At 42.6% G+C, this 112,432-nt stretch overlaps 6 protein-coding genes and 1 long non-coding RNA gene across 11 annotated transcripts; 1 reads left to right on the top strand and 6 right to left on the bottom strand.

Moving 5' to 3' along the window:
* Positions 1–11,259: 11,259 nt before the first annotated feature.
* eva1b (eva-1 homolog B) lies at positions 11,260–29,539 on the bottom strand. 2 transcript variants are annotated; one of them, XM_062962100.1, is made up of 3 exons: positions 29,346–29,539; positions 16,234–16,322; positions 11,260–13,495 (listed from the first exon to the last, which is right to left on the bottom strand). In XM_062962100.1, exons 2-3 carry the CDS (start codon positions 16,298–16,300, stop codon positions 13,059–13,061), a joined length of 504 nt encoding a protein of 167 aa, XP_062818170.1. In that variant the 5' UTR covers positions 16,301–16,322; positions 29,346–29,539; the 3' UTR covers positions 11,260–13,058. The 2 variants fall into 2 exon arrangements, with proteins under 2 accessions (XP_062818170.1, XP_062818168.1); XM_062962098.1 differs by lacking the exon at positions 29,346–29,539 and adding an exon at positions 22,490–22,636.
* Positions 29,540–31,193: 1,654 nt separating this feature from the next.
* Positions 31,194–49,849, bottom strand: stk40 (serine/threonine kinase 40). The gene is made up of 11 exons (XM_003228252.4): positions 49,699–49,849; positions 43,917–44,036; positions 43,042–43,127; positions 42,818–42,961; positions 41,615–41,842; positions 40,066–40,118; positions 37,458–37,573; positions 36,929–37,073; positions 36,562–36,681; positions 35,109–35,193; positions 31,194–34,926 (listed from the first exon to the last, which is right to left on the bottom strand). Exons 1-11 carry the CDS (start codon positions 49,700–49,702, stop codon positions 34,702–34,704), a joined length of 1,326 nt encoding a protein of 441 aa, XP_003228300.3. The 5' UTR covers positions 49,703–49,849; the 3' UTR covers positions 31,194–34,701.
* Positions 49,850–51,928: 2,079 nt separating this feature from the next.
* On the bottom strand, positions 51,929–54,700 carry lsm10 (LSM10, U7 small nuclear RNA associated). The gene is made up of 2 exons (XM_008121845.2): positions 54,563–54,700; positions 51,929–53,014 (listed from the first exon to the last, which is right to left on the bottom strand). Exon 2 carries the CDS (start codon positions 53,002–53,004, stop codon positions 52,633–52,635), a length of 372 nt encoding a protein of 123 aa, XP_008120052.1. The 5' UTR covers positions 53,005–53,014; positions 54,563–54,700; the 3' UTR covers positions 51,929–52,632.
* A 928-nt stretch (positions 54,701–55,628) lies between these two features.
* Positions 55,629–65,567, bottom strand: oscp1 (organic solute carrier partner 1). 3 transcript variants are annotated; one of them, XM_062962197.1, is made up of 11 exons: positions 65,342–65,567; positions 63,691–63,720; positions 61,060–61,214; positions 59,476–59,643; positions 58,964–59,044; positions 58,698–58,801; positions 58,357–58,485; positions 58,200–58,269; positions 57,330–57,468; positions 56,967–57,065; positions 55,629–56,241 (listed from the first exon to the last, which is right to left on the bottom strand). In XM_062962197.1, exons 1-11 carry the CDS (start codon positions 65,451–65,453, stop codon positions 56,225–56,227), a joined length of 1,104 nt encoding a protein of 367 aa, XP_062818267.1. In that variant the 5' UTR covers positions 65,454–65,567; the 3' UTR covers positions 55,629–56,224. The 3 variants fall into 3 exon arrangements, with proteins under 3 accessions (XP_062818267.1, XP_008120050.1, XP_003228299.1); XM_008121843.3 differs by having other exon boundaries at positions 56,967–57,030; positions 57,329–57,468; positions 65,342–65,564; XM_003228251.4 differs by lacking the exon at positions 63,691–63,720 and having other exon boundaries at positions 56,967–57,030; positions 57,329–57,468; positions 65,342–65,563.
* A 98-nt stretch (positions 65,568–65,665) lies between these two features.
* Positions 65,666–71,700, top strand: LOC134293728 (uncharacterized). The gene is made up of 2 exons (XR_010000692.1): positions 65,666–65,726; positions 68,268–71,700. It is a non-coding gene; the product is annotated as an uncharacterized LOC134293728 (long non-coding RNA).
* On the bottom strand, positions 69,764–75,456 carry mrps15 (mitochondrial ribosomal protein S15). The gene is made up of 8 exons (XM_016997856.2): positions 75,275–75,456; positions 73,706–73,768; positions 72,876–72,951; positions 72,479–72,527; positions 72,000–72,084; positions 71,470–71,528; positions 70,506–70,697; positions 69,764–69,959 (listed from the first exon to the last, which is right to left on the bottom strand). Exons 1-8 carry the CDS (start codon positions 75,417–75,419, stop codon positions 69,840–69,842), a joined length of 789 nt encoding a protein of 262 aa, XP_016853345.1. The 5' UTR covers positions 75,420–75,456; the 3' UTR covers positions 69,764–69,839.
* Positions 75,457–76,590: 1,134 nt separating this feature from the next.
* csf3r (colony stimulating factor 3 receptor) lies at positions 76,591–108,067 on the bottom strand. 2 transcript variants are annotated; one of them, XM_062962326.1, is made up of 16 exons: positions 107,873–108,067; positions 101,205–101,300; positions 99,405–99,710; positions 98,200–98,323; positions 96,858–97,045; positions 95,164–95,321; positions 93,653–93,809; positions 93,454–93,536; positions 91,112–91,307; positions 88,840–89,034; positions 88,633–88,734; positions 86,851–86,997; positions 85,812–85,952; positions 85,539–85,629; positions 84,710–84,791; positions 76,591–80,016 (listed from the first exon to the last, which is right to left on the bottom strand). In XM_062962326.1, the coding sequence occupies exons 2-16, from the start codon at positions 101,272–101,274 to the stop codon at positions 79,504–79,506; spliced, it is 2,553 nt and encodes an 850-aa protein (XP_062818396.1). In that variant the 5' UTR covers positions 101,275–101,300; positions 107,873–108,067; the 3' UTR covers positions 76,591–79,503. The 2 variants fall into 2 exon arrangements, with proteins under 2 accessions (XP_062818396.1, XP_062818397.1); XM_062962327.1 differs by having other exon boundaries at positions 88,633–88,731.
* Between the last annotated feature and the right edge of the window lie 4,365 nt (positions 108,068–112,432).

Raw genomic sequence — 112,432 nt, 5'->3', positions numbered from 1 at the left:
CTGCCAGCTGTAGAGAGCAGTTTTTACTTACTTACTTACTTACTTAGGCGATCCCTCGACGTTCGAGGACGATGGTCTTCCAACCTTGGTATCTTGGGCGTGTGTTCTTAGGTGACTGAAGAGACCGATTCTTGACCCGCATATTCTCCCGCAGTGAGGACATCGGTTTCCAGGTGGAAGGCGGTCCCGGTCGGGGTTAGCTTGACGCTCCTTCCTCTTGGCACGTTTCTCCCTTAAGCCCTCCGTTCGTGCCTCTTCAAACTCCGCAGCACTGCTGGTCACAGCTGACCTCCAATTAGAGCGCTCAAGGGCCAGGGCTTCCCAGTTCTCAGTGTCTATGCCACAGTTTTTAAGGTTGGCTTTGAGCCCATCTTTAAATCTCTTTTCCTGCCCTCCAACATTCCGTTTCCCATTCTTGAGTTCAGAGTAGAGGAGCTGCTTTGGGAGACGGTGATCGGGCATTCGGACAACGTGGCCAGTCCAACGGAGTTGATGGCGTAAGAGCATCGCTTCAATGCTGGTGGTCTTTGCTTCCTCAAGCACGCTGACATTTGTCCGCCTGTCTTCCCAAGAGATTTGCAGGATTTTCCTGAGACAACGCTGATGGAAACGCTCCAGGAGTTTGGTGTGACGTCTGTACACAGTCCACGTTTCGCAGGCATAGAGCAGGGTTGGGAGGACAATGGCTTTATAAACAAGCACCTTGGTCTCTCTACGGATGTCCCGGTCATCGAACACTCTCTGCTTCATACGGAAAAATGCTGCACTCGCAGAGCTCAGGCGGTGTTGTATTTCAGTGTCGATGTTGACTTTTGTGGAGAGGTGGCTACCAAGGTAGCGGAAATGGTCAACATTTTCTAATGTTGCACCGTTAAGCTGTATTCCTGGCTTTGCAGAGGGATTAGCTGGTGCCTGTTGGAAGAGCACTTTGGTTTTCTCGATGTTCAGTGAGAGGCCGAGCTTCTCGTATGCTTCTGCGAAGGTGTTTAGAGTGGCTTGTAGGTCTTCTTCTGAACGCGCACAGACTACGTTGTCATCAGCATATTGGAGTTCTATAACAGATGTTGTGGTGACCTTGGTTTTGGCTCTCAGTCTGCTGAGGTTAAATAGCTTGCCATCTGTCCGATAGATGATTTCCACTCCGGTGGGAAGCTTCCCATCAACAAGGTGAAGTATCATAGCGATGAAGATGGAAAATAAGGTGGGGGCAATAACACATCCCTGCTTGACACCTGATTCAACCTTAAATGGGTCACTTTGGGAGCCGTTGCTGTCCAAGACTGTTGCCATCATGTCATCATGGAGGAGCCGCAGGATGTTCACAAATTTGTCAGGGCACCCGATTTTTTGGAGGATGGTCCAGAGAGCGCTGCGATTCACTGTGTCGAATGCCTTTGCAAGGTCAATGAATGCCATGTACAGAGGTTGGTTTTGTTCCCTGCATTTTTCTTGGAGCTGTCGAGCAGTGAAGATCATGTCCACTGTTCCTCTGGAGGGGCGGAAGCCATTCTGGGATTCTGGGAGGGTGTCTTCTGAGACAGGGAGAAGGCGGTTTGCAAGGATTCTTGCGAGGATTTTCCCGGCGGAGGTTAGAAGGGAGATACCACGATAGTTCCCGCAGTCTGTTCTGTCCCCTTTCTTGAAAAGGGTGATGATGGTGGCATCCTTGAAGTCTGCTGGGATTTTCTCGGTCATCCACACCTTTTCAATAAGCTGGTGGAGTTGTTGCATCAGCTCAGGTCCACCCTCTTTGAAGATTTCAGCGGGAATCCCATCAGGTCCGCTAGCTTTGTTGTTTTTTTGTTGGCTGATGGCATTGCTGACTTCTTCCAAACTAGGCAGTGCTGCAAGCTCATCCCTGGTTTGTTGTTGCGGGATTTGTGAGAGGGTCTCTTCGGCCACATTGGAGCTGCGATTCAGCAGGTTCTGGTAGTGCTCTTTCCAACGTAGTGCAATTGATGTTTTGTCCTTCAGAATTTTGGTTCCATCTGATGAGCGTAGGGGCTGTATGCCATGGTTTCTTGGTCCATAAATGATCTTTGTGGCTTTGAAAAATCCCTGAGCGTCATGGGTATCTGCAAGGTGTTGGATTTCTTCAGCCTTCTTTGTCCACCAGATGTTCTTGAGTTCTCTGGTCCTTCTTTGGACCTCGGCTTTTGCACTGGCATAGATCTTTTTCTTGGCAGCACAGTTGGTGTCTCTCTGCCATGTTTGGAAGGCTTTCCTTTTGTTATCAATCAGCTGTTGGATCTCTTTGTCGTTATCATCAAACCAGTCTTGATGTTTCTTAGTTAGGTATCCAATGCTTTCTTCGCAGGCTGTGATGATGGAGGTCTTCAGTTTGTTCCAATGTTCCTCAACATTTTCGGGGTGTTCTGTGGGTAGATGATCTTTGAGTGTTGTTTGGAGAAGGGCTCGTTTGGAGGGCACCTGAAGGGCTTGGGTGTTCATTTTTCGCCTTGTTTTCCTTCCTTGGAGTCTGCGTTTGGGGACGATCTTGATAGCCATCGTGGATCGGATTAGCCTGTGGTCTGTCCAGCAGTCATCAGTACCTGTCATGGCTCTTGTGAGAAGCACATCGCGGCGGTCTCTGGCACGTGTGATAACATAGTCCAGGAGGTGCCAATGCTTTGACCGAGGGTGCTTCCATGATGTCTTGAGCTTGTTTTTCTGGCGGAAGAGCGTGTTGGTGATGACAAGGTTGTGCTCTCCGCATTTGGTGAGAAGCAAGATGCCATTCGAGTTGCTGTTTCCGACCCCGTCTTTTCCTATGATCCCTGGCCACAGGTCAGAGTCCCTTCCGACTCTTGCGTTAAAGTCCCCCAGGAGGATGATTTTGTCCTCCTTAGGTATCTCCGATAGGATGGTATCCAGCTGACAGTAAAATTTTTCCTTGATGTCTTCGTCAGCATCTAGAGTTGGTGCATAGGCGCATATGATGGTTGCCTGTTGGTTTTTGGCAAGGTTAATTCGGAGGGTTGAAAGTCGTTCGTTGATGCCAGTGGGTGCTTCAGTCAGGTGCTTCACCAGGTCGTTTCTGATAGCAAAGCCAACTCCGTGTATTCTTCTTCGCTCTTCTTCAGGTAGTCCCTTCCAGAAGAAGGTGTAGCCTCCCTTTTCTTCCTTCAGCTGCCCCTCTCCTGCTCTCCGGGTCTCCTGAAGGGCTGCTATGTCGATCTTGAAGCGTCCCAGCTCTCTTGCAATGAGAGCAGTCCTGCGTTCGGGGCGCTCGCTGTCAGTGTTATCTAACAATGTCCGTACGTTCCATGTTCCAAAGTTCATTTTTCTTTTTTGGCCGCAGAGTGGTGACCCCTCTGGACGCGGCAGTCCAGTCAGGGTAGGAGAGGCAGACTATGTTTAGGGCACCTTTTCTAGCCCCTTCCCCGTGTGGGGTGAGCAGAGCGGATCCTAAAAAGGGCTGCTCAGTCATGGATACAGCTGCCGGACTACTCAACTGCCTCGGTCCTTGAGGTAGAACGACTGAGTCCATATCCACCGCCCATGTGCCAGTCTGTGACTAGGGGCTTCCAGATTTCACAGTCCTGCCCCCGTCGCCACTCGCTGATCGCCATGGGACTTTTGTAGGTTTGTTTTTATTTTTGTTGGAAGACGCCTGTGCGTGATTTTTTTTAATGTGTGGAGGTCGGTGCACGGCCGGTCAACACACAGTCTTCACAGAGTGAGGTTCCAGCAGTGGTGTGGTTAACACAACGACAGTGGCTTCTCAGTCTGTTGCAGCCTTCTTCCGCCTTCACAGCCGTTGTAACATGTACCATGTTATCCTCCGCCTGCTCCGCCGTTGAGGTCTTTGGGTCTTCGGATTGTGCTTGGTCTGGAACCTCCCCTGCGGCCACTCCTGGGAGTGCATCACTCCAGTGCCCACAGGTTCATCGGAACACGCAAGCCCCCTCACCACGGCAAGGTGACAATCCATCGAGGGGGAGAGCAGTTTTAAGCACCAGGTGGTGCCACCTCCATGCTCCTTAAAGAACTAATTCTTTTTCCTCCATCTAACTATCTGAGCTGGACGGGGGTTCGAATCCGGGGAGCAGGGTGAGCTCCCACTGTTAGTCCCAACTTCTGCTAACCTAACAGTTTGAAAACATGCAAATGTGAGTAGATCAATAGGTACTGCTCTGGCGGGAAGGTACCAGTGCTCCATGCAGTCATGCCGGCCACATGACCTTGGAGGTGTCTACGAACAACGCCGGCTCTTCGGCATGGAAATGGAGATGAGTACCAACCCTCCGAGTTGGACACGACTAGACTTAATGTCAGAAGAAAACCTTTACCTTTACTTAACTATCATCTATCCACCCATCCTGCTAATCAAGGTGGCAAACTGCAACATTCACATTTGCCTTTCTTTAATGTTTCCTCTAATATTTCTTTTCATATTTTCTTTAATGTTTCCTCTTAATATTTTCTTTCATATTTCCTCTAATATTGCCTTCAATGTTTCCTTTAATATTTCCTTTGCTGTGGGACCTACTTAGCAGGCAGGAAGCAGCCAGGCTTTAAAGTTGAAAGGCTTTTCCTTGCGAACCAAGGTGGCCAATTGCAACATTCACACTTGCCTCAAACAGACAAGAGTTCTTTCTCCTACTTTGGACAATACAGAGATATACAAACTGCACTTGCCTCGTTTCCAACAGACCTCGCAACCTCTGAGGCTGCATGCCATGGATGCAGGTGAAACATCAGGAAAGAATGCTTCTGGAACATGGCTATACAGCCTGGAAAACTCACAGCAACCCAGCGATTCTGGTCATGAAAGCCTTCAACAACACATTATCCTTCCTTCCATCCATCTTGTGATCACCTCTTGTTTGAATGAATGTTGCAGTTAATCACCTTAATTAGCATTGGAAAGGTTAATCTCCTGACTATTTCTGCCTGGGGGCGTCCTTTGTTCAGAGTCATTAGCTGCCCTTGGAACTCTTCTGTTTTCAGAGTGTTGCTTCCTATTTACTGTTCTGATTTTTGAGTTTTTTAATACTGGTAGCCAGATTTTGTTCATTTTCAAGTTTCCTCTTTTCTGTTGAAGTTGTCCACATGATGTGGATTTCAATGGCTTCTCTGTGTAGTCTGACATGATAGTTGTTGGAGTGGTCAAGCATTTTTGTGTTCTCAAATAATATCTTGTGTCCAGGTTGGTTCATCAAGTGCTCTGCTATGGTTGATTTCTCTGGTTGAGTGAGTCTGCAGTGCCTTTCATGTTCTTTGACTCGTGTTTGGGCAATGCTGCGTTTGTAGACTTGTCCACATTCACACTGGCTTTCCAACTGACAAAGAGTTCTTCTCACACCCTGGACTTTCCACAGATATATTTTAACCTTCCTTGCTTAGTTTCTCCATGCCTCAAAACCTCTGAGGATGCCTGCCATAGATGTGGGCGAAACGTCAGGAGAGAATACTTCTGGAACATGGCCATACAGCTCGGAAAACATACAACAACCCAGTTTGACAATGCTTTCCCACAGCTCAATGCTACAGGACATTTGTAAAACGATGACTCTCATGCATTTCCCTTAAAGTGGTCTCAGACTGTATTCATTCGACTCAGTTTTATAATATATTGTATATACATATAATATTGATAATAATATTATAATGTAATACAATATAACACTAATAATAATACCATACAATAGTATTAATTATATATTACTAATAATATTACTAATAATATTACAGTATAGTGGTATAGTTCAATATAGTAATATATAATGCTAATAGTGTGCTATGCTAACAATATAACATATTGTATGTACATATACAGTAGAGTCTCACTTATCCAACGTAAACGGGCCGGCAGAACGTTGGATAAGCAAATATGTTGGATAATAAGGAGAGAGTAAGGAAAAGCCTATTAAACATTAAATTAGGTTATGATTTTACAAATTAAGCACCAAAACATCATGTTATACAACAAATTTGACAGAAAAAGTAGTTCAATACGCAGTAAAGCTATGTAGTAATTACTGTATTTACGAATTTAGCACCAAAATATCATGGATGTATTGAAAACATTGACTACAAAAATGCGTTGGATAATCCAGAACGTTGGATAAGTGAGACTCTACTGTAATTTGTAAGCCCTTTGGGGTGAGAAGGGTGTGATACAAATGTAGTAAATAAATATAGTAAATAAATAAATAAATTTTAGACTTAGGCTCGCCCAAAGTCTGAAATGACTTGAAGGCACACAACAACAACAAGAACAACAACAATCCTAATTAACTTGACTATCTCATTGGCCATAAGCAGGCCCACACTTCCCATTGAAATCCTGATAAATGTATGTTGGTTAAAATTGTTTTTAATTTTAAATATTGTATTGCTCTTTTATTGTAATTTCATTGTTCTTGTTGTTGTTGTTTTTGCACTACAAATAAGACATGTGCAGTATGCATCGGAATTTGTATTTTTTTTTTTTCAAATGATAATCCGGCCGCTCAACGGTCTAAAGGATTGTGGACCGGCCCTCGGCTTAAAAAGTTTGAGGACCCCTGGCGTAGATGCATTGGAGCAGGGAGCAAAGCAGGCCTTTAAGGCACTCTCTCCCTTCTCCTCTTGCAAAATATATGCTCTTCCTCTCCCTTGCATTCCAAACACCGGCCCCTTGGCCTGCAGGGAAACATCTGGCAAACATCTGGCTCTGCGGAGAGGAAGCCAGGGCTATTTTTATCAGGCCGCTCTGGGGGAGGATGGAGGGATGGGGGCCAGGAAGAGGAGAGAGAGAGAGAAAGAAAGAAAGAAAGAAAGAAAGAAAGAAAGAAAGAAAGAAAGAAAGAAAGGGCTTTGCAGGAGGAACTATGGTCTGCATTCTCCCCCTCTACTCTTTAAAGCCACAGTCAAAGCATCAAAGAATACGGAGACAAATGAGGAAAAATAAGGAAGAAAAGCTATTTGTATTTTTTGCTTTTCTGGATAGGAACTCACTTCTTTGCATGCAGTGCCAAGTTCAATTAGGGCACTGCGTCCAAATTAATTACAAGTTTCCTTGATTAAAAAATGGTGACGAAATCCATGAGTGTTTTAGTCCATGACCCTTTGCCATCGGAGAAGAGGGGATCAAAAGATGAAGGAAAGGAGTTAATTCTTTCCCTTAATTGCAAAGCAGACTCTTAAGCATTGGATGCAAAGCTCCGGGAAGATTTTGAGGGGAGAAAGGAGTACCGTATATACTCGGGTATAAGCCGACCTGAATATAAGCTGAGGCACCTAATTTTACCATACACACACACAAAAAAACAAACAAACTGGGAAAACCTTGACTCCAGTATAAGCCGAGGGTGGTAAATTTTAGATGCCAATAAATAGATGCCAATAAAAATAGATGCCAATAAAATTACATTAATTGAGGCTTCTGTAGGTTAAATGTTTTTGAATATTTACATCAAGCTCAAATTTAAGATAAGACTGTCCAACTCTGATCAAATCACTATTCTCATCTTCTTCAATGTAAATGTGCTTATGTATTCTTTTAATAATAATAGAGTAAAATAATTCATGTAATAATAATAATAATAATACAGGAAAATAATACATGTAGTAATAAATAGAGTAAAATAATAAATATAATAATAATAATAAGATCAGAGTGAAATAATAAATGTAATAATAATAATAATAATAATAATAATAATAATAATAATAATAATAATGATGATGATGATGTTCTGGAACACAACACACCAGACATCACAGTTGTGGAAAAGAGAAAGGTTTGGATCATTGATGTTGCCATCCCAGGTGACAGTCGCATTGACGAAAAACAACAGGAAAAACTCAGCCGCTATCAGGACCTCAAGATTGAACTTCAAAGACTCTGGCAGAAACCAGTGCAGGTGGTCCTGGTGGTGATGGGCACACTGAGTGCCGTGCCAAAAGATCTCAGCCGGCATTTGGAAACAACAGACATTGATAAAATTACGATCTGCCAACTGCAAAAGGCCACCCTACTGGGATCTGCGCGCATCATCTGAAAATACATCACACAGTCCTAGACACTTGGGAAGTGTTCGACTTGTGATTTTGTGATATGAAATCCGGCATATCTATCTTGTTTGCTGTTTCATACAATAAAATAATAATAATACAGGAAAATAATACATGTAGTAATAAATAGAGTAAAACAATAAATATAATAATAAGATCTGAGTGAAATAATAAATGTATTAATACAGTAGAGTCTCACTTATTCAAGCCTCGCTTATCCAAGTTTCTGGATTATCCAAGCCATTTTTGTAGTCAATGTTTTCAATATATCATGAAGTTTTGGTGCTAAATTCGTAAATATAGTAATTGCAACATAACATTACTGTGTATTGAACTGCTTTTTCTGTCAAATTTGTTGTATAACATGATGTTTTGGTGCTTAATTTGTAAAATCATAACCTAATTTGATGTTTAATAGGCTTTTCCTTAATCCCTCCTTATTATCCAAGATATTCGTTTGTCCAAGCTTCTGCTGGCCCGTTTAGCTTGGATAAGTGAGACTCTCCTGTAATAATAAAATAAATGCAATAATAGCAACAATAATAGAGAAAAATAATAAATGTACCATATATTTTCGAGTATAAGCTGACCCAAATATAAGCCAACCTGGACCCTTATCTGAGTATAAGCCGAGGGGGCTTTTTCAGTCTTAAAAAAAGGGCTGAAAAACTAGGCTTATACTCGAGTATATACAGCATATTTTCCTACTATTTCTCTTCGCTTTTGGCCTCCAAAAGGACACCCATCATTCCCACCTTGAGCAATATTCTCTGCAATTTTTTCTCCAGGGAAAGTGATTTTGGAGAAGGCAGAAAGCCAAGTTTTTCTCTCTCTCTTGGCTTCCTTTTGTGACCTCCCTCCTTTGCAAGATTAAGTGGAGGGAATTTGGAGAAAAAGAAAGAACGAGGGCCTGGGAAAGGCCTTATTTTCCCACGGAAGGAAGGGCGAGGAAGGTCCCCAGAAAAAAGGGCTATAAATGGGGTGAAAGGAGACATCCCTTCCCCAATAACCAATAATCATGTTCCAGAAGCATTCTCTCCTGACGTTTCACCCACATCTATGTCAGCCACCCTCTGAGGTTGTGAGGTCTGTTGGAAACTAGGCAAGTGGGATTTATATATCTGTGCAATAATGTCCAGGCTGGCAGAAAGAACTCTTGTCTGTTAGAGGCAACTGTGAATGCTGCAACTGGCCACCTTGGTTAGCAATGAATAGCTTTGCAGCTTCAAAGCCTGGCTGCTTCCTGCCTGCAATGAAGGTCCCGCAGCAAAGGAAATATTGAAGGCAATATTAAAGAAAACATTAAAGAAAATATTAAAAGAAATTTTAAAGGCAATATGAAGAGAAAATGTTAGAAGAAATATTAAAGAAAAAAGTCAACATTAAAAGAAATGTTAAAGAAAAAATTAAAAATTAAAGGCAATATTAAAGAAAATATTAAAATAAATATTGAAGGAATTATTAAAGGAAATATACCACTTTCAGATTTTTTTGGGGGGTTGCATGGGGCAGGGAGGGGAGACTTGAATGTGGAGGAATGCAAATTGTGTACTTATAAGTATATTTTTATCAATGTTTAATGTATTTAATTTTAACTGATTGAATAGTCTGTAAAAATTTTATATTATGTTTTATTGTAAGCCGCCCTGAGTCCCCTATGGGTGAGAAGGGCAGGATATAAGTATTGTAATAAATAAATAAATAAATAAATAAATAAATAAACTTCTTTGGCATAAGTTGCCGTGAGTTTTTCGGGCTGTATGGCCATGTTCCAGAAGTATTCTCTCCTGACGTTTCACCCACATCTGTGGCAGGAATCCTCAGAGGTTGTGAGGTATAATGATGACGATAATAATAATAATAATCAGAAACTCCTCAAAACACAGCAGACAAAGAATCAGTACAAGAAAACCCCACTACAAACTAGAGCTGACAGCTGGCACAACAAAACATTGCATGGAAAGTTCCTTCACAAAATTGGAGGAAAAGCTGATAAGAAGACCTGGCTCTGGCTCACGAATGGGACCCTGAAGAAGGAGACAGAAGGCCTGGTCCTTGCAGCCCAGGAGCAAGCCATCAGAACAAATGCCATTAAGGCCAAGATCGAAAAATCAGCTGATGACCCAAAATGCAGACTGTGCAAGGAAGCTGACGAAACCATTGATCATATCCTCAGCCGTTGTAAGAAAATGGCACAGACTGACTACAAACAGAGGCACAACTATGTAGCCCAAATGATTCATTGGAACTTATGCCTCAAGTACCAGCAAACAGCAGTAAAAAACTGGTGGGATCACACCAGTGGAGAATGAGCACGCAAAGCTATTGTGACTTCTGAATCCAGACTGACAAAGTTCTGGAACACAACACACCAGACATCACAGTTGTGGAAAAGAAAAAGGTTTGGATCATTGATGTCGCCATCCCAGGTGACAGTCGCATTGACAAAAAACAACAGGAAAAACTCAGCCGCTATCAGGACCTCAAGATCAAATTGCAAAGGCTCTGCCAGAAACCAGTGCAGGTGGTCCCGGTGGTGATCGGCACACTGGGTGCCGTGCCAAAAGATCTCAGCCGGCATTTGGAAACAATAGACATTGACAAAATCACGATCTGCCAACTGCAAAAGGCCACCCTACTGGGATCTGCAGGCTTCATCCGAAAATACATCACACAGTCCTAGACACTTGGGAAGTGTTCGACTTGTAATTTTGTGATACGAAATCCAGCATATCTATCTTGTTTGCTGTGAAATAAAATAATAATAATAATAATAATAATAATAATAATAATAAGCATCCTCAGAGGTTGTGAGGTATGCATTGCATTGCAAGCCTCTCTCTAAAAAAAATCCACTCATAGTTCATGTTCTCCAACATTTTGCAGCGGTCAAGCAGCTCTGTCCCAGCCAAGAAGGTCAAAGTGACCAACGAGGAAGAACAAACAAGCAAAGAGGGGACACAGCAGTTTGCTTTTGCTTGACTCCAATGGTAAACGGACTCAAGCAAAAGCAAACTCTCCCCATTCACTACTCCTTTGAACCCGGTTTGCGGCCACGGGGAGGTCAGCTGGGGACAAAGCGGGGAAACTGGAAAGAGAACAACTGGGACTTTTTCAAAGCAGCTGCTATAACGTTGCATTGCCAACGGATTATTTGGACACATCAGGAGGGTTAGAGAGCATCTGGAGATGGCCCTTGGCTCCTTTCCGGTGAGGAAAGTCATCGGAAAGGCCAGACAGCGAAACATCACAAACTTGAATGACTCTGTTTTTATATGCACGTATAAAAGGATAAGGCACACTTATACACAATGGATTATTATTTTTCCTGGTGTAAACCACAAGATACCTGAAGCAATGAGAAATATATATAAAAATATATATATAAAAAGGGCATTCCCCTTCTAATAAACCCCTTCCCCAAATAGGTGGCATTTGGGCACAGAGTCCTCCAAGGAAAGCCACTTAAGGTCCAAAACGTATGGCCACGGGTCAAGTCTGCCAACTGCCCACTTGCTTTGCCCAGGATCCCAATGTATTTCGTGGTCCAGAAAGCAGTTGGGGGGTCACAGCTCGATTTCCTTGCAAGGTGTCAAGGAAGCATCGCTTGGCACCGCTCTTCAATTGGCTGCCCGCTCTCCAAGAGTTTCAACTTGGTCACTTAATAAGTTTGAATATCATTGAGCCTTTTGCTGCTTGGGCATTGTGTCTATTGTGGCAAGTATAATCACTGAATCATAGAATAACAGAGTTGGAAGAGACCCCAAGGGGCCATCCAGTCCAACCCCTTTCTACCAGGCAGGAAAAGCACCATGCAAGCCCTCCCAATAGATGGCCATCCAGCCTCAGGCTCATGGAGAAATAAGGCTGTAGAATCAAAGGCTTCTAGAGTTGGAAGGAAGCCCAAGGGCCATCCAGTCCAACCTCTTTCTTCCATGCAGGAAAAGCACAATCCTTTGGAATTCCAGCCATGCCTTTCCTGGCTGAGATGTGCTTGCAAAGAGAAGACATCTGGGAACTGGGTTGCCAAAGTGAATACTGGAGAGGGATCGAAAAGCACCCCAATAGATGGCCATATAGCCTTTGTTTAAAAGCCTCCAAATAAGGAGCCTTCAACAGATTCCGAAGCAGAGAGTTCCACTGTTTTTTTTTTTCCGTGTCAGGAGTTGCTTCTGGAGTGAGAGAATTGGCTGTCTGCAAGGATATTGCCCAGGGGACGCCCGGATGTTTTGATGTTTTTACCATACTTGTGGGAGGCTTCTCTCATGTCCCTGCATGGAGCTGGAGCTGATAGAGGGAGCTTATCCGTGCTCTCCCCGGGTGGGATTCGAACCTGGCAGCCTTCAGGTCAGCAACCCAACCTTCAAGTCATGAGGCTTTAATCCACTATGCCACCGCAGGCTCCATAGCCTTTGTTTAAAAGCCTCCAAATAAGGAGCCTCCAACAGATTCTGAAGCATAGAGTTCCACTGTTTTTCTGGGGGTTTTTTCCATGTCAGGAGCAACCGGAGTCGCTTCTGGAGTGAGAGAATTGGCTGTCTGCAAGGACGTTGCCCAGGGGACACCCGGATGTTTTGATGTTTTACCATCCTTGTGGCAGGCTTCTCTCATTTCCCTGCATAGAGCTGGAGCTGATAGAGGGAGCTCATCCATGCTCTCCCTGGGCGGGATTCGAACCTGGCAGCTTTCAGGTCAGCAACCCAACCTTCAAGTCACAAGGCTTTTATCCCCTAGGCCACCGGAGGCTCCAGTTCCACTGTTGAACAGCTCCAAGAAGTTCTTCCTAATGTTCAGGTGTCATTTGAACCCATCGCTCCACTGAGTTCTAGTCTCCAGGGCAGCAGAAAACAAGCCTGTTTGTTCCCTCTTCCTTCCGACAGACTTTCAAATATGTAAACAGATATCCTTGGCTTTGACTTCCCATAGAATCAGTGACCCTTGAGTTGTTACTAGACCAATGTTTAGAAGGTGGGCACAAACCGTACCCCAAAACCGAAGTAAAGAAAGGGATGCTGTGCAGCCACCTGCCCGCCTAGACATTTGTCCGTCGGAGGTCAATAGTAGTGGACCCTGCCAAGGGTGCCGGTGCCGGAGCCCAGGATGTCCGGCTGCCCATTGCGCCAGATCTCCCTCAGGATCCGCTCCCGCTCCTCCAACCGCTGGGCCCTTTCCAGCTCCTCGGCCGAAGCGAAGACGTTGACGGTCGTCCCGTCTGGAGGGGTTGCCTGGGTCTCCGAGGGAAGCTCCGTCAAGGCCAGCACCGGTTCGGAGGACTCGGCGTCAACGGCGTCCTCCTCCTCCTCCTCGTCTTCTTCCTCCTCATCGTCTTCCTCCTCCTCTTCCTCGCTTAAGTCCCGCAGCCGCTTCTTCCTGGGCCTGGGAGGGAGGGCCTGGGGCTGCCAGGAGATGTGGATAACCAGCAGGCAGAGGGTCAAGACCAGGCCGAAGCAGACGCCCAGGACGAAGTAGAGGCCGAAGCTCTCAGGGTGGTCTGCGGGGACAGAGAGGAAGGTCATGATGATGATGATGATAATAATCTAGATATATAAAAGGGTAATGAAATTTCGGCCTAGGACAAAACAACAAAACGACAAATCCCAGAAACACTAAACTTGGCAGCACAACCCCTCATCCATACCTCTACGTTCATACAACAAAAAGAAAAGGAAAATAAAGTCCTAATTAGAGGGAGAGGAATAATTGTTTTTATCCAATTGCTGCCAGTTAGAAGGCTAAGCTCTGCCCACTTGGTCTCCTAGCAACCCACTCAGCCCAGGGGACAGGCAGAGTTAGGCCTCACTTAGGCCTCTTCCACACTGTCTATAAAATACAGATTATCTGATTTTAACTGGATTATATGGCAGTGCAGACTCAAGGCCCTTCCACACAGCTATATAACCCATTTATAATGGACTTAATGTAAGGTAAATCCTTTACCCTTTACCTTAACTACCACCAATTCCTCAATACTTTATTTCCCATACCATCATACTTCGCCACAGCAACGCGTGGCCGGGCACAGCTAATAATAATAATAATAATAATAATAATAATAATAATAATAATAATAATAATACTGTGTAAGACAATTTTTGTTCCTGGGTTATCAATGTCATTTCCCAATTGGTTATATCATAAAAACGTGGGAAAAAGTTTATTAAACTGGCAAAATGTTTTTTTTGCGGGAGGGACATCATGCATAGAGTCTCAACCAATTCAACCTAATAATAAATAAAATAATAAACTTTATTCTTATACCCCACCCCATCTCCCCAAAGGGACTCGGGGTGGCTCACACAGGGACAAGCCCAAACAATAACATAACATAGCATTAAAAAGGTAAAGGTTTCCCCTGACGTTAAGTCCAGTCACGTCTGACTCTGGGGGTTGGTGCTCATCTCCATTTCTAAGCCAAAGAGCCAGCATTGTCCATAGACACCTCCAAGGTCACGTGGCTGGCATGACTGCATGGAACGCTGTTACCTTCCCGCCGGAGCGGTACCTATTCATCTACTCACATTGGCAAGTTTTCGAATTGCTAGGTTGGCAGAAGATGGAGCTAACTGTGGGCTCTCACTCCGCTCCCCAGATTTGAACCTGGGACCTTTCGGTCTGCATTACATGTATAAAATTTAATAGCAATTTAAAACATTCCAACTATAAACAAAAACAACATAACAAGACAATTACTTTAAAAGCCTGAGCATCAGTTTTGCACACGGCAAAAGTTGGCTAGTGCGGGTGACAACCTAGTTTGTGGCAGCCACAAAAACGATGTTTCTGGAGTAAAACGACTACAGTAGAGTCTCACTTATCCAACGTTCTGGATTATCCAACACATTTTTGTAGTCAATGTTTTCAATACATCGTGATATTTTGGTGCTAAATTCATAAATACAGTAATTACTACGTAGCATTACTGCCTATTGAACTACTTTTTCTGTCAAATGTGTTGTTAAACATGATGTTTTGGTGCTTAATTTGTAAAATCATAACCTAATTTGACATTTAATAAGCTTTTCCTTAATCCCTCTTTATTATCTAACATATTCGCTTATCCAGTGTTCTGCCGGCCCGTTTATCTTGGATAAGTAAGACTCTACTGTACTTTCAAAGTAAGGGCTGCACAATTAAACATGAAATAACACTTTCAAACCAGAAACAGAATATTTTTCAAATTTTGTTACATAGTGTAACATTGTAACAACAACAACAACAACAACAATAATAATGCAATTATTAACCTCCTCTCCCTGTGGTTTGAGGCAGGGTACAACATTATTAAAACAAAGAAATAAAACATTATTAAAATACAAGATACATAGTATTAAAATGCAGGTTAGCATTCACTGAGATGGTCAGAAAAGGCTGAAGGAAGGGGCAGGGAATGGACACTTAGAAAGTGGTGAACTCCACCTTTCTATGGAGCATCTTCCAGGAGTGTGCATTCCTGCCTGGCCTGGCAGAATGGGTCTGGACTAGATGCCCTTTGGGGGACCCTTCCCGCTCTAGACTGCGAGGGAGAGTGCTGGAAGACTTTTCCTTTGGAAGCCTTTCAATAGGGTTTGGACTGGCATCCAAGTCTGGAAAAACAGATATAATATCTACTGCAGAAGGAGAGTTGCTACTGACCGGCTGCGAAAATGCTTAAAGGAGACATTTTGGGGAAGCGAGAAGGAAATATACTCAAAATATGAAGAGGAGTCCTAGGAGAGGAATAACGGTTTTTGCTTGGGTTTCAGGTGCCAAAATGCAGAGTACCGTATTGTTTCGAGTCTTGAATCTAATGCTCACCTCAATTTTACAACCCTGAAACCAAAAAAAGTATTTGCGCGAAAAGTGGCAAAATTTATTATTTATTTATTTACAGTATTTATATTCTGCCCTTCTCACCCCGAAGGTCATGTGGCCATAGGCATGACTGCATGGAGCGCCCTTACCTTCCCGCCGGAGCGGTACCTATTGATCTACTCACATTTGCATGTTTTCGAACTGCTAGGTTGGCAGAAGCGGGTGCTCACTCCGCTCCCAGGATTTGAACCTGGGACCTTTCAGTCTGCAAGTTCAGCAGCTCAGTGCTTTAACACACTTCGCCACTGGGGCAAAGGTAATTTATCCAAAAAAGGGGAAGCATTAAAGTAAATACGGTATGTTACGAGAAGGTACCCAAATGGATAGGGTCTTGCGCTTAGTGTACCCCGTTGTCACTCTTCTTGGCTGAGCACTCACCTCGTATGTGCGCATAGGCCGCAATGCTGTTGCTGAGAAGCTCCATCTCCTGCGGCTGGGTCTCCATCCTGCGGATCCCTCAAAGGCACCTATGAGAAGGAAGGAACCATCACAACCACCTACGTCACTCTAGTATCCAAGGTCTCCCAAACCACCCTTTCCCAAACACTTCCAAGCGTTTTGGACTTTTGTCTCCCCAAATTCCTTGATCCTTAGCCAAGGCAGCTGGGAACTGAAGCCCAAAACATAGCTTTGCAACTTCAGTATCAAGAAATGCATAGCTTGTACAACTTCAGTGTCAAAAAATGCACAACTCTTACAACTTCAATGTCAAGAAATGCACAGCTATTGCAACTTTAGTATCAAGAAATGCATACCTTGTACAATTTCAATGTCAAAAAATGCACAACTCTTACAACTTCAATGTCAAGAAATGCACAGCTTTGCAACTTCAGTATCAAGAAATGCATAGCTTGTACAACTTCAGTGTCAAAAAATGCACAACTCTTACAACTTCAATGTCAAGAAATGCACAGCGATTGCAACTTCAGTATCAAGAAATGCATAGCTTTGCAACTTCAGTATCAAGAAATGCACAACTCTTACAACTTCAATGTCAAGAAATGCACAGCGATTGCAACTTCAGTATCAAGAAATGCATAGCTTGTACAACTTCAGTGTCAAGAAATGCACAACTCTTACAACTTCAATGTCAAGAAATGCACAGCGATTGCAACTTCAGTATCAAGAAATGCATAGCTTTGCAACTTCAGTATCAAGAAATGCACAACTCTTACAACTTCAATGTCAAGAAATGCATAGCTTTGCAACTTCAGTATTAAGAAATGCACAGCTTGTACAACTTCAGTGTCAAAAAATGCACAACACTTACAACTTCAATATCAAGAAATGCACAGCTTTGCAACTTCAGTATCAAGAAATGCATAGCTTGTACAACTTCAGTGTTAAAAATGCACAACTCTTACAACTTCAATGTCAAGAAATGTGCAGCTATTGCAACTTTAGTATCAAGAAATGCATAGCTTGTAAAACTTCAATGTCAAAAAATGCACAACACTTACAACTTCAGTGTCAAGAAATGCACAGCTATTGCAACGTCAATGTCAAGAAATGAACAACTCTTGCAATTTCAATGTCAAGAAATGCATAGCCATTGCAACTTCAATGTCAAAAAATGCATAATTCTCACAACTTCAGTGTCAATAAATGCATAGCTCTTCTGAGCCCTTCCCTTCCTTTCCCTGGAGGCTTGTCATGGGGCTCCTTGAGAGGAGGGAGAATTGAATCCAGGGCACCCTGTGACCAACGCGCCTCCCCATTTATGACCTCTTTCTGCCTAAAATCCACGCCCATGAACTGTAGTTCTATAACGTCTTTTCCCTTCTCTGCCTAAGAATGCTCCAACTCCCAAGACTTCATAGCAGCGAGCCATTAAAACTAATAATAATAATAATAATAGTAACAATAATGATAATAATAATAATAAATTGCAGACTGTGCAAAGAAGCTGACAAAACCATTGATCATATCCTCAGCTGCTGTAAGAAAATCACACAGACTGACTACAAACAGAGGCACAACTATGTGGCCCAAATGATTAATTGGAACTTATGCCTCAAGTACCACCTCCCAGCAGCAAAGAACTGGTGGGATCACAAACCTGAAAAAGTATTGGAAAATGAACACACAAAGATACTGTGGGACTTTCGAATCCAGACTGACAAAGTTCTGGAACACAACACACCAGACATCACAGTTGTGGAAAAGAAAAAGGTTTGGATTATTGCTGTTGCCATCCCAGGTGACAGTCGCATTGACGAAAAACAACAGGAAAAACTCAGCCGCTATCAGGACCTCAAGATTGAACTTCAAAGACTCTGGCAGAAACCACTGCAGGTGGTCCCGGTGGTGATGGGCACATTGGATGCCGTGCCAATAGTCTTTTCCTGACTTCTTTTCTTCGCCTCCCCGTTTTCTGCCACATTGCATTGCAGAGTCCTCCAGGAAGCCCTGGGGTTCAGGGGATTTGCTTCTGATTATAGAGAGACATTCCTGGAGGTTTTCCTGTCTCTTTATAAACAGTAAAAACAGAAAAAAGAAAAAAGGGGGAAGGATGTTCATGGTTGCATTGGACTCCTGCATTTTCATGCTTTTGCACACTTTGCAAGACAGAAGAAGGCCACCTCATTCTCAAAACACCTCCTCCTCATATTTTCGCAAAACTATGGCTGTGTCCACACTGTCGGATTAATGTGGCTTGGCACTGCTTTTTATTATTATTATTATTATTATTATTATTATTATTATTATTATTATTATTGTATGACACAGCAAACAAGATAGACATGCTGGATTTCATATCACAAAATCACAAGTCGAACACTTCCCAAGTGTCTAGGACTGTGTGATGTATTTTCGGATGATGCGCACAGATCCCAGTAGGGTGGCCTTTTGCAGTTGGCAGACTGTGATTTTGTCAATGTTTATAGTTTCCAAATGCCGGCTGAGATCTCTTGGCACGGCACCCAATGTGCCCATCACCACTGGGACCACCTGCACTGGTTTCTGCCAGAGTCTTTGAAGTTCAATCTTGAGGTCCTGATAGCGGCTGAGTTTTTCTTGTTTTTTTTCGTCAATGTGACTGTCCCCTGGGATGGCGACATCAATGATCTAAACCTTTTTCTTTTCCACAACTGTGATGTCTGGTGTGTTGTGTTCCAGAACTTTGTCAGTCTGGATTCAGAAGTCCCACAGTATCTTTGCATGCTCATTCTCCAATACTTTTGCAGGTTTGTGATCCCACCAGTTCTTTGCTGCTGGGAGGTGGTACTTGAGGCATAAGTTCCAATGAATCATTTGGGCCACATAGTTGTGCCTCTGTTTGTAGTCTGTCTGTGCGATTTTCTTACAGCAGCTGAGGATAGGATCAATGGTTTCGTCAGCTTCCTTGCACAGTCTGCATTTTGGGTCATCAGCTGATTTTTCGATCTTGGCCTTAATTGCATTTGTTCTGATGTCTTGCTCCTGGGCTGCAAGGATCAGGCCTTCTATCTCCTTCTTCAGGGTCCCATTCGTGAGCCAGAGCCAGGTCTTCTCCTTATCAGCTTTTCCTTCAATTTTGTCAAGGAACTTTCCATACAATGTTTTGTTGTGCCAGCTGTCAGCTCTAGTTTGTAGTGCGGTTTTCTTGTACTGATTTTTTGTCTGCTGTGCTTTGAGGAGTTTTTGATTTTTTACTTCAATCAAAACTCAAAATAATAATAATAATCCCGGTGGTGATTGGCACACTGGGTGCCAAAAGATCTCAGCTGGCATTTGGAAACAATAAACATTGACAAAATTACAATCTGCCAACTGCAAAAGGCCACTCTACTGGGATCTGTGTGCATCATCTGAAAATACATCACACAGTTTTAGACACTTGGGAAGTGTTCGACTTGTGATTTTGTGATACGGAATCCAGCATATCTATCTTGTATACTGTGTCATACTATGTCGTTGTGTCAATAATAATAATAATAATAATAATAATAATAATAATAATAATAACAACACAGCAAGATTACTACACAGCAAACAAGATGTTGGCTTTTGATTATTATTATTACTAGCACTACTACTACTATTACTACTAGTACTACTATTACAGTAGAGTCTCACTTATCCAAGCCTCGCTTATCTAAGCCTCTGGATAATCCAAGCCATTTTTGTAGTCATTGTTTTCAATATATTGTGATGTTTTGGTGCTAAATTCATAAATACAGTAATTACAACATAACATTACTGTGTATTGAACTACCTTTTCTGTCAAATTTGTTGTATAACATGATGTTTTGGTGCTTAATTTGTAAAATCAAAACCTAATTTGATGTTTAATAGGCTTTTCCTTAATCCCTCCTTATTATCCAAGATATTCGCTTATCCAAGCTTCTGCTGGCCCGTTTAGCTTGGATAAGTGAGACTCTACTGCAGGGGTCCCCAAACTAAGGCCCGGGGGCCGGATGCGGCCCATCAAAGCCATTTATCTGGCTCCCACAGCTCAAGGGCAGAAGGGGGTTGGGCTAAATGACCCAAGGGTTCTCTTCTTCTCTTACAATTCTTCTTCTTCTTCTTCTTCTTATTATTATTATTAACAACATTGAGGCTGGGAGGCCATCTGTCAGGGGTGCTTTGCTTGTGCGTTTGGTGCACAAAGGCAGAAAGGGTTTGACTAAATGGCCCACAGGGTTTCTTCCAACTCTCTTTATTATTATGATTATTATTATTATTATTATTACTATTATTATTAACGTTGAGGCTGGGTGGCCATCTGTCAGGGGTGTTTTGCTTGTGCTTTCGGTGCACAAAGGCAGAAGGGGATTGGACTCAATGGCCCAAAGGGTCTCTTCCAACCTTCTTTTTATTATTTACTAGCTGTGCCCGGCCACGCGTTGCTGTGGCAAAGTGGTGGTGGTATTGGTTAAAAAATGTTGTGTAATTTTTATTTGATGTTATTTGTATTTTTTAATTAATTTTATTGTAAGTTATCTTTTTATTTATTATATTTTATTATTTTCTTGTATAATTTTTAGTTATTTTTTGTTATTAGGGTATTTTATTGTATTAATTTTTTAGTGTTTTTTTATTATTTTTATTGGGTTGCTAGGAGACCAAGTTGGAGGAGCTTAGACTTCTAACTGGCAGCAATGGGATAAAAACAATTATTCCTCTCCCTCTAATTAAGACTTCATTTTTCTTTTCTTTTTGTTGTATCAACCTAGAGGCATGGATGAGGGGTTGTGCTGTCAATTTTCGAGGTTGTGGGGTGTTTACTTTTGTTGTTTTGTCCACTGCCGTGATGCCATCACCCTTTTATATATATAGATGTTATTATTTATTTATTTATTTATTATTGCTCGGTGGCCAACTATAGTCCGGCCCTCCAACGGTCCGAAGGATCGTGAACTGGCCCCCTGTTTTAAAAGTTTGGAGACCTCTGCTCTACTGCATTATTTATTGGGAAAGAGATCATCATAGTCCCTGGTTTTTGGGTCCAGCTCACAACAGGCGTGCCTTCTCCTGCTCCAGAGGCTACAGCAGGGGTCCCCAAACTAAGGCCCGGGGGCCGGATGCGGCCCTCCGAGGTCATTTCCCTGGCCCCCGCCCTCAGTTTTATAATATAATATATTGTATATACATATAATATTGATAATATTATAATGTAATACAATATAACACTAATAATAATACCATATAATAATATTAATTATATATTCTATATTACATATAATATTACTAATAATATTACAGTATAGTGGTATAGTTCAATATAGTAATATATAATGCTAATATTGTGCTATGCTAATAATATAATATATTGTATGTACATATAATTTGTAAGCCACTCTGAGTCCCCTTGGGGGTGAGAAGGGTGGGATATAAATGTAGTAAATAAATGCAGTAAGTAAATAATTAATTTTAGACTTAGGCTCGGCCAAAGTCTGACATGACTTGAAGGCACACAACAACAACAACAACAACAACCCTAATTAACTTGACTATCTCATTGGCCAGTAGCAGGCCCACACTTTCCATTGAAATCCTGATAGGTTTATGTTGGTTAAAATTGTTTTCATTTTTAAATATTGTATTGTTCGTTGTTGTTGTTGTTGTTGCTGCACTACAAATAAGAGATGTGCAGTACGCATAGGAATTTGTTTGTATTTTCTTTTCAAATGATAATTTGGCCCCTCAACAATCTGAAGGATGTGTTGTCGAAGGCTTTCATGGCCAGAATCACAGGGTTGTTGTATGTCTTTCGGGCTGTGTGGCCATGTTCCAGAAGCATTCTCTCCTGACGTTTCGCCCACATCTATGGCAGGCATCCTCAGAGGTTGTGAGGTATACTATAATGTAATACCCTTCCATACCTCACAACCTCTGGGGATGCCTGCCATAGATGTGGGCGAAACGTCAGGAGAGAATGCTTCTGGAACATGGCCACACAGCCCGAAAGACATACAACAATCTGAAGGATTGTGGACTGGCCCTCTGCTTAAAAAGTTTGGGGACCCCTGGGCTACAGTAACAGTAGAACAACAACAACAACAAGAACAACAACTGGAAAGGAGAGCATACAGATCAAGAGGGAGGTGGACCTGGGCTGAAGGCGAAGGGATGGTTTTGGGGGAGAGACCCCCTTAGGGCCGCAAAGGGAGATCTCTCCCCCCCTCCCAAAAAAAACCCCGGGTCTTACCTGGAGCCTTTCTAACTCTCTCTGCCTCCTTTCCAGCCCGATGCCCGGCAGGCGGGACCCTCTCCGGCCGCTCCCTCCCTCGCTTCCCAGAAGCAGGAAGGAGGGAACAAGGGAGGAGAGGAAGGAAGGGGGATGGAGAGAGAGAGAGAGAGAGAGAGAGGGAACGGGGGGAGGAGGGAGGGCTTCTGCAAAGTCCAGGCAAAGCGGACGCAAAGTCCCAAAAGAGTTGAGACCGAGGGGTCCCCAAAGGGCATCTAGTCCAACCCCCCTCGCTCAAGGCACGGCTAGGGCAGCTACTCCTTTCCAAAGTTCAGCCACGTTTCAAGGTTGGGAAGCGGGTCTGATGGAGCAGGCTTGCCCTCTTTGGCTGCTCCAGAGACTAGAGTTCCCTTTCCCAATTTTTTTTTTTTTTTTTAACCAGGGACCACTCTCCAACATTACCGTGTTTCCCCAAAAATAAGACAGTGTCTTATATTAATTTTTGCTCCCAAAAATGCACTAGGTCAGGGGTCCCCAAACTAAGGCCCGGGGGCCGGATGCGGCCCTCCGAGGACATTTACCCCCACCCTCAGTTTTATAATATAATATACTAGCTGTGCCCGGCCACACGTTGCTGTGGCAAAGTGGTGGTGGTATTGGTTAAAAATTGTTGTGTAATTTTTATTTGACGTTATTTGCATTTTTTAAATTAATTTTATTGTAAGTTATATTTTTATTTATTATATTTTATTATTTTCTTGTATTATTTTTAGTTATTTTCTGTTATTATAGTATTTTATTGTATCAATTTTTAAGTGTTTTTTATTATTTTTTATTGGGTTGCTAGGAAACCAAGTTGGAGGAGCTTAGCCTTCTAACTGGCAGCAATTGGATAAAAGCAATTATTGCTCTCCCTCTAATTAGGACTTCATTTTTCTTTTCTTTTTGTTGTATCAACCTAGAGGCATGGATGATGGGTTGTGTTGTCAAATTTCGAGGTTGGGGGGCCTGTAGTTTTGTTGTTTTGTGGGTCGCCGTGATGCCATCACTCTTTTATATATATAGATTGTATATACATATAATATTGATAATAATACTATAATGTAATACAATATAACACTAATAATAATACCATATAATAATATTAATTATATATTCTATATTACATATAACATTACTAATAATATTACAGTATAGTGGTATAGTTCAATAAAGTAATATATAATGCTAATATTGTGCTTGCTAATAATATAATATATTGTATGTACATATAATTTGTAAGCCACTCTGAGTCCCCTTTGGGGTGAGAAGGGTGTGATACAAATGTAGTAAATAAATGCAGTAAATAAATAAATAATAAATAAATACATTTTAGACTTAGGCTCGCCCAAAGTCTGAAATGACTTGAAGGCACACAACAACAACAACAACAACAACAACAACAACAACAACCCTAATTAACTTGACTATCTCATTGGCCAGAAGCAGGAGCACACTTCCCATTGAAATCCTGATAAATGTATGTTGGTTAAAATTATTTTTATTTTTAAATATTGTATTGTTCTTTCATTGTTGTTGTTGTTGTTGTTTTTGCACTACAAATAAAACATGTGCAGTGTGCAGCGGAATTTGTTTGTATTTTTTTTCAAATGATAATCCGGCCCCTCAACAGTCTGAAGGATTGTGGACCGGCCCTCGGCTTAAAAAGTTTGGGGACCCCTGCACTAGGTCTTATTTTCAGGGGATGTCTTATTTTTCCATGAAGAAGAATTCACATTTTTTGTTGAACAAAAAATTGAACATTGTACAGTAGTTGTCATCACAAACCAGCATAATCAGACAAACTGTGAATCCTATCAAGAATTTCTTGTTACTACCATTATTTCCATGTACAACACGCTATGGTACATACATTAACCGATCCTGCACGCTCTGGTGTTCTCTTTGACGGGCAGGCTTCCAAACAAAAACTTGGTTAGGTCTTACTTTCGGGGGAGGCCTTATATTTAGCAATTCAGTAAAACCTCTACTAGGTCTTATTTTCTGGGGATGTCTTATTTTCGGGGAAACAGGGTAGTACCAAAAGGGTTACGAATCACTTTTTGGTCAACTTTAGATTCGGTTTGGTTATTTGGGAGCTGATTCAGAAAATTGCATTGGATAGACCACATCAGCTCTAGTTTCTGATACAGAACAGATGCCATCCAGTAGTGTCCCTCCGCTTGCCCACAGAAAAATTTATTTACCGTATATACTCGAGTATAAGCCGACCCGAATATAAGCCGAGGCACCTAATTTTATCACAAAAAAACTTGGAAAAGATTGACTCCAGTATAAGCCGAGGGTGGTAAATTTCAGAAATAAAAATAGATACAGTAGAGTCTCGCTTATCCAACATAAACGGGCCGGAAGAAAGTTGGATAAGCAAATATGTTGGATAATAAGGAGGGATTAAGGAAAAGCCTATTAAACATCAAATTAAATTATGATTTTACAAATGAAGCACCAAAACATCATGTTATACAACAAATTTGACAGAAAAAGTAGTTCAGTACACAGTAGTGTTATGTTCTAATTACTGTATTTACGAATTTAGCACCAAAATATCATGATATACTGAAAACATTGACTACAAAAATGTGTTGGATAATCCAGAATGTTGGATAAGCGAGACTCTACTGTACTACTGCTGCTGCTGCTGCTGCTGCTGCTATTATTGGAAAGGAGGTCATACATTTTTTGGCCTCCAGCTTCCAGCAGACTTGCCTTCTGCAGCTCTATTGAGACTAAAATGAAATAATAACAATAATAATATGAGGATTTAAAGATCAAACTGCAAAGACTCTGGCACAAGCCAGTCAAGGTGGTCCCAGTGGTGATCGGCACACTGGGTGCAGTGCCTAAAGACTTTGGCCTGCACTTAAACACAATCGACGCTGACAAAATCCCCACCTGCCAGCTGCAGAAGGCCACCTTGCTGGGATCTACACGCATTATTCGTCAATACATCACACAGTCCTAGACACTTGGGAAGTGTCCGGCGTGTGATCCAATACAACAGCCAGCAAAGTATCTGCTGTGAACTCATCTTGTTGTGTTTCAAACAACAACAACAACAACAACAACAACATAATGATGATGATTATTATGTATGATCTCCTTTCCTATTATTATTATTATTATTATTATTATTATTATTATTTTATTATGACACAGCAAACAAGATAGATATGCTGGATTTCATATCACAAAATCACAAGTCGAACACTTCCCAAGTGTCTAGGACTGTGTGATGTATTTTCAGATGATGCGTGCAGATCCCAGTTGGGTGGCCTTTTGCAGTTGGCAGATCATAATTTTGTCAATGTCTATTGTTTCCAAATGCCGGCTGAGATCTTTTGGCACGGCACCCAATGTGCCGATCACCACCGGGACCACCTGCACTGGTTTCTGCCAGAGTCTTTGAAGTTCAATCTTGAGGTCCTGATAGCGGCTGAGTTTTTCCTGTTGTTTTTCGTCAATGCGACTGTCATCTGGGATGGCAACATCAATTATCCAAACCTTTTTCTTTTCTACAACTGTGATGTCTGGTGTGTTGTGTTCCAGTACTTTGTCAGTCTGGATTTGGAAGTCCCACAGTATCTTTGCGTGCTCATTTTCCATTACTTTTGTAGGTTTGTGATCCCACCAGTTCTTTACTGCTGGGAGGTGGTACTTGAGGCATAAGTTCCAATGGATCATTTGGGCCACATAGTTGTGCCTCTGTTTGTAGTCTGTCTGTGCGATTTTCTTACAGCAGCTGAGGATATGATCAATGGTTTCGTCAGCTTCCTTGCACAGTCTGCATTTTGGGTCATCAGCTGATTTTTCGATCTTGGCCTTAATTGCATTTGTTCTGATGGTTTGCTTGTCAATGTGTTGTTGTTGTTGTTGTTGTTGTTGTTGTTACAGTAGAGTCTCACTTATCCAAGCCTCGCTTATCCAAGCCTCTGGATAATCCAAGCCATTTTTATAGTCAATGTTTTCAATATATCGTGATATTTTGGTGCTAAATTCGTAAATACAGTAATTACTACATAGCATTACTGCGTATTGAACTACTTTTTCTGTCAAATTTGTTGTGTAACATGATGTTTTGGTGCTTAATTTGTAAAATCATAACCTCATTTGATGTTTAATGGGCTTTTCCTTGATCCCTCCTTATTATCCAATATATTCGCTTATCCAAGCTTCTGCTGGCCCGTTTAGCTTGGATAAGTGAGACTCTACTGTATTATTATTGGAAAGGAGCACATAAATATTCCCTTCCTGCTAATTAGAGCAGCAGTTTAATGGTGGAAGATGCCGCAGCCACAGAGTCCTTCCTTCCTTGGAGCGTCCTTCCTTCTCTGGGGTTTTCTAAGCCCAGGCTGGCTGGCCCTCTGTTGGGAGGGATCGGATTGTGTTTCCCTGCCTAGCAGAATGGGGTTGGACTGGATGGCCTTTGGACTCCTTCCCATCTCTGGGAATGTAGTGGAACCTCCTTCTCTAGAGATTTTAAAGTGGAGGCTGGATGGCCATCTGTTGGGAGGGATCAGATTGTGTCTTCATGGCCAAGTGTCATCATAGGAAAAAGAAAAGCCTCTGTGCAAATCCTGCCGGGAAAGGAAAACGGGGGCCTTGTTTGTAGAGGCGTCCCTTGCGGTTGTTTGTCCAGGAGGCCCAGCCCCGGCTTCAAAGGAGGCCCAGCACAGAAAGGCCTTTCTATTTCACGTCATGCCATGATATTTCTTTCCAAGCACACAGAGCAAGCATGGAAAAGGCGCATAGAGAAGCACTGAGTGTGTTTGTATTGGAAAGACAACATCCCTTTCTTTTTGCACTCCCAGCATCCCCTAGCTGGATAAGGACTCCAAAAACACACATCACTTCTGCTCCACAATCCAGTTAGAAGCAAGAGACGCTTTTTCGATCCGATTTTAGTTCGGTCAAAGGGGCATTTTGGGCTTTGTTTTTCTTCGGTCACCAATTAACTTTTCCCGGCCGTCTTGGTTTTTGGTTTAGAAACTCAATTGGTTTTTATGCCAAGTTTTAAAAAATAAATCTATCTTTAGCTCCCATTCGCAGGAAAGACGTCAATGCCGCCCGCCTGGGTCTGGATCCAGAGAGGACGTATACAAATACGTATAACAACAATAACAACACCTTTTTAGGAAATACCTGGCCTGCTTATGATTTTAGTGAACTGTTTTTAATGGCTTATTTTAACATTTATTTTGAAAGGTTCCAATTGGCCACCTTGATTAGTGTTGAATAGCCTGGCAGCTTCAAAGCCTGGCTGCTTCCTGCCTGTGTATCTTAACCGAATTGTTTTAAAAACGGTCCTAGTTTTAATTCTATTTTAATATTTTCCTTTGATACTTTTTAAATGATACAGTTGTTTTCTAGGTTTTAAATTATATCTATTGTGTTGCTTGCACGATCAGCTGCTTTGGGTCTCTCTTTTTTTAGAGAGCTAAAGTGGGATAATAAATAATAATAATAATAATAAAAATAATAATAATAATAATAATAATAATAATAATAATAATAAATGGTTGGGAGCTGCTTTGGGGTCTTGAGCTGCTTTCGGTTTTTCTTTTAGAGAGATAAAGGAGGATACTACTACTACTACTACTACTTCTAATAATAATAATAATAATAATAATAATAATAATAATAATAATAATGCACGCATCATCCGAAAATACATCACAGAGTCCTAGACACTTGGGAAGTGTTCGACTTGTGATTTTGTGAAATGAAATCCAGCATATCTATCTTGTTTGCTGTGTCATAATAAAATAATAATAATAATAAATGGTTGGGAGCTGCTTTGGGGTCTTGAGCTGCTTTCAGTTTTTCTTTTAGAGAGATAAAGCACTATACTACTACTACTACTACTACTTCTAATAATAATAAAAATAAAAATAAATGGTTGGGGGATGCTTTGGGGTCTTAAGTTGCTTTCGGTTTTTCTTTTAAAGGGATAAAGCAGGATATTACTACTACTACTTCTAATAATAATAATAATAATAATAATAATAATAATAATAATAATAATAATAATAAATGGTTGGGAGATGCTTTGGGGTCTTGAGCTGCTTTGGATATTTTATTTTAGAGAGATAAAGTGGGATACAAATAATAATAATAATAATAATCATCATCATCATCATCTAGCATATATATCTCATTTGCTGTGTCATACTCTGTCTTTGTGTCAATAATAATAAATAATAATAATAAATCACAGAGTTCTAAACGCTTGGGAAGTATTCAACTTGTGATTTTGTGATACGAAATCCAGCATATCTTTCTTGTTTGCTGTGTCATACTATGTCGTTGTGTCAATAATAATAATAATACATGGTTGGGAGCTGCTTTGGGGTCTTGAACCCTTTTGAGTGTTTTCCTTTAGAGAGATAAAGCAGGATATAAATAAAAATAACAATAACAATAATAATCTTTGAAGTTCAATCTTGAGGTCCTGATAGCGGCTGAATTTTTCCTGTTGTTTTTCGTCAATGCGACTGTCACCTGGGATGGCGACATCACCAAAAGATCTCAGCCGGCATTTGGGAACAATAGACATTGACAAAATCACGATCTGCCAATTGCAAAAGGCCACCTTACTGGGATCTACACGCATCATCCGAAAATATATCACACAGTTTGGACACTTGGGAAGTGTTCGACTTGTGATTTTGTGATACGAAATCCAGCATATCTATCTTGTTTGCTGTGTCATAATAATAATAATAATAATAATAATAATAATAATAATAATAATAATAAACAAACATAAATAGGAGACCTAGCCATCGATAGAACTCAGTTTCCCCTTGTGGCCACTGACCTCTGTTCCACAGGATGATGGGGGCTGCAGTCAAAGCCAGCAGTGCTCCCTGGATTCCCTTCTGGTCCTGGTCTCAACCCTGAGATATTCCCCTCAATGGCCTCTCGGGGATCCACTTGGATCTCTTGCAATTTCTCTCCTGTTGCAGGAAAAGTGTCTGGAAGTTGTCCTGACAGTGGAGTGAAACCCGCCTGACCCTTGTCCAGAGAGATCCCTTCCAGCCGAAAAAAATGCCAACAATGTGATGGCTCAGCAGGGATGAGCTTTGGGCCAGGAAGCTCCCTCTCCCAGCCACCAGACCAATCTCCAGGACTAAGGGCTTATAATATAACACTATTTAAAACAATTTTTGTTCCTGGTTTATAAATGTCATTTCCTAATGGGTTCTATAATGAAAAACATGGGAAAAATTATTAAGACCTTTGTTTCTGTGGGAGGGGAAACTACATTTTGCTGCAAAATTACATTTTGCTGTAGTTTACCAATGAGTATTTGGAGTAGAACAACTATTTTCAAAGTAACTAACTACCGCACCATTAAACAGGAAGTAGCACTTTCAAACCAGGAACAGAATATTTTTTCAAATTTTGTTACATAGTGTTATCTTAGTAAATAAAGGTACAGTAGAGTCTCACTTATCCAAAACTCGGTTATCCAAGGTTCTGGATTATCCAAGGCATTTTTGTAGTCAATGTTTTCAATATATCATGATATTTTGGTGCTAAATTATTAAATACAGTAATTACAACATAACATTCCTGCGTATTGAACTACAGTAGAGTCTCACTTATTCAACACTCGCTTATCCAATGTTCTGGATTATCCAACGCATTTTTGTAGTCAATATTTTCAATACATTGTGATATTTTGGTGCTAAATTCGTAAATACAGTAATTACAACATAACATTACTATGTATTGAACTACCTTTTCTGTCAAATTTGTTGTATAACATGTTTTGATGCTTAATTTGTAAAATCATAATGTATTTTGATGTTTAATAGGCTTTTTCTTAATCTCTCCTTATTATCCAACATATTCGCTTATCCAACATTCTGGTGGCCTGTTTATGTTGGATAAGTGAGACTCTACTGTACTTTTTCTGTCAAATTTGTTGTATAACATGATGTTTTGGTGCTTAATTTGTAAAATCATAACCTAATTTGATGTTTAATAGGCTTTCCCTTAATCCCTCCTTATTATCCAAGATATTCGCTTATCCAAGGTTCTGCTGGCCCGTTTAGCTTGGATAAGTGAGACTCTACTGTATATGAATAATATATATACACATATATAATATACATATATGTGTATATATATTAGATTATTAGCGTAGCATAATTTAGCTTGGATAAGTGAGACACTTCTGTATAGCAAGTTCCCACAAAGTTATTTATCTCTGTATCTTTAGCGTTCTATAAATGTAATTGAAGGACAAATAAACCCTTTACGAAGGAGGAAGTATTTAAATTTCACCGCAGAGAATGGAAAGGGAGATGTATAAGGCCAATGAGTGGGTTCCTAAAGGGCACGAGGCATTGGGAGTTATAGTCCAACGAAGTACCTTCCCCTAAAGTGTGGCTGAGTATTGGATTGGGCCCCAGTGCCCCCTGGTGCCCAAAATCGGCCTTTGCAGACATCCTTTTTTTTTGGGGGGGGGGGGGTTCCTCCAACGGGTCTTGGGAAGCCCCCAATGTCTATATTCCTGGGCATGAGGACTAGAAACCTCCCAGTTAAATACAGGGAAACACATGAGGAGCAGATCCCTTTTGACACAAGAAATACGAACCCCAGAATCCGGAGCCCCCTCCCCTTCCTCATTGCAGAGAGAGACTTCCGACTCCGCTCCTACCTTACGAAACTTTTATTGCTGACATGCAGGAATAGTTGGATGTAATACAAAAATAGGTCTCTATACAAATTCTCTTTGCAATTTTTTTTACAACAGGATCTTTGTCTCGGCCTGCAGTCTCCCCAAAATCCAATCCACTTGCCCCTTGAACTGCCCCATTTCCTTTCCGCCTCCTCCCAGTTCTTTGCAACAGACGGGACTGGGACACCCGCTTTGCCGGCGGCATATTGCTATCTGGTTTCAAAAGGGGGTGAAAAGAGCAGCAATATTTGGGGAGAATGAATCCGGAGGAGGGGAACGGAGGGTCATCTGTTTCCTCGAAGGCCCCGAGCCCTGAAGGAGACGGCTCTTTGGCGCGGAAACCAGAGGAAACGTGTCATTCTTCCTGGGGATATATTTAGACAGGAAGCACTGCTCGGCTTCCTGCTGGCCGTCTCCCACTTCCATTATAATGGAAAGAAAATCTATGGAGCAAAAGCAGCCAAACCCTGGGGTCCGAGAGAAGGCACCTGGAGGCCTCTGCTTTGAGGGGAGGCCACGGATAGCCCTCCATCGAACAGTGTTGCCTTTCTGCTCCGGTTTTTGTACACGGAGCAAAAATTTGGGGCCCAAAAGAAGGCACCGCTTCATGGTCAGACCGTAGATGTGTCCAATTCATGGTGTTGCTTTCAGGGGATGCTTCCATTGCCTTGTTAACAACAAACACTGCCATTCACATCAGGGATGATGGAAATACACCCATCTCCACTCAATGGGTTCCTTCTATCCCCGTCACCACGAATGATGGGCCCTGAAGAAGCAAGATCAAGGAGACCCCCAACTTCTTGGAGATGGCTCAAGGGAGGGGAGCATAGCAAACGCTCCACTGTCTCGGCCTCATGCCTTTCCAGGAGTCTTTCTGCGTCCATCAGTCCAGGTTTTTTTCTGAGAAACCAGAGAGCCAAGGACGCGGCTTGAGAAGGACCATCTGTGGATGCTCAAGGATGCTGTAGCCATCGATGGAGAAGGCCATGAGGTCACATGGAAGGCCAGAAACGGTGGCCCAGAGACATAGCAGATCTTCCATCCCACTTTCTTCCCGGTGAAGAAACGGTGGCCCAGAGACGTAGCAGATCTTCCGTCCCACTTTCTTCCTGGTGAAGAAACGGTGGCCCAGAGACGTAGCAGATCTTCCGTCCCACTTTCTTCCTGGTGAAGAAACGGTGGCCCAGAGACGTAGCAGATCTTCCGTCCCACTTTCTTCCCGGTGAAGAAACGGTAGCCCAGAGACATAGCAGATCTTCCGTCCCACTTTCTTCCCGGTGAAGAAACGGTGGCCCAGAGACATAGCAGATCTTCCGTCCCACTTTCTTCCCAGTGAAGAAACGGTGGCCCAGACACATAGCAGATCTTCCATCCCACTTTCTTCCTGGTGAAGAAACGGTGGCCCAGAGACGTAGCAGATCTTCCGTCCCATTTTCTTCCCGGTGAAGAAACAGTGGCCCAGAGACATAGCAGATCTTCCGTCCCATTTTCTTCCCGGTGAAGAAACGGTGGCCCAGAGACGTAGCAGATCTTCCGTCCCACTTTCTTCCTGGTGAAGAAACGGTGGCCCAGAGACGTAGCAGATCTTCCGTCCCACTTTCTTCCCGGTGAAGAAACGGTGGCCCAGAGACATAGCAGATCTTCCGTCCCACTTTCTTCCCGGTGAAGAAACGGTGGCCAAGAGACATAGCAGATCTTCCATCCCACTTTCTTCCCAGTGAAGAAACGGTGGCCCAGACACATAGCAGATCTTCCGTCCCACTTTCTTCCTGGTGAAGAAACGGTGGCTCAGAGACGTAGCAGCTCTTCCGTCCTACTTTGAAACAGTGGCCAAGGGACATAGCAGATCTTCCATCCCACTTTCTTCCCAGTGAAGAAACGGTGGCCCAGGGACATAGCAGATCTTCCGTCCCACTTTCTTCCCGGTGAAGAAACGGTGGCTCAGAGACACAGCAGATCTTCCGTCCTACTTTGAAACGGTGGCCAAGGGACATAGCAGATCTTCCGTCCCACTTTCTTCCTGGTGAAGAAACGGTGGCCCAGAGACATAGTAAATCTTCCGTCCCACATCACTTCCCAAGTGAAGACAATGCGAGTTCCATGGACCCCACACTTTTAAGGATGGTTTGTACTTTGGCCACAAGAAAGACAGAGGTGTTTCCATTGATTTGAAATCCCAGAATCCTTCCACTGTCTTAGTTGGAGCCAGGTTTTGAGGAGCTGAAACCTGTGCAAGAACATAATCCAGGCCCCAAATTCCTACATTTCAAGGTGGAATCTGATGGCTCCATCTTGAGACTTCGCCCCAATGTTCTTGGCCAGGAGAAAGAGAAACCCAAACCTGTCCCAGTCCAATAACTGGGGAGGAATGGAGGGCAAGAGAATTGGCTGGGAGAAGAGGATCCCCAGAAAGGGTTGCTTGAGAGTTGGCTTTGTCTGGCAAGAGAGGCATCCAGTTCAAGGAACGTGGCTCAGAAAGGATCCTTCGCCCGAAGTGCTGTGTCCGGACCGTGGCAAGACAACGCAGGGAGGAGCGTCCAACGGCCCCACAATAGGCCTCCCTGAACCTGAACCAGTGGCAACAGGGGGGTTACATTGGGAAAGAAGGACAAGTTCAGGATCGGAAGGGAGAGGGCAATGGCAAAATACCCTTCACATTAATTATCGCAGACGCATCTCTTCAGCCAAACTGCTGGGGGGCAAGACAGACATCTACACAACAAATGCAGTGCTACCACAACTCTTGCAAACGATCGACTGCAAACAAAATAGAAATCCAAAACAATGAAGTGATTGGAATTGAAGAAAAAAAAGCCCTCCCAAAAATGAAAAAAGCTACATTTCAAACAGCTTCTGGTTGAAAACTCTTCCCGCATCTCACTGCAATAAGCTCATCATAGCAAAGACGATTCCATTCGTCCGAGTCTCCAGTTGCACTAGAATCTTGTGCGAACGATATCAAAACTAGGTGTTAAATTAAAACATGAACCAACAGAGGAAGGTTTTTTGAGGGGGGAGGAAGAAGTGTGTTGAATGGGTTTGAGAAACAGACTTTTGTGAAACCCAGAGGTTTAACGGGGGGAGAAGGGGGAAGCTTATTCAAACCGTAGGTGAACCAAACACAGGCTCTGCGTGTGTGCGCCTGCAGGTCAACCCTTGGTGTCATCCGGAGGCGGCTTTTTGGGGGCAAAAAACCTTTCCACCTGAAGTGCTGGGTGTCCCAGTCCAGAGAACAGTGTGGTTAAAAAAAACGACAGAGAGGTAGATTTCGGAGTCATGATAAAGAAGAGCAGGCTGGCCGTCTGAAGGGAGAGCGAAGAGTCCGACGCCGGCCGTTGTTCCTTCCCAGCCTCGGAGAGCGGCCTCTCCTCATGCGCGGGCCGCAGGGGCCTCGGCCGCAGGGAAGGCCGGCTACATTCTCAGGGGTCCCGGGAGGCGGTCAGGCGGAGAGGGGGCTGCCGGGGTCGTCCTCCACTGAGGGCTACTTCCGGAGGTAGCGCTGGGCCAGGATAGCGGCATCCAGGGGGTTCATGGGCTGCGCATCGTGCCCCAAGCGCCGGACCGGAGGCACGTTCCCGAACTGCCGCTGCTTCTGGAGGAAGAAGCCCTTGGCCTCGTGCAGAGTGCTCTTTTCCTCTGCCAGGAGCAGCTGCTGCCGCATGTAGTTCTCAAATTCGTACTGAGAGCAGTCCTCCGCCACTTTAGCCTGGGGAAAAGGAAGAGGAGTCTCAGAGACAGACTGGGAAGAGGGCCGGGGCTGGACCCTGATGCCCCTCCCTCCCTTCTGGAGTTTCCTTCTGGGACAACAACACCCAGAATCTCCTGGACAACAACCTTGGTGACACTTGTCTTGCTTGCCCTTCTTCCTCCCTGTCCTCCCAGACTCACCTTGTGCCCATTCTCTGGATTGGCCACCTGGTCGTCTATGTCGGGCACCACCTGCAAAGGCCCACTCAGCGAAGACAGGGACTGCCTGAGGGAGGAAAGAGCCAGGCACGTAGGTCAGAGCTACCCATCCACAGACCCACTTGTTTCGCAGGAAGGGGATTTCTTTTATGCAGAACAAGTCCCAAAATGCAAAGACTGCCATCCCTCCAGTATCCTTCTCTGCAGGCCATTTTCCATGTAAACATATTCCAATTGTTCTTTCAATCTCTGCTCCTGAACAACTTGCTTGCCCTCAGAGTCTATTACCTTTGGCTATGTTAAGTCCCATTGCCAGGGTTTGCCATGTTTTATCGATTCATGCTATTATAGCTTCAAGAAGAAATAATAGTAAAAAAATAGCATGTAGTAAAATTTGGAAAAAAAAATCTGTTCCTGGTTTGAAAGTGTTATTTCCTGTTTAATTGTGCGGGTTTGAATGTAGCTGTTCTACTCCAGAAGCTTTGTTTTTATGGTTGCCACAAACTATGTTCAATTGGTTGAGACTCAATGAAATATTCATTGAAAAACCAGTTTGGCTGCAGGATGTCCCTCCCGCAAAGAAAGGTTTTTGCATTTTAATAAACTTTTCCCATGTTTTTATGAGAACCAATTAGGAAGTGACATTTATAACCCAGGAACAAAAATTGTGCTACAAAGTGTAATAATTTCATATTGCTACATCACATTTTATAGATAACATGTTGTTTGCTATAGAGGGTCATGTTGTAACAACAACAACAACAACAACAACAATAATAATAATAATAATAATAACAACAGCTGCAGGATTGAGGAGAAACAACTGGAAAATATGACACAATATGAGGATTTAAAGATCGAATTGCAAAGACTCTGGCACAAGCCAGTCAAGGTGGTCCCAGTGGTGATAGGCACACTGGGTGCAGTGCCTAAAGACCTTGGCCTGCACTTAAACACAATCGGCGCTGACAAAATCCCCACCTGCCAGCTGCAGAAGGCCACCTTACTGGGATCTGAACGCATTATTCGCCGATACATCACACAGTCCTAGACACTTGGGAAGTGTCCGACGTGTGATCCAATACAACAGCCAGCAGAATGTTTGCTATGGAATCATCTTGTTGTGTTTCTAATAACAATGACAATAATAATAATAATAATAATAATAATAATAATAATAATAATAATAATAATAATAATTTTATTTCTAACCCACCCTTTCTCCTCGAGGGGACTCAGAGCGGCTTTCAAAACAAGGCAGACATTCAATGTTATTCACCAAGAGTTGTACTTTTAAATCAATTGCTAATGGGAACATAAGTGTATTCTAGAAGTTGCCAGCGGAAAGATTAATGCGTCACCTGCTGATAACTGACAAGAGGAGGGGTGGATTAGTTGGGGAATCATCAGCCTCCCAAAAAACCCCCAAACTCACCAGGAAGCGATGATGGAACTGAGGGAGTCCAAGACTTCTGAGGCGGTCAGGCGCTGCTGTGGGTCCAGGACCAACAGCTTCCGGATCAAGCAGACAGTGTTTTCCGATACCCGCCCATCTCTGCAGGGAAAAGGGAAGGTCAGTGGGGCCAAGTCCCTTCCTCCCTCCTCACTAGAGAAGCCACAGTCCCATGCCCTTCCCCAAGAGTGCCTTGTGGTCTGCAATCTCCAGCAGTCCTAGACAGTAAACCCCAGGGAAGGAAGATTCTGGGAGTGACACCGAGCCAAATTGGAGGTGTAGTTTTAAGAGAGGAAAGTGGGATATAAATACATATAATAATAATTGTTATAACCCTTATACTACTCACTCGGGGATGGTGTACTCGGCAGCCTTGATCTTGCGGAAGAGCTCTTGGGGAATGCTGTCGTAGAAGGGGAACTGTCCGTAGAGCTTGGTGAACAGCACCACCCCCAAGGCCCACATGTCGCTGGGCTTCCCCCGATACGGCCGGCCTGCAGCAGAGGAAGAATGGTGACAAAGTGGCTAATGGGGACACCAACCTTGCACCCCATGGCTGTGATGTTTCCCCTTTGTCTGTGTAACCAATATAACTATTATGAAACCAGTACTGGGGTCTGTGTGCCTACGTCTTTCTCTGAAAGTGCCTGATACTCTGTCCCACTGAAAACAGATTAAAAGTACATTTTTAAGGCTCAAAAAGTATCCATGACACCAGTAGCACCAGCTCTAGCTGGGAGCAGAGGGCTTTCCTACACTTCCAGGCCAGATCCTTTCTCCCAGCCCTCCCTGGAGGTCTCTGTTTCCTGCAGCTCAACGGTCACCTCCCAAAGCCCAGCCAAGGCCTTGGAAAGGAGGGCATCCGTCCATTTGCCTACCGCTCAGGACGTCAGGGCTGATGTAGGCTGGGCTCCCACGCTGGTCCTTCAGCAGGTCGTCTTCGCTCACCAGGTGCTTCCCCAGGCAGAAGTTGGTGATGGTGATCCGGTGGGTCCTGCAATGAAAGGAAGAACAGGAGTAAGAGAAGGGGGAAGATGGGGTACCAATCCTCTGCAGTAAACATGATGCAGTTCGAGAGGCACTCATCCTTTGTGTGTTGGCTTTATTTGCTTACTAGAGCATTTCCTGACAACAGGAGAGTGGAATCTCTTTCCCTTTGGGTCCCTTCCAGTTCCAATGATTCTATAAAACTGGGTCTATCAGATTCTGCTTTGTTGATGCATCCAATCCTTCAACGAAAATAACTCCAGATAACAGCATCATAGAATGTTAGAGCTGGGAGGAAATGTTACGGGTTTGTGAAAAGACAAACTGCGTGCAGTCTTTTCCAGACTTATCCAGCCCTTTTGTGCATCCACAATGAGCAAATACAAGCCAAGAAAATGGAAAAATCAAAGTTTACTCTTAAGTAGCAGAGTTAAGGAGAAAAATTAAGCAAGCAGCTTCAAAATACAAAACCTCCAGCTTTAAAATAACTCAGTCCATCTGGAGCAACAAACTCACATAAAGTTCTTTGCATTAAATTCATGCATCTTCTTTGGAGATTTCTTCTTCAATGGTGCAAGGAAACAAGCATAGTAGGCTCTCCGCCAGGAACTTACCCGGAGGAACTCAAAGAACCTTCTAGTCCAACCCTTTTAGCACTAAGTAACATGATTTTTGTTCCTGGGGTATAAACGTCATTTACTAATTGGTTCTATTATATGGAAAAGGTTTATTAAACTGCAAAAACCTTGTTTCTGCAGGACATCCTGAAGCACATTTTGCTATAGTTTTTCAATGAATCTTTCATGGAATTTAAACCAATTCCAAACAGTTTGTGGCATCCACAAAAACCAAGTTTCAAAGTAAGTACCTTCACAATTAAACAGGAAATGACACTTTCAAACCAGGAACATTTAAAAAATTTTTTTGTTACACAGTGTAATTGGAATCTATAGTTAATATTAAAACAGGTGAGCAGGAGCATTACGTTGGAACTTCTACTCCTCAAAAAATGTCATTGCCATGACACCCTGCAGCCTTCCAGAAGAGCTGAAAACCAGGTAGAGTGGCCTTAAGGGTTCCCATAGTTTTCCTGGTTCTTTCCCAAGCCTTTGGAAGAAGTAAGAGAAGGGAAAAATTCTCAGCCCTGCAAAGAGCAAGCACACAATGGCTCCCTTGTGAAGACTCCTTGGGTCATAAATATCCTCAACTTCCTTTGGCAGGCAGCAGTGTCTCTCACTGCATCATCTTTCCCTTCTTCCTCCCCTCTCTCTTCACAGACCCACAGGAGCACATGATGTCCAAGGCATCCAGCTGCGGAGCTGTCAGCCAAAGCCTGACTCCCTTCTGCAATGGGGAGCGGGGCGGAAGGAGCAGCAAATGAACCACAGCCAATGGAGAGGGGAAGGGCCTCAGGGTTGGACTGGATGTCCCTGTCACAAATTCTGTTGAATTGGTTAAGACTCTATGATGATATTTATTGAAGAACTAGATCAAAATGTGCTGCAGGATGTTCCTCCCGCAAAATCAAAGTTTTTGCACCTTTTCCGTGTTTTATACATGCGCTCAGCTTTCCCCCACGCTTGTCCTGGATCACTCTTCTGTTTTGCAAATGCTTGCAAGGAAGGTTATGGCGACTGTTTTTTGGGACAGGAAAGGTGTGTTTCTTGCAAAACCTTGGAAGAGCGATCCAGGACGAGCATGGGGGAAAGTTGAGCGCATGCACATGCGCAGCTGTGGGAAGGGATGCCCACCTGGTTGAGGATGCAAGCCAAGCGGTAAAGTTTGGTGGGGAAAGGGTTTCCAAGCTCATTCATCGCTATGATAAGTGCCTAGATTTCAATGGGGACTATGTTGAGAAGTGGTATTTGGGTCTGGCTTTCAACTGCATATGGTAAATGTTTTCTCCTATACTTTGTTCATTTTTAATTCCAAAACGTAATCTACTTTCTGGATAGCCCTCGTATATTGTTATTTCATGACTGACATATAGTTCATAGGCCATACTGCTCTGCACTGATATGTTTGGAATCTCTACAGGATGTTTCTGCTAGCATCTGTTAAGGTCACATTCTGCCAGGATCCTATGACTAGGGTCTGCCATGCTTCATATATTCATCTTGTGGTAGTATAATGTTACTTTATGTTGTTTAACAAAGGTACAAGATGCTAATGGGGATTCAAGTATATTCTAGAAGAGACAAACTGAAGCTAATTTTCAGCCGAAGCTGGTATAGCATATCTCATTACCTAGTTCCCTGTTGATAGCAAGACAGAATGAGTAGCAGATTTATTTTGAAAACAATTCTATGCTTCTAGAACAGGTATGGGCAAACTTGGGCCCTCCAAGTTTTTTGGACTGCAACTCCCACAATTCCTAACAGCCGGTAGGCTGGTAGGAATTGTGGGTGTTGCAGTCCAAAACACCTACATAAATATATTAATCAGGATCCTGATGGACAGCCACCGTAACAACCTGCAGGAATTCCAAGAAGGTCTCACCTTTTGTTCAGCACCATGTTCCCCAGCTTCAGGTCTCTGTGGACGATGTTCTTCTGCAATGACAAAGGAGTGGTTTAATCGCTAAGAACAAAGGAATGCCAGAAAATAGAGAACGGTGAAGGAGAAGGATGTGATTCAACCCCTTTCCTCTGATCTTCCCCCACAAGGAAATGGAATGAACCAAAGGTCCCTTGACTGGCTCTACCTACCGGGATGAGATAGATCGGTTGTTCTTGAAGTGCAGGGACAATAATTTGGTTCTTAACTTCAATAAGACCAAGGAGCTTATAGTAGATTACAGAAGGAATGGACCAGAAATTCAGTGTTTGGTTATAAATGGAAATCAAGTGGAGCAGGTGGCCAGTTTTAACTTCCTGGGTGTGATGTTAAGGGGGACATGACCTGGGGCAGTGTTCATACTGCGGCTGCGTTGGTTAAGAGGGCCCAGCAGAGACTGTATTATCTGAGACTTTTAAGGAACCAACAATTGAGTGAAAAACTTCTATTGACTTTCGACTGCTGTGTTATAGAGTTTTTTTCAACTTATTGCTTCTGCACATGTTTTGGTAATCGCACAGAGGCAGATAGGAAGGCGCTCCAGAGAATTATTGATTGCCCTCTCCCCTCTTTGGGAGAACTTTATCATTCTTGCTGCCTTAAGAAGGCTCAGAATATTCTTAAGGATCCATCTCACCCTGGATATTCTTCTTTTAATGATTACCATCTGGCAGATGGTATAGGATGACAAAAACAAGGACAAATAGGCTGATAGGTTTTATTCTAGAGGCGTGATTATACTGAATTCTATGGTTTTACATTGATGTGGTATTAAAGATTGTGCAATCGTGATTAGTATGTGGAAAGATGGGTGCTTTGTTTTGTAATTCCGTATATAATGCTCTCGGTCCCGCCTGCCTCACAAGCGCGGCTGGTGGGTACGAGGGACAGGGCCTTCTTGGTGGTGTCTCCCCAGCTGTGGAACACCCTCCCCAGAAAAATACGGCAAGCCCCAACCCTTTTGAGTTCTAGAAAAGCCCTGAAAACATGGCTATGTGCCCAGGCTTTCGAAGATTAAATGATAAAGACGAACCGGACTGATTTACGGCTACAGCACGAGGAGTTTGGATGAATGGATTTTAATCATATGTTTTATATGTTTTATATTTTTATATCGTTTTAATTGGATTTTCATTGCTGTTTTAATTATGTGCAGGCATCGAATTGTTGCCAATTTTGTACGCCGCCCTGAGTCCCTTCGAGTGAGAAGGGCGGGATATAAATTTTGGAAATAAATAAATAAATACACGTTGGAGTGGCATTTAATTTCATTGTATGATGTACAATGACAATGAAGCTATTCTATTCTATTCTATTCTATTCTATTCTATTCTATTCTATTCTATTCTATTCTATTCTATTCTATTCTGGGCTTTACATCCTAAGATGTGACTCAGCAGCAAAGAGTCACTGCCTGGTGCAAGGGACACTCCCATCAATGTCCCTCTTCTCCGCTTCAATCCTTCCCTCTTCAAGGACAGAAAATGGGTACCTTGTGCAGAGCCTCCACCACTCGCACCACGTCGTAGAAGATGACCACGGTCTCCCTCTCGCTGAGGCGCTTCTCCTTGATGACATAGTGCTGGAGGTTGATGAGGTCGGCTGTCTTGTCACTGAAGTCGTGGGCGCAGAGGCAGTCCAGCACCAGGCAGATGCGCTTCTTTACCTTCCGCACCAGGCGACTAGATTCCAGGTCTTCCACCTGCTCACAGGCTCGGTCCTGAGGGCACCAAGGGACGGCAGAGGCGTCAAGCAAAGCAAGGGCACGACTACCTCTGCCTTAACTTCCCAACAGAGGAACTCTCTGCCTTGGAGTCCAGTGGCGGCTCCTTCTTTGGAGGCTTTGAAACAGAGGCTGGATGGCCACCCGTTGGGAGGGCTTTGACTGTACTGTGCCTACATAGCAGAAGGGGGCTGAACTAGATGTTCTCTGGGAGACCCTTCCAACTCTAGGAAAATTGAAAAAAATTCTGTTCCTAGTTTGAAAGTGCTATTTCCTATTTAATTGTGTGGTCCTTACTTTGAAAGTAGTTCTTCAACTCCAGAAACTTCATTTTTGTAGCTGCCACAAACTCTGTTGAATTGGTTAAGATTCTATGATGATATATTCATTGAAAAACTAGAGCAAAATGTGCTGCAGGATGTCCCTCCCGCAAAAACAAAGTTTTTGCAGTTTAATAAAATAATTTCCATGATTTTATGATAGAACCAATTAGGAAATGACATGTATAGCCTAGCAGCAAAAATCATGTTACATAATATAATCCCTCTCCACCTACGATTTGCCAAGCACCTGCTAGAAGCAGAGACTGAAAAGGTCATGGCTCTTGCTCGGGCCAGATGTGAGTCGCAAGCCATGTCCAAGTGACCTTTTAGTGTCAGAAAACAAGGAAATCATGGGGAAGTTCTGGTCTCAGGAGACAAAGAATGTGGAAACAATTAGGACAGTTTTAGAGACAAAGATGTAAACAATTTGTTGGCTGAGCCTTTCCCAGCCTGATAGCTTGTCAGATGTACTAACTTGCATTCCCAATCACCCACCAGTGAGGCAATTGGGATGAAGGGAGCTGTAGCTCCTCACAATAAGATGTTGGAGTTAGACAGACTTTTGAGGATCAGTGACCCATGTAGTATTCTCCAAAGTTGAGCTGTTGCTGCCAAGTTCGGAGCCCTGACAGTACCAGGAAGGGCTTACCTGGAAAAGGCCATGATGGTGGACAACACCGTCCTGGTTGTGCAGAAGGGACAGGAGGGAATACTCGGTGTGGAGCAGCATCTTCCCCTGACGTTCTTCCTGGGTCTCTGTGCCTTTGTCACTCTTATCTTCCAAGGTGAGGATCTTTTGGAAAGGAGGAAGCAAGGTCAAGTGGCCTTTTCTTCAGAGTGGTTCAAAAACATGGCAACAGGCCTGATGCTTACCTTGAGCTGGTAGAAGTCATCTGTCCCATCCTTCCTGGCCAAACACTGGACGATGCTGGGCACTGGAGAATTTCCCAAGCGAGGCCCTAGAAAGCACAATCAAAAGCACCAGAACTGAATGGATTTACAGTATATGTACTTTTTCATGGGTGTTCACTTTGTTGCTTAAATATAAAGGAAGTTTATGGTATTGTCTTTCCATCACAGAGCCTTTGGGCACCACTGTAGGGTCTTTTTGAGGAATGGCAGCTCAAGAACATGTCCAGGAATTAAACAATAACAACAACAACAATACTATGTAACACAATTTTTGTTCCTGGTTATAAATGTCATTTCCTAATTGGTTCTATCATATGGAAAAAATTATTAAACTACAAAAACTTCGTTTCTGTGAGAGAGACATCCTGCAGCACATTTTCTGTCGTTTTTCAATAGTTATCTCATTGCGTCTCAACCATTTCAACCTAGTTTGTGGCAGCCACAAAAATGAAGTTTCTGGAGTAGAATAACTACTTTCAAAGTCAGGACCGCACAATTAAGCAGGAAATAACACTTTCAAACCAGGAACAGACTTTTTTCCCCCAAATCTTGTGACATAGTGTAATAATATCACCACATGGCAGGTGGAGCCATAGCTGCTGCCCTGAGTTTGCAAGACCTGAACAGGGCTACCAAGGGAACGAACTTTTAGCAGCTTTGCATAATTAGGCTGTAATAATGCAAAGCTCCAAACATGACAACACTATTAAATAAGTAAACTGGGAGTTAGCCTCCTTCCCTTCAGCTTTTCAATGTGACCAACTTCTGATGGCCACAAATGCCTTGAAGATCATGTCCAAGTCAAAGAAAAGGGAGTCCCTCTCCATACAACATACCGAGGATGAAGGGCCCAGCCCGCTTGGCAGCGCTGTTGCTGGAGATGCCCAGGCAGAGTGCCTTGGCTGACGTCTCTCCTCCTCCTCCTCGGTCGGACACACGCCGCTTCATTCTGAGTTCTAGGAAGAAAGACAGACAAAAAGTTAGAAAGCTCTTTGTCAGAGCCTGATGGAACATCTGTGCCTTCATAGGGATATCGGCAGTGAGAGCCAAGGGCCGTGAGCTGAGCCCAGGGCAAGGGCTCCTGAGACAAACCGGTATCCAGCAGTGCTTCTAGGCATCTTCTCCTTTCAACTGTGGCAGTACCAACAAGAAGAACCAACTTGCAGAGACTGTAAAGCCAAACACCACCTGAGATTTGAGCCAGAGCCTTCCCCTTGTGACCATTTTGGGGATCCAGAAAGGAGATGTGGATAGAGGAAACAGACAGAAAGGGGGAGTGGGAAGGGTTTCTCGTGTGCCCCGTGGCTTTGCTTGAAACCTGGGACTAAATCCTTCACACACAACCCTATTGTTATTGCTACTACCGCTGGTGTTATTATTATTACACTGTGTAACAAAATTTGAAAAGTGTTCTGTTCCTGGTTTGAAAGTGTTATTTCCTGTTTAATTTTGTTGTACATACTTTGAAAGTAGTTGTACTCCAGAAACTTTGTTTTTGTGTCTGCCACAAACTCTGCTGAATTGGTTGAGATTTGATGAGATGTTCATTGAAAAACTACAATAAAATGTACTGCAGAATGTCCCTCCCGCAAAACCAACGCTTTTGTAGTTTAATAAACTTTTTCCATGTTTTTATGATAGAATCAATTAGAAAATGACATTTATAACGCAGGAAGAAAAATAATTCTACATAGTGTAAGATGATGACACGCTTTACCAGCGATAGGTTTTCGAAACTCTTGAAAAACAGTCATCCTTGAACGAGTGTGAGTCCAGAGTAAATTTACAGGAAGGGAAGGGACAACTATGCACAGGGTCAATATGGGGCCAGTCCCTGGTGCACTGAAAAGAAATATCCGTCAGCCCACACCCCCCATCAGGCTGCTAGATAAGCACTGATGTGGGAGATTCCCCTCCTCCTTTCGCCAGTCTGTCTCTCTCTGAGAGAGGGATTTTGAGGTGGAGGACGTCTGAGGCGACACAGGGAAGGAAGTAAGGAGACGTTCCCACGCTGCTCAGGCGGAGAGGCAGAGGAGGAGTCCATGAATCACCCCTTTCCCCAGAGGCTTCCTGTTGTCAAACCCGAAACGTCAGCCACTGCTCTCTGCCTTTGCAACAGAGGAGGAGGCGGCGGTGGCCCAGGTGACATGGGGCCAAAGAGAATATTCTCAGCAAAAGGGAATCCTGGCCAATGCACACCCCCTATTCCTTGAGCCATAGATGCCTGTCGACATTGAGCTGGATGGCAACAACCAAACTGACCCACACCTGGTTCATTCAGGTATGCACCATTAGAACAGCAGGCAGGGGATTGGAGGGAAAAGATGAGACAGTGCCCCAAACAAACAATATTCCAGTGCCCAAGGCACTCAGTGTTAGCCTTTGGTGGTTTGTACCGCACTTCAGACTTTGAACTCTGCATCACTGCAAGCCTCAGGCTGAGACCTGGATCGCAAAGCAAAATGCTTCCACAAGTGGAGTCATGTTCCCCCTTCTTTCCAAACTGACCATGTACCTTCTAGTCAGCCCTCAGTCACACACATAAAGGGAGCAAATCATAGATTTGGAAAAGACTGCATGGGTCATCTAATCCAGCCACCTTCTGCCATGCAGGAAAAGCACACTCAAAGCACTCCTAACAAGCCTCTGTTAAAAAGCCTCCAAAGGAGGAGCCTCCACCAGACTCCAAGACAGAGAGTTCCACTGCTGAACAGCTCTTCTTATGGAAAGAAGTTCTTCCTAATGTCCAACAGAATCTCCTTTCCTGTAATTTGAACTCATGGCTCAATTGAGCCCTAGTCTCAAAGATAGCAGAAAACAAGGTCTGCTCCCTCTTTGGATAGCCTTTCACATATTTATACATGGTTCGCATGATCCTCTCAACCTTCTCTTCTGAGGCTGAACAGACCCAGCTCTTTAGGTAGCTCCTCAGAGGGATTAATAATCTCCAGACCTTTGATCCCTGTAGTCATCCTCCTCTGGACCCCTTCCAGTTTAGAGTCAATATCTCTCTTAATTTGTGGTGCCCAGAATTTGGACAGTGTTATTCCAGATGAATTCTGACCAAAGCAGAATAAAGAGACACCATGACTTCCCTCGATCTAGACACTATACTCCTTTTGATGCAGTCCTAAAGTCTCCCTTTTTCAAAGTCATTAATAAAGATGTTGAAGAGTACTGGGCCCAAGACTGAATGCTGTGGCACTTCACTAGTCACTAAATCAAAAATTCAATGGATAGGACCAATCCATCTAAGATGTTATCCCTTCTCTGCTGGAAACACAGATTGTGTAGAAATGCACACTGAGGCACCATCTACACTGACAGTTTAATGTAATTGGAAGCTAGTGGCAAACCATGGTGGTAAGACAACAAACTCTCACAAAAGAGAAAGTGCTTCATACACATCGGAGGTCTTTGGTTTGTGTCATCACTATCCAGACCACAAACTTGTTTCATGCAGTTCTCCTATACAACCAGGAGAGATGTTTTGGTGTAAAGTACAGGCAAAAGCAGAGCTGAAGAGAGGGCTAGGCCCAAACCAGAATCCTGATGTTGGCCCTTTACTCTGGATCTGACTGCAAAACTGGAGCCAATGTCAGCATTTGCTTCTGTTCCAACTCTGTGCAACCTGCAAAGAGAAGTCAGCCAGCCAAGACAAGCTCCTTCCTTCCGTTCCTGAACCCACACCTTCATTGCTGCCTCCTCCTTTTCTTGGCTCCCAATCCATTTGCAAGAACCCCTGAAAAACCCCACTGTCCTGTGAGCTCCAAGCAACAAAACCCCACTTCAGAGCTGGGCAGAGACAGACAAAAGCATCTGTGTGAGAAGCTGGCCGAGCGCCCAGGACGAGGGCAACGGCTGCATTTAAAACACAGCAACGGGTGAGGAAGGGAAGCTCTGCAAGGCTGGGTTAAAACCTTGTTTCAAACAATTCCTGGAAAAAAATCCAGAACAGATTGTGACCCGGGCAGAATGCAGAAATGATAGAGGAAACCTGCCCAAGAACCCAATCTTTCCTGGGTTAAGCGGTGGTAGGAGAAGCCGCAGGTTGCAACAGGAAAGGCTACTGCAGGAGAGGGAAGCAAAGACGTGCAGGAAACGGATGATGAGAAATGGCATGGCGGTACAGTAGAGTCTTGCTTATCCAACCTTCACTTATCCAACGTTCTGGATTATCCAACACAGTCTACCTCTTAGTAGTCAATGTTTTTAATACATTGCAATGTTTTGGTGCTAAATTTGTAAATACAATAATTACTACATAACGTTACCGTGTATTGAACTGTTTTTTTCTGTCGATTTGTTGTAAAACATGATGTTTTGTTGTTTTAATTTGTAAAATCATAACGTAATTTGATGTTTATTAGGTTTTTCCTTAATCTCTCCTTATTATCCAACATTTTCGCTTTTCCAACATTCTGCTGGCCCGTTTATGTTGGATAAGCGAGACTCTACTGTACTTACTTTGAAAGTAGTTGTTATACTATTCTAGAAACTTGGTATTTGTGACTGCTATAAAACTAGGTTGAATTGGCTAAAACTTTGAGATATTCATTTAAAAACTATCACAAAATGTGCTGCAGAATGTCCCTCCCACAAAAAAATGGCGTTTAATACACCGTTTCTATGTTTAATACACCTTTTCCAATTAAGAAATGACATTTATATCCCTGGAACAAAAATTGTGTTACATAGTATAATTAAGAAAGTACAAAAGTAATGAAATAAGCATCTTATGGCATGTGAGGCTAAGGTTGCTCAGAATCTCCAGTGAGGGCTGCTGCTTGTTTCTGCTCCTATACATGGTGCATATAATTTTCAATGCACTTTTCCATATAAACTCTGCTCCTCTGTACTTTTCCTTCTCCTGGTGCACACCTCTAAGGTCAGGATGGGAATAATTCAAAAATGAAATGCAAACTCCCAGCCAATATTCCTGACGGCATTATGGGTGAGTCACATAATTCAGTCGGGTTTGCTGGCACATCATTCTGCAAACCAATGCACCAATGTCCCATTGTCCTGCCCATGCACTCCTCCTCCATTATGCACTGCAAGGGGGAAATCAGGAGCCTCATCCACTGGCTGTGAGAATCAGAATTTTAGCACCCTGATTTCACCATCATCGCTAGCTAGCAATTTCACTAACTCCTCCATAATTAAAGACCTCAAGCAGAAAATATACTTGCCAAATGTATTCATTATGCCCATAAAGCAGATGCTCTCTCTCACACACAAAAATCCGTGTTATTATTATTATTATTGAGCAGTTGCAACACTTAAAACAGGACAAATTGCAATCTAACTCCTGCAACATGTAAATGTTAAAACAGCGGCCAACCTTGTTCCTCCACTCCAGCCCTCCCACTTGCTAACCATGCTCCACTCCAGTCCCTTCTTAGAACCCTAGAGCCAGAAGAGTCCTCTTCAAGGGCCATCAAGCCCAACCCCTTTCTGCCAGGCAGGAAAAGCACACTCAAAGCCCTCCTGACAGATGGCCATCCTGCCAGCCATGCCCTTCTCCAGGGCGCTCACCTGCCAGGCTCTTTCGAAAAGGAATCTTCCCCCTTAGAAATCTAGGCCCCTTCCACACAGCTAAATAAAATCCCGTATTACCTGCTTTGAACTGGAACATATGGCAGTGTGAACTCAAATAATCCAATTCAAAGCAGATATTGTGGGATTTTCTGCCTGCGTCATACAACTTTGTGGAAGGGCCCATAGGCTCCAAGAGGTGGAAGGGATCCCAAGGACCATTTAGTCCAACCCCCTTCTTTGTGCCATTATGCAGGAAGGCACCATCCAATCCCTCCTGACAGGTGGCCATCCAGCCTCTGCTTAAAAACCTCCAGAGACAGAGGGAGGCTCCATGGTCATCAAAAAATATTACAGTAGAGTCTCACTTATCCAAGACCCGCTCATCCAAGCTTCTGGATTACCCAAGCCATTTTTGTAGTCAATGTTTTCAATATATTGTGATATTTTGGTGCTAAATTCGTAAAAACAGTAATTACAACATAGCATTACTGCGCATTGAACTACTTTTTCTGTCATATTTGTTGTATAACATGATGTTTTGGTGCTTAATTTGTAAAATCATAACCTAATTTGATGTTTAATCGCTTTTCCTTATCCAAGATATTCGCTTATCCTAGGTTCTGCCGGCTCGTTTAGCTTGGATAAGTGAGACTCTACTGTATTATTACTGAATCCTTGAGTTGGAAGGGACCCCAAAGGCTATCCAGTCGAACCCTCTTCAGCCAGGTGGGAAAACACAATCAAAAAACTCCTGACAGATGGCCATTCAGCCATAGATGAGAAAGAGAGAGGTGATAGGTATATAATTGATATACAGCATTATAAAATGCTAGAGCTCGAAGGGACCCCAAGGGCCATCCAAACCAACCCGCTTCTGACAAATAGGAAGGCACAATCCAATCCCTCCCGACAGATGGCAATTCAGCATCTGCTTAAAGTCCTCCAGAGAAGGAAGGGGGCTCATTGGACTCCGTTGGAATGACAAGGGGCCTCGAAGGCCACTCAGTAACAAGACCCCATCCAAGCCCTCCCGACAGAGAGCCCTCCTGCCAGCCGGGCCTTCCCTTTCATCCTCACCCATCTTCGCCGCCTCCGGGCCCGGCCCCGCCGGCCACCGTCCGACGCCTCGCCGCCAGTCCCCCACCGACTCCGCCACCTGACAACGGAAGTGACGGAAGCACGCGCGACGTCACCGCGCCATCGCTGCCACGCCTCCCTCTCGCTCCCACAGGCCGCCATTTTGTTTCCGGGAAACCTTCGCCCGCGCGGGTTGCTTCTGATTGGCTGGAAGGCGAAAGGAGGGGCTCTGGGGCGGCTGCGATTGGTCGAGAGGAGTACACAGCGAGTGGGAGTGATACGCAGAGCCCGCCCATCCTGACTGTGATTGACAAGAGGTGGGTTGCATCACTGAATAAAGATTGGTACCAATGGAGCAAACTTGGGCCCTTCAGGTGTTTTGGACTTCAACTCCCATCATTCCTAACAGCCTCAGGCCCCTTCCTTTTCCCCTCAGCCGCTTAAGCGAGGCTTAAATGTAATAGTAGCAACAATAATAGAGAAAAATAATAAATGTAATAATACCAATCATAATAGGGAAAAATAATAAATGTACCATATATTCTCGAGTATAATCTGACCCAAATATAAGCCAACCAGGAGCCTAAGCCGAGGGGGGCTTTTTCAGTCTTAAAAAAAGGACTGAAAAACTAGACTTATACTCGAGTATATACAGTACAGTAGAGTCTCACTTATCCAACATAAACGGGCCGGCAGAATGTTGGATAAGCGAATATGTTGGATAATAAGGAGGCATTAAGGAAAAGCCTATTAAACATCAAATTAGGTTATGATTTTACAAATTAAACACCATAAACATCATGTTATACAACAAATTTGGCAGAAAAAGTAGTTCAACACGCAGTAATGCTATGTAGTAATTACTGTATTTATGAATTTAGCACCAAAATATCATGATATATTGAAAACATTGACTACAAAAATATGATGGATAATCCAGAACGTTGGATAAGTGAGCGTTGGATAAGTGAGACTCTACTGTATATACAATATATTATATCATTAGTACAGCACAATATAGGCACTCTATAAGCATGATATATTATTATATTGTACTGTATGACTATATTGCAATATTATTAGTAATATTACATGTAATATAAATATACAATTATAATAGTGTATTATTAATACATTGTATTACATCATAACATTATTATTAATATTTTATGTATACAATATATTATAATATTAGTATAGTACGAGTATTATATATTATTATATTGTTAAATTGATACAGGAGACATGATGGAAAGATGTCTTCTTCATTCTGGTCCAGAATGGCAGTTAGACCTTGGGATGGTCCTTGGGGCCTCTTCCAACTCTAGGGTTCTATAATTCCCATTCTAGGATTCCTTAGTCTCTTCCAACTGTCTTTGAGCAGAAGCTGGATGGCCATCTGTCGGGAGGCTTAGAAACTTCCGAAGGAGCTCCCATGAGTCAAGCTTAATGACACTTCACAGTAACGTTAAGAAGTCATGCGTCAGGCATAACTCTGTCTGGGTGGGCCCTCAAATGCACCTGGAAGCCACAGCCCTGACTCACCCGGGGCATCTCATGCTTCAAGAAGCTTCCAGCTCAATCGTAAATCACATATTCCAAATCCAAACCCACCTTCATGTTCTCATCACTTGCAAAAGTTCATGAATGCAGTTCGGCACCACTTGAACTGAGATGGCTCAATACTATAGAACTCTGGGAGCTGTCACTTGCATTATTTGGCAGAGGTGAAAGCCATGGCAAAATTACAACTCCTAGGATAGCGAGGTATTGAGCCGTGGCAATTCAAGTGGGGTCGAATTGAATTAATGTAGATGCACCCTATGACTCTGGAGACCAGGGTTTCAATCTCCACTCAGCCAAGGAAACCTACTGAACCTGTCACACACTCTCAACCTCAGATGGAATCCATGTTCCATGGATTATGGAACTCCATAATATTATGATGTAATGCAATGTAATAATTATTATAATTCACTGTTATAATTGTATATTACATGCAATATTACTAATAATATTGCAATATAGTCGTATAATATAATATATTGTATGTATATATATATTTGTAAACCGCCCTGAGTTCCCTTCGGGGTGAGAAGGGTGGGCTATAAATGTCGCTAATAATAAATAAATAAAGTTCAACCTCTCTTGAACAAATCTTGCCAAGAAAACCCTGTGAAAGGGTTGTCATAAGGGGAAGGCACAAAACCCTAAAGAAGGGAGAAGAGTATTAAAGATGTAAAAGTTTATTTGAGAATCGAGAGTGTATTCATTTGGAGGTCACATTCATCAAATTAGAAGGATTACAGATTTTTTTTAAACCCTCCAAAACCCTGCTTTTCCACCTGCTGATATAAAAGTACCCTAATTGGTTTTGCAAAAGAAGAGTTAATTTATTTTTAGGAAGAAAGGAAGGCAATGAAAGGGAAGGAAAGAAAGAGAAAGAAAACAAAAACGGTAACTCAATTTGTTGTTCCCGAAGGAAGGAAAGAGAAAGAAAATATAAAGGCAATTCAGTTAGTTGTTCCTGTCTTTTACCATTTTCAAAAAAAAAGTTTGAATTAGAAAAGTAGATCCAAGTGAGAAAAATATATATGAAGGAGGCCATTTCAAATCCTGATCCAAAAAGAGGGCTTGTACCTGCAAGAGAAAGAAATATTTGGCTAAACAGAAGTTGCCCATGGTTGCATGCCCTTTCATTTGTTGCACTGGAGGAAGTCTCAATTAGAAAAATAGATCCAAGGAAAGAAGGAAAAATAAAGAACAGAAAAATTATTCAGTTTGCTGTTTCTGGCTTTCCACACCACTTTATTGTTTTTCAAGAAGCAGTTTAAAAAGTTGTTCTCAGTGGAAGAATCCGAAGGCTTGCTTAGAGGCCATTCCATATCTTGGCGATAAGATTTGGTTACGCATCCTGGGCCTGCCGTCCCCTTTTCACTTGTTCTTTTGGTGAAGAAACTCCTTCCTGCCCTTGTCCTTTCCTCCGAAGCTCCGGACGCGGCGCAGGAGCTGGAGCTGCCCCTCGATGGCAGCCCGGATGTCCACCTCGTCCGGGATGTGGACATAGCGCACGCTCCTCCCGGCCACAAAGAGGTCCTCCAGCTGGGAGGTGCGCCCGGTCCGGTCGGTGAAGGTTGTGGGGCCCAGGCGGATGTTCATGAAGGCGTCCACGTTGGTCACGCGCCCCACTGCCAGGCTCTCGTCCCGCAGCTCCACCTGCGTCACGCGGCCGGTCAGGCCCTGCAGCAACAATACCAGGCTGTTCTCCGAAATGGTGCGCTCTTTCACCGAGTGGCTAACCTCCATGGCTGCCCGTCTGGAAGGGGGAAAACAGCAAGGGGGAAGAGAGGGGGGCATTGGGGGTTACATCTGCACTGGAGAAGGAAGGCAGCTTGGCACCACTTTAACTGGTATGGAATCCTACAGGGTAGTTGCACCCAAGTCTTTTAATCTATGTGTTTGAAAGGTCTCATGGTTTTATTTATGCATTTTAATGTAATTTTGTATCACATTAAATGACCATGGCTCAGTGTTATGGAATTCTATAGTGTAGAATATGAACCCTAATATTAATAATGCTATGCTAATCACATATATATATATATATATATATATATATATATATATATATATATGTGTGTGTGTGTGTGTGTGTGTGTGTGTGTGTGTGTATGTATGTATATATATATATATGTGTGTGTGTATACACTCATACATATATAGAATATAATTTACAATAATATATAATATTATAATATATTGTAGGTAAAGGTAAAGGTTTTCCCCTGATGTTAAGTCCAGTTGTGACCGACTCTGGGGGTTGGTGCTCATCTCCATTTCTAAGCCGAAGAGCCGGCGTTGTTCATAGACACCTCCAAGGTCATGTGGCCGGCATGACTGCATGGAGTGCTGTTACCTTTCGCTGGAGCGGTACCTATTGATCTACTCACATTTGCACGTTTTCAAACTGCTAGGTTGGCAGGAGCTGGGGCTAACAGCTGGCGCTCATTCCACTCCCGGGATTTGAACCTGGCACCTTTTGGTCCGCAAGTTCAGCAGCTCAGTGCTTTAACGCACTGTGCCACTAGGGGATATATATAATAAATTGTATATGCATATAATATTAATTATATATTATATATTACATGTAATATTACTAATAATATTACAATATATTGATATAGTATAATGTAGTAATTTATTACCAGTATTGTGCTATGCTAATAACTTCAGGGGAGTTATAATTTACATAATACTGTATGTAAATTTAATTTGTAAGCCGCTCTGAGTCCCCTTCGGGGTGAGAAGGGCGGGATATAAATGTCGCAAATAAATAAATAAACCCTATGCGTGCTGATATATGTGATTCAATGGTCTCACAGCTTTTTAGTGAGGAAATACCACTTTTAATGCCTTTATTTAGTGCATTTATGCCACTTTAATGACCATGACTCAGTACTATGGAATCCTATAGTGTAGATGTACCCCACACCTTTTAATTGTATCTGTTTCGAGTGGTCTTGTGCTATGGAATCCTGGGGAGCTGTAATTTTACAAGTCTTGAGCCTCCCAAAACTACAACTCCCAGAATCCATCTACCCTCCAGTGACTTGTATTGAAGCCCCTATTGTCAAAGCCCTGGGCCTAATCCCAATGGAAAATACTGGTACAATTCTGAGTTGGAGTTCCTGCCAAAAGTAACTTTTCCGGACTTTTGATTGAGTTCCACTAAGCTAATAGAGGCTCGATATTGATGTAAATACAAGGGACTCAATAGGTCTACTCTACCGCCAAGCTAACAACAGAAACCAAAAGCACAGCCGGGGGGGGAGGAGGATAATGGGACATGCAATCCATCACCTACCTGTCCCGGATTTCCTGCTTCCTCGCTCAAAGCAGAAAAGACCACCAGAGAGCGCATGCGCAATAGGAGACTCCCAACTCAGAAGCCGAGGTGGGCGGAGCTAGGTCACCTCGTTTTCTCATTCGCCGCTGGAACAGAGAAGCAGCCCCATTGGCCCGGAAAGCGGTCCTCGGACGCAGAAAGGTGGCTCGTGATTGGCTCGCTGCTTTCTCCCCCTTCCAGGATTGGAGGAAGTTAATTTTTGAAACCACTCTTTTCCCATTTAATATATAATATAGAATTAATATTATTATATTGTATTATTAGTAGTATAATATTGTATTACATTATAATATTATTATCAATATTATATGTATATACAATATATTATATATTTATAAATTATTATAAATTATATATATATATACACACACACATATATGTATATAAAATTAGCATAGCATAGATTGATTCTGCATCTCGTGGTAAATCCGCATTATATGGCAGTGTAAATTCAGCCTCAGACTGACTTATGCAAAAAGCCCACATCTTGACATTCAATATAAAGAATACTTATTTTCCAAATTGCTTTTGAGCAAAGATGTGGAAATAGAAAAGCTAAAAAAAGCCCAAAAAAACAAAAAAAACAAAAACCCCCAAACAAATCTCATGATACTCCTGCTTGGGTCAGAATCAGAAATATCCCCTTTCCCCTCAATTTAAGGGCAAATTAGGGCTTTTAAAATAGCACTATGTAACATGATTTTTTTCCCTAGGTTATAAATGTCACTTCCTAATTGGTTCTATCATAAAAAATATGAAAAAGGTTTATGAAACTGCAAAAACTATGTTCTTGGCACAGGGACATCCTGCAGCACATTTTACTATAGTTTTTCAACGAATATCTCATCAAGTCTCAACCAATTCAGCCTAGTTTGTGGCAGTCACAAAAATGAAGTTTCTGGAGTAGAACAAAGCACAGCACAATTAAACAGGAAATAACACTTTCAGACCAGGAACAGAACACTTTTCAATTGTGTTACATACTGTAGTTGGCATGAGCAGTAAAAACGACAAGAGAGATAGATCCTTTTCTAGACTTTATTGCCACAGTTGGACATGACGGCAGACCTGGTCCCCAAACCCAGAGTGAAGAAGGGCTGCTGGTTCTGCTCCAGTCAGCAAACACACACAGACTATCTAACACGGCATGGGTTTTGTTTTTTACTTGCCTCCTAATGAGGCCGCCTCACCAGGTATGGGATGTGTTTTTAGGCTCACGGGTTTAACACACACAGGACTGGAATGCTGCTGTGGATTTGCTCTTTGGCTGCTCCCTCTTTCGACTCTCAAGGCACCCTCTGGGGCTTCGGCCATTGCCCTGGCCCCCTTCGCTTGGGCCTCCTCCCTCCCAGCCGGAGAAAAGGTGGGTGACTCAAACACATCTAAGCCCCTCAAATGGCCCCCCGCAGATGGAGGGATGAATGGGCTGAAGGGCCACTCCAGTCCACAGAAGACTGGCGCAGCAAGAGGCGTTGCTGACCACATGGAGATGGCAGGAAAGGCTCAGCCGTTGGTCACAGCTCGTCCATCATGGCCAGCAGGTCGGCCCCTTTGCTGCCGGGTGGCTGGGGCTCCCCCTCTTTCTCCTCCTCAAATTCCCCCATGATGCGTGCCAGCTCCTCATTCCGCTGCTGGTCCTGTTGTCAAAAAAAGAGAGCGCTCAATTCACTGCAAGAAAGTGGTCTTTTTAAGGCACAGAAGGAGAAGGACCGCCCCAGAGGATCTCAAGAAAGGCTCAGCCGGCTAGATCCAGGACTTTATGTTGGCTTAGAGCACTGCTTCTTAAATTTTGGGTCTTAACCCAAACGGGGTCCCCTGAGGTCAACGTTGGGTCCTGAAAAAAAACAGCAGCCAGGGAAAGTTTTCTGAACGCCACCTATTAATATGTCTATTTATACTCCACTTTTTCTCTCAACAAGGAGACTCAAAGCAGCTTACATTTAAAACATTTCAGTACAATTTAAAATCTCCAAATATATAAACATTAAGACAGAATTAAATATCATTTGTATTAAAAAAAACAATTAAAATCAGTAAATACACATTCAAATTAAAAGTGGTTGATAGAGACAACGATAGACATCTACTCTGCAGAAGATGCTTCAGTTGTACTTCCTTCATAAAAAGGAAAATTAACCTGTTTTGCAAGCCTTACAAATGCTGAGAAGCTCTTGCACTGATTCAACTACATTCTTTTAAAATCATAATCACAAAATAATGGCATATCTACATCACCATCCCCCATACCATCTTTTATGAAACTGAGATTTATTTAAATGATCAAAAGTATTTTGAAATGTAAGTGTTCCCATGCTCATACCTACAAGTGACAGAAGTGAGCCAAATTAACAAAAGGACCTACCTGGTCTGCTTGGATGTTGATAACTTGATATGTCAATTCCTCTGGACGGGCCAAGGCAGCATGTCTGCAGGGAACGGAGAAAGAGCCACAGCTGCTCATTGGAAGGACACAGAAATGTCCCTTTTTTGGTTAGGTTATAACAACCTATGTTTTGGTTAGGTCACTCTCTGGCTGCTTCACAATCACCTCCCTTAGTGCTGTGTAGTATTGCATCTTAGCAGCCTTTTCCAAAACCCCTTAATTATTCATAGCAAGAGGTGCATGTGAGGGGGCTTCCTCCAGTCCCAAGAGGCTGCCCAGCCGTGACTTAAGTGTGGAAAGGCCCAGTCCCTGTCAAAACCCCAAAGAGTTTCCAGCCGTACTCTTCCTCCTCGTCTGTGGTGAAGAGGTTCAGCCGGAAGCCAGTCTCATTGCCGGGGGGCTTCTTGACCTCCAGGCCCCCCATCAGCCGGGCCAAGAGGTTCAGCTCTTCCTTCGCCAGAGGATTGGGGGCCGTGTTCTCCTGCAAGAAGAGAGGAGGAGAAGGAGGAGAAGGAGAACAGGCTTGTTACACAGACAGCGAGCAAAGAGCTTCTTTGCCCATGTCTCAGCTTCTCCCCAGAACTGGGACTCAAGGCAGCTTATAACATTCAAACAAATGCTGATTAAAAACATACACAAAGTAATGGTAAACAAGACTGACCATAGCAGAAGGCTAGGAACAAAAAAACCCAAACCATATAAAGCCTCCATCCCTCTTGAGGACTATCTTGTTCTATCATGCCTTTGTTCCTTAAAACCAAGGTAGATTTCTGACACAAATCACACACAAACATCATCATCTTATGTATCCCGCTTTATCTCTCTAAAAGAAGAGACTCAAAGCAACTCATAATAAAACTACATAAAACTAAAGCCTAAACATATACTAACATTACAATGGAAATTAAATTTGAACAGTATTACAGTTAAAATCCTTAAAACTGATTAGAAACTCATTCATAGCTAAAACCACAACACCCCCGACTTGATCTTAAAAACAGACATATACGCAAAGCTTCTTTTAGTCTGTTTCTAAGCAGTTTTTTAAAAAAGTTGTTTTCCCTTTCCATTGCCTTGGGATCCCTTGTAGGCAAAGAAGTGATAAACACACTGAAATACATGAATAAGTAATACATTAAAGAGAAAAGGGGGACTCAAGTGATGGACTCCCTACATAGCAAAATTTTAAGAGGGTCAAGTAAAGATACTGACCTTTACACGGGAGACTAAATTTTTGGTGGCCCCCGACGTATCTGTCTCTACAGGTCGGCTGATGCTATATCTAGAGGAAATTGGCAAAAAGGTTTCAGAAACCACAAAATAACTAGAAGATCCCATATAGAATTAAAGTTGGCGTGGCACATCTTACATGTTTGTCCCCAGTTTAATGACCCTGTCTCCATGAAGGTCGAAAGAGCCTTCCCGGTAAGGCAGGATGTAATTTCCACCTTGAGGAAACTCAGTCCGTTGGATTTCATCTCCTTTACTGTTGAAAAGCCTGTGAGATGGGAAAAGAGAGGTACTTACTGACTCTGGGCTGGGTACCACTGGTTTGGTCTTAAGAAAAAGAGGGGAAAGATCTCTTTTTAGCAGGAGAGATGGGAGAGTTTGTGGATGGTGATCTCATTTAAAAACTTTATTTCTCTGTTTGGGACAAATGGCTAGCTCTACCTCGTGGGGATATCGAAAAAGCAGGGCTTGAATCCTCACCTGATGACTCCTGGGACATCTGTTCCCCAGGGGACGGGGCCTGAGGTTGGCAGCACAAAATGTCCATTAGAGTTCTGCACTTTATCTTTCAAGAGGATGGAAACCTGGGGAGGGGGGGGACAGCCAAGAAAGCTCTCATCAGTAAAGCAGAGATTCTCAGAAACCACTGCCACCTCTGAACAATTCTATCATGTGCAGCCACTTCATCTGTGTTTCACTGTTCTGCTGCTATATGCTCTGGGAGGGGGGCCACAGAACATGCTCACCCGGATGTGTATGTCCTGGAAGAAGATGAGCAATGTTTGCCGGATAAGCTGAAATTCCCCAGCAGAGAGTGAGCCGTACGCCTGAAAAACAGAATCAGGACAAGATGTTTTTGCCTCTAGGTCAGAGCCATTGACATTCACATGGATGTTAGGCAAATGCTTCATTCAACATCACTAAGTACCAGCTGAACATGTACGAGGAATCTGATCCTCCACTAAATCTCTCATGAGCCTCTTCCAATAAGGGATCATGGGAGTTGCAGTAATTCCATGTCATGACCAACCTGTCTTTTCCCACATCCTTTCTCTTTCCCATCTTAGAAAACAACACACTTTCTATTGTTGATCAAGATGTGAAGCCCACTGTGATCTTACATTGGGGCAGTCAAGAAGCAGAAAACATTACTCCAGAGCTGGGTACCAATTTGTTTCACCCCTGGATAATTTTTCTGCCATTGCACTTAAATCCTGGGCAGTCAGACTAAGTGTGAATGGAGCGGCCAAGCCCTTACATCGATGAGCCTTCGGAAGGTGATGTCCACCTGGGTCAGGGTTTTGGGCGACTCATAGATAAACTCCTTGATGGTGTCCAGATGGTTGAAAGTGATGAGAAGAAGGTCCTTGGGGCGAGGGCTGAGCAGGACCTGGTACTTGAACGCCATGGTCATGAGGTCATAGAGCTGCAAAAGAAGGCAAGTGGAATCCAGTTATACCACAATCTTCCAGGCCATGGCCTTGTCAGGTACTTCTCATGCTGGCAGACACTTCCCATCTGGTTAAAGGAACTTCCTTCAGACCCTTGCCACTTTACAATGCATCATTAAATGTCAGACAGAAAGCAGGCAGAACATTTGGCGATTCACATTCAAAGAGTTCACAGCAGCATATTTATTTGACTGTACTTCAATCCCAATTAAGGCAGCTTACAACATTTAAAATGTTGCAAAATAAATTAAAAAAATTGGCAAGTTTTCTTTACGAGGGAGGCACAAAAGAACCGAAAAGGAAGAGATCAAATTACCTAAAGCTTGAACTTGGCAGGAGAAATGACTGAGAGAGTAACAAATGGGCCACATGTATTTCAGTGGCAGGGACATTTTTTAAAATTCAGGTGATACCACCAAGAAGTCCTCTCCTGGGTAACTTCGAAAGAGCAGTCTGTCTGTTCAGGGAGAAAGTGGCTCTTGAAAGCCCCTCAGCTCAATCCATTTTGAGCTTTAAAAGGAATGGCCAGCACTTTGAAATGGGCCTGGAAATGAACTGTGTGACAATGCAGGCCTAGGAAAATGTGCTCCACCAAACAGTTTCCAGAGGGTCCCCACTCCCCAAAGGCCTCTCCATGAAAAGTTCCTTGCAATAATTTGAGCCAAGAAGTAGGTAGATGGTGGGCCTGACTTTCTGAATGAAAGTATTCCTGGCTGCCACAAGCCCTCTTTGGCCACACAGAAGCCAAGACGTGGCACCAAATGATAAAATCTGGTCTCATGATGGGGATGCTAAGTTCCTTTTCCTGGGAAACTACGGCTTCAATTGATCAGGAGTTCCTTTGGCTTATACAGATTGTTAACCATTTTTGGAGATTTATTTAGAATGTCAAAGGCTCTCTTGGCATCTGGATGAAATGAAACAAAATGGGAAACAGACAATTACACGTGATCCACATATCTATGCTTAATGCCTGTAGCTGTTTCCCCCAGAGAGAGAACATTGCTTTTTAGTCATCTGTGAGTGAATTAAGGGCAGATGAGTGATGTGTACAGACTGGTGTGTGGGAGGATTGTTATGATTTGGTGTATTAGGTCTGTGTGAGAAAGAAAAAACTGGGTGTGACTGGTCATTTGTGCAATGCCTTACTCCTATGTGCAAGTCTTGACACTTTACTATGACAGCTTAAGGTTAATTATGTTATTGCAAAAGCTCTAGACTGTGAGGCTGCTGCAATGAGACACATGCGCTGGGCACAAGATAGGGGTTCTACTGCTTCACCACTGCACAGTGTGTTTGAGTTCAGCCCATAAATCTCTGGGTCCACTTGCTGACAGAGGGAGTAAATCATCTTGGTTTATCAAGAGAAGCGGAAGAGTTTGATCTCTCACCTTGTCCATGCTGGGCGCATTCAGTCTCATGATAGAGGCATGGACCAGGCGCTCAAAGACAGTCCTCAGGGCCTTTCGGGAGTAGAGCTCCTGCGGCTTAAACAGCTCATCCATAAATTTTTTGTTGAATATGCCCCCAATGATGTCGTTCATGACTGAAAAGACAAAAAAGAACAAACCCCATCAGGAACAGGTGGGCTTCAGTTTGGTTGCAGACTCAGACTACCAGCCCAAGGAAAAGATGATTGGGCAATGTAACTGGAAATGGAACACACCATGCCCCATGGATGTTCCCCTGAAAGGATGTGTGTTCTCTCCTGAATCTCTCTCAAAAAGATCTACATGGAAGCCTTGCTTGGCTTGTGGTGCAGGTGCTCTTGGCACTGCGGTTCGTGTCAAAGAACCTCAGAGAGGATTTCCTTGAGGCTGCCTTCCATTTCCCCCACGGCTCTGGGGCTTCAGCAGCTCCTCCAGCCAGAAGCCATGACTGAAGGAAGGGAAATGCTTCCACATCCCAAGCAGAGTGTGTCACGGCCCCAAAATCTGAAGGGCAGGCAGCTGTATTCTTCTTTTGCATTTGGAAATGATAGGAATTTTCCTTCCCACAACCAGGATATAAAGGCACCTGACATTCACAGCAGTTTAGTTGAGATCGATGCTAACAAGGGACACCATCAAGAAGTGCACTAGACATCCCCTACCACTAACATACTCTCAGTTGGCAAAGTGGATATTCAGTGCAGCTTCCCTGGATGGGCAGATTGTGAGAGCTGGCAGCCCCAGAGACTGAATTCTGGAGGGGACTCAGGATGAGTCGCCAAATTTAAAAAGTGTCGGTGCTGGCCTCCCAAAATCAAATCATTCTGCCAGGCTATAGCAGTTATTTCAGCTTAGCTTCCAGAATAGGTTGCTAAGTGCAGACCCCCTGGGGACAGTTCTGCAGATCCAGAGACAAACCTCAACAGGTTGCAAGAAAAGCAGCTTTTTTGAGACTTCAAAGGCAAGGGGTTGGGCACTCCATGGTGTGGAACCGAAAAGCCTTTCTGCAAACCCCTAAGATCTGAAGTTGCACTGGCCGTTTCCCAGTGCCAGTGAAAAGTCTCAAGGTATTCCCCACACAGAAGGGGGCATTTCCTGAATTGTTCCATTTTCCAGAACTGGTCCCTATTCCTACTCTAGGCTCCCCCAAAACCGTTGTCCCGCAGCAACCAGTGAAAGTTACAAACTACAGCCACAGATCATAGCTTTGAAGATAGCAATTTCCTACAGACAGTTAAGAACCTACTGTTCAAACTTCCTATGACACACAAACTGAATTCTCAGGTAGACTAAATGCTTCGTTTAAAAAACCGCAGATACTCTTTTCCCCTTTCCTTATTTATTTGCAAGAGAATGTACAACGTGAAGAAGAAAAAGCAAAGGAAGCATGGATTGGCCGAAATTTGTGGGGTTGACTCCAGAAACCCTTTCGGCTTCTCCCTGTTAAATTGTTCATGGTATCACTCACACTTAAGTTTAAAGAGTAGGCAAAGCACATGCCTTCCATCTGAAATTTGTGGCTACTTTCTGCAGAATCATGGGGCTTGTAGTTTAGGGGAAGGAAGGGCCTTTGAATTGCTCAGCTCATTAAACTACAAGCCCCAGAATTCTGCAGGCGCATCCACAGGATTTCAGATGAGATGCCCACTCTTTCAGCATCAAGCACCCCATGTCTACTAAAAGTGAAGCAAACAAGATTGTCCTTAAAGATTGTCACCGCAGCATATACTAGAATGTCAGAAAACACAATGAGAAGGTTTGGGATTTTATCCAGGAAAGAAAAATAAGCATTAGGAGTAGTTAATTCATGGCAGCCAGCCACAATAACTGAGAGACCACTGATTTTAGTAGCATTATAGGAAGATTATGAGAGCTGGGAGGAGCCTGGCATAGCAACATCATGCACATCCCCTGCCTGTTTTTTGTCCATGAATAATGCTCAGGTAGGAGACTCATGCAGATGAATGTTTGTCCTCCCATAGATAGAAGGGGGAGGACAAATGAGCCAACAGAGAATTCGGTGCATTGAATTCTCAAAGTGCCTCTTTAGATGGCACTTGTGCAAGTGTTGTTTCTGTTTGCTTTTGCATGCAGCGCATCGGTTGCCAGTGAGACATCAGTGAAGCAACAGGGGATGCTTTGTGTCTTTTTGTGCAAGGACAGAGAGGGGTCCTGCACGCAGTTCAACATAATGCCCATCAGTTCAAGATGGACTCTTTCATCACATAGAACAGCTCCTGCATTTCAATGAACTAGCAGGTGCATTTCGGTAGTTCGCACATTTAATATACAGTAATATGATAATCATCACCTGGCAACAGTAGCTGAGCTGCGCATTGATTAACCACCCAAACTCAAATTAGATCACTTTAATAGAACTGCTAGCATTGTCCAAAGCATCAAATGATGATTTTAACTGAAACACTGTAGAAGCACATTTTCGGCCTGTACTTCATACACATGAAAACACAGATGTGTAAGGGATCTTCAAATGGTATCTCTCTGTGTATACAAAGGATGGGGTTAATAAAAAGTGCAATAAAAGGGTGGCCTGCATGGAGGGTGAGGAGGGGGCTAAATAAATGACAGTACCTCGTCTCCTGTCCCCATCAGTCCATTCATCTACACGAAGCATAAAACAGAAAAGAGCGACGGGTCAAGGGCTACAAACAACACGCTGTGAACCAGGGTGAAAGAAAGGGAAATAAGGGGTGCATCTACACTGTGGAACGAATGCAGTTTGGCACCTTTTTCACTGTGATGGAATCCTGGCGAGTTTTACTAAGAGTGAATCTACATTGGAGAATAAATGCAGTTTGATTCCCTTGACCCGCCTTGGCTCAATGCTGCAGAATCCTGGGAGATGCAGTTTTATAATGCCTTACCTGCCAAAGACTACTGGTGCCCCACCAAACGACAACTCACAGGATCTCATACCATTACGCTATCCAAGTTAAAGTTCATTAATACTATAGTATGGGTGCACCCGAAGGAAAGAATCCACTTTTCACCCTCCTCCCCAAGACTATCTCAGTGTATTGTAAAGAGAGTAAATCAATATCACGAAGTAATAGAAGTACAGTAGAGTCTCACTTATCCAACATAAACGGGCTGGCAGAATGTTGGATAAGCGAATATGTTGGATAATAAGGAGGGAATAAGGAAAAGTCTATTAAACATCAAATTATTTATTTATTTATTTGCTACATTTATATGCCGCCCTTCTCACCCCGAAGGGGACTCAGAGCGGCTTACAAATTAAATTTACATACAATATTATATTATTAGCATAGTACAATACTGGTAATAAATTACTATATTGTACTGTATCAATATATTGTAATATTATTAGTAATATTACATGTAAAATATAATATACAATTAATATTATAATATTGTATTATAGGTATTATATTGTATTACAATATATATTAAACATCAAAATAGGTTATGATTTTACAAATTAAGCACCAAAACATCATGTTATACGACAAATTTGACAGAAAAAGTAGTTCAATATCTTTTCTCTCTCTTTTTTTTTTTTACATTTCCTTCCTTTCTTCTTTTAACCTTTTCTCTCCTTTTCTTTTTTGCCCAATTTGGGGTTTTGCTTTTTATTATTCTGTTAAAACTAATAAAGATTATTTTATTAAAAAAGAAAAAGAAGTTCAATACGCTGTAATGCTATGTAATAATTACTGTATTTACGAATTTAGCACCAAAATATCACGATGTAGTGAAAACATTGACTACAAAAATGCGTTGGATAATCCAGAATGTTGGATAAGCGAGTGTTGGATAAGTGAGACTCTACTGTATTAATAAAAAAGAAAGTCACAAGGATGTGGATGAGCTTCATTTCGGTGAGAAGAGAGCAAATGGTGATTTTTAAGTAATAAAAGTAATAATAATAATAGAAGTGTGTGAATGAGTTTGACTTGAGAAGAAGACAGCAAATGGCTATATTTAAGTAAGAAGAGAAATAATAATAACACTGTTGTCGAAGGCTTTCATGGCCGGAATCACTGGGTTGCTGTGAGTTTTCTGGCCTGTAAACCCCACTTGCCTAGTTTCCAACAGACCTCACAGCCCCCTGAGGATGTCTGTCACAGATGTGGGCGAAACGTCAGGAGAGAATGCTTCTGGAACATGACCACATAACAACCCAAAAGAAGTAATAATAACGGGAACAGTGTGAAAGAGCTTGACGGGGTGGAGAGGGGTGAGACCTCCCTCGGCTGACCTTGGCGGGCCTTGTCCCCCGGGATGCTCTGGGCCCGGAGCCGCTGGTCCACGATGTACAGCATCTCCCCGCCCAGGTTGAGCACCAGCAGCGGCAGCGTCCGCAGAGACATGGCGCCGGCTCCGGGGAACGAGAGGAAAGTCCGGCCGCCACTAACGCGCCTCTTGCTGCGAAGAGAAACAGCGACACCTTGACGCGTAGGCCCCGTCACCACGGCAACGGAGGAACCAATGGGGAAGAGGCTGGTTGCCTGGTTCAAGCAACCAGTCTCTTCCCCATTGGCTCCTCCGTTATCAACGTCAAGGGCGGGGCTTATTGTCATCTCATGTTTTGAAAGACAGCAGATGACAGGCGCTGTCTTCATAGACCTCTCAGCAGATTAAAGGTAAAGGTAAAGGTTTCCCCTGACGTTAAGTCCAGTTGTGTCCGACTCTGGGGGTTGGTGCTCATCTCCATTTCTAAGCCGAAGAGCCGGCGTTGTCCGTAGACACCTCCAAAGTCATGTGGCCGGCATGACTGCATGGAACGCCGTTACCTTCCCGCCTTAGCGGTACCTATTGATCTACTCACATTGGCACGTTTTCGAACTGCTAGGTTGGCAGAAGCTGGAGCTAACAGCGGGCGCTCACTCCGCTCCCGGGATTTGAACCTGCGACTTTTCAGTCTGCAAGTTCAGCAGCTCAGTGCTTTAACACACTTCGCTACCGGGGCAGATTACGACACTGTAAATCAGGCCTGGGCAAACTTGGGCCTTCCCTCCAGATGTTTTGGACTTAAACTCCCACCATTCATAACAGCCTCAGGCCCTTTCCTCCCTTAGCCGCTTACAAAAAACGCATTTGGTAAGAAATTTATTTATTTATTTTATTTATTACAGTATTTCTACCCCGCCCTTCTCACCCAATAAGGGGACTCAGGGTGGCTTACAATATAAAACACATATATAAACAATCACAGTAACATTCCAATTCAATTTAAAATTAGATTAGTGTTTCCTCACTTATCACTGGGGTTAGGTTCCAGGAACACCTGCAATAAGTGAAAATCCGCCAAGTAGGGACACTATATTTATTTTAATATTTGTACATTATTTTAGTAGTTATAGACTATTTTAAGTCTTTATCAACCAATCGTGTGTCGATAAATTGCCTCCTTCTCCTTCCGTTGCCACTTGGGCTCCTTTTCTCTCCCTTTGGCTTCTCTTTCTTCCCTTCCTTAGGCTGTAAATTGTAATTTTTTATGATTTATAATAGTCTTTTAGTGGTTATTGAAAAACCGTGAAACAGCGAATCCGCGAAAAATGAACCGCGAAGTAGTGAGAGAACACTGTACATTAAAACATTCATAAATACACATATAAATATACATTTAGGCGCATTCCGATGTAACCTTAATAGTTGTTGTTATAGTATTAAATCAGGAGGGGAGGGTCAGAGAATGGTCTTTTAAAATTACTATGGTTTGTTGGTATTTTGTTGCAGAAATGCAACCTGAACCATTTCATTCAAGACTCACCTCTATTGCTTGTTTTTTTTTTTTACTTATTTTAATGAATTTTTAATGTACATACTGGTACGATAAAAAGAATTGGGATTCAGGGATGGGGTTGGGGTGTAAACATGACTAGAAAGGAAAGGGGGGAAAAACCCCACACAACCCATTACATATATACAATACATTCATACACCTCTGTAACTTGTTAATCTGTTTTCCTAAGACCGGGAACGAGTGTGCACTTCCCTCGACATACGGCACAACTCACACCATCCGCAGAGACACATGGAGAGAGCATCCCGGCAAACAGTACCCTAAAGGGGGCAAAGCAGACCAGAAGTAATAATAATAATAATAATAATAATAATAATAATAATAACTTTATTTATAACCCGCTTCCATCTCCCCAAGGGGACTCGGAGTGGTTCACATGGGGACCAAGCCCGATCAACAGATAAAACAATACGGACACAGCATATATAATTAAAACAATAATAATAAAATAACATTCATAAAATACATAGTGAGCATCATGACTAAATGGTGGGGATATTAAGAAATTACAGGGAAGGCAGGCATGTGCAAAAATGCAAGGCAAAAAAGGAGTGAGTCCTTGCACTTGAATCCATGTGGCCTGAGCAGACATATCCAGTCCCATAAAACTTTACATGTATTTCTGATGGCGTTAGGAACCCCTTTGGCTGAGAAGGCTGAAGATCTCTCCGCCTGTCCTTCTCTTCAAGGTCTATTTTTCCCAAACTCCACCAGTGTTCAAATTTACACATATTTAATATTCGTGCCAAGTTTGGTCCAGATCCATCATTGCTTGAGTCCACAGTGCTCTCTGGATGTAGGTGAACTACAACTCCAAAACCCAAGGTCAAAGCTCACCAAATCTGTGATTATTTATTAATCCCCCCCCCCCCCAAATGGAAGTTTAATGATGTTACTAAAAATCGGTTCGCATCCTGGCAATGTTTCTTGCCATCGGAATCTTAGCTGCTCATCCCATAGATGCGCGAAAAGATTAGATACCTCCCCACCCCCCACCTGGAAACCAATGAAGCAAGATCTTCTTACCGGAATACCATAGGAGTGTCGCATTTGGGTCCGCAGTGCTGTCATGCCCCCGGGCACCAGCCCAAGGCAACAATGCTCTCCGTATTTGTGTGACACATAACAGCTCAGGATGGCTGGGCAGCAAAACCCCAAACAGCCTGTAAGGGGAAAACGCGTACACAGGACCATACATGGATGTTAGCTCAAAATGTCACCTTTGGGTAGGATTGATTTGATTTCTAGCCGGTTCTTCTCCCAAATGGGTCTCAAAGCAACTTATTAGGACTAGTAGCAATTGACCACAATAGCCTTTTAATGGTGCTAGTCTTCCACCAGTACATTTACTCCCCATGGGGTATGTCTACTTACACAGGGGGCAGTCTGAACAGCAATCGTATCTCCCAAAGGTCCAGCTGCCTTCGGAGGACTGGGTCACAGGGGAGACGGTGCTCAGCGGCTGGCAAACCACGGGCTTCGACATGGTCTCAGGGAAGACAGGCCTGAACTGCAGTTGCAATGCCTTTGCAAAGAGGACTCTGGAGGCTTTTTAGCTGTGAACTTGATGCTACAGTTACTTGTGGTATCCGATGGATGATGCCACAGGGTTTGAGCAATGCAGGAAGTGGGCATTGCAGCGGGTGCTGGGGCTATTTTGAACCACAGTTATAGTGTCATGATTCCAGTTTAAATGCAATGGCAACCATCTATGGAATCTCAGTATTTGGAGATCAGGGATATTAGGAATTTTCTTTCCCCAGAGCTCAGTACCTTCTAGTGCATGTATTTTATAATGGTGTGTTTTGATATATGCATTTTATTGTATGTATTTTATGTTGATATGTTTTTGGCTTTGTTGTTAGGAGAGGCGGGTAACAAATAAATTGTATTATTGTTATCATCATCATCAAACTGAAAGCGATGGGATCTCAATCATGAATCATACCAGAAAATGGGGCCTGAGCTTCTCCAGAAGGCCTTCAAAGCACAAAGCTGGGGAAACTGTGCTGTGGGTCACTTGGCCAGGGATGTTCCTGGCCAAACTCCTTGCCTCAGAGGCTTGTAGCCTTGCTGCCTTGCTGTTATCACTGACCAGTGACTGGGGATAACAAGTGAGGATTCTCTTTCGCTCACTATCTTCCCTCCATCTGGGAAGGCAAGATACCTACAAAATGACCACCTTGCTCTACATCCTCTCCAAGGGGGAGGCAGAACACCTTCACGGGGGCACCTGATGGACACCCCAGGCTCCCCATTTCTTACCAGGGAAGACCAAGGAGCTGTGGAGACAACTCTATCTGGTGAATCAACTGGGGAATGGATGATATCATGGGAAGTGGCCCAAACATTATCCTCTCCTGCCCAAAATCTGCCATCTTTGCCCTACTTAAAACAGGAAGTTCTCATGTGACACGAGTCTGGCCTTAGTGACCTTAAGTGTTGCAGGATAAACAACCAACAGATGTTAGGCAAGAAGTTACAGTATCAACTACAATATTAACTGTAGCTATTATTAATATATCACTGAGGGAGGGAAGTTTTCAATTTGCATTAAGTGGTGGGACTGCTTTTTTTTTTTAATCCCTCTTTAAACAACTATGGATCAGTATCCTATTTTCTTTTTTTGGGCAAGCTGATTTGCAAGGGTGGTTTCCCACCAACTCCAGGCAGTCCTGGATGATACAGGCATACATGATATTTGAGATAACAATTTAAACATGTAATGAGAGACACTTCCCCGCTCTGCACTTCCAAGTCCTCTGTCTGGAAGACATTACAAGAGCTAAACCATAATTCCACTGATCATGGTTTGTTAACTGTATCTAAGGCAGGAAGAAAACGCATGTACAGAAATGGCAGAGTGAAGGCATGTATATTAAACAATTTATTGGCATGTTCCTTTCTAGGTTGCTCAATATGAGCCCCTCTGACACAGGAAGGCTTTCATCTATACTGGGGTCCCTTTGGTCTGTTGCACCTTCTTTTTCTTTGACTTGGTTCTCCGTGGGGCCCTTTGCCTCGGTTTCAGCTTCCCCTCGGCTTTTAGCTTCTGCGCCTCTTGGAAAACCTAAAAGATCAAGAGAAGACATAGAGAAGGCAGTCAGGGATCCATCAGTACCTAGGCAAGGGCATTTGCCTGGTCTCCAATGATTCCCTATGGAGCTGGTTCCCTTCATTTGCATCCGTTTCACTTTCTAAGTCCAGGATTGTGACCCCAATATATTCTGAGACTCACTTGGTGGCCTCCAGCACGAACATTTCCTATCCTAACAAAAGTTCTCCTTTCTATCTGAGCTGCATTTTAAGCCACACCTATCTGGGCTTCAAGGGTCTTAAAGAGAATAAGATAGTATAAGAATGAAGTTTTAAGGAAGTTGGAAAAGGAAAGACTGAGACAGGAGGGAAGAGGGATTGGAGGACTTGAAAAAGAAAATTTACTCTGCCAGTCTGTGAGTCAAAACAAGAGAGGAGTTGTATAAAAGCACATTTTTTCCTGTCACCTGATGACTTTGCTCTGCAAATTAAAGCTATTGATTTAAATCTCCTCATCTCTAGTGTCTGATTGGAATACAGATACTAGGGGTTTGGGGACAAAAAGTCTCAATAGTCCCACCTTGAGGCACAGGGCCTTTTTGGCCACCCAGCGCCGCGTGATCCGGCGACAGAAAGCCGGAGGGGGCGTGTACTCGATGCCCAGCTGCTGGCAAGTCTTCTCAAAGGCATCGTAGCGGCTACGGCGCAGGTACTTCAGCAGCTTCCTCCGGCGGTCAATGGCCATCATCATGTGGCGGCGGTTGAACTTGTCCTGGAGGGGAAAATGCAGTTCTACCGACTGTGCAAAAATGCAATGCGAGAGGTGGGAAACTACATGAGGTGTAAGTTTGCTGTTTTCCTCTTTTGGCTGCCCTCTTCCATATAGGCCACACTAGCATATTCATAGCTACCTGGAACCGCTTATGGTTTTTACTTTGTCCAGTTTGGATATATTTGAGAAACGTGAATTTTGAGGTTTGTGGTAACTTTTTGAGACTGGTTTGGTCTTTGGATTTGTCCAGGTCCTGAGGATCTTGAAGGGATTAATGACTTCATTTAGTTCACTTTCCCCCTGTACTGCAGCCCACTTTTAAAGGCTCTTCACTGATTCCATTGCCCGGTTATAAATCTAATGACTAAAATTAATTGGATTCACTTACTACAAAATTACAGTGCAAGCAACTCTGTATTTTCATCCATAAAGTTCATTACAAAGTAAAAGTCAATAAAAACAACTGTGAGAAGGAAATGCTTTCATCACCTTATGTGAGAATGTGAAACATACCCTGTTACAGCAAATCACAAGACTTAAAGTCACCTAAAAAATTAAGCAACTTCCATGCCAACCGATATTGTGCAAAATGTCATTTCAGTCTCGAACCCTACTAGCCAGCCAGTTTCAGCATGAAATACTAGCAACCTGCTTATCATCACCCATGGGCTTCATTGCCATCTTCTCGTAACATTTTGCTGACTTTGGAGTAATTTTATAATGCTTCCTGCAATAGGATGCAAGATATGTAACCTGTTCTAGAGAAAGTTACCTTGGGGTGCATATGCAGATGTTCCTGTAGTGTGCGGATCTTGGCCGTCAAATATGCAACTGGAACAAAAGAAAACCACTAAGCAAAGGCTATTTCCACAAGATGAAACTGGGATATTTTCCTATCCCAGTTTTAATAATTTGTATTTATTGACTAGAACATATCCTATTCCCCTTGGGAAGATGGGGCAAAATATAAATAAAGCTATTATTATTATTGTTGTTATTATTATTATTATTATTGTTATTATTATGCAGCATCATGGGATCTCAAGGAAGCCATAATGGAGGTCTCTCACTCAGAGGGTCACCACAAGTCAGTGGTTGACTTAACAGCAAACAACAACTACAAAATAATTTGAAGCATGAAAATATTTTAATTGCACTAAAAGAACAATAAACTGTTTGACAAGACAGTTTTAAAACCAACTAAAAGTTTACATTTTCCATTTCATCAGCAACCTTTCAGGTTTCCTTTGTGCCCCCCCCCAAAAAAACAACAAACAAAAAAACAAAACCCTATTTGCTTACTTTGAACCTCAAAAGAGCCTTTGTCATTTGGAGCTTTCCGGACTTTGTCTGCCAGCTGCTCTTTCTTTATTTTCAGTTTTTCTTTCTGTGTGTCCAAGGAAAAGGCAGAATTAATGCAACTATACTTCTGTAATTTACATATTTCATTTAAGCCCTTTAAAAAATGTTTGTTAGAATTTATGGCTTTGCGATATCAACAGTTATCTGGGGTGTTACATTATGTGACACCTACCATTTCCAGAGTGGTTACAGAGCTTGGCAAAAGCCTGGCCATGGGCCATAAAAGACCCACAGAAGGCCGCCACATGATTGTAGGTTGTATGGTCCCCTTCTGTAACAAGACCATATGGAGTCAACAACTTTCCTATAGCAAAGGCAGAAATTGTATTCTCTAAGGCTTTTTAAGACTAGGACTAAGAAATGAAGCACAGGAGGAAAGGAAAAGGAATGATCCTGAATGAGGATAAGAGTGAACTGACCTGGCTTGCCATTTCCAAAGACAGCAGCCTTCTCACAACATCGTCCACCCTGAAATAAAGCACAGGACAGACCCTTGAATTGCTCATCTAGCCCTTGACGAACTTAGCTTTTCAAGAACAGTCTTGAGAGAGGCTATGATTAAAGGAATTAAATCTAGTCCTGAGAATATTATTTGCCCCCATAATATTTATATTGAAGATCGAAAACATATGGATTTTTTAAAAATGGGATAGTTTGAAGATGCCAGACAATAAAATAAGGCTTTAAATGTATCTTGAGAGACAGGAGGATGGCCTTTTTCCTTCTTACTGCAGAACCTGGCAAAGCGGTACAAAGGGCATCACCAGCTTTGATGTTTAAATGCACAGCCCGACCCCTTTTGCTGGCAATCCTTACTGGTTCACAGCTGGGACATTGGTGTATTTCCACTGCAACATTGTAGGAGGCAAGTCATCCAAATGGCTAGTGATTTCTGTAGACAAAAAATACCAAAGAGAGGGTTTAAAATAGGACAGCTATTGTGCCAGAACTTTAATGTTCCTAGTCTGAAAGTGTTATTCCTGTTTGATTGTGTAGTACTTACTTTGAAAGTAGTTGTTCTACTTTCAGATTAGAGAGCTGGGCCAAAACTAACAAAATGAATTTCAACAAGGACAAAGGCAGAAAAAATGAAATGCAAAGATACAGAATGTCTGGCTTGATCACAATCCTTGTGGACATCAAGTTAAACATGTCCATGACACTTATAACCCAGGAACAAAATTGTGTTACATAGTGTAAGTATTTCAAGAAAGTACATAATAATAAAATAAGTATAATACAGTGACTTTTCATGGCATGTGAGGCTAAGGTTTCTCAGAGTCTCCAGTGAGGACTGTCACTTGTTTTTGCTCATATACATGGCACATAGTGTTATTATTATTCTTTATTTGCACCCCACATTCCCTCTTTAAAAAAGAGACTCAAAGCAGCTCACAATAAAACAAATACAACACCATTTGAAACCTAAAAATAAATATTGAAATCAAACTTGGTGAAACTGTGATGCCATATTTTGGGTAGAAGACTAGAGATTCTACCCTTCTATCCAATTATTCTCCTGTATCAAAGTGGGAGAGCAATAATAAGAGATTCCTCAAGAAAACTCTGCATTTTCGATGGCCCTTTTCACCTGACAAACTGAAAGACACAGTAAAGGCCAGGAGAGAATGGCTTGGCCCACTCACCTGGCTTCTTCCTCCGGACGGGACGAGCATAAGCCCTGGCTGCTTGGAGGAGAGGAGTCTTGCCTGGAAAGAAAATAAGCCTGGCATTTAAAATATGCACAGAAACACTGGGATACTTTCAGTTCAATGCCAGTTTCGATACTTTCAGTGTTTTAATGTCCTTTTACTGAGTTTCAGGGTTTCAGGTGTAAAATACCTGAAGGAAAGGGGATTCTAATAGAGGCAGCCCAAAAAAGGCACCTTCCCTCTTCCTTTGGAAATTCTGGGAGAAAACATTTCTGAAACCATGAAGTGTATGTTGCTGTTGTTGTTATTTATATCCCGACTTCTTCTCTCTTCAAAGAGACTTGACACAGCTAAATTTGGAAGTTCATGGCTTGTAATCAGATTTTTTTTTTCATGTCCGGAGCAACCGGAGTTGCTTCTGGAGTGAGAGAATTGGCTGTCTGCAAGGACGTTGGCCAGGGGATGCCCGGATGTTTTACCATCCTTCTGGGAGGCTTCTCTCATGTCCCCGCATGGAGCTGGAGCTGATAGAGGGAGCTCATCCACGCTCTCCCCGGGTGGGATTCGAACCTGGCAGCCTTCAGGTCAGCAACCCAACCTTCAAGTCACAAGGCTTTTATCCCCTAGGCCATCAGAGGCTCCTCCTTGTAATCAGATAATAGACGGATATAATAAATGCATATACAGTAGAGTCTCACTTATCCAACATAAACGGGCCGGCAGAATGTTGGATAAGCGAATATGTTGGATAATAAGGAGGGATTAAGGAAAAGTCTATTACACATCAAATTAGACTATGATTTTACAAATTAAGCACCAAAACATCATGTTATACAACAAATTTGACAGAAAAAGTAGTTCAATACGCAGCAATGCTATGTAGTAATTACTGTATTTACGAATTTAGCACTAAAATATCACAATGTATTGAAAACATTGACTACAAAAGTGCGTTGGATAATCCAGAACGTTGGATAAGCGAGTGTTGGATAAGTGAGACTCTACTGTAATACTTACAATGCGTTCATGGTTCTTTTCAGATCTCTCCTCAGCCGCAAGTTCTGATGGAATTCTGGGATTTGTAGTTCATTGTGACTCCATAGCTTTCTGACAGTGAAGTGTAAATATCTCACAAGACGACAAACCCCAGGATTCCACGGAAAGGATCCAATTGCTGTTTAAAGTAGGATCAAACTGCTCTACTTCTGCAGTGTGGACACAGCCTTCGGGTGGAAGGGATGCAATTTGGTTCCACTTTAACTGCTGTGGAATCCTAGTATTAATAATAATAATAATAATAATAATAATAATAATAATAATAATAATATCTCCCGGATGGGACTCAGGGCGGTTTCCAATCATAAAAACAACACATACATTACATAGCAGCATAATAGGAATTGCAGTTCCTTCCAAGGCCTTTATCGCATTAACCGCCATGGCTCAAGGCTATGGGATCCTGGGATTTGGACTGTGCTGAGGCCCCAACCCCCTTTGGCCAAGAAGGCTAAGATCTTGTTAAACTACAAATCCCAGTCTCCTGTCGCATTCCCTCTTCCTTACTCTGAGAAAGCGTCACATTTAAGGCACAGGGGACTCTCAGAGCGGCCCCCAACAAGGCCTGAGCGCCTCGTAGCCACATCTCGCTGCCGTATTTCTCTTCAAAACCAGGGCGCCGCCATATTGGAACGTCAAACGGTAACGTCATTCCGTAATCAGTAGCAACGGCCAAAAAGAGGCCTCACTCCGCCCTTCTGGGAATGATTGACAGCACGCGGGGCCTCTAGTTTGTCTTTCCTAGACCGCGTCGGGGGGTGGGCCTCCTCGGGAAGCCTCTGATTGGTTTTCGCACATTTAGGGGCGTGGTCTTGGGGAGGGAACCAAAACGCTGCTTCCCAGGACGTAGGGAATTCAAGGCAAGAAACAGTCAGGGCCAGCTAACACCTCCCAACAAAGGATTCCCCCAGGCAGGAAGCAGCCAGGCTTGCAAGGCCATTCAGTGCTAATCAAGGTGATCAGTTGCAACATTCACACTTGCCTCTGGCAGACAGGAATTCTTTCTTCCACCCTGGACATCCCAAAGATATATAAACCTTGTTGCCTCATTTCCAACAGACCTCATAACCTTTGAAGATGACGGCTATAGTCGTGGGTGAAACGTCAGGAGAGAATGCTTCTGGAACATATCCATGCAGCCCGGAAAACATACAGCAACCCAGTTTATCCATAAACTTTATTAGTCATTCCGATGCACATGGGTTTATTATAGCTCTTAAATACTAAATTAAATACTGCTTAATATGCCATTGCTCTGTTTATTTTCAAGCATGTATTTTTATTTTTGTGTGTGTTATATTTTAATTTTTTTAAATGTTTCTGAGTTGACCTTATCTTGAAATTCTTGGAAATAGACACTGAAATCAATCACACTGGTTTTGCATTCGTTCTACAATGTAAACCCATTGTCCCTTATCATTACTATAATTATTATATATTCTATGTTGTGTTATATTTTATATAGTAATAATATTTAATAATTTGTACATGCCGCTTTTTCTCTTACAAGAGAGACAAATGGGATTCACCAACTCATTCATGGCCTCAATATAAGAAAGAACATTGGGACCTTTTCCTTTAGAGTTGAGGTCAAGCACACACACACACACCGGTCAAATTAATAAAGATAAATTGCTGGAACCATGATGAGAAGACTCATGGGAGCCTAGAGCCCAGCAAGCAGTGGGTGGCTGGTGCCAGTTATCTGCTTAATGGAGCTCGGTATCCACAGTGTGAGTTTCACTTTCCGCGGTCTGGATCTCATTATCCATAACTGCCTGAAATTGCCCAATTTCAGAGTCACAAAGGACGACAAGATGAGAAACATTAAGAAGAAAATTTAATTTGCAATACTATGTACAGATAAATAGCAGCAATAGTGAAGGGAAATCCTGGGAGGTATAGTGGCGCAGTGTGTTAAAGCGCTGAGCTGCTGAACTTGCAGACCAAAAGGTCACAGGTTCGAATCTGGGGAGCGGACTGAGTGACCGCTGTTAGCTCCAGCTTCTGCCAACCTAGCAGTTCGAAAACATGCAAACGTGAGTAGATCAATAGGTACCGCTCCGGCGGGAAGGTAACGGCGCTCCATGCAGTCATGCTGGCCACATGACCTTGGAGGTGTCTACGGACAACGCTGGCTCTTTGGCTTAGAAATGGAGATGAGCACCAACCTCCAGAGTCGGACATGACTGGACTTTACCTTTACTTTTATCGTTTTAAAGGCCCTTATCTGACCAAGAGCGATGATACCTCACCAAACGACAACTCCCAGGATACAATCGTGTTAAGGCAGTTCAAATGGGATCAAATGGCATTCGTCCTACAATGTAAATGCACCTGTTTTCTGGCCATTGTATTTATTTATTTACTTTATTTTTACCCTGCTCTATCTCAACCCAAAGGGGACTCAGAGCGGCTTCCGATTTTGGCAAACATTCAATGTCACAAGTATACAAAGATCGAACACAACATACAAATTAACCATTAAAACCAATGAAACATATAAAATCCAAATTAAAACATGCGAAACATATAAACCATAGCACCAATCCCCGAAATCGTCGTCCAGGTTACTTCTTATTGTAAGCAGCAGAAATGATTCACATTTGAGAGAAAAGGAGATGCAAAGGAAAGAGTAAGAGAAGATGTATGAGTCTGTGTAAGAGAAGATGTAGATCAGGCATGGGCAAACTTCAGCCCTCCAGGTGTTTTGGACTTCAACTCCCACAATTCCTAACAGCCTACCGGCTGTTAGGAATTGTGGGAGTTGAAGTCCAAAACACCTGGAGGGCTGAAGTTTGCCTATGCCTGATCTAGAGGCAGCTTTCGAGCCAGGAGTAATTTAGGGCCAGAGGAGCAGCAATTGGCCCACATCATGTTCAGCAGAAGTTGTGGCTCAAGGTGAGACAATATCAAGGGCTTAGCAAATCCTGGCTTGTCTGGAATAGGAGCAAAAGGCATCATTCTGTTCCCATCAGGGAAGTGAGTTCGAATGTCCTCCTTGAGCTCCATAGAAGAAGAAAGAGACTATGCCTGGTGTGACATTTGGCTAGATGTTTAGTTGGACATCTTCTCTTCCGAGGTATCACATTCACAGGGCATAAGAGGTTCATGATTCAATGAAGTTCACGATTCAATGAAATCCTGGCTGATCTAGAATGGGAGCAGAGGTATCTCTGAAACACCAAGGAGGCAAGTTCGAAGGTGCTCCAATTCCTTGGTCTCGTGAGAGAGAGAGAGAGAGAAAGAGAGAATATGGCCGGTTGGTGCAGCATTTGGCTGGATATTATCTGGAGCCTCCGGTGGCGTAGAGGATTAAAGTGTTGTAACTTGAAGGTTGGGTTGCTGACCTGAAGGCTACCAGGTTCAAATCCCACCCGGGGAGAGTGCGGATGAGCTCCCTCTATCAGCTCCAGCTCCATGCGGGGACATGAGAGAAGTCTCCCACAAGGATGGTAAAAACATCAAAAAACATCTGGGCATCCCCTGGGCATCGTCCTTGTGATGAAGGTGTATTGGGAAAATATAATACTTGCATTGGAAAATATATATTGAATGTAATCATGTTAAGAAATAGAAATAGGAAAATGTGTAATCACCAGCAGATTGTGTGCCTATAGCCCAAAAACACACTCTGCTCAGCAAAAGCAAGACCAAAGTTCACTCTGAGTGCCAGGGACATATGTTAAGTGTCAACAAGAATAGATAAGCTAATGGACAAAAGGCAAATTAAGGCTTTTTGAGATGTCAAGAGGGGAGTGCTAATGACTCTCTGACAGCTAAGATAAGGGGAAATTCCTTAAGTAATGGAGGACGAGGGGGAGCCCTAATGGATGAGATGAGAATTCCAGAGATAAGGCTAATGGAGGGTCAGAGGTCTTGAAGTAGTCTATATTTTAGGAAAACGCAAAGATAGCTTTTTAGTTAAGTGCCCAGTAAGACTTTTTTTGACACTAATTGGTGATGGATAGTGCCTAGATAACATAGTAGATGGAGGGAAAAAGGGTATATAAGAACCTGTGATCCTTTGTTCCAGTACCTTTGCTTTCCTGACTACAGGAGAAGGTCTTTGCTTATTCTCTCTGGCCACTGAGAATAAACGTCATTTTTTTCTACAGCCACCGGAACTCTCTTTGTCTCATTTCCTCAAACCTTTGTCTGCCATTTCACTTGCAGACGGTCAATTCTCTCACACCAGAAGCGACTCAGGTTGCTCCTGACACGAAAAAAAATTCTGGACATGTCCTCCTCCAAGACAGGAGATGTACAATCACAAGGCATAGCTGCTTCATCCTTCCCCAAACCTTGATGATTCAATGAAATCATAACTGATCTGGAATGGGAACAAGAGGCATCACTCCAACATCATGGGCGTGAGTTCAACTTCCTTGGATGTTCAAGACAGAGAGAGAGAGAGAAAGAGAGACAGACTATGGCTGGTGTGGCATTTTGCTGGATGTTTAGATGGACATGTCCTCTTCTGAGACAGGAGAAGCACAATCGCAAGGCATAGCTGCTTCGTCCTTCCCCAAACCTTGATGATTCCATGAAATCATAACGGATCTGGAATGGGAACAAGAGGCATCACTCCAACATCAAGGGCGTGAGTTCAATCTCCTTGGACTCTCAAGAGAGAGAGAAAGAAAGAGAAGCTGGTGTGGTGTGGAGTGGGATGCACATCCTCCAAGGCAGGAGAGACACAATCACAAGGCATAAGACCAATTCCTGAGCCACTACTAGACCCTCCGGAAGTTTCCCAGTTCCTCATTCCCGTCAACCTTGAGGCCCTGCAGGAGTGGGAAATCCAGCAAGGCCTCTTCCTGGAAGCCACAGCTGCTGATACCACTCTCTCGGCCGTTGCAGCTTTCGTGGAACCAGAGGTTCTCATAGGGCTTTGGACTGGGGGTCAGGTCGCCGAGTAAAGGCTGTGTGGAGTCGGAACGGATGTAGAAAGCAGGCGGTGGTGCCTGGTCCTGCTGACGGTAGGCCTCCGTGACCACTTTGGCATATTGGACCGACTCTGGGCTGTTGATGTAGGAAGCAGGCAGTGCTAGGCTGGACATCAGGGATGCATCTGCCACCTTATGGGTAAATGGCTCTTTGCCGTCAATGGGGAGGCTGTCCTCCAGGGCCTTCATGGAGTCACTTTTCCCACAGGAGAGGCACTTCTTCTCCTCCGTTTCGATCACAAAGATGGCTGAGATGATGACCGGGCTCAATTCACAAGACTTGGGCGCAAGAGGGGTCTCCTGGGAAGACAGGGGAGATGATGGAGAATGTCAGTTCAAAGTCCTCTGTGTTGTTGTTATTATTATTAGTTCTATCCCACTTATTCACTCTAAAAAGTGACCCAATCTGAGTTAACTCGTCTCTAGCCACTGCTTGAGTGAAGAATGGAGTCCCTTATGCCTTGGCATTTGAGTCTCCTTTGTGGAGAGAAAAAGCGGGGTATTAATAATGATGATGATGATGATGATGATGATGATGATGATGATGATGATGATAATAATAATAACAACAACTGCAAAAGGCCACCCTACTGGGATTTGCTCGCATCATCCGAAAATACATCACACAGTCCTAAACGCTTGGGAAGTGTTCGACTTGTGATTTTGTGAAATGAAATCCAGCATATCTATCTTGTTTGCTGTGTCTTACCAATAATAATAATAATAATAATAATGAAGGTTGGAAGAGACCCCTGTATTATAAGTATATACCATGTATTATATACAGTAGAGTCTCATTTATCCAAGCTAAACGGGCCGGCAGAAGCTTGGATAAGCAAATATCTTCGATAATAAGGAGGGATTAAGGAAAAGCATATTAAACATAAACTTAGGTTATGATTTTACAAATTAAGCACCAAAACATCATGTTATACAACAAATTTGAAAGAAAAAGTAGTTCAATACGCAGTAATGTTATGTTGTAATTACTGTATTTACAAATTTAGCACCAAAATATCATGATATATTGAAAACATTGACTACAAAAATGCATTGGATAATCCAAAATCTTGGATAAGCGAGTCTTGGATAAGTGAGACTCCACTGTAATCATAATAGGGTTGTTGAATGTTTTCTGGGCTGTATGGCCATGTTCCAGACGTATTATCTCCTGACGTTTTGCCCACATCTATGGCAGGCATCCTCAGAGGTTGTGATGATGCCTGCCATAGATGTGGACGAAACGTCAGGAGAGAATACTTCTGGAACATGGCCATACAGCCCGGAAAACATTCTTTTTTTTTTTTTTCCACATTTTTTTTATTAATGAAAGTGAAAAACAGTAACTAAAATAACATGTATCCATATACAACCGCAGAAGAAAAAGGAATAAAATAGAAAAAAGGAATAAAAAGAGAAGAAACAAAAAAAAAATACAAACAGGTATAACAATTTGCACTGTAGTGTCGCTAAACTAATGGATGATCACAGATTTGCTATACCATTGTTGTACCTTAACTTATCCTTGTCCCCCTTACCCCTCGCCCGTGAACCCAACCCCCTAGACCTCCGATACCCCTCAGTAAGTATCGCGTAACTAACCGTCAACTACCCCTGTATCTTCTTTCGCTAAATCCCCTTTATGGCTGTCATCAAATCTACCTTTGTCTTCTTTTCCAAATACCCAAGTGCCAGCCTCCATTTATTTGCAAACTCCTCATTATTTCCTCCTCTGTTGCTATTTGTCAGCTTGGCCATTTGGATATATCCCCCCAGTTTGTCTCTCCAATCTCTAATACTTAGCTCTTCTTCCCCCTTCCATGTTTTTGCGATTATTAGTCTTGCCGCAACAAAACAATATTGGCAAATTTCTTCATCTCCTGCGCTAATATGCCTTCTAAATAAACCTAATAAGCATGTCTCGGGGTTCTTCTTGACCTTATTGGTAATCATATTATTTGTTTCTTTCACCACTTTTATCCAGAATTCTTGAACTATATTACAGGTCCACCATGTGTGGAAGAATGTTCCTTTTACTTTCTTGCATCTCCAACAGGCCCCTCCTTCTGTTTTCTCTATTTTCGCCAGAAGCTCTGGAGTTATGTATGTTCTGTAGAACATTTTAAACATATTCTCTCTAATTGAGCCGGCCAGAGAGAATTTAAACCCCTTTTTCCAGAGATATTCCCATTCTTCCAGGTCTATGTTTCTACCAAAGTCTCTGGCCCAAGAGATCATAATGGTTTTTATTTGGTTGTCTGCAAGGTTGTAGTCTAGAATAAATTTATAAAGCCTTGAGAGTAAGCCTTTGTTGCCTCTGTCAAAGATACATTCTAACTCGGATTTTTTGGATGCAAATCCCACCGCCGCATCCTTTCTAAATCTATCATGCAGTTGGTAAAAACTGAACCAGTCTTTTAACCCTAATTCTTCTCTGCCCTTAAGTGCCCATTGCCCTCTTTCTTTAACTAAATATTCCTCATACGTTCCAACTTCAATACATGTAGCTGGTCTCAAGACTGCTTCAAGTGGGCGCAGCCACAGAGGGGTTTTGGGCTCTATCCCCTTCTTGTATCTTTTCCACGTTGTTAAGAGACTGGATCTTATAATATGCCTTTTAAATTCTTTATTTACCTTGTCCTTTTCATCCCATAGATAAGCATGCCAGCCATATCTTAAATTGTGTCCCTCTAATTTAAGTAATTTTTTGTTGTCCAATTTAATCCAGTCCTTTAGCCAGCTAAAGTTAGCAGCTTCATAGTAGTATCTGAGATCTGGGAGTGCCAGGCCCCCTCTGTCCTTCACATCAATAAGATTCCTATAGGCAATTCTAGCTTTTTTCCCATTCCAAATGAATTTAACCAAATCTTTCTTCCAGTTTTCAAACACCTTTACCCCCTTGATAATTGGTAAATTTTGAAACATAAACAGCATTTTGGGTAGCACCATCATTTTAATCACAGCAATCCTCCCTAGCCAGGTAAGTTGGAGTCTTTGCCAATTTTCAAGGTCTCCTTTTATCTCCTTCCACGTTTTGTCGTAGTTATTTTGATAGAGTTTGCTGTTTTTGTTAGTTAACCATAGTCCAAGATATTTTACTCTTGGCACTACCTTGCAGTTAGACAGTTTCTCTAGGTCAGCCGTATCACAATTGGATAAATTTTTGGTTAGAAAAACCGATTTCTCCTTATTGATTTTGAAGCCCGACACCATGCTAAATTTGTTAATAACCTCCGGAAAACATTCAACAACCCTATGATCTCGGCCATGAAAGCCTTCGACAACATAATAATAATAATAACAATAACAAAATTATGTAACAAACTTAGAAAAGATTCCATTCCTGGTTTGAAAGTGTTATTTCCTGTTTAATTGTGTGGTCCTTACTTTGAGGTTATTTCCATAGATTTGTTTTTGTTGTGCCACAAACTACAGTATGTTGAATTGGTTGAGACTATCAGATACTCATTGAAAAACTATAGCAAAATGTGCTGCAGGATGTCCCTCCTGCAAACACAAAGTGATTGCAGTTTAATAAACCTTTTCCATGTTTTTATGACAGAACCCATTAGGGAAATGTTCTTTCTAAAGGTAAGGTAAAGTTTTCCCCTGACATTAAGTCCAGTTGTGACCGACTCTGGGGGTTGGTGCTCATCCCCATTGCTAAGCCGAAGAGCCAGCGTTGTCCATAGACATCTCCAGGTAATGTGGCCGGCATGACTGCATGGAGCGCTGTTACCTTCCCACTGGAGCGGTACCTATTGATCTACTCACATTTGCATGTTTTCGAACTGCTAGGTTGGCAGGAGCTAGGGCTAACAGCGGGTGCTCATTCCGCTCCCAGGATTTGAACCTGGGACTTTTTGCTCTGCAAGTTCAGTAGCTCAGCGCTTTAACACACTGTGCCATCAGGGGCCCCTTGTCGTTTCTAACCAGGAACAAAAATCATGTTACATAGTGTTATTAGTTTTAACCCAGGCCCTTCTACACTGCGATATAAAATCTAGATTGTCTGCTTTGAACTGGATTATATGGCTTCAGCCCGCTATAGAAAGGTGTAGCTACCATCGAAAGAAAGGCCAATGCATTGGAGAAGGTCATAGAATCATAGAATCATAGAATCATAGAATAGTAGAGTTGGAAGAGACCTCATGGGCCATCCAGTCCAACCCCCTGCCAAGAAGCAGGAAATCACGTTCAAAGCACCCCTGACAGATGGCCATCCAGCCTCTGTTTAAAAGCCTCCAAAGAAGGAGCCTCCACCACACTCCGGGGAGAGAGTTCCACTGCCGAATAGCCCTCACAGTGAGGAAGTTCTTCCTAATGTTCAGGTGGAATCTCCTTTCCTGTAGTTTGAAGCCATTGTTCCGTGTCCTAGTCTGCAGGGCAGCAGAAAACAAGCTTGTTCCCTCCTCCCTATGACTTCCCCTCACATATTAGTACATGGCTATCATGTCTCCTCTCAGCCTTCTCTTCTGTAGGCTAAACATGCCCAGTTCTTTAAGCCTCTCCTCATAGGGCTTGTTCTCCAGACCTTTGATCATTTTAATCGCCCTCCTCTGGACGCTTTCCAGCTTGTCAACATCTCCCTTCAACTGTGGTGCCCAGAATTGGACGCAGTATTCCAGGTGTGGTCTGACCAAGGCAGAAGAGAGGGGGAGCATGACTTCCCTGGATCTAGACGCTATTCCTCTCTTGATGCAGGCCAGAATCCCGTTGGCTTTCTTAGCAGCCGCATCACATTGCTGGCTCATGTTTAACTTGTCGTCCACGAGGACTCCAAGATCCAAGGTGCATCAGTGGCCAGCCTGGATCAAGAGCAGGCATGGGCAAAATTTGAGTCTCTCTCCAGGTGTTTTGGACTTCAATTCCCACAATTCCTAACAGCCAGTAACAGCTGGGAAGTTGTTAGGAATTGAGGGAGTTGAAGTCCAAAACACATGTTGGGAGGACTGAAGTTTGTCCATGCTTGGTCAAGAGCACCCATGTTTACCTCTTGCAGGATGGTGGGGGCCCACTTGCCCAGGCTGCTGTTGGCCGGGTCTGGGACGCTGGGCCAGAACTGCGTCTTCATCCTGTGGGACTCAAGAGAGAGGAAGCAGGTGAGTGAAGGTGCCGATGGGAGAATAGATGGGTGAGTTTTTTGCCTTATCTCTCGCCTGGCTGCATGTATGAATGGGTGCTCCAGCAATGAGCACAGCACTGGCTGTTTGCAAGAGCCATGTGAATCCATTCCAGGTATTGACCCTGTAGGGTCAACATATAAATTGATGATTAAGGATGAAGAATATCTGTTAAGAATGAGTTTTTTTGTGTGTCAGGAGCAACCGGAGTTGCTTCTGGAGTGAGAGAATTGGCCGTCTGCAAGGACGTTGCCCAGGGGACGCCCGGATGTTTTTGATGTTTTTACCATCCTTGTGGGAGGCTTCTCTCATGTCCCCGCATGGAGCTGGAGCTGAAAGAGGGAGCTCATCCGCGCTCTCCCCAGGTGGGATTCGAACCTGGCAGCCTTCAGGTCAGCAACCCAACCTTCAAGTCATGAGGCTTTTATCTCCTAGGCCACAGAGGCTCCTAAGAATGAGTCAAACTATTCCAGCTTTAAGGGAACTCTCCAAGGTGCTGATCTCAAGCCAAAACAGTTTCAGCATTTTGGAGAGCTCCCTCAAATACTGGCGTTTGGCACCTTGAGGAGTCCCCATAAATCCTAGAGAGGTCTTGTCTCACATCAACAAACAGTCACAAGCCACTATCAACTGATATAGAGCTATGCCTGCTGTCCCTTGTATTCCCTGACCCATTGCCCAGCTCCTTCTTACACTCACCGTTTGCTTTTCTGGAAGCAGAAGATGAGGACAATAATCATGGCCAAGAGCAGACCCACCAGCAAGTACACAACGTAGATGTCCATGTCATCTAGAAGAGGAGGAAAAAGAGTTAAAAGGAAGCTTAAACTGGGAAACCTGGGGTGTTTGGACTAAGTAGAGGGGGCTGCTATTGCTTGGCTGGTTGCAGAAAGGAAGGAAGACACCATCCAAGCCCTCCCAACAGATATCCATCCAGCCTCTGCTTGAAAACCCTCTTGAAGGTTTCCTCACCCATTGCCTTGGTGTGGAGGGTGAGAGTTGTCCCGTTGGTGCTGCCGGCTGCATTGGAGGCCATGATGTGCACCTGATACATCCTGGAAGGCCAGAGGCCCCGGAGGGTGAAGGTGTCCACTGAGGCATTCACAACGGCACCTGCAGAACGAGAAGGCCCATTAGTCACCTCAATATGGACCCATCAAAGACAGAAGGAATGGAAGGAGAGCAAGACAAGAGAGGGCATCTCCAAGGGAAAGGGTGGGCTTGCAAAAGGATGGCCACCAAAAGACCCCATGAAAGTATGAGGTCCGGGCCAGACTGAAAATGGATAGAAGCAGCAAAGATGGACTGGGAAGTGTCAAGCCGCATAATTCAATATCCAAGTCAGGATCCTCCATGTCATACATAACGTAGCCTTTATTGGCCTACATCAACAAAATCATAACACAACCATATACAACAAGAAAAAGTCACAGATAAAAAGGAATGCATAATTAAGAGTTACTAATCTCAAGAATAAATTTTGCAACAGTCTCCTGTTTAATTGTGCAGACCTTACTTTGAAAATAGTTTTTATACTCCAGAAACCTCGTTTTTCTGACTGCCACAAACTATGCCCTTGCCTAGTTTCTCCATGCCTCACAACCTCTGAGGATGCCTGCCATAGATGTGGGCGAAACGTCAGGAGATAATACTTCTGGAACATGGCCATACAGCCCGGAATACATACAACAACCCTGTGATCCCAGCCATGAAAGCCTTCAACAGCATATGTTGAATTGGTTGAGACTCAATGATGAGATATTTATTGAAAAACTAGAGCAAAATGTTCCGCAGGATGCCCCTCCCACAAATAAACATTTTCCATGTTTTTATGATAGAACCAATTAGGAAATGACATTTATAACCCGGGAACAAAAATCATATTACATATTACATAATGGTTCAACCAAGGCCTCGTAAGAATTGTCAAAATTCACTGGAAATGATGATAGAATTTGAAAGGCCATAGGGGAAAAAAAGGGGGAAACTGCATGGCCAGTGGGACACTCACTGCTCATGTCTTCATTGGTGCCATTCCAAAAAATGGTGTAACTGGTGATGAAGCCGTTCTGCTTTTCAACCGGGATGGGCTCCCAGTAAAGACTGGCTGTCGACTTGGTGATGTTCCCAGTATGGAGTTTGGGTCCTTCAGATGGAGCTGCCGGGAGAAGGGGAGGAAGGGAAGGTGGGTTTCTGAGCATAAACAGTGATTTTTATGGAACACTATAGAATGAATGCAGTTTTAGATTAATTCTACAGTAATGATGCATCCCATGGATATCCAGTCTCCCTTGTTCCCAACAAATGATGGGGCAGAGAGGAAGTCCTCTCTTTATCTTATGATTCCTTTAAGGCAGTTCTCCAAATTGCTTATTATTATTATTATTATTATTATTATTATTATTATTATTATTATTATTATTGTTATTATCATTATTATTATTACATATTATTCTTATTTTTATTACAGTATTATTATTATTCTTATTTACACCCTGCTTCTTCTCTCCACAAAGTGACTCAAAGCGGCTTACATTACATTACATATTTTTCCAGTTTGGGATCCCGGACGATTGAGCTTATGAGCTTCTGGGAAACAAAGCTCAAGAGCAGGAAAGCTTGAGAACCATTGCTTTAAAGATGAGATCCTGCACCCTTTCCTTAAGTGCATTTCCACTGTAGTATTAATGCAGTTTAACTACCCTTGCTCAATGCTATGAAACTGTGGGACTTGTAGGTTTACAAAGCCTCTTGCATTCTCTTCCAAATAGTTCTGGTGCTTGATTATACTACAAATCCCAGAATTCGATAGTACTCAAACTGCATTACTGCTGCTCTGATGAGGATGATGGGATTCAGGTTCACAATCAGGTTCAAAATATCCCTGTTGTAGAAGATGAGGAACAGGGAGTGCCAATTCATTTTCCCACAGCAAGGAATGATGTTGTTGATACTGAAACTAGCCAGGTGCAAATGGACTTGGAAAAGGAGGACAGTTCTCAGTCTGATAATGAGACTCAGTAAACTAACGAGCAGGCTGACCTTGACGAAACAGGTTCCTTGGATCGAGCTGACCGTTTGGAATTCAGGGTTCAGAGGAGTGTGAGAATTGCAAACAAAAGGGAGGCTAGAGGCCAGAAAAATGCTTTAATGCTTTGCAAAGGGTATTCAAGCAATGTGTTTGGAGGCAAACCTTTGTCAAAGCAACTTTCGTTCAACCAAGAAGCAAGCTCTCGTTTTCCTGGATTACCTTGCAGCTTCTGTGTTCATGTTCTTGGGACTTTGTCATGCTCTATTGGGACCTTGTTTATTCCTCGTGATTTCTGGATTTATTCTCTATGGCTTTATTTTGTAACCATTTTTTGAAACTTTACTTTTGCTTTTAAAGAACCTTTTATCTTATATTTTCTAATAAACTAAAAAGACTTCAACGTGTGTGCATTTTGGTGGATATAGCAAGGTGAAGCTAACTTGAGGTGCGACAACTGTTGTTGTTTCGATGCAGCCATAGTTGTCATCAGAAGCCAGGAAAGGTTCCTGCTAAGGTTCGCTATAATACGAAGTCCCACACCTTTTAATTTTGGGAACATAAGCCATGCCGGATATAAGGAGCACAAGGGAAAGGTTTTATTTAATTCAAGTAGCTCTTTGGATTTTGCCTCTGAATGGGTTTGGGGTCCCACACAATTTTGGTGCAAGCGAGGCTCCAAATAGTGTTGCTTTTCCTCAAAAGATGCCCCTTTACAATCATTTCAAGGCATCTTGAAAGACCAGCCAAACCCAAGGAAAATACCTTTCTGCATAGTGTAAGCTTCCACGTATTTGGGCACCCCGCTTCCGTCCTTGTATAGTGGATAGACCGAGATGTTGTAGCGTTGGAAAGGCTGGATATCTTCTGAAGGAGAGAAGAGGAAAGTTGCAGGAGGATGTAAGGAAGCACTGAAGTTGGAACTGGCAACATATCATATCATTGCCCTACTTCAATGATATTGCCACTCACCTTGGACCAAGCCTTGCCTGGTGCTTCCGTTTTCCAGCCGCATCCATTGCATCCCATTCTCTGGCAAATCCTCTGAGGTCACCTTGTGCCACTCCAGGTTGTAAGCCACGGGTGATGATGTTCCTGGAGGATCCCAGGAAACCTGGATGCTCTTCTCATCCCAAGGAAGGGCTTGGATTTGGGGCACTGGCTGACCTGCAAAAGGGGGCAGAATTGGTCAGAAGGAATGGAGCAAGATGGCAGAGGAGACTGAATAGCCAGAGCTGGGAGCTTTTTTGGAAACAGTATTTTCATATATGTATCTTAACCGTCTTATATTTTATATACCGTGTATACTCGAGTATAAGCCAACCCGAATATAAGCCGAGGTACCTAATTTTACCACAAAAAAATTTGGGAAAACATTGACTCCAGTATAAGCTGAGATACCAATAAAATTACATTAATTGAGACATCAGTAGTTTAAATGTTTTTGAATCTTTACATCAAACTGTAGTTTACGATATGAGTGTTCAACTCTGATTAAATCATTATTTTCATCTTCTTCAATGTAAATGTGCTTATGTACCCTTTTAATAATAATAGAGTGAAATAATAAATGTAATAATAATAATAATAATAATAAATACAGTAAAATTAAAAAATGTAATAATAGAGTAAAATAATAAATGTATTAATGATAATAAAAATAGAGTAAAATAAATGTAAAAAGTAACAACAATAATACAGTAAAATAATAAATGTAATAATAATTAATAGAGTAAAATAATAAATGTAACAATACCAATAACAATAGAGAAAAATAATAAATATACCATATATACCTGAGTATAAGCCGACCTGAATATAAGCCCACCAGGACCCTCACCCGAGTATAAGCCGAGGAGGATTTTTTTTTAGTCCTAAAAAAGGGCTGAAAAACTAGGCTTATACTCGAGTATATACAGTAAGTAATTTAACTTGCGTTATACCTGAACATGATCCTTGAGGAGAGGAATGTAACAAACAAACAAACCAACAACAGCAACGATTACACTATGTAACACTATTATTTGCTGCTTCTTGGATGGAGAGGGCGGTGAATCATGGGTTTCCTCAAGGATTCCCCCAAATTCCCTGCCATTGATACTGTCAGGAGAAGATATTTGGATGTTTTAGTTTAGTCATGGCTTTGTTTTGTGGGGTTGGGTGAGTTGTGAGGAGAGGCGAATAAGAAATGAAATAAATAGGTTGTATAAGTGTTATTTATTGCTATATAATTGTATTGTTTTACCTTGTTTAATAATGTGTTATTATGCTGCTATGTAATGTATGTGTTGTTTTTATGATTGGAAACCAGCCTGAGTCCCATCCGGGAGATAGGGCGGTATATAAATAATAATAATAATAATAATAATAATAATAATAATAATAATAATAATAAAAATAATAGAAATTATTATATTGTAAATAAGGTTGTATGGGGCAGGCTTGTTCTCTGCTGCTCTAGAGACTAGGGTGAATGATGATGGCGATGATGATGATGATGATGATGATGATAATGTTGTTGTTGATGCTAATGATGATATTGGAAAGGAGGTTGTATGGGACAGGCTTTTTTCCTGATGTTCCAAAAACTAGAGTCAATTATTGTTGTTTTTGTATTATTATTATTATTATTATTATTATTATTATTATTATTATTATTGAAATTATTATATTGTAAATAAGGTTGTATGGGGCAGGCTTGTTCTCTGCTGCTCTAGAGACTAGGGTGAATGATGATGGCAATGATGATGATGATGATGATGTTGTTAATGATGATTATAATGATGATATTGGGAAGGAGGTTGTGTGGGGCAGGCTTTTTTCCTGATATTCCAAAAACTAGAGTCAATTATTGTTGTTTTTGTATTATTATTATTATTATTATTATTATTATTATTATTATTATTATTAGTGCTGCGAGCTTTAGAGGTGAAAGAAACTTCAGCCAAGGGATGTGGTTTCCCAAGCTGGAGGACAGAAGTGAGCAAAATATGGCTCTACAGTTGCTCTACACATAATAAAATGGTGTCCCTTATATACAATGGCAAAATCAAATATTTGCCTTTTGGAGTTTTTTCAAGCTGCTGCTGGTTAAATCCATGGATGGCCAGCTGGACTTTCATATTCTTGAGATGGTGACTGGACTGTGAGAGATGGTCGAACATCTCAAGATGTTTGCAGAAAGACTACTGGCTCATCTCCAGCAACATGAAATATACAGAGACATTGAGAAGGTCCTTCCTACCTTTCTTGTCAATCAGGAGGACTTCGGTGGGCGGAGAGGCTCCCTTGGAGTTGTAGGCACTGAGGAGGACCCGCTGGGTCCCAGGCGGCAAGGAGAGGGCACAATGCAAGGCAGTGGTGTTGCAGAGGGTCAGGGACCTCCCAGAAGTCACCAGGTAGCCCAGGATTTTACCATGGGTCTCTTCTGTTCTCATTGGCTGTAAAAGGAGACAATCCAGAGCAAAGATGGAAACAATATAGCCATCCTTCCACATATGCAGATTTGGGTTTTGTGGATTTGATTACTCATGGACTTGATTTGAATATTCTCCTCCAGTGTGACTCCATTGGAATCATGATGAAGGACCTAGAACTTTGTAGAACAAACATCTATTGTGTGGTCAAACTACACCATAAAATCACATTAAAAGTCCTACAGATTCTTAGAAAATGCTAGGAATGGCTCAGTCTTCCAGTGCCATTCTATGGCCAACGCCGATTGGAAGTTGATGATAGACTCATGATGAAGGACCTAGAATTTTCTAGAGTAAACATGTCTTTAGGAACCTCTACTGTGACTCTATGGTTAAGCTCCACAAGTGAATCATGTTGAAATACCTAGAGCAGGGATCCCCAAACTAAGGCCCGGGGGCTGGATGCGGCTCATCGAAGCCATTTATCCGGCCCCCACGGCACAAGGGCAGAAGGGGGTTGGGCTAAAACCTATTATTATTATTATTATTATTATTATTATTATTATTATTATTATTATTATTATTATTTGAAACACAAGATGAATTCACAGCAGACACTCTGCTGGCTGTTGTATTGGCTCATACGTTGGACACTTCCCAAGTGTCTAGGACTGTGTGATGTATCGGTGAATAATGCGTGCTGATCCCAGTAAGGTGGCCTTCTGCAGCTGGCAGATGGTAATTTTGTTAGCGCCGATTGTGTTTAAGTGCAGGCCAAGGTCTTTAGGCACTGCACCCAGTGTGCCAATCACCACTGGGACCACCTTGACTGGCTTGTGCCAGAGTCTTTGTAATTTGATCTTTAAATCCTCATATCGTGTCAGCTTTTCCAGTTGTTTCTCCTCAATCCTTCTGTCACCTGGGATTGCAACATCGACAGTCCATACTTTGTTTTTTAACACGATTGTGAGGTCAGGAGTATTGTGTTCCAAAACCCTGTATTATTATTATTATTATTATTATTATTATTATTATTATTATTATTATTAACATTGAGGCTGGGTGGCCATCTGTCAGGAGTGCTGTGCTTGTGCTTTTGGTGCACAAAGGCAGAAGGACTCAATGGCCCAAAGGGTCTCTGCCAACCCTCTTTTTATTATTATTGTTGTTATTATTATTATTAATTATTATTGCTCGGTGGCCAACTATAGTCCGGCCCTCCAATGGTCCGAAGGATCGTGAACTGACCCTCTGTTTAAAAGGTTTGGGGACCCCTGACCTAGAGATTCCTAGAGCCAACACCTCTCAAGAAATGTCTTGTTCCTCCAGTGCCATTTTATTATCAGATTCCATTAGAAGTTGACAGTAGAGTCATGTTGAAGGGCCTAGAGATTTCTAGAGTGAACTCATCTCTCAGTCCTCCTATGTGACTCTATGGTCTGTTACCACCATAGAGTCATGCGGAGGGACAGAGAGATCCCTGGAAAAAAAACCTTTCTGGTATTGTCTCGGTCCTTTGGTTCCATTCCGTGGTCAATTTCTGATTGGATTATAGAGCCATGTGTTGTCGAAGGCTTTCATGGCCGGGATCATAGAGTTGTTGTATGTTTTCCGGGCTGTATGGCCATGTTCCAGAAGTATTCTCTCCTGACGTTTTGCCCACATCTATGGCAGGCATCCTCAGAGGTTGTGAGGTATGGAGAAAATAAGCAAGGAAGATTTATATATATCTGTGGAAAGTCCAGGGTGACAAGAGTTCTTCTCTCACCCTGGACTTTCCACAGATATATATAAACCTTCCTTGCTTAGTTTCTCCATACCTCACAACCTTTGAGGATGCCTGCCATAGATGTGGGTGTCAGGAGAGAATAATTCTGAAACATGGCCATACAGCCTGGAAAACATAAACAACCCTATAGAGCCACATTTCAGCACTATGGAGAGCACTTTTAATGGCTAGGTGAAAGCTTGTTTTCGTTTTTTTAATACTCTGTTATTTTGGGAAATTTTTCTAACAGAAAGAAGTAGATGTTCCTAAAGATATGTTCATGCTAGAACATTCCAACATGAGTCTATCATCAACTTCCAATGGACGATGATCACCTGAGGGCCTCATGAGATACCAATCCGAGAGGAGGAGGTTTTGGTTTTGAGGGATATCATTGCTCACCTTCCACATCAACAGCACTTCTGTCCCCTTCTCTGTCCTTTTGGACTTCATCTTCCACCAGGTCACAAGGTTTCCTGAAGGCTCTGAAGGAGAGAAGAAGCAAAGGCATTGGGGACATTCTGCGCCCAACAGAGAGCTCAGGAGAAGACCCGAGGATCCGACCCTTTTCCCAGAGACCCCAAATTATGGGGACACTCACCTTTTTCATGGGTAGTGAAGTTCTTTGGAGGGCTCCATTCACTCCAGTAGCCAACTGGGAACCTTCTGCAACGCATCTGGGCTTGGTAATGGGTGCCATAATGGAAGCCGCAATGTTGAGTTTTCCATGTAAGAGGGGCGACATTGGGGACCTCAACCTGAGAAAAAGGGGGTGGGACAGAAATAATAATAATAATAATAATAATAATAATAATAATAATAATAATAATGTAACTATGTAACAAAATTTGAAAATATTTCTGTTCCTGGTTTGAAAGTGTTATTTCCTATTTAATGGTGTAGTCCTTACTTTGAAAGTAGTTGTTCTACTCCAGAAACTTTGTTTTTGTGGCCGAAAAAAAAACTATATTGAATTGGTTGAGACTCTGTGAGATATTCATTGAAAAACTAGAGCAAAATGTGCTGCAGGATGTGCTGTAGGGTAAACCTTTTCATGTTTTTATGATAGAACCAATTAGGAAATGACATTGATAACCCAGAAACAAAAATCCTGTTACATGGTGTAATCTGTCTGCCTATCTATCTATCTATCTATCTATCTATCTATCTATCTATCTATCTATCTATCTATCTATCTATCTATCTCTCTATCTCTCTATCTATCTATCTATCTAATCACCCACCCACCTATCAATCTATCTAATCTCCATATAATCTATCCATCCATCCATCCATCCATCTCTCTAGTCAGCCTATCATCCATCTGTTTATCTAGCTAGCTTGCTGGCTACCATTCATCCATCTAGTCTACCTGTTATCTGTCTGTCTGTCTATCTGTCATCTGTAGTTTGGTGATACATCAGTGCCTTTAACCTTGTGAAACCCCAGCTTCCAGGATTCCACAGCCTGGGGCCGGGCTGTGGCGCAGCTGGTTAAGTAGCCAGCTGCAATAAATCACTCTGACCAAGAGATCATGAGTTCGAGGCCAGCCCGTTCTGGGGCAAGCACCCAACAATTAAAAATAAAAAATAGCCCCTGCTCGTTGTTGACCTAAGCAGCCGAAAGATAGTTGCATCTATCAAGTACGAATTTAGGTACCGCTCTGCGGGGAGGCAAATTTAACTAAATTATGGCACCATAAAACTCGTCCAGCTCCTGTTTGGAATGAGGAAGTATCCATCAAGATGTCATAGTGGATGATGAAGCAGTTGCTTCTCTTGTGGCTGGAATCGAGCATCTCTTCAGGAATCTGGAATCTGGAGAGTGTTAAATTGCCTCTGCGTCTCTCTCTCTGTTTCTATGTTTCTATGGCATTGAATGTTTGCCATTATATGTGCACATTATGATCCACCCTGAGTCCCCTTCAGGGTGAGAAGGGCGGAATATAAATACTGTAAATAAATAAATAAGGCAGTTCAAGTGGTGCCAAACTGCCTTAATTCCACAGTGCAGATGCCTCCTTAGAGTGAATGGTTCCATCACCTTGGACAGAGCTCAGAGGAGAGTGGAAAAATAGGGTGGCAAAGGGGCACCACTGAGAGACATGCTCACCAGGGTCCACTCCTGGTCCCGATTCGTCCGGAAGCGGAGCTGGCAATCCTGGTGCATGTACCGCCCGCTGCCCTCGGCTCCCTCCCAGGACACTGCCACGCAGTCGGTCTCCTCGGGGTAAGAATGCAGGGCCTGGAGGGCAGGAGGATCCAGCTTGACTGGAAGAGAGAGCACAGAAACCATACTGGATGCCATCCGTAAGGGCTCACACATGAAGACGAACACTTTGAAAAGTTTGCTTCCCACTGCAGGAGGAAGAGAATATTTCTCCCTAATGTTCCCTTTGTGTATGATCATCTTAAAGAATGGCTCTCTGGAGGGAAAAAAACCATGAGTTTTGTTCCCTGCAAGAACCCAATGGATTTGTAAACTATACTCAAAATCATCTGTAGTTGTGAATGCCGAAAGTTTCAGAGTTTCAGAATAGAATAGCATAACTTTTATTGTCATTGTATATCGTACAATGAAATTAAATGCCACACCCAATCATATTTTATACATACATACATACATATATACATATACAGTAGAGTCTCATTTATCCAAGCCTCGCTTATCCAAGCTTCTGGATTATCCAGGCCATTTTTGTAGTCAATGTTTTCAATATATCGTGATATTTTGGTGCTAAATTCCTAAATACAGTAATTACAACGTAACATTACTGCGTATTGAACTACTTTTTCTGTCAAATTTGTTGTATAACATGATGTTTTGGTGCTTCTTTGTAAAATCATAACCTAATTTGATATTTAATAGGCTTTCCCTTAATCCCTCCTTATTATCCAAGATATTCGCTTATCCAAGGTTCTGCCGGCCCATTTAGCTTGGATAAGTGAGACTCTACTGTATGTATGTATGTATGTGTGTATATATATATATGTGTGTGTGTGTGTGTTTGTGTATAATTTACACACAATATAATTAACAATAATATATAATAATTATAACATATTGTATATACATATAATATTCAGGAGCACCGGTGGTGAAGTGTGTTAAAGTACTGAGCTGCTGAACTTGCAGACCGAAAGGTCGCAGGTTCAAATCCAGGGAGCGGAGTGAGCACCCGCTGTTAGCTCCAGCTTCTGCCAACCTAGCAGTTCGGAAACATGCCAATGTGAGTAGATCAATAGGTACCGCTCCAGCGGGAAGGTAACGATGCTCCATGAAGTCATGCCAATGGCCACATGACCTTGGAGGTGTCTATGGACAACGCCGGCTCTTCGGCTTAGAAATGGAGATGAGCCCCAACCCCCAGAGTCAGACATGACTGGGCTTAACATTAGGGGAAACCTTTACCTTTACCTTTAATACGATATAATACTACTAATAAAATATAATAATATTAATTATATATTATATTTTACAAGTAATATTACTAATAATAGTACAATATATTGATATATTACAATATGGTAATTTATTGCCATGCTAATAATATAATATTGTATGTAAATTTAATTTGTAAGCCACTCTGAGTCCCCTTCGAGGTGGGAAGGGCGGCATATAAATATAACAAACAAACAAACAAATAAATATTATATATGTACAAAGGCAGGAGGTTTGCTCAGCGTTTCCTACCCATCCATGCCCTCTTCTCCATCTGGATCCCATGGAAACCTTTTTGGGCCCCAGCAAATGCAGCCAGAAAAAGGGGCCAAGCTTGGCCTGGATGGGTGGGGGGTCCTGCTCACCTAAATCCATGGGGTCGGCACAGAGGGGCCTCGATGCCACGGCTCCTAAGGCATTCTCCACTGAGACCCAGAGCCTCACAAACTGGTAGAGTTGGAAATCATGGCGAGGAATGGTGCAGGAGCTCTGGCCGGACGGAGGCACACAAGGAGAAATGGGAGCCCGGTGCATTGTACAGTTCTTGTCGGTCCTGGAAAGGCCAGAGGAAAATGTTAGGGAAATTCCCCCCAAAAGTACAAAAATAATACTGTACTTAGTATACAGCAGGCATGGGCCAATTTTGGCCCTCCTCAAGGTGTTTTCATAGAATCATAGAATCGTAGAGTTGGAAGAGACCTCATGGGCCATCCAGTCCAACCCCCTGCCAAGAAGCAGGATATCGCATCCAAAGCACCCCCGACAGATGGCCATCCAGCTTCTGCTTAAAAGCCTCCAAAGGAGGAGCCTCCACCACACTCCGGGGCAGAGAGTTCCACTGCTGAACAACCCTCACAGTGAGGAAGTTCTTCCTGATGTTCAGGTGGAATCTCCTTTCCTGTAGTTTGAAGCCATTGTTCCGTGTCCTAGTTTCCAGGGCAGCAGAAAATAAGCTTGCTCCCTCCTCCCTATGACTTCCCCTCACATATTTGTACATGGCTATCATGTCTCCTCTCAGCCTTCTCTTCTGCAGGCTAAACATGCCCAGTTCTTTAAGCCGCTCCTCATAGGGCTTGTTCTCCAGACCCTTGATCATTTTAGTTGCCCTCTAGCTTGTCAACATCTCCCTTCAATTGTGGTGCCCAGAATTAAACACAGTATTCCAGATGTGGTCTGAACAAGGCAGAATAGAGGGGGAGCATGACTTCCCTGGATCTAGATGCTATACCACTATTTATGCAGGCCAGAATCCCATTGGCTTTTTTAGCAGCTGCATCACATTGTTGGCTCATGTTTAACTTGTTGTCCACAAGGACTCCAAGATCTTTTTCACACATACTGCTGTTGAGCCAGGCATCCTCCATTCTGTATCTTTGCATTCCATTTTTTCTGCCGAAGTTGGACTTCAACTCCCACAATTCCTAATTCCTGATGCCTCACTAAACTACAGATCCCAGGATCCCATAGCATTGAGCCATGACCATCAAATGAGAGATGACGTCCCTCAAAGAGGAGTTCCAGGTGCAGCTCCTGAAGCAGCTTCCCCTTTGACTTTGCTCAGCACTGACTCGAATCTAATGTGCACCCTAAGTTTGGAGAGGTCATTTAGCCAAAAAATTGGTGAGCATTAGATTCAAGTAAATACAGTCGATCCTGTCTGATCCTGGCAGACATCAGTGATCTCTTCCAGAAGTTTATCTTCCTTACTGGATACCATGGAGAGCGATCTTGTCCGGAAGGTGGCTGTCTTGCCCTGGGTCCCAGTTGCAGGTCAGGTTCTTCGTGGTCACGTTCATGATGCAGGTCAGGTTCTGGGGCTCCGATGGAGGATCTGATGGAAGAAACAGTTTGTTAGGCAGCCCTAAACTGCAGCCCTCCAGTGGTTTGGGTCTCCAACTCCCAGAAGCCCCTATTGCCAGCTCATTCAATAGTAAAGAATTCTAGGAGTTTGAGGAGGTCTGGAGGATGAGTTAGGGCTGATGCTTGAATTAATGCAGATTGGCTTACATTTGACCACCATGGCTCAGTGCTATGGAATCATTGTGTTGGAGACTAGCCCAGAGGGGAAGTAAAGGAGAGAATTCCAGGAGAGCAATAAAACAAGCCTTTTATTGTTATCACAGCTGATGATAAGGCAAAACAGCCATAGCTACCCACTTTAGTGGGTCTGTACCATGCAAATGGCTGTCGCAACACGTGCATAGCAAACAAAGAATTTATATCTCGGCTTATCTAAAATTGACCAATGGCTGAGGGTCTTCCTCACCTTCCACACCTACTTGGCACAAGTGATACCAATGACCTATCTCGGGCTCTTCCAAAGAGCCCGAGACAGGGCTGAGCCTCTGTATACCTCCCCTGAAGCGCTTGTTCGAATACGGGGGTGGGGTATAGAGGTTCAGCCCGGTCAGGCACTTAGGAAGAGGCCCCGCCCCCTCCTCTAGCCCCACCTCCTGTGTCCTGGCAGGCATCACAGGACAGGGATAGAAGCTCAGCCCTGCCTCAGAGCTCGTAACTCCGCTCATCCCAGTCCTGGCTGCCCATTGGTGGCCTCGCCCACCTCCCCCTCCCCCTCGCAGCCCTGCATCTTGGATTAGGGGAGAGGCTCAGCCCCGCCCTCCTGAGCAGGAGCCACGCCCACCCCTCTAAGCCACGCCCCCTTTCCAGGGGGCGCTGAGTCATATTTTTTCTGGAAAGGGGGCGACAGGCCAAATAAGTTTGGGAACCACTGTTCTACGCCATCAATGAAGATGGGAGGAGAAAGGATAGAGAGTGAGAGAAAACCGACAAAACAGGATTTCAGCAATAAGGGATTCCCTCAGCCTAGCTTGATTCTATCTATCTGCTTCTTGAGGACTACAGACTTAAATGGTGTGCATTTGAATTCCAACATCCCCCATCTGTCCACTTACATCCAGCATAGACCCGGGTGAGGTTGATAAACTGGGGCTCCCCCACTTTCCTCTTCACCAAGCAGCTGACTGTGGTCACCGTCCGGTTGAGGGGCCCGATGGTGATGTTGGAGATTTCCACCCCGTTGCCCAGGCTCTGCTGGTGCCCAGCAAGGAGCTCCTGGTTCCACCTCCACATCACCTGGATGGCCTCTTCCTCTGGGAAGTGGCAGTGGCGGGTCCAGACAGTGCAGGAGGCTGAGACTCTGCCTCCCCAGCGCACGACAGGAGCATCAAGCTCAATGCGGCTGCAGGGCAAGGACAGGGCTGTGGAGGGAAAAGGGACATGCTTACAATATAAATAATAATAATAATAAATACAGGAAAATAATACATGGAATAATAAATAGAGTAAAATAATCAATGCAATAATAATAATAATAATATCAGAGTGAAATAATAAATGTATTATTATTAATAATAAAAATAGAGTGAAATAATTGAGAAAAATAATAAATGTAATAATACCAATAATAATAGAGAAAAATAATAAATGTACCATATATTCTAGTGTATAAGCTGACCCAAATATAAGCCAACCAGGATCCTCACCCGAGTATAAGCCAAAGGGGGCTTTTTCAGTCTTAAAAACGGGCTGAAAAACTAGGCTTATACTCGAGTATATACAGTATCTAATCTACATCTCTTTCTCACTCATCTCTGTCCACCCACCCATTCAACCAATCCTCCAGCTATCTATCTATCTACTGTGTTTCCCCGAAAATAAGACAGTGTCTTATATTATTTTTTACTCCCAAAGATGCACTAGGTCTTATTTTCAGGGGATGTCTTATTTTTCCATGAAGAAGAATTTATATTTATTGTTGAACAAAAAAAAATTAACATTTATTCTATACTGTACAGTAGTTGTCATCACAAACCAACATAACTAAACCAGACAAACTGTGACTCCTGTCAAGAATTTCTTGTTACTATCATTATTTCCATATACAACTGGTATGTAAGCTGCCCCGAGTCTCTCTGGGGAGATGGAAGCGGGGTATAAAAATAAAATTATTATTATTATTATTATTATTATTATTATTATTATTATTATTATTATTTTATTGTATGACACAGCAAACAAGATAGACATGCTGGATTTCATATCACAAAACCACAAGTCAAACACTTCCCAAGTGTCTAGGACAGTGTAATTTATTATTATTATTATTATTATTATTATTATTATTATTATTATTATTATTATTATGTACATTTACCAATCCTGCATGCTATGGTGTTTTGTTTGACATGCGCCGGGCATGCTTCCAAACACAAACTTTGCTAGGTCTTTCTTTTGGGGGAGGCCTTATATTTAGCAATTCAGCAAAACTTCTACTAGGTCTTAATTTGGGGATGTCTTATTTTCAGGGAAACAGGGTATCTATCTATCTATCTATCTATCTATCTCTCTCCCATCCATCCATCTATCTATCTATTCAACCAATCATCCATCCATCTATCTTGTCTGTCCGTCCGTCTGTCCATCCATCATAATGATAATAATAATAATAATAATCATCATCATCATCATCATCATCATCTTTATTTATAGCCCACCAGTGGAGCTGCTGTAACATAGTTGTGCCCATAGCAAGATACCCAAAGCATTCAGTTGTCCATATCTTCTCTAACTACAAATATAGTGCAGAATTGTCACTGATGCTTTGGGTGCCTTGCTATGGGCTCAGAGCATCAAGGAACACAGTGAACCCACTCTTTCAGTGGGGTGACCAATGGCCCTGTCTGTCTACCGACCTCCAGGCATCAGAAGAAAGAGGATGGCTCCTCCCAGGAAGCTCCTTCGGGGCTCCTTCAGGGTGGCCATGGGTTGGATCAGCGGTCGAGCATTACCTGCAAGGGAGAGAGACATGCATTTAGGCAGATGGCAAGGGGGACATCTATCCCCACTGAATTGAAATAGGCAGTAAACCCGGCATGGTTTGCCTACAGCCTCTAGATAGATATTACCAAATTTAGGAGGTAGAATCATAGACCTCATGGGCCACCCAGTCCAACGCTCGGCCAAGAAGCAGGAAAATAGCATTCAAAGCACCCCTGACAGATGGCCATCCAACCACTGCTTAAAAGCCTCCAAAGAAGGAGCCTCTACCACACTCCGGGGCAGAGAGTTCCACTGCTGAACAAGATCTCAGAGTGTTCAGGTGGAATCTCCTTTCCTGTACTTTGAAGCCGTTGTTCCGGGTCCTAGTCTCCAGGGCAGCAGAAAACAAACTTATGACTTATGACTTCTCCTCATATATTTGCAATGATAAACTTCCCGTACTAGTCTTAGGGTTCACCCCCCTTTTTAAGGTTTCTCCCCCATGATCTCAGAGCACTTTAACTCCCACCATGTTTACAAGTCTTACTTAGGGCACTTTTGCCCAGTCCATTTTTATGATTCTATTGCTGTATTTTAACCTGTGTTTTATTAATGGTAGTCATTTTATTTATGTCTTTTTAAATTTTCATTTGCGTTGTTGTTCGGTTCCTGATGTTATTGTACTTTTGTTCTACATTTGTAAGCCGCCCCAAGTCCCCACAGGGAGATGGAGGCGGGATATAAGAATAAAATTATCATCATCATCATCATCATCATCATCATCATCATCATCATCATCATGTATTTATTCATGGCCAGCATGTCTCCTCTCAGGCTTCTCTTCTGCAGGCTAAACATGTCCAGCTCTTTAAGCCGCTCCTCATAGAGCTTGTTCTCCAGACCCTTGATCATTTTAGTCACCCTCCTCTGGACACATTCCCTTTTATTTTGCAGTGCCCAGAATTGGACACAATATTCCAGACATAGTCTGACCAAGGCAGAATAGCGGGGTAGCATAACTTCTCTGGATCTAGACACTATATTCCTATTTATGCACGTCAAAATCTCATTGGCACTTTAAGCTGCCGCATCACATTGTTGGCTCATGTTTAACTTGTAGTCCATGAGGACGCCAGGATCTTTTGGACTTCTTGCTTTTAATATTGTGATTTTCTGGTCCTAATGTTAATGCTATTTAAAAAACCCTCTGTTTCTAGTATTTAAAAGTTTTACGCTCCTAGTCTATGACCGTAATAATAAAATTTATTCATGCAGCCTCTACACTGTGGAATGAATGCGATTTAAGTGCCCTGGCTCAGTGCTATGGAATCCTGGGAGTTGTAGCTTGTAGAAGAGGGGAAAAACCTGTTAAAATAATACAATACCCAAGATTAAATAGCCCTGAGCCCTGGCGGTTCAAATGATGTCAAACTGCATTCGCTGTCCAGTGTGGATGCACTTTGTGAAGTCTAGAATTTCACCATCTTTTGTGCCCGAAAGTAGGATTGGCAGCAACATGGCAAATGTCCTGACTTGCTTCTTGTTTGCTTTGGTTTCAGACCTGTGAAAAATCACTGGCACCTGGCCATGTCTCATAATTCCCCCCTTTCCCCCTCCAACAGAAGGACAAATCAGGACAATTTTTGCTTCGCTGAGCCACTATAAATACAGGAAGAGGCCAATGTCATGACCAGACAATGAAATTTTTGGGTTGCTGTGAGTTTTCTGGGCTGTATGGCCATGTTCCAGAAGCATTCCCTCCTGACGTTTTGCCCACATCTATGGCAGGCATCCTAAGAGGTTGAGAGGTTGGAAACTAGGCAAGATGTGGGTGAAACATCAGGAGAGAATGCTTCTGGAACATGGCCATACAGTCTGGAAAACTCACAGCAACCCAGTGATCCCGGCCATGAAAGCCTTTGACAACACGATGTGAAATTTTGCCCATCTGTTTGCAGAATGCTGCAAATTTCACTTCCCGACACTAGAAAAGGTGCTTTTCATATTTTCCATTGCATAAGACAGTGTTAGTGCAATGAAACAAAAACAGGAGTAAGCTGCAAACCACTAACCGTCCTAAGTTCAGCCTCTTGTTATATTTTATCTTAATTATGCTTTGCTCAGTTAGAGATCTCTCTGCTAATTTAAAGTATTTTCTGTTTTAAAAATGAGAACTTTTGATTGGAGTCTGCACCTTGGAAATGGTCCCGAGATGAGAGATTGCATCCAGGGATCCAACTGCAAATTGGAGATATTAAGCTGTTTGCCACGAAGAAAAAGAAATCAATCGTTTTTGCTTAATGGCTTTTGGGTAAACATACATGCAAGTCTTCGGATCCAACCAACAGCAAATGTTTTTCAACCCAAAACTGACAGATGTGACTCTCAAGTGGGGAAGAAAGCAAATTTCCCAGCCAAATCTGCTGCAATTTGGGAGAGAGTGTTGCTTGTTTCCTGTGAGTCAGGGGAAGGCACTCTGCACATTCCCAGAGGCCCCTGGTTTCCATCCTTGGCCCCGAGGGAGGAAGGTTTTGGATGGATTGGCAGAAGGAGCTGTGCTGAATCACCAGGCAGAGAGCAGCTCTCCGGCACCTTCCCTGCGGTGCTAAGATGATGGGGAAATTGGGCAGAAAAATCACATTATGGCACCCAGACACCGCCACTTGCGTCACCCTGCTTTTCCGCCTCGATTATGATGCTTTTGAGAAGCCAAAAAGTTCCATGAATGTTCTCTTTGCAGGAAAATATCTCCTATGATGTTCTATGTACCACTGATGCCATTCAAGGCTGGAGGTGGGTAACTTTGGGCACCTGATAAGACAGTTCATAACAGGGGAATTTATGTCCAAACCACATCAGATTGGGGTCAAAGTGGCAGAAGTTATTAATGAGGAAGGACACGAAGGCCCCTTCTACACTGCCATATAATCCAGATTATCAAAACAAATAATCCATGCAGAACTGGATTATATGAGTCTACATTGCCATATAAACCAGTTCAAAGCAGATAATGTGGATTTTATATGGCACACAGCTGTATAAAATCCACATTGAACATATGGCAGTGTGGACTCAGATAACTCAGTTCAAAGCAGATATTGTGGATTATCTGCCTTGATATTATAGGTTATATGGCTGTTTGGAAGGGCCCTTAGATGGAGCTGAAGACTTTGAGTGCATCCACACTATAGAGTTAATGCAGTTTGATACTACTTTAATTGCCATGGTTATAGTCTTAAGCTGTGGCAGTTAAAGTGGCACAAACTGTATTCTTTCAATGACCCCAGGATGGATTTTGGAAGAAGTTATCTCAAAGGCTGGGTCTACACTTCCATAGAATTCAGATTATCAAATAATAATAATAATAATAATAATAATAATAATAATAATAATAATAATAATAATAATAATGTGGTCCCAGTGGTGATCGGCACATTGGGTGCCGTGCCAAAAGATCTCAGCCGGCATTTGGAAACAATAGACATTGAAAAAATCACAATCTGCCAACTGCAAAAGGCCACCCTGCTGGGATCTGGACGCATCATCCGAAAATACATCACACAGTCCTAGACACTTGGGAAGTGTTCGACTTGTGATTTTGTGATACGAAATCCAGCATATCTACCTTGTTTGCTGTGTCATAAAATAATAATAATAATAATAATAATAATAATAATAATAATAATAATAATAATTTATTTTTCTATCCCGCCACCATCTCCCCGAAGGGACTCAGGGCAGCTAACATGGGGCGATGCCCAAAACAAAACAGAATAAAGCAATTACAATGAATATCAAAACAAAAACAGTAATACATAAATCAAATAAAATAAACAATTTAAACATTTAAAAAATACAATAAAACACATAAAATCAGAACAAATGAGTAATAATACAGCATCAGCCACTGGAGATAAAAGGAGTTGGGCATATAAAACACAATATCCAAAGTTTTAATAAAGTGCATAAACAAATGTCAGAGAGTCAACTGGAATAATATGGGATAAGGTAAGGTAGGAAGGGATTAAAGTGCTAAGAAGTAATGTCTTGGAGAAAGTGTCTATTATGTTGGTGAATCCAGATTATCTGCTTTGACCTGGATTATATGAGTCAACACTGCCATATAATCCAGTTCAAAGCAGATAATCTGAGAGAATAATTTTACTGATTTGTGTTTTAATGTATGTTATTCAGGTTTGTCCCCATGTGAGCTGCCCCAAGTCTCTTCAGGGAGGTGGAGGCGGGATACAAAAATAAAGTTGTTGTTGTTGTTGTTATTATTATTATTATTATTATTATTACACAGCAAACAAGATAGATATGCTGGATTTCATATCACAAAATCACAAGTCGAACACTTCCCAAGTGTCTAGGACTGTGTGATGTATTTTCGGATGATATGTGCAGAATAATAATAATGTTTTATTATTATTATTATTATTATTATTATTATTATTATTATTATTATTATTATCATCATCTGGATTTTATATGGCAGTGTAGATGGGGCCTAAGGCTAGATCTACACAGCTTTATATCCCAGGATCTGATCCCAGATTATCTGCTTTGATCTGGATTATATAAACCTACACTGCCAGATAATCTGAGAATGAGCAAGTCCATTCGACACCAAAACTAAAATCTTTGCATATGAACCTCATTTCCAACCCTATTGTTTTTTTCTGACGGTTATTCAGACAATCACAAAACGGATAGGACAGAAACATTGGGAGATTCAGGGAACCAAGCACCAGCTTTTTCACCAATTTGAGGGGCTTGGAGCAATTGATTCATTTGAATCTAGAGAAGGTAACGCTGCAATACATTGTTGCAGGCTGCAGTGGTTTCCTCCAGTTTGGCCACAGTTGCTCAATGCTGCCTTTCAAGGGGAAATAATGTCTCTATATCAGAGACTGGGATGAAAATAGAGATATGGCCATCCCCTACAGGTCTGATTTATGTGCCTTATATCCTGCCTTCCTCCCCACATTTGAATTACAAGAACTAAACCTGGAACATTGTAGGACATGAAAGCAAAATGCACAAAGTTCAATAGATTACGATATTTAAACCAAGCACTGAGTCTAACATAGTGTTGTGTCCATTGTCTGAAGCCTGTCTGCATTTTGCTGACCAGTAAAGGGAGATTATGCCCATCTGAATTTCATATGGAAGGGAATCCCACACCAAGGCTGGATGTTCAAAGCCATATAAAATCCAGATTATCTGGATTATATGGCATCTTGTAGATGCACTGCAAGAATGTCCTGTCTTCTGTCCTGCCTTTGTGGGCAGTGAAATTAAGGCCCCATCTATGGCTCCTTCTACATTGCCATATAATCCAGATTATCAATAATAATAATAATAATAATAATAATAATAATAATAATAATAACAACTTTATTTTTATACCCCGCCCCATCTCCCCGAAGGGACTTGGGGCGGCTTACTTGGGGCCTTGCCCGATAAAACAATCAAATATCAAAACACAGCAATAAAACAATTATCCAATAAAAACATCAATTACAGTAAAAACAATCGTTAAAATCGACATAAAACATACAATATTAACACAGGAGACTAATTCATAGAACCCAGGCAAAGTGCAAAATGTGCCGAAATGGGACGAAATGGGGTTGGTAATTTCACAGTTGAAATGGACAAAGTGCAATATAACATTGGCAACACCTCGAGAATGGGGCTATTATAAAATGGGCAGATAGATCAGTCCGACAACAAATTATCAAAGCAGATAAGACACATTATTTTCTTAGAATTGGATTAAATGAGTCTACACTGCCATATAGGTAAAGGTAAAGGTTTTCCCCTGACATTAAGTCTAGTCGTGTCCGACTCTGTGGGGTTGGTGCTCATCTCCATTTCTAAGCCAAAGAGCCGGCATTATCTATAGACACCTCCTAGATTATGTAGCCGGAATGATGGCATGGAGTGCCGTTACCTTCCCGCTAGAACAGTACCTATTGATCTACTCATATTTGCATGTTTTCGAGCTGCTAGGTTGGCTAACAGCAGGAGCTCGCCTTGCTTCCCGGATTCGGACCAGCGACATTTTGTGCAGCAAGTTCAGCAGCTCAGCGGTTTAACTACACTGCCATCTAATCCAGAACAAATCAGATAATCTGGATTTTATATCGCAGTGGAGATCCAGCCTGTGAGTCCCGAAGGTCTTTCCTCTCTTTGACACACCATTGCTTTCTCTAGAGAGCTCTAACTGTACGCACAACGCTTGGGTTTCACACACTTGTGGCACTCGCCTGGCACCGATGTGCCGAACGGTGACTGTGTTGTGGCTGGGCAAGTGCATCTCTCCTGCATCTCTCTTATTGGCAGAAGGAAAAGCTAAGGAAATTTAGGGCACAGATCGAACAACAGAAGAGTCAAAGTAAAAACATCTGCACCAACCTCATGGCTTCATATCCATGATGAAAGGCAAGCTCCAGTCGCAAGACACAACAATCCTGGGGTCTCCAAACCCTCCCTCATCTCAGGACCACAAACATTCTTTACCCACCCAGGGAATCTCCCAATTAGTGTTCCCAAATTGATTAATAATAATAATAATAATAATAATAATAATCACATATATCTCACTCTCCCAGCCCAAAGCGCTGCCGTTAATTCCTGTTCCTCTCTGTGCCTCTCTCTCTCTGTTTCTGTGCGCAAGGTAATTGCAAAACGCTTCTTCTGCTAAAGCGTTATCTGTCCAACTCCGTCTCTCAGGAAGGAAGGAAGCCAAGGACCCTGTGGCTGGCAGCCTCCTGCCTCAAAGTTCCCACCTTCCTCTCATCGGGGTTTTATAGGAGCTGGGGGCAGAAGCGGGGATGTGGCCATCTGGGCACACCTTCTGTTCCCAACACATGAAATCTGTGGAGGAGAAAAAGGAGAGCCATGTGGGCAGCTCTCAGCTCTGAGTGGCATCTTCCGTTGATGAGGAACTGAAAAATATGGATTTTTAGACATATATTGTATGCACATTAGAAGCAGTGAAATGTAGAAAAATCAGACTCTCTCTGTGTTAGATTTTAGGGATGCACAAGCTGACAGGACAAGCTGGGAGAAGGGGGGGGGTCTGTTTTCTATACATTCCAGTGTGAATTGGTTCCTAGTACAGCTTGACAGGCCAAGAGTGGTCTTTTGATGGATCTCTTTTGGGATCTGTGACTTGCTACAGGCTTTTTAGAGTGCTTAGCTAGAAAAATGCTGATTGTGCATATTTATGCCCATATTTATGTAAGCATGTGAAGTGACGTACTAATGACGAGATGTATGTAGAAGCATGTTCTTTGTCTGAAAATGTATAAAAGGCAAGTCAAAGCCTTGATTGGGGCTCTGGTTTGCTTTTTGGAAGAGATTCCACTTCCAGAGACTCAGCTGAAAATAATAAACCGGACTTTTTGGCCTTTCAAAGGATCTCTCTTGCTGTTATCTCTCCCGTCATCTACAACACCGTCATTCCCAAAGTGGGTCTGGGGCACTCTAAGGCCCTTTCCCAACTTAGTTGCTCTCCTGCTTGTGATGTTGCAGCACCCAAACTGGGCTGAATTGTTCCCAGAATGTGGGTCAGATAAAAACAAGGGTAATAGGGTGACCATTCTGGCACTCTCGCCAAAATGCAGTGTTTGTTCTCCTGCCTAAATGTGGCACTTTTTAAAGGAGGCATGGAATTATAAGGCCACAGAGCTGGAAAGAAACTCCAAAGGCCATCTAGTCCAACCCCTGATGCCACCACAGTTGAGTGCCCACTATGACTTAGGTAGGTCTTCAGCCATTGCTTAAAAACATCCAATGAAAGGCTTGTAGAAGCTCAACAGAACCTTCGACCCACACAAACATGGAAGGGAGCAGCTTATTTATTTATTTGCAGTATTTATATTCCGCCCTTCTCACCCTGAAGGGGACTCAGGGCGGATCACATTATACACACATAGGGCAAACATTCAATGCCCATAAACACATCAGAGACCGAGACAGACAGACGCAGAGGCAATTTAACCTTCTCCTGAGGGGATGTTTGATTCTGGCCACAGGGGGGAGCACTGCCACTCTGACAGCACTTCCTCATTCCAACGTCGTAAATTAGTTAAACTTGCCTCCCCACTTTTATAAGTGGTACCTTATTTCCTACTTGATAGATGCAACTATCTTTCAGGTTGCTAGGTCAGCAACGAGCAGGGGCTATTTTTAATTTTTAATTGATGGGTGCTCACTCTGCCACGGGCTGGCCTCGAACTCATGACCTCATGGTCAGAGTGATTTATTGTAGCTGCTCAACAACCTGCGCCACAGCCCAGCCCCTGCAAGGGTCTATCATGTTGGTGAATTATTTATTATTTATACTCTGCTTTGCCCCAAGATTGGAATCCAAAGCATCTTTATCTCTCCTTCTTCCTCTTCTGCCTCCCTCTCTTTTTCTTTCTTAGCAAAGGAACAACTTGGTTGCGTGTTTACTCCGCTCGGAGCAGAGCATTGATTGTGAAAACGAGGATGTTGCACAACCTGATGTTGCTCTTCTGACCCCGCTGATGTGTCACTTCCTGTGCAACAAACAGTTCTTTGTTGTGGAATAATGTTCCGAACGGAGTGTGGATGCTTATCCAAGGCCAGGAAGTGTTTTAAAGGAAGAGAAGAGGCTAGACCTAATTGATCAGGACTAGGTTGAGCTCCTCTTCCTCTTTGAAAATTGATCTCTTATGATCAGTCCTTTGCTTCTCCGAGTGATCAAGATTGCTCATATCAATTTTGAAAGAATTCATGAACGATATAATTTCAAGCATTGCAGTTTTGTACTTTCAAGCCATTATAAACTTATGGTGAGACTAAAGTGAGCAGATCATGGATGATTCTTGGAAAGATTTGTTCATAGGAAGTTGACCATTGCCTTCCTCTGAGGCTGAGAGAGTGTAACTTGCCCCAAGGGCACCAAATTGGTTTCATGGCTGAGATTTGAGGTCTCCAGAGCTTTGGTTCAAAGCGCAAACAGATATCCCTTCTAGACCAAAATAAAAGGATGACCATTTTTATCTATTATCTATTATCTTCTCTTTCCCCAAATGACCCCATGGCATTGGATAACTGTCTGCATTCCACTTAGTACATTATTCCGCAAAATAGTAGTAGTAGTAGTAATAATAATAATAATAATAATAATAATAATAATAATAATAATAAGATTGAACTTCAAAGACTCTGGCAGAAACCAGTACAGGTGGTCCCGGTGGTGATCGGCACATTGGGTGCCGTGCCAAAAGATCTCAGCCGGCATTTGGAAACAATAGACATTGACAAAATCATGATCTGCCAACTGCAAAAGGCCACCCTACTGGGATCTGCGCGCATCATCCGAAAAATACATCACACAGTCCTAGACACTTGGGGAGTGTTTGACTTGTGATTTTGTGATACGAAATCCAGCATATCTATCTTGTTTGCTGTGTCATAATAAAATAATAAAATAATAATAAAAAACTTTATACCCCGCCACCATCTCCCCATGGGGCCTCGGGGCAGCTTACATGGGGCAAAGGCCTGAACAACATCATTGAACAAAATAAACAACAATATAAATACAATTCACAGTATAAAAAGATAAAAACAGTGATACAATGTAAAACGAGAATATTATAACAGTTAATAATATCAGTCAACCACCAGGCACAGTTCTATCATCTACATCAGGGGTCCCCAAACTTTTTAAGCAGAGGGCCAGTTTACAATCCTTCAGACTGTTGAAGGGCCAAATTATCATTAAAAAAATACAAACAAATTCCGATGCACACTGCACATGTCTTATTTGTAGTGCAAAAACAACAACAACAATAACAATGAAAGAGTAATACAATATTTAAAAATAGAAACAATTTTAACCAACATACATTTATCAGGATTTCAATGGGAAGTGTGGGCCTGCTTCTGGCCAATTAGATAGTCAAGTTAATTAGGATTGTTGTTGTTGTGTGCCTTCAAGTCATTTCAGACTTTGGGCAAGCCTAAGTCTAAAATTTATTTATTTATTTATTATTTACTATATTTATTTACTACATTTGTATCACACCCTTCTCACCCCAAAGGGGACTCAGAGTGGCTTACAAATTATATGTACATACAATATATTATATTATTAGCATAGCACACTATTAGCATTATATATTACTATATTGAACTATACCACTATACTGTAATATTATTAGTAATATATAATATATAATTAATACTATTATATGGTATTATTATTAGTGTTATATTGTATTACATTATATTATTATACAATATATTTTATTATAAAACTGAGGGTGGGGGCCAGGTAAATGACCTTGGAGGGCCACATGTGGCCCCCGGGCCTTAGTTTGGGGACCCCTGATCTACATAGATGGAGAAACTGGAGCAGCAATTGAAGAATAAAATGATGAATTAAGTGCATAGATAATGACCTAATAAAATAACTGATTAGAACTGATTTTGTACAGGTTTCAAACCCCATCCAGTAATCATTTTCTGTACCTTTTGAAGACACACTTCAGATTTCTGCCATTATTTAGGGAATTATTCACAACATTGTGAATCTTTGCTTTAGATTTTGCAATAAGGAACCCATTTGGACAAAACGTACAATTTACCATGTAATAACTTTGGCCTTTTCCTGCTGCTTTGCTTCCTCCCCCGCTGCATGGACATTGAGATGAGATCTCTTCCAAGGCTTCTTCCTGATAAACATTGGTTTAATTCAAGTGAGAAGCGAAATTGCCAACTCACTCTGGGCACAGTGGGGGAAATGTTCTAGTCCATCATAACATAATGCAATAAACACAGAGCGGAAAGTAGGGCCGATCAATAAAGCAACACATTGACAGGGTCAACCCAAGTTTCACCAAATGATTCCCTAGCATTGAGCCATGGCAATTCAAAGCCAGGCCAAACTGCATTCATTCTACAGCGTAGAAGCATTCTGTGTCTGTATCAGAAACAAATGTGTTTGTTCCCAAAACCTGACGCTGCTCTAAATAGGATGCATCCCCATCTGGTTTGCTAAAAGGCTTCTGCAAGTTTGGTTTGGAAGCCGGCAATTTGGCACAGAAGGGATGCTCACTTTGAGACGAAACCGAGGGGCAAAATCATTCCTGGACACTGGGAAGCGATTGCTTTG

Source organism: Anolis carolinensis, unplaced genomic scaffold, assembly GCF_035594765.1.
Source record: "Anolis carolinensis isolate JA03-04 unplaced genomic scaffold, rAnoCar3.1.pri scaffold_10, whole genome shotgun sequence".
Taxonomy (NCBI): Eukaryota; Metazoa; Chordata; class Lepidosauria; order Squamata; family Dactyloidae; genus Anolis; species Anolis carolinensis.
Note: the sequence above shows the minus strand (reverse complement) of the source record. Positions and strands in the feature narration are given on the sequence as shown.

Coding starts and splice junctions, on each gene's coding strand:
- eva1b (XM_062962100.1), bottom strand. CDS start 16,300: ATGGAGACCCAGCCGCAGGAGATGGAGCTTCTCAGCAACAGCATTGCG. Junction 13,496..16,233: donor GGCCTATGCGCACATACGAG/GTGAGTGCTCAG, acceptor CTGTCCCCGCAG/ACCACCCTGAGAGCTTCGGC.
- stk40 (XM_003228252.4), bottom strand. Junction 37,074..37,457: donor CAGCCCTGACGTCCTGAGCG/GTAGGCAAATGG, acceptor CCTCTGCTGCAG/GCCGGCCGTATCGGGGGAAG. Junction 35,194..36,561: donor AGTTCCATCATCGCTTCCTG/GTGAGTTTGGGG, acceptor TTCCTCCCTCAG/GCAGTCCCTGTCTTCGCTGA.
- lsm10 (XM_008121845.2), bottom strand. CDS start 53,004: ATGGAGGTTAGCCACTCGGTGAAAGAGCGCACCATTTCGGAGAACAGC.
- oscp1 (XM_008121843.3), bottom strand. CDS start 65,453: ATGTCTCTGCGGACGCTGCCGCTGCTGGTGCTCAACCTGGGCGGGGAG. Junction 59,045..59,475: donor CCTTCCGAAGGCTCATCGAT/GTAAGGGCTTGG, acceptor TCTGTTTTTCAG/GCGTACGGCTCACTCTCTGC. Junction 58,802..58,963: donor TCCAGGACATACACATCCGG/GTGAGCATGTTC, acceptor CCCCCTCCCCAG/GTTTCCATCCTCTTGAAAGA.
- mrps15 (XM_016997856.2), bottom strand. CDS start 75,419: ATGACGTTACCGTTTGACGTTCCAATATGGCGGCGCCCTGGTTTTGAA. Junction 72,085..72,478: donor CTTTGGAAATGGCAAGCCAG/GTCAGTTCACTC, acceptor TTGGACACACAG/AAAGAAAAACTGAAAATAAA. Junction 70,698..71,469: donor ATCTGCATATGCACCCCAAG/GTAACTTTCTCT, acceptor TTTCCCCTCCAG/GACAAGTTCAACCGCCGCCA.
- csf3r (XM_062962326.1), bottom strand. CDS start 101,274: ATGGCCACCCTGAAGGAGCCCCGAAGGAGCTTCCTGGGAGGAGCCATC. Junction 98,324..99,404: donor CACCCGGGTCTATGCTGGAT/GTAAGTGGACAG, acceptor TTCTTCCATCAG/ATCCTCCATCGGAGCCCCAG. Junction 95,322..96,857: donor TGCCGACCCCATGGATTTAG/GTGAGCAGGACC, acceptor TCTCTCTTCCAG/TCAAGCTGGATCCTCCTGCC.